This window comes from Phaenicophaeus curvirostris, chromosome 15, assembly GCF_032191515.1.
Source record: "Phaenicophaeus curvirostris isolate KB17595 chromosome 15, BPBGC_Pcur_1.0, whole genome shotgun sequence".
Classification (NCBI taxonomy): Eukaryota; Metazoa; Chordata; class Aves; order Cuculiformes; family Cuculidae; genus Phaenicophaeus; species Phaenicophaeus curvirostris.
In genome coordinates this window covers 5,853,270-5,985,423 of record NC_091406.1, presented here as the reverse complement: position 1 = coordinate 5,985,423, position 132,154 = coordinate 5,853,270, and the positions used below count along the sequence as shown (strand labels likewise).

Below are 132,154 nucleotides of genomic sequence, written 5' to 3'. Positions count from 1 at the left end.
TTGGTAGAAAAAGAAGTAAGAAAGACTCCTTCTCTCTGAGGCTCCCAGGAGCTGCTGTGGGGTTAACCCCTACCTTTCCTCACCCAGCTGGGACTCTCTGTGAACACGTCCCCAAGGGAGGAGGGAGCAAACATTGCCTGCCTTGGGAAGGGTGGTGAAGAGGGAAGAGGGGCTGGTTATGCTGAAAACAAAGGGACTGCGGGGTTCGGTGTGGAACAGCTGATCCCACTCTTATCTACAGTCCCACAGCAACACGCAGAAATGTTTGCTGATGCTTTCCAAGCCAGAACTATGAAAGCCTAAAGCCAATGTTAATGACCAGCTTGCAACATGCTGAATTTTACAGTCTTTGGTGAAAATTGTGACAGTAAATCTGCCTTGGGCTTCAGTTGTTAAGTTGCCCTCAATGCCACAAAAATCCCTACAAATTTCCTGTTGATTTTGGCCGTGCAAATGCCGTGTTCTGTTGCAGTGTTAATGGCAAAAGAGATTGTCAAGGCCTTGGACACGGTGCTGCTGGTTTGGATGAGCCGGCAGCGGAGCGGATGGAGGAAACAGGCTCCGTTTGGTGCGTTCAGCACATTTTATCAGCTTATCCGATCCGTAGGCAGATGAAACTGTGCAAGTCAGGCGGGGTGAGAAGAGATTTCCCAACAGGGTAAGCAGGCATTTGGAGGCAGGAGGAGTGTGGGAACGGCAAAGGAGAATTTTTGGGGCCTGGGGCTGGGGAAGGCTCTGCACCCTCCCTGCCTGCAGAGAGCCCGGCTGCAGGACAGAGCTACGCGGACCCTGCCAGGCTCTCCAGCTGTGCCAGCATCGCCCTGGACAAGGTCTGCATTTGCCCCGTTCCTTGAGCTGCTCTTTGGTTGTGAAGCCACGTCGTGATGCATCCCAGAGACGCAGTGCTGGGGAGCTGGACCCGGACTGACCTGCGCAGCCGTTCCCACATTATCTTTGCAGCTCTGGGCTCCGGTCACCTAGCAACTGTGCATCGGATTGCACCGCAGCGTTAAATAAATGGTGTTCGGCAGGACTGTGAACCCTGCTGGGCCCCGCGTCCGCATCCCCGCAGCTGGAGGTTTGGCTCTGGCAGCTATGCGATTGCCAGCCCGCAGCCCATCACATGCCATAATCCATGTTCATGCTTCCCTCTTCCTAAATCTCCCCCCATCATCCCAGATTTAAGACGGTCCTGTGGTACCTGGTACACTGGGAGCTGCCTTCAGCCTGTTTGAGAATCAACTTCTTCAGGGGCGGGATCCCAGCCCTGCTTTGACTCGGATCCTGGGGCTGATCTACATCCCCTCCTTTCATTTAGCTCAGTGTTTAGGGGTGCTGAATACGGGTTATACCTTTCCATTTATAGTTTTAGCAAAGCATGATTGGATTTTGTTCCAGTCATTTTTTAGCTTGACTAAAATGTCGGTTTTGAAGACCTATTATTAGCAATTTTGTACGGCTTCTGGATTACTGCAGATAATCATGAATCACCCTCTGCAGTATTGATATAGGTACTTTAAGCTTCCCAACAACCACTCCGTAAGTTATGCCTGCGACTGTGAGCAGAAAACCCTCAATGGTAATGGGTGGGCTTGAAATACGGGGACAGTGCTCCAGATCCAGCATCTGCGAAGCACATTTATCTACCACCCTTGCGTGCGACAGGAATCCTGGTGCACGTGCCGTGGCTCAGCTCCAGCTCCCAGCATCAGCTTCAGATTTGCTTCCAGCCCCTTCCAACCCCCTCCCCATATTTTTCCTGCTGGGTGCCCACGTTTCCTTGCAAGATCCTCCAGCACTGGGCTTGGTGCTTAATGTTTGGATTTCTTTGCTTGATCTGATCATTTCACTGGTGCCTGACTGGCAGGTCCCACAGGTCTGGGAGGAGGCTGCTCCAGGACCCTCTGCTTTGAAATGAAGATATTTCCTCCTATCAATCTCACCCTGCAGAGTTTAGCTGCAGACATAGTGTCCTACCCCAAAGAGTTGCTCCTCGAGCTTTCTGTTCCAGTAAAATACTCTATGTGATCCTCAGTCAATTCAGATGATGTAAACTGTTTTTTCATCTATTATTTTCCTCTGTTTTCCATTCAGAGGGAAGAATCCAAGCTCTGAAGTTTAATCCTAGATTTCTCCACTGGCAAAGCCCATTGCACAGCTAGGGAAGGAAGTTCTGGTAGGCTTGGGGCACCACTGAGACAGCAGCACCATCACCCTGGACATCTTCACCCCTGCTTTAGGTCCAGAAGTCAGACAGGTCTCTGGATTTAAACGAGGACCTTCTGGATTGACTCATCTCAGGAAGCAATAGGAGCAACAAGGCTGGTGCGTTACAAACCCAGAGCAAAGGGGGATGAGAGTGCTGAGCAGTCAAAGCTCCATCCCTTTGTATCTTCCTTTCCACCCTGATAAAATGGCTGTGGGCACCCTGGGCCTTCGAAGAAACTTCAAAGGAGGCAGCACACCCTCTCCTGTTAGCAGCGAAAGCTGATGAATAATAGAGTGGACCCACCCACTTGTGCTTTTATCTGTCATGTTCTATGGAAATTAAGCCTTTCTCTTACAAGAAGGCAATTTGTACTCTTGGCATCCTCGGTGAGAAAGAGCTGTCATCTCTCCTGCTGGATTATTGATACCTTTTGTATTAAGTAATGCAATGTCTAATTGGGCTCTCTGGCTGTTCTGAGCTGCTCCCCAGCCAGCCCTCGTTGGAACAGAGACCTTTCGAGACGGCAGGAGTGGGTGCTGCCAGCCCCCGTGCCCAGGGCTCGCACCCGCCTGTGGAGACAGGGTGGGCAGCACAGCGGGCGCCTGGGGTCTGGCTGGCCATGCAACCTGCCCTCTTCCAGCTCCAGCAGCTCAGTTGTGGCCAGCCTTGATGTAAAACCCTTTGAAATGTCCCACCTTCCTCTCCTGCCAGGATGGAAAACAACCCTTGGTGCCGAGGGAGAAGCTGCCCCTCCACGCCAGCCCTCTGGGATGCTAAGGAAAAACATCCTGGGTAAACATTTTGCCCTAATAGGTTACAGGTGCGAGCCCGGCTGGCGCGGGCAGGTGTGTTTTCCTTGCACTGAACTGGGGTTCAAAACAAGCAGGGTGCTCGGGCCATCCTGCCCTGCCCTGCGGTGAGCATCCCCCAGTGAGAAAGGGCTCCTTGTCTGGGGTAGATACTCAAGCCAAGCCGGGGCGCTCAGAGCTTCATCCACCTCTTTCTTCATGCCTTGGCTTGGGGTGGTGGGCAGAGCTTGGGGCAGGCATCCTGCTCGCTGGCCGTTGCATCTCCTGCCAGCCAAAACCCACCGGCTGCCTTTGAAGAGGTTGCACCTGAAAGGGGAGATGGAAGCTAAGGGCAGGCAGGAGCCAGGAGGCTGCCCAGCCCTGGGGAGCGGGTGGCCAGTCCCCAGCTTTGCTGTGGCTTGGGAGGGGAGCTGGCAACCCAGCAGAGTGTTAGGGAGAGATGGAGGGGCTGGGGCTGCTCCCCTGGACCAAGGAGCGTTGTAGGTCCCTGGTGTGGATGCTCCCAGGAGGAGAGCAGCCTTCCTGGAGGCAGCGATGGTGCTTGTCATGTGGGGAGGGGGAACAGCCCTTACCTGTCGGGGGGCTCTAGCCGTACAGCCCGGTGCGGCTGTGGGATAGAGGGATGTTTGCCAGGCGGGTGCTGGGAAGAATTGCTCTTTCTTTCCCAGCCCGGGTGAGGCTGGAGGTGATGCCAGCATCTTGCATACTTTGAGGATTGAGAAGGTTCTGTTTATCCCATGATAAACTGTGTCAGGAATGAAAGTGGGGGAGTCCAAAATCAATAGGCTGGGGAAGCCAATACCAGGGTCACACAGCAGCACTGCCAGAAACCAGCTATGCTAAATGCTTAAATCCTTCCTTCCACTGCCTTGGGACCTTTTCTGCTTCAAAGAGAGCCCTTGGAGGTCAGAGAACCACTGATTCTTTTTATATATATATATGTATGGTTTTTTTTAGCAAAGGTCCGTTCTTCTGGAAGGTGTCGGGGCAGAGCAGTGTCCACCCCAGCAGCTTGTGCTGTGGGAGACTCACAGGATCGAGCACAAACTTAACCTCCCAGTGTGCTTTCTAGCTTTCCATCACAGGCTGCTGCACACAGGCAGGTTCCTCACCTCCAGCCCATCCTACCTGCGAAGCCAGGATCAAATTGCTTCCCCTGGCATCCTCCCTGAATCCCATGGAGATCCACGTCCTGGTGCATCCCCGGTTCACGTCAACTGGGAACTCACCAGCCAGACTACCAGCCATCCCATGAGCCCCCAGGCTCTGCTGGGAAGCTGCAGCGGGAAGTGCCTTGCTTCCAGGGGGGCTGGATTTCAGGATTGGAAAGCGGGGGCAGGATGAGGAGGGAGAGCACCCAGGCAATGTGGAAAGCTTGCCATAAGGCATGGGAAGAAAGGAGCAGTGCCAAACCCATGGGCTCCTCTCCAGCTCTTCAAAGCAAGCACGCCAGTCGTTAGAGAGAGGAGAGGAGAAGGCGGTGAGCTGCAGTTTCCCAGGAGGTGGGGAAAGGCAAGGGTAGGAATATTATATCAAGGAAGGGGAGCCGATGGACTGAAGCCTCCTGAATGAAAGGGATGGAAGAAAATAAATGTGAGCAAAAAAGGCATAGAAGTAATTTCATGGGAGAATTTGCAGAATCATTGAGATGTATGATCGGTGACCAAAACCAGAGGAGAAATTCCTTAGCCTAAGATGCAAATTGACTCATATTTAGGGCTTTTATTTCATATTTTGCTAGTGCTGGGTGAGCAGGAGAGGAGGAAGGGAAGCAACAGTGTTTTGATCAGGAACAAACCCTGGCCAAGCCCAACATGTGTTGTTTGAGGCTATGGTTTACATTAGAAAAGGCTCTAATATTGTGCTACGGCGTCTAAGTGTGTTTTGATGATGATGATGATTGTTTTCAACTGCGCAAATGGCAGAAAATACAGGCAGCCTATTGGAAAAAAAAAAAAAAAGGTCATTTGGCTCCAAGAATTATATCCACCAGTGCTCTGAGCCCTTGTTGGAGGACAGCTGATGCTCTCCTCTCTGCCCTCATAACGTGCTACCCCCTGTGGCTTCAGCATCCAACGTCACGTCTACTGCTGCAACGCTCCTCGTTCCTTCAGCGATGATGAGAGTTGCATAAGCAGGAACTGGTGAAGATTTGCTGTTCTCTCCTCCTCTGGCTCCAGCTTCCAGGGGCCAAATTATGGTATTTCCAAAAGCCTCCAAGTTCCCCTAAAACAATCTTCATCCCTGTAATCTGGTCAAGGTCTCACCGCTTTGGTTGCTGCTGGAAAATTTGCTTCTACCCACAGCATCCGTGCAGCTGAAATGAGGGAGGGTATGGGCTCATGATGAGGAAAATGAGGTGCTGGAGTGAGGAGCTGTGATTTTGGGGGCTGGTTGGGAGGAGACTGTTCCCAGTGCTGCCTGGCAGAAGTGCTGCCTGCCAGCTGGACACCAGGAAGGGGAGAAGGTCCCTGGGGATAATCCTGGAGGATAAGAAACCAGGAGAGCAAAGAGCAATCATGGCAGGGAGAAGACCAGGATAAGACAATATCTATCCCCAGGCCATGAGCATGATAGCTGGGACCTCTTGAAGGCTCCCAAAGTCAATGAAGAGGTGTTCACCTCTGCCAAGCTCAGGACAGGCGATGCCTCCAGCCTCCAACCTTCCCTATGGATTGCCTGGCCGCCCCCTCCTTTCAGCCTTTCTTCCCTGCCTTGTAGACAAAACACCAAGCTCTCTCCATCCCCAGAACTGCTCCCTTCTTTTCCAGACGTGCCTAAGCTCTTTCATCGTGCCAATAAAAAAGTAACTGCATCACACGTTGGCCGGGGAGAGCGGAAACCCTTAAACATCTAAGAGGCGAGAGCGATGCGCTGTGTTTTCTTGAGGCTGGGCTCGGCTCCCCAATGCCCTGTTAGGTCAAATGTCTTGCTCTGAAGAAGGAGAGAAGGGACTTATTAAAACCCTTTCATATTTCTTATTTTTAAGGTCCCGTTTCGGCAGGCCGGAGGTCGAGGCGTGAGTGGGGCTGCCGAGGGGGAAGGGCACCGAGCCGGCAGTGTGCAAACAGATTGTGCAATATTTGCCTTGCACAGAGCTCCCATTGTAAAGCCTTGGAGTTCTGCTTTCAATAATTCCCCTGCCATAATGCCCCATTGATGGCAAGAGAAAGGCGGCATTGAGGGCTGGTGGGGCTCTGGCCCCGGGAAGGGTTAAAAAATAAAGAAAAGGGAAAGAAAAAAAAATAAAAAAAAAAGATGTGAGGCTTAGTTTTAAACTTTGCTGTGTGGCCCTCGTGGCAGATCGCAGCCGCTGAGAAATATGCGGAGCCTGTTTGCATAACCCCGTTTGCAGCGAGCGCTTTCGGAGCCAAAACACAAGTGCGGCCGGAGCTGGGGGGCGGTGGGGAGGAAAAAAGCAGGAAGGGCTGTGATTATTTTCATTCTTACCCCAGGCCACGTAAAATTAATAATAATAAAAAAAAGGAGGTAATATTCAAATATTTGGTTAGAGAAACAGCTGTGCAAACGCAAGGAGCTGTGCCAGCTGCAGGGACACGGAGGGACCTTGTCCAGGCGCTGGTCAGGGTTTGCTGCCTTGCAGGTCACGCCGCTAGGCTCAAAAGTGCCTAAAAAGCACTGAAAAGGAGCATATTGGACTTTGGCTCATGGCTTTACGCTGGCTGCTGTGTGATTTCTCAGCACAGGGAGCTTGGTACCAGCTGGGATGTGTGGAAGTGCTGCCTTGGTGATGCTCTGCCTTGGGGTGTGGTGGGTGATGCTCTGCACCCAGTGGGGGCACAGCCAGCCCCCAGCCCACCCAGTGGGGCTCCCCATCACCTTGGATTCACTCACAGATCAAGCTGGGAGGGGGATCCAGCATCTTGCTGTGATGGCAAAGAGCTGGGCTGTCCTCGCCTGGGCAGGCAGGGTCTGCCGGCTGGCTCAGCATCCACGGCCAGGCTGGCTGCCAGGGGAAACCTCCCTGTTGTGCAACGTGCTGGAGCTCTCTAAGGAAGCTCCTGGCTCTTGAGACATCTTTGAGCAAGGCTGAACGAGTGACTGCCTTGAATTAAAAGCAGTCGGGGGAGGTGGCTGCAGGCCCTGAGTACTTTTTCCATCCCTAGACCATGTGATGCATTAATCACCCCCAGAGCAGCCTCCCAGCTGGCTTAAATCATCCTGAACCTGAAACTCCAGCGTTGTTCATTTCTTCTTCATCCTCCTCCTCCTCCTCTGTCGCAGTCAATCCTGCCTCCCATTCGGATGATTTCAGCAGGGCTGGTTTGAAAGTCCCATTTCACCCAGCTTCTCCTGGGATCCAGAGTGGTTTACCCATATCCCTTGCTGCTTTTTACCTTTTTATTGTTTACTTGAGAGCCCAGGCTGTGCAACCCTCTCTGGGAGGTGTCCATGTACTGCTGGGACCCAGCCGGCTGTCCCGAAGGATCACTGCCAACAAATTCACTATTTATTCACCCTTTGGCTCTTGCAAAAACTCCCTGAGCTGAGTTAACCCCTCTATATCCCCCCATGACCTGGGGGCAGCATAGACCTGCCACTGATTTCCCTGAGCCAGTGGCCCTGGTTGGGCACAGAGGTCTCCTCCTTGTACCAGTGTGTCCCCACATCCTTGCTGATGGCTCCTTCCCCTCTTTTCAGCCCTCTGGGCATCAACAGCAACTTAAATTTGGGGCAACTCTCCCAGCCTGTTCTTCCTTATCTGAAGGCATGAGGAGGATGTGACCCACCACATGGACGCAGAAGAAGCCTCTGTAGCAGCAAATCCACACAATTGGGAAGAGCTCAGCTCTGCTCTTGCACCGTGGAAGTGGGGTCCAGCCCCACTCCTGTCCTGGGATATCCCTTTTGCTGCCCCCCTTCTGCACCTCCCTCTGTGCTCAACCCTCCAGCTCCAACCAAGACGCAGTTTATCAGTGGTCTGTGCCACTGTAAACACACTTTCTCTACCACATCTCAGCCCAGACCTCTCCAATTTCCTCTCTAATCTGCAATTTTCACGCAAAGCGACTATTATTTATCACTCGAAAAGCGCTGTGATTATAATCCCTGCAATCTGAGGTGTGCATGGAGGCACAGGTCGGGATGCTCAGGAGGAGCCGCAGCCTCGTGTATCTCAAGGAGGGCACGGAGAGGTCTCCCCAGGCTGAAGGGTTCCTTTAAGGACAGTGGAAGAGCACACAGGACCCAGGAGCTGAGGGTCTTGAATCATCCCACACCACTATTCTCCTTCCTTAGGGAAAGTTGAAGGGGTAAGACGCGTGCCAGGCGTGACGGCTTCCTGACACCTAATGAATGCTGGTCCTGCAAAAGGACTCACACAGGAGCATCTCTGACCCCATGTCCCAGTACCCCAAGATCAGAGCAGTACCCCTGCTTTGGCAGAGGTCTCTAATTCACACTAAACCTTGCCCCTGGCTGGCTGTGGCCTTGGCCACTATGAATGGCTCCTCTCTGCCTCAGTTTCCCCAGCTGGAAAATCGGTGCAGCAGTGCCCACCCCACTCTGTAGTGCTCTGCATACCCTCGGGTGGTTTTATTCAACACTGAGGGTGTCCTAATAAGATTCTGCAGTTTCCCCTTGCCCAGTACTTATTTGGGTGGTGATTCTGGTAGTATCTTTCTAGCTGGATGCTCCGTGGGCTCCAACTGAGCATCCCAACAGGGGACCTGGCCCACACGTCACACGTCTCAGGGCAAGAGAGGAGGGAAGTGTAGACAGCTTGGGGAACACCATGCTTAGGACCCTGCATGTTCCGGGGCTTCCCAGCTTTTTCCTGGAGCTGTGGAGCTGGGAGGGGCCGAGCCTGCGGCTCCCCATAAACCTGGCGGCTTAGCCTACGTCCCAGGCAGATACTGGGACTCTCTGCCTTGGAGCAGAGGGTGGGAAAAGGAGAGGACGGCTCTTCCCCAGAGGATGAAGAGCAGAGATCGGCAACTCTGGACTTGAACTTTAGCACCCTCTTCCGCAGGAGTTTACAGAAAAGGATCATCGTATGAGCAAGCCGTCTGGACAGGCACAGGGCTGGAGTGGAGGAGAAGCTGTTTTCTCCAGTGAGGTTTTTATGGGGTTCTTTGTAAAGAAATAACACCAGCAAGAAAACACCAAGAAGTCAGGGAGCGTTTCTAGTGCTCGGGACACTTGGTGAGAGGCTCTGGAGCTGCCGTTAATCACTGCGAGGAGCCCGTCCTGCCGTGCAGATGTGTTTGATTGGAGCGGCGTGAGGGTTATTTTCTTTTGACTGAAGGCAACCCAGCCCTGGCGGATTAAGCTCTTTGTGTGTGCCTGAGATCGCCTTCATGGGAGCTGCTCCTGCAAAACGGGCTGCAGGGCTTTGGGGGACCATCCTCTAGGCCAGGGGACTCTCCAAGAGGAGGGGGAGATCTCCTGCTTCGTGGCTCTGAGACAATGCTGGGACAGTAGCTCCCTTTGCGCAGCGTGCTCCAGGATGGCCGTCTATGCCCTCACGGGCTTCTCGCTCGTCAGCCTGCTCAGCTTTGGCTATTTATCCTGGGACTGGATGAAGCCCAGTTTGGTGGCCGACGTGGCCACAGACCCCATGGAGAAATCGCTGCCTCCAGCCTTCACCAGGCCACCCCACATCATCTTCATTCTGACCGACGACCAGGGCTACCACGACGTCGGGTACCACGGCTCAGATATCCACACGCCAACGCTGGACAGGCTGGCAGCTGAGGGAGTTAAGCTGGAGAACTACTACATCCAGCCCATCTGCACCCCGTCCCGGAGCCAGCTGATTACCGGCAGGTAAGCCAATGCCTGCTCACACCCTGCTCCTGTCCCCCTTCTGTCCCTTTCTTAGCTCTGTGGGGCTTAACCCCAGCTCCATGTTGATGTCCTAGTGATGGAGACCTTCCAGAGAAGCCTTTCTTGTTGATTTTCTCTATAAATCTCCCTGGGTAAATGGTTCATTTTTCACAAAAACAGGGGCACATGGCAAGGCCAAAAATGCAAATGCCATTGGGTAACAGCCATCACTTTAGGAGACAGTGGTTTCTGGCCATGAGGTCCTTCAGTGCCAGGCAAGGACCTGTGTCCCCAGGCAGTCCTGTGCTGCTGTCACCATGGCCCTTGTGGATTTGCTGCTGGGTTGTGGGGTCAAAGGATCTTTCTCCCCTGGATCTAAGAGTCCCTTGGACTGTGCTTTACCTGCTTCTGCATTCAGTGCTGCTCTGGCCAGGCAGACTGGATGCTGACCCATCACCTTCTTCCATGGCAGCACAGTCAGGTCTCCCCTTATCCTGATTCCTTCTGCTTCCTGCGACAGACAAGGCTAGGGCTCTCCCTGGAGCAGCACTGGGAGGTAAGCACTCACCGTAAGAGGCAGATCTCATCAGATCTGCTGAGGACTGGGCCCCAGGATGGTGCCTATGGATGTGATCATCTACTGTGTGCGGGTGGTGGAGCCCACTGAGGTCCAGGCAGAGACCTCTCTTCTCTCCTGATGGCCCTAGAGAGTTCCCAGGCACCTCTGGAGTGTGCAAAGCAGGGGGGGATGGGGATGTGTAGGCACCCAGGTGGAGTACTGCAGACCCACAGGGACTGCTGCGCAACTATTGCTTGTGCCACCCATCCCTAACAGAGCCCAGCCACATCCCCTAGACTGGCAACAGCAGGATGACTGCTGGTGGCATCCTGGGACAGCAGCCCAGCAGGCTTTTGAGATGCCTGCTGAGCCTTCTCTTTTTATTTGCATCTGCTTTTGGTACTTTCAAATGGATGAGGAGCTCTCTGCATCTGGCATGGAGCTTGGTCTATGGGGTTGGGCTGGATGACACGGAGGTCTGCATATGCCTGGGGTCTCCAGCACATGAAAATCCCATCACATCCCCAGCTAGCGCTGCTCCCCATCAGTGTTGCTTCTTCCTGGCTCTTTCCGACAGGTACCAGATCCACACAGGGCTGCAGCACTCCATCATCCGACCTCGGCAGCCCAACTGCCTACCCCTCGACCAGGTCACGCTGCCCCAGAAGCTGCAGGAAGCCGGCTACTCCACGCACATGGTGGGTAAGTGGCACCTTGGCTTCTACAAGAAGGAGTGTCTGCCCACCCGTCGAGGCTTTGACACCTTCTTGGGCTCCCTGACGGGCAACGTGGACTATTATACCTATGACAACTGTGATGGGCCAGGTGTCTGTGGCTACGACCTGCATGAAGGGGAGGATGTGGCTTGGGACCAGAGTGGGAAGTACTCCACCTTCCTCTACGCCCAACGTGTCAACAAGATCCTGGCGTCCCACAGCCCCAAGGAGCCCATCTTTATTTACGTGGCCTTCCAAGCGGTGCACACCCCTCTGCAGTCACCCAAGGAGTACATCTACCGCTACCGTTCCATGGGCAACGTCGCGCGCCGCAAGTACGCTGCCATGGTGACTTGCATGGATGAGGCAGTGAAAAACATCACCTGGGCCCTCAAGAAGTATGGTTATTATGACAACAGCGTGATTGTGTTCTCCACTGACAACGGTGGGCAGACGTTCTCTGGGGGAAGCAACTGGCCACTACGTGGCCGCAAAGGGACATACTGGGAAGGGGGCGTCCGTGGCATCGGTTTTGTCCATAGCCCCCTGATCAAGCGCAAGCGGCGGACCAGCTGGGCGCTGGTTCACATCACAGACTGGTACCCCACCCTGGTCAGCCTGGCCAAGGGCAACCTAAGCAACGTTCCAGGCTTGGATGGCTATAACGTCTGGCCTGCCATCAGCGAGGGCAAGGAGTCGCCACGAACGGAAATCCTGCACAATATCGACCCCCTGTACAACCATGCCAAGTATGGCTCCTTGGAGGATGGCTTTGGCATCTGGAACACAGCTGTGCAAGCCTCCATCCGGGTCGGGGAGTGGAAGCTCCTCACTGGAGACCCGGGGTACAGCGACTGGATTCCTCCACAGACCCTGACTAACTTCCCAGGGAGCTGGTGGAACCTGGAGCGTCTCACCGATGGCCTGAGGAAGTCCATGTGGCTCTTTAACATCACTGCTGACCCCTATGAGCGCTATGACCTCTCAGATCAGCGCCCGGACGTGGTCAGGGCCCTCTTGATGAGGTTGGTGCACTACAACCGGACGGCCATCCCGGTGCGTTACCCTGCGGAAAACCCCCGGGCTCACCCAGATTTCAATGGTGGTGCATGGGGACCTTGGGCCAGCGAGGATGATGCAGAGGAGTGGGAAGGTGGTGGGGAGCCCCTGAAGAGCAGAAACAAGAAGAAGAAGAAGTGCAAGATCTGCAAGCTGCGGTCCTTCTTCCGCAAGCTGAACACCAGGCTCATGTCCAATCGCATCTGATGGGAGACTTGCCCGTTGACCCAGCCTGACCAGGGTAGAACTCCAGATGGCAGCGCCGCACGGGTGGAACGAGGCAGAGGGATGGACGGGGAGGTGGTCAGCATCTTCTTGCTTTCTCTTGCTCCAGGATTCACCCCAAAACACCTCTTCTCTCTGGCTGGACTGGTGGCCACAGGGAGATGGGCAAGGAAGGGCGATGTGGGTTCAGTTGCACTGCTCAGCGGTGATGCATGAGTCCACTGAGCTAGGCTGGACATTGCATGTCCCCTTCCAAAGCAAAAGACCCTTTTCTCAAGGACTCTGTAGGCAATCACAAGCTTTAAGTGTTGACCATTGCAATGACAGGAGGAAGCATTGGACTTGGCTGGCATCGCACAGGGGCCGGCCAGCGTCAGTGTCTCTGTCTGCAGGTTGTCTCTTGTCATTTCTCCAGGTATACATGCTCCTGGCTGCCAGGTGGCTGCCCTCTTCGCTCTTGCTTGGGAATTCTTGCTTAGGGATCTCAAGAATCTCCCACAAACCAAAGACCATGGAGTTTTCCTATTATACTTCTTTGTGTAAGGATGGATTCCTTACCATGGATATCAGCCATGAGAATGTCATGGCTGGACTCAGCCTTGCTGCTACGAGGCCCTCATGTGGGGCCATGACTTCTCCTCTCTGCTGGCCTGGGGGGCCAGGAGCAGCCCCGGTGAGGTGCTATGGCCCACGGAGCTGTGTTTGGATGCACTCAGAGGACAGATGAATCTCCACAGCCCTACATTTGGGAGATAGGCTTAGAATCATAGAATCGTAGAATCACCAGGCTGGAAGAGACCCACTGGATCATCGAGTCCAACCATTCCCATCAATCACTAAACCATGCCCCTTAGCACCTTGTCCACCCATCCCTTAAACCCCTCCAGGGAAGGTGACTCAAGCCTCTCCCTGGGCAGCCTGTTCCAGTGCCCAATGACCCTTTCCATGAAAATTTTTTTCCTAATGTCCAGCCTAAACCATCCCTGGCGGAGCTTGAGGCCATTCCCTCTTGTCCTGTCCCCTGTCACTTGGGAGAAGAGGCCAGCTCCCTCCTCTCCACAACCTCATTTTAGGTAGTTGGAGAGACCAATGAGGTCTCCCCTCAGCCTCCTCTTGGGCTTGCCCCAAGCTCTGGTGGATTTCACGTGGGTCAGCCATGCAGCAGACCATTTCATCCATGGTTCTGCCTCACCAAACCACCCAAGCGCATGGCTGTGGACACACATGTTCCTCCCCATGCATCCTATGCATCCAACCAGCCAACCGCCTGTGGCTGCCCCTTCCCGGTGCTGGGACTGTCCCCATCCCTGCATCCTGAGGCAGAAGGAAGATCTCAAGAAGGTCTCTGCAGAGGCTGATGTGCTGCTTGGTAGCTGTAGGACTTTGGAGCCATGGAAGGGGGGACTGTGACGACTCCTGCCTGCCAGCGCCGCACCGCTTCCCTCTCCCAGCAGCACACGCGTTAGCGGGGAAACCACGTCCCCAGCCGCCTGCTGTGGGGACCCAGCCCCTGCAATCGCCGGGACCCAGGCGGCTGGGGAGCTGGGACAGCCAGCAAAGCGCTGTGCCCCCACGCCTTGGCAGGGTGCGAGTGTGCATACGTGTGCTCCAAGGAGAGCTGGCGAGGATGAAAGAGGGTAAATAGCTTTAAAAGCACTTTGGATGCATGGTGCACTTCCATTTACACAATGTGTTTTACATTTCTCCCCACAGGTTTCTCTTGGTGCAGCATGTGTAGGCGAGGGCCCTGCTGTGAATTTTGAAAATAGTTATTTTTGTCTCTGGAAAATGAGGCCCGTTAGGACTTGTCAGCTTTTGGATGAGCAGTGTGGGCTTTCTTTTTTTTTCCCCCTCTCTCTCTTCCTTGCAAAATAACATTCATTTAAAACCTGTCATTGAAAGATGTGACAATTGGCAGCGTGCACGTTGAATACCTTTCAGTGCTCTTTCAAGCCCTGTGTGTGAGAAAGGGATGGGGACGGGAAGAGAATGCAATGACACGTTTGTATTTTTTTTTTTTCCTTACTCTTAGCTGGATTATTTGGGGGAATTGGGATTTTCTATAGAAACAAAGAGAAAAAAAAATAAAGCTGACAGCAAGGCAGAATCGAGGAGGCCTTTTGTAGTGATAGGAGGGAGTTTGCAAAGCCAGAGTGTGGCAGTGTGTGCACCCATCCCTACTGCTCTGTGCATGCCCATCACCGCGCCATCCCAGCAGCCCCCTGCTTCCCTCTGGGCACAAGGCATCAAGGATGAGTTTGAGAGGGGGATTTAGCTCTTCCATCAGCCCCGTCTCCATCCCCAGCCCCCTTAGCGTGTTGCTCTAAGGGGACCGGTCCCTATGGCATCACCTTGGCCAAAGGGAGCTCCAGGATGCTCCTGTACATCCTTGAACTACCTCAACCAGGACGTGCAGCGCCAGTGTGCCCATCGGCACTAGCCGTGATTTGGCAAAGCCAACCGATTGCTGAATATAAAGCAACACTTTGCTGAAGAAGAGGAGGCTGCTGCAGGCTGAGCCAGAGGAAGACAGGGGGTGATGGCTGTGGGGGGCTCAGGCACGAGTCACAGTGAAGGGGGACCCAGTGTGGGAGGGAGCAGGAGCACAGGGCTGGCCATGGGGCGGTGACAAGGCTCAGGAAGCAGCTTTCATTTCCATATTTATGTAAATGCATCCAAGTTTAGTCCTTCTTTTACTTTTTTTTTCCTTTCAAAAATGGAAATTTCCATGAAAATATGTTCGGTTTTTTGGCCTTCAGTTTTACTAATATCTCCATGAGAAGGTTTGTCTGGTCTTGCTTCATTCACAGTGGCCATAGAGTTGGGTCTGTGTTGTTTTTCTATTAAAAAAAATACGTTCTGAATTTGCATAAGAAGAAATACTTAAAGGAAAGCCTTAGTCCTCCAAAAGAAAGAGGAAAAGTAAGCAGGAACATCTCTTGGTTCTTGGAGAGTGTAGATCCTCCATCCGAGGACAGCAGTTGTCCTTTAATGTGTTTCCAGCCTCCCTGTATCTGAACGCTGGGCTGGAAAGGGGCAGGCGATGGTCACCACATGGATTCCCCATCCCTACTCATTAATGATCTCTGTAGGGAAAAACACAGCCATGTGTCAAAATCCCATGTTTTCAGACAGATCAAGCCCCTTGGGAGTGCCTGTATGCTCTGGCTGCCAAGGGGTTAATGGAGCTGGTGAGATGCTCAGGCAGTGGAGCTCCCATTCAGGCCCTGATGCTGCACCCAGGAGATGTGTTTGCACAGACAGGTTGAGACTCTCTCCTTCCCAGCTCCTCTCCAAAGAGCCGTGCAAGCCCCAGGGTGCTCCGAACCCCAGGAAGAAGCTGGATGCAGGATGGGACCCTGTGGAGAATTGGGGCAGGGGGAGGCATGTAGGGCTGTCGGGGCTCTGGGCTGGAAGGAGGCAAGAGTTGGGTGGGATGGAGGGGTAGCGACTGGCTCTCCCACAGTGGGATGGACGGCTGCCTCCACGCTGCTGGCTAGAGGGAGCTGGGAGGGGATGAGGATGGATGGAGTTGGAGTAGAATCATAGAATCATAGAATCACCAAGTTGGAAAGGACCCACTGGATCATCGGGTCCAACCATTCCTATCAACCACTAAACCATGTCCCTCAGCACCACGTCCACCTGTCCCTTAAACCCCTCCAGGGAAGGTGACTCAACCCCCTCCCTGGGCAGCCTCTGCCAGTGCCTGATGACCATTTCCATGAAAAATTTTTTCCTGATGTCAAGCCTGAGCCTCCCCTGGTGGAGCTTGAGGCCATTCCCTCTCGTCCTGTCCCCTGTCAAATGGGGGGATGGAGAAGAGGAGAGGGAAAGGATGAGAATGAGAATGGAGATGAGGATGGGGTTGGAGATGGAATGAGATGGGATGGGATGGAGATGGGGAGAGGGGTAGGATGGGATGGAACAGGACACACAGGATTAGGGGTACCTGGGAGCCTCTCCAGCCTCACAGGGAGAGGGAAGGGAAGAAATCCAGCAGCAGGAAAGGGGATGGACATCTTGGCATATGCGAGGGCAGCAGGGCACCCTGTGCACTTCATGCCAGGGAGAGAGTGTTGTGGAGAAGGCACCGTGTGTCACACCAGGCAACCACGTCCTGTCTCCTTCCAGAGGTCTGAGGACGTGTGGCTCTGCAGAGGTTTCTCCTTCCACAGAACCAGCACATGATGGCCCCAAGGAGCCACACGGTGCTGGGAGTGGGTCACCACGATTCATGGCCATGTCCTCAGGAGAGTCCCTGCCCACGGACCCTGGTGTCAGGGAGTGGGTGGCCTTGGGGGCACCATGTCCCAGTCAAAACCAGTTCCATGTGGCTGCAGGACTGAGCACTGGGGCCTGCAGGGACAGGGCACGTTTGCAAACACAGCTCAAAATGTAAATCAGCTCTCCTTACCGTGGTATTTATAATCTTCATCTAAAAATAACCCCAAATATAGCTTCCCAGAGGACAGCAACTGAGCATCCCCCAGACCCCAGCTTGTGTGTGAAACTGTCCCAGTAATTTTGGGATCTCTGCAATACGTAATCCACAGCCCCGCTGGTTCTGCGTGCAAGGCACTGCTGCTGTCTCCCTGAGGTCCAGGAGGAGGAGGAGGACCTGCTGCATCCCCACCAGGGAAATGCTGGTCCTCCTCGAGTCCCATGGGGCAGCTGCCTCTCCAGTGCATTTGGGGTTTGGCTTCAGAGAGAAGAGCCCACCCTGAGTCAGCCCCGTGCTGGGATGCAGAAGCTGAGTATCTGCAGGTAGAGCTGGAGCAGGTGTAGGGAGAGCAGGAGGTGTTTGTGGAGAGGTAGCCCAGTGATGGAGAGGAGGAGCTTGGGATGAAGGTCTCCATCAGGCGGCCAGAGCCCAGCACGGCAGCAGGAGAGCAGCTTGGTTTTCCAAAGCCCTGTAGGAACAAATCTTGGGGTGGCTGGGAACGGAGATGTCAGCTGAGGAGAGACATCCAGAAGATCCTGAGGCTTCTGGGAAAGGACTGGGACTGCTCCCCTCTCCTGGGAGCTGGTGGGAGAACCCCGTCCCACAGGGGGAAGGTCCCACTCAGAGCTCCTGCTCCCTTTGGGTTGTCCCCAGACACGGGGGAGCTGAGCCACACAGAGATTCCCGCTTAGGAAAACATCATCATCGGCAAAGCAGAGCGTGTTCTGCACCAAGAAGCCTCACACCCCCTCACCCACCCTCAGAGAGGGAAAAAAGCTGAGGAAAAGGGGAAAAAAACTGAAGCCACGAGGCCACGTATGTTAACGCTGGCAGGAGTGAGGTGGGGGTGCGCAGCTGCCCACAGGTGTGGGGGGCTCTTCCTCTTGCCCTTCGGCTCCAAGGGGGCTTGCTGGGGGCTGGCAGCGAAAACCTGGAGGAGGGGAGCATTCTCCAAGTGTCTGAATGCATGGGACCCTAGAGCAGCCCCCACCTCCTGACACAGCCCTGGGATGGCAAATGAAGCCCTTTTCATGTGGGAGGAGGTTGGGGAGGAGATGTGCATGGGCAGGGAGATGTTTTGGGGACCGAAGCACCCCCAGGGCACAGATCACACCTGGCCAGAACGGGTCTGAAGGCCACCAGCCCCTGGGGATCAGGGCTCTGTCCCCATGCCCATGGGTGGGAATCAGAACCCTGCCCAGCCACGGGGGCTGCAGGGTCCCCTCCGGCTGGGACACGGGGAATCGGGATGCTGGACGCTGGGATGCAAGGTGAGGAGGAAGGTGGGTAATGGTGCAATTAATGGAAAAGCCATTAGACCTTTCTCCTCCTCCCCCTCTTCTTCCTCACTCCGCCGCTTGCTGTCCTCCTCCACTTCCACCTCCTTTCTTCTCTCCTTCTCTCTGCTCCTCCTTCTTTCTTTCCTCTCGAAGATTTCTCCCTATTTTTGTCTGGTTGGAGCCTTTTCTTTTCCTTTTAACCCTTCTATGGCAGCCTGAAAGAGAACTCAATCCATCTCAGCTGCAAGTCGATGCCCTCCTGGCCAGCGGTGGGAGTCCCTTTTCCTGGGGCAGTGGGGGTTCCTTCTGCAGCAAAATCATCCAGAAATGGGACAAAAGCTTAAAAGAAAGCTCCGCTGGGGTGTCAGAAGGTGGGAAGGTGCAAGTGGTGGTGTAGATAGAGGAGGGGGTGCTGGGAGACCCAGGGTGCTGCCAGGGTGCCAGCAGCAAGGCTGGCTCAGAGGGAAACTGCTCCTCTATGGTCTTGGATCTTATTACTCCACTTTTATTGCCTTTTTTGTGCTTTTTTTTTAATGTTAAATGCAGCAAAGAGGTGGCTCAGCAGCAAAAAGCCCCAGAAGAAAGCGGGACAGACCTTTCTCCTCCCTGCACACTGAAATCCCCTGCTTTCTGCTCCAGCTCAGGCACCACAGTGGGGTGGCAGCCCAGGACACAGCTTTTTTTGCTCCCTCTCTTGCTGTGCTTTAGGCCAAACCACGCCTGACCCATGGTGTGGAGGACCCAGCAGCCCCAGGGCCCGTGGGGAGAGTTGGAGGGGAAAGAGGGGAGCAGGGCACAGGGCGCAGCTCCCTGGCACAGGCAGCCGTCCCTGCAGAGCGATCAGGGTCAGCTCCCTCTGGGGAGGCTGCTTTGGGGACCTGCCACGGATTCGCTGGCTTCTGACACACTTCTGCTCCATCTGCTCCCACCTCAGCGTGTCCCACATCCCGCAGCCCCCCAGGCCAGCGAGGGATGCCGCTGCGGGCACCAGCAGGGCCTGTATTTCGAGGGGGGATGAAGTTGCCGGGGTGACAGCATCCTCCTGCAGCATGGAAACCATGGTTTCCATGGAAACTCTTTTTTGCCCCAATTATTCCGCCACGTCCATTAATTTGCCTTTAATATTTGCATTTCAGGCTGCCCCCCACCCCGCAGCAGCCGAGTGACCCCAGGCAGCCCCCGGGGCCAGACCCCCAGCGGGTCTCTGGTCCCCACGGGGTTGGGAAGCAGTTGCCCCGGCAACAGAAACAGGGCGTTTCTGGCAGCGGTGGTCGCCATGGGGACGGGGATGCTGACGAAGGCTTGTGAGGCTGAGAAGACAAATTGCCCTCATCATTATCTCCGGGCTTGTCAATCAAACATATACCCTTATTTACCTCGGCGAGGAGAGAGCCCTGGGAGCACACAGAGAGGGAGGGAACGAGAGGAGAGCTGCTTGCCCTAAACTCCGCACAGGGGAGGGAGCATTTCCAGCCCCTCGGGATGGCCACCATCACCTGCAATCGCTTCACCGAGGAGTACCAGCTCTTTGAGGAACTGGGCAAGTAAGTTGGAGACGGGGCTGCGATGCTCAGAGATGCTGGGGAAGAGCCTTAGAGGTGTTGGGAACCACCAGAGATGAGGGGAAAAAAGAGAAAGGCGTGGAGGAAACGCACTGAGGAGCAGCTGGGTGGACTCGGGTTAGGATGGGGGCTGCCAGCTCTAGTCCTGCCTGCTCCATCCCTTCCTGAGTCCCGGTGGCTGCTGATGGGTGCTGGGACGGGGGCTCGGGTCACCCCAGGGGGCCGGAGCTGCCTGGGGAGGGGGGAGTTGCTTTTTTTTTTTTGATGGAAAAGCCGCTCCTGAAAGAGGATGCTACTGGCTTCCCCGGGAACTTCTCCAGCCGGGAGGAGGGATGGGACAGCGGAGGAGAAAAGCTGAAGCAGAGGGCGCCCCTTACATTTCTTTAGGGATTGTCTCCGTGTGGATTCTCTGGGGAGTCCTGGCAGCCCCCAGAGAATCCTGGTGGCTCTTGGGCAGAGCTGGGGTGTCCCAGCGTGAGCATCCAAGGGGTGAGGCTCAGCCCTGCCAGTCCCATCGCTCCTGCTGGGGACAGCTCAGCTCAGCAGGTCTGGGTGTCATCGCGTGTGCCTGGATCAGGGTGCGCGTGCATGAGCCAAAAAACTGAACCCGTGCACAGCAAAGTGAGCCTGGGGGACACCGAGCACCCTGGGGTGGAGCAGAGGAGTTCAGGTGCTCTGTGCGAGGCAGAGGCACCCTCAGTGTCTCATGGCATGTGTGGCTGTAAAGCAGGTGCAAAAGTGAGCAGATGCGTGCCTGCGTTTTGGTTTCTGTGTCTTTTTTTTTTTTTTTTGGAGCGGGTGTGTGAATCTGGGGCGTGTAGCCACATTCCACTTGGGGTGTCTTGGTGGCGCGCTGGCAGGCTCGGGGTGCTGGGCTGGGTGCCTCTGCTTTCGATGGGCAGCTGTGCCCACCCGCGGGTGTGAGTCCTCGCTCCAGCCCCGCATTCCCAGGGCGCAGGGCAGCCTGCACCTCAGTGTGCACCCGCACACGTGTGGGCGTGCGAAACGGGGGCGAGGGAGAGAGGAGAGGACAAAAATGGGGAAATCAAGAGGCTGAAGCAGGGCAGGACTTTGTGCCAGGCTGAACGCTGCTAATCTTCCCCATCCAAGCTAGGCGGGGATCAGGTTTCTCCTATAAAGTGCAGCTCCTTGGAGCTGAGCAGACCTCCTGTGCCAGGACATGCACATCCATCCCCTCAGCATCAGGGATGCTGCGAGGGGCTGGCAGTGAGAGCGGGTCCGGGAGCAGGTCCCTGCAGTGCGGAGAGTCCCAGCTGGCACCCACCAGGGAACTGGTGGCAAAGTGGGTCTAGGGACCTGCTTTTTTCCAAAGGTTCCTGGCTTTTCTGGGCTCTGAGGCTTGGTGGTGATGGCAGGGGGTGGGCAGGGGGTGGGTGGGAGAAGCAGCAGCTGCTGGGCCTTTGGCTGAGCAGACGTGGCTGCGGGGATGTGGTGTTGAGCTCGTGGGTCAGGCGCAAGGGGGGAGGACCAGGAGGGCTCCTGGAGGCGTTAGAGGTGCGAGGCTTTGCTAGGTAGGTGCCAACACAGCAGACTGAGCACCCAGACACAGGGCTGCCCATGCACCACAGTATAAAACCACCTTGACAGATGCTTTTTAACATGTTCATAAATAAAGAAGCAAAGCTGAGGCAGGGGCTTCACAGCTGCCAGTCAGCACTGCACACCGGCCAGCGCAGACGACCCAACCTCCTGGGGTGATAGAGCGGCAGTGCGGCTCAGCCAGGGGCTCCGGGCATCATCCCCAGCTCAGAGCATCCCACCTCTTTCCCCTTTGCCCCATGGGGGAAAGTATCTCCGCAGCACTGAGGCTTGCCCCTGAGTTTAGAGCTTCACTGGGCTGTTCAAGGCACGACGGAGCTGGTCAGGGATTTTCCACAGGGATGGCTTCCAGTACACTAAAAAATCAGCGGTTTCCCACGGGGAAATTTCCGCTTCAGGGGCTTAGAGAGGGAAACCAGGATGGAGCACCACACCTCTGTTCTGCTGCGGCAGCCACTTGTGGCGGAAAACAGTGTTCCTCTTGTGTGAGATGCTCCCAGTCCCAGGCAGAGTGGGGGCATCCCAGCAGAGCGAGGCAAGGTGGGGAGGATGGCTCTTCCTAACCCAGAACCTGAAGGGGAGCCACAGCCTTTTGGGGCTTGGAGCACAAAGGCTCTGTCTTGAGTTTGCTGTCACCAGAGAACTGGGTTGGTCTGCGGGGAACACACAGGGTGTCCCTGAGTGTGGCCAGCAGAAGGGGAGGTGGAGGGTGCCAGTCTGCTGTGCTCACCACGCTCCTTTGCTGCCACCTCAGCTGTTACCCATCCTGACACCCAGACAAGCCGGGAGTTTGAGGTGCCACACACCCAATGGTAGCCCTACAACAGGGCTTTCTTGGGGGGCAGAGATGGGGAGGAGAGTCTGCAGAGCCTGCCTTATGGGGCACAAGCCCTTGGCGCATCCCTGCACCTCCCAGGTATGGAGAGGGCACCTGTCCTAAGCCGGGGAGAACCTGCTCCCACGGCAGCCCCAGCAAAGCTGAGCAATACAGGTGCTGCTCCAATCCCTCCTGCTGCCTCATGCTTGCAGGAGGAGATGGGGCAAGGGCAGGGGACAACTGGGGGGCAGTCAGGGAGAGAATCCTGCCCACGGCCCCTCGGAGTAGGACAAACATGAAATGCAGCTCCATAGCAGCTCCAAATCCGCCCCCGTGACAGGTTCAGGGAGAGTCTGGAGACAATTACTGTGCGATCAGCCCCTCCACTCCTGGAGCTGCAGGAGAGGGGTTTTATTAAAAAGGGTGAAAAAAAAAATATATATGGAGGAACAAAAAATCCCCAGCCCACACACTTCTCTCTAGAAAGGAGATAAAATGCCTTGGAGGAGGAGGAGGTGTTGAAGAGAGGGAGGGCTGCAGCAGCACAGCCCAGTGCTGGCAGGGAAGGTGCGAAAAAGGGAGAAGCAGAGCATCCTGGTGGCAGAGCCGCTGCCCGGGCTGCCAGGGGGAGGCCGTGGGGACAGGGCATGGGGTCATGCCTGGCACAGGGGACCAAGGGACAGGGGCTGTAGGGCTGGGTACAGGGGTCGGCACTGGAGGGACAGGGCTGGCTGCTGGGCTGCAGGTCCAGCATCACCCTGAAATGCAGCCAAGGCAGGGGAAACACAGGCATGATCTCTACCCATGGCCCCGTGGATGACAAAGTCATCCAATGCTAAAATTAGGACATGCTGTCGCCTCTGGGATGAACGCCCCATCTCTGAGCCTGCAGAGAAGGAGGCCCCTGGCTGTCACCAGGGATGGGGCTGGCCCCATCTAAAGAGCCAGCATCTCAGGAGGGAACGGACCCACACTGCTGCCCGTGGCCAGAGAACAGGACGTGTCTCCTTCCAAAGGGGTTTCTTGCACCAAAATGGGGCTGAGCTCCCTGCCTGGCACTGCCCTGCAAGCTCCTGGTGCAGGGAAGGAGATCCTGGATGTATATGGATCCAATGTATATCAATTTTTCCCCCGGGCTGAGAAGATACACATGGGGCTGGGAAGTATGGGAGCAGCTTGGCACAGGGAGCAGAGCCTGGCACTGTGAAACACCCAGTGGAGTCAAACACCCAGCGCGGGGGTGGTTCCTGGCCAGTGCAGATGCCCTGAAGGACTCAACTGGGGCAGGGATGGGGCTGTGAAGAGCATTCTGCACCCCTGGGTGTCCTGTACTGGCACCCAGCACCTCGTGTCCCCACCATCCTCCAGGCTCATAGTCTTGCTTGTGCTTCGTGGAGCATGAGTAGACATTTGGTTTCTGTTAAAAAGACTCAGAGGAGTGAAACCCTGCGCTCTGCCACTGCAGCACATCCCGCCCCCAGCCACTGCATCCTGCTTCCATGGCTTCCCCTTCCCTGATGTTCAGTTTAGCTCAAATAAATGGATGAATGAGCAGCTGTGGGCACTTAGACCAGGAATGGCTGGGTGAACCCAGCCTCCAGGGGCTCCAGGATGCTTGTGTCCCTCCAACTCTACACTGGGTCCCGTGGAGAAAATCTGTGCCTCAGAAAACCCTATCTGGAGCAGTGGGCATGGGGACTTCCCTGCTTGCTGTATTCACTCTTGCAGGCTTTCCTGGCACTGCAAAAAGCAGCATTTAGGGAAAAAAAAAGGGAATTCAGGTGGCAGAGACCACATAAGCCCCCCAGGCAGTGCAGCCTTGTTCCCAGCGAGATGGGGAGCACAACGAGGGGCTGGCAATGGCTTCTGTCTCTCCCACTCAGGGCAAGCTGGATACAAAGCATTTCTCTCCTTCTTTCCTATTAATCCCTACAGGGCTTGTTAGTAGCTGAGCTCTTCCAGCAGCCAGGATTAAATGGCAGGATGAGGAGGCTGGGAAGCACCAGGATGCTGTTCCCACGGCTCCTGCCCGGCACGTGCCATGAGCGATGCTCGGCGCTGGGCGCGTGGGCTGCTGGCTCCGCCGGGGCTTCAGCCCCATCCCTCCGCACCCTGCCGCTCGCCTGTTCTCCTGAAGATCACATGCAAACCCAAATTGCCCTTCTCCACCCGCCCCCACTGGTAAAATCAATTATCCGCCGCCGCTCGCTAGCCTGCAGCCTTTTATTCCCCAGCAGGGAGCGGGAACGGGGCGACAGGGAGCAGGGGGAAGGTGGGGCAGGAGGTGGGATTGCTTTTGATAGTTGTTATTTTAGCGATTGGAAGGGTTTGGCAGGAAAGGGAACCTGGTACAAAGGTTGTGCTCAGCAGGGCTGGAGCACGTGTGCGTGCAATGCCGCAGCTCCCAGCAGAGCATCAGTGTTCTCTCAGTGCAACGAGCTGGCAGAGCTCGGGGAACAGGGGCAGAATGGCTTCTTTGGAGCATCCCAAGCACCCATGTTCATTTCCCTGCCTCAGGAGACCCCTGCACGTTGGCTTACGCGTGTGCAAGCCACAGCACCATCCTGCTTGGCCACCGCGGTCCTTGCTCACAGGGTCCCTCAGCTGTCCCTGCCTGTGTGGCACTCCTGGAGAGGACCTTGCACTGCTCACCTACACCATGCATGGTGCTTGCACCTGCCCCTGCAAAACGCTGCTGTGGTCGCAAGGTCTAATGCAAAGAATGCCACTCATATGGATTTAAGTGGAGTGGCCAAGTGTTCTGTGGCAGCCGCAGCCACCCTGGTGTCCACTGGGAGCCAGTAGCCATGGTGAAGCACTGCCCCTTCCCTCCTGAGGAACAGGGAGGGCAAAGCCTGGGAAGGAGAGGAGGAAAGGTGCACAATGCCAGGAGTGTCCCGGGAGAGCGCAGAAGAGTGAATCCTGCTTTCATCCCCAGGTCTACCTGTGCCTGTCCCCATCATCAAAGGGTGCAAGGAAGCAAACTGAAAGCCCTCTGTGTTTTCTCTGGGCTCCTTCCCCAGCCAGCGCCAATCCCCATCCCCGTGGCTGCCCCACAGGCATGTCGGGGCTGAGCTGTGCCCTTGCCCATGTAAAGTCCTTCACCTCTCCCTCCCACTTCTTGTCTTCCCAGAGGCGCTTTCTCCATCGTCCGGAGATGCGTGAAGGTCTTGGCAGGACAAGAATATGCGGCCAAGATCATCAACACCAAGAAGCTGTCTGCTCGAGGTAGGTGCTGGGGGCCTTTTTGGGGAGGTGAGAGGTGAGCAGGGTTTGCAGAGCAGGAAATCTGCGTCCCCTACCCATCGCCAGGATGATGCCTTTGATGTGCAGCAAGCAGGCGGTGTTTGATGTGTGGGGGAACACGCTTATCCTACCCCTCTCCACTGTGGCAAACGCTGAACTCTTGATGGATGTGGTGAACCCCAAGGAGAAGTCTTGATGGTTGCTTACTGCATCCCATCTGATCATGGGGATGCATTTGAAGCTTGGTTGTGCCAGGACTGTGGGGGGATTCTGGACCCCAGCCTGCTCAGGGGGGTGTAGGACTCCGTTTCTCTCCCTGGGGCCCCACCACGCCCTGCACACCACGTCAGCACGGCGTTTCAGCAAGCCAAGCTGCTGCTGGCCTCTGCTGCTGGGTACCACAGTTGTTCTGGGAGCATCACCTCCCTGGCAGGGCTACTGCTGCCCCCCACATTCCTGCTTTCAGGGGCTGTGGGTTTCCTAACTTGTGTATCTACAGCAGTGAAATTGGAAGGTACTTTGGATGAGGGACTGTTTATTTCTGCCTGGATATTGACCCTCATCCCACACTGCCATCTAATTAACCGCACTGGTGGAGCACGCTGGCTGCTTCGCTGCTGGAATGGATGCTGGTGGGTCTGTCCTGGCTGCTCCTTGGGACAAGGCTGAGCTGAGCTGGCACAGGAGAGCTTCAGCCAGCCCTTGCCCTGAGGCAGGGACTCTTCTGCCCCCAGGCATCTAGCAGAGGAGCTGTAATGAGGAGGATGGAGAGGATGGGACGGCAGCTGCTGGGTTACAGGCTCCAGCTCCTTCTGGCCAGGTGTACTGTGGAGTGCAGGGTGGATGCCAGGAGTGAGCGCCCTGTCGGGAGGGTTTAATTAATTCTCTCCCTTGGTTTCTCTCCCTGACGCCACTGCTTACCTCCGAAGGCAAAAATGAAACACAGAAAACAGTGGCAAACTCCATTCTGACCTCAAATTAAACCAGTGCTGTGCAATCTCCCTCCTACAGTGCTGCCAAAGTGGCACAGCACTCATGCTGAGCCCCTCTGTCTGCCCCCCAACACCAGCTCCTGCCTCTTCTCAAGGACGCCGACTATTCCCTTGCTCTAAGGCTGGAGGCTCCCAGCCTGGGGCAGCTGGCTGGACTCTGGGCAGTGTGTGCAGCGTTGGCCGTGGCGCTCGGCTCCTGCCCGCACACCCCAGCTGGCAGCAGGGCGAGCGGCAAATGCCTCCCAGTCGGCAGGGCTGCGTGGAGGAGCAGATCAAGCTGCCTTCCCTCTGCTCCCTCCAGCCTCTGCTCACCTGCTCGACAATTTGCCCCCCTCTCCATCCTCTTCTGGGGTTTGCACCGTCCCTGCAGCAGCTCTGTGTCCATCTGTCCCCAAGAAGGACCTCGCCAGGGTTATCTTCCCTGCTCTGCTGGCTGAAATGCTGATTTTGTCGATGGTGTAGAAACCCCTGTTTCAGCAGTGCTGGCATGTGGGATGGCAGTTCCCCAGGCTGGGAGCAATCCCCAAAGGGACACATCCTCACAGGGCTGTGTCACGCAAAGGGCAGGAGGGAAGGTCTGCAGGGAGGAGAGGGGTCAGGGGGAAGGTGAGTGGAGCTGCAAAATATCTCCATGGTCTCCTCAGCTGTTCTCCTGGCTGCCAACCCAGAAAGCCAGCAGGGGAAAAAATGGAGGTTTTGGAGAAGAAATGGATTTTGGGTCGAGGCAGCCTCTGGATTTGTGGAGCAGGAGAGAGGCTGCTGTGGTGGCTCAATGTCCCCCCAGCAGCACTTCAGCGCGTGGTGGACGTGTCACACCACAAGGGCAGGAGGATGCTCTGACCTACAGCAGCTGATCCTCAAGCTCAGCAGGGTCCCTCTGCCTGAGGGACATCGCCCTGTCCCCCTGTCTCTCTGTCCCAGCCATCCCAACAACATGCAAAGTCCCCGCAAGCTGTGTCCCTGAGATTTGTGCAACCAGGGGGTTCCTTACCAGCCCGTGTCTCTGTGCAGGGATTGCACCCATACAACGCTCAGAGAAAATCACAGACCGGGTGACCCAGCCCTGAGCTCTTCCCCCGCACCCAGCCTGTCCTTGCTGTGCACTGATGGCAGAGAAGCTCTGCCAGAGCAGGACCCATGCAGCCGTGGAAAGAGCAAAGCCCCCAGAGCACATGCTGCCTTCGCTCCCTGAGTGACAGGTAGCTCATCTCAGCTCTTCACCCTGCATTTTTGCACTGAGCCTGTGGCACCAGGAGGAGTGTTGGCTGGGTTCCCCCAGGACCTTCCTACCAGGTGCTCGCACTCCGGGGCGTGCTGAAGGGAAGAGCCGGGAATACCCAGGGCTGCGTTCCTGGGCGCTGCAGCCTTGTGGGAATGGCAGCCTTCTCTGCACCCGCATGGCTACATCCCTCAGTGGATGTGTTGGGGTTTGCCCTGGCAGGACATCGCTGCTGGGGACTGCCCAGGCATCCCCGGCCCTCACCCATAAGGATAAGCACCTTTCTCAGCCGTTTCTGGGTGCCACTCGGTCCCCATTGCTGTCTCCTTTCCCTTCAGAGGGACCTCACCTCTGCCTCCCTTTAAATTCCCTGATCCATTTTCCATTTCACCTGGTTTTTGATCGTCTCCCACCCCCTCCACGGGCTGTTTGTGGTTTTTTGAATCCCACCAAGCTGCCTGGGCTGGGCTTTGACTTTTGATAAAACAGATTGCAAGGGTACAGAGAGCAGGGCAGTGGCTGGAGGGCTGCGGGGCACTGCTGGGGAAGGGACGGGGCAGCCTCCTGCCCCTGCCAGCAACTCACACTCACCCCTGGGCAGCCAGAAGCTCGGCTTGCAGGGCTCGCTCCACACTTTGAGTCACATTTGCCTCCCTTTCCCATGATCTCTGGCTTGTCCTAAGCGAGCAAATGAGTTTTACTGGATACCAGAAATGCTGGGCTTCCCCGTGAGCTATTTGGCCCCAGCCTCCATGCTGCAGATGGGGAAACTGAGGCAAAGCGGTGAAACTGTCAGGCAGGAGCAGAAAAGGGGGCAGAAAGCAGCTTCCTCATTCCCCAGAGTGTTTGCCCCCTGGTCATGCTGTCCCTCGACCTTCTCCCTGTTCTCCCCCCTCCACCGTCGCTGGATGGGGGACACGGAGCCCTGGGGAGGCTCCAGCCCCCGCAGGGAAGGGACTGTGTCACCTTCATGTCCCAACGGTTGGAGACACCCAGGTTTGGTTTGATGCAGAGCGAGACTCCAGGGTGTGAACCTGCAAGGTAACAGCAAGAGCGCTGAGAGACAAGAAGCCCTAATTATATCCTCGCTTCTCCCGGCTGCTGGATTCCTGCTAGTACAAAATGCCTCCCAACAAGGCACCTCCGTGCAGGGTGGCTGGGCCAGGTATAAGGAGGTAGAAAAGTGCAGAGGCAGAGAAAAAGAAACAAAATTATTTGAACATTCATTCTGCGCTGACCCAAGGAGGAGGCTTTTTTGGCTCAGCTTGGCTTCCTTTGCCCAGAGCTCCATTGTCTCACATCCCAGAGGCTGGTGAAAGCCAGGGAGGAGAAACCTGCGCTGCCTTTATGGAGACAGGCGCCAGAGCGAAGGAAATCTTCAGAGCCAGGGTTTTGCAATTTAGGAGAGCAAAGACCTGATGTGAAATGGGTGTGGATGGTGAGCAGGAGCGAAGCAGACAGCCCTGTTTCAGTTTGACATCTCTCCCTGGTTGGCTCTACTTTCAATTGTTCAAATTGTACCATGCGGGGCCAGAAATGTCCTTGCTGATTGCATTTGGGAGGTGACTGGGGTTGTTCAGCAAAGAGAAGGGAGAGAGGAGGGTGAGGGATCACCCAAAGACCAGGACAGCCCATGGCATCAGTGCCTAGGGGATGCATTCATGCTGTGATACCATCCATCAAGCCCTGATGCTGAACACGTCTTCACACCCTTTAGCAAAAAAATAAAGGATGGGTTTGCTCCTTGCCAGCTGCTCTGTCCCCCAAGGTTTCCCATGCTGGCAGCTCCTCAGAGAGAGCATGACAAGAGCTGAGAGCGGTCTCTTCCCTTTCCCCCAGTCCTTAATTTAGGGCCATTGCCTCTTTCAGATCACCAGAAGCTGGAACGAGAAGCCCGGATCTGCCGACTCCTGAAGCACCCCAACATTGGTAAGCGTGCCCCGGTCCCCCTCCACGTGCCAGGCAAGGAGCCGAGGAGCCCTGCCTGTGCTCCATGCCCAGCTTGCTGCCCACTCGCCCTCCCATGCCCACACTGGGGCTGGAATGTCCCCCTCAATGAATTTTCAGCCTTGCCTGCAGCAGCACGGGCTGTTTGTCCTTCCCTCATGCGCCACCCCAGAGATGGAGAAGAGGCTTGGTGGCAGCCCATCCTGCTGATCCCCAGAGCTGTCCCTCCTCTTCCTCACGGGGACACTTCACATGGAATCACGGGGCTTTCACCGAACACGAGGGGATTGAAGTAGGTCCTAACTTGGCCACAGCTCCCTCAGGGAGAAGCAGGGCCCCAGTAGGCTGCAAGGGACTATTTTTACTCCTCTTGCGCCCTTCGGGTGCTGTGTTCCTCTGCACGCTCCAAAAAGTGGTTGCAGCTCGGAGCAGCAGCAGCAGCAGCAGCTCAGGGCGTGTAGGAGGAGCGATGGCGGGGGGAAGCGAAGACTTTCCCACCGACCGTCCATCTGAGAGTAGCCTCCTTCGGAAAAGCTGTTTCAGGAAAACTCCTGAGCCCCTGCAAAAGACAAAAATAGGCCAGAAGGAGAGAGAGAGAGAGAGAGAGAGGAGGGGAAAAAACTGCAGTAAAAAAAAAAAAAAAATCCCCAACCTCAGCCTTGATCATCAAGAGTGATGCTGGTGCAGGCTGTTGGTCCCTGGGGATGGTCCAGCAGTGGGAGCACAGTGCCCAGTGCTGCTGCTCTGTTGATGAACCTTCTCTCCTCTCCACGGCACCATGATGTGCTGATCCTGGTGGGATCCCACAGCTTTTGGGAAAGCATTTGGGGTTAGGACAGGAGCTCTGCAGCTCTCGCCTCCCACAGCTGGGAGCTGGGAGGTTTCCGCTCTGGCTGAGCTGCTCCTTGGCCTCCTCACTGCACCCGGCAGCCTGGATCCATCCTTTCCCAGTAACTGCTGCAGCAGATTGAAGGAGCCAGACTCAGGGCCACTGGGACCAGCCACGGCAGCTCCCACCCCATAAATATTTCAGTTCAGAAAACGCCTGTCAGCTTCCATCTGTCTCAGGCACATGGCAGCGTGGCAGGTCTCCCCTGCATTGCCAGGGCACCGGACCCCACAGGATCCGTCCGTTGTCCTTCCCTCTGTCCCTGCTCCACCAGGACCAATGTCCAGCCCCAGAGCTGCCCCAGCAGGGTCCAAGCAGGGAATCCTGCCTCCCCGGCCAGAGCAACAGCCAGGGCCCTTCCTCTGCACCAAAATACACGTGCGGATTGCTGAGACCTGAAGGAAATACACTGCAAAGTGCATGAATAACAAAAAAATGCTGAAAACGTGGGAACCCCCCCCCCCCAGGAATATTTGCAGGACTCACAGCCTGGCCCCAGCTTTCCCTCCCCCTGTCTTCCTCCTTTTGCTCTTCATCACCTGTCCGTGGGGTCTGTGGGAACAGGAACACCTTGTCCTGTGGTTCAGCTCCCTTGTGCCTTCTCCCCCACCCCTGCACCACACCTGTTTTTTTGGTCACCACCTGCAGAGAGAACTGGCTTCAAGCTACCCTGAAGCACAGGGCTGGAAGGGGTTAATGGCATGAGATCCAAACCAGCCCGATCTTGCTGCTATTTATACCCAGGAGGCTCTTCTCAACCCCACACTCTCACCCCCCCTACACTGCTCCTGCTGCCTGGAAACTTGGGCTCACAGTTTCCCTTGCATGCAGCACAAGCCGGCTAATTACCCACCCAGGAGCTGGAACGAGCTGTGCTGCTGCAGACCGAGAGGAAGAAGAGCTTCCACCGCCAGGGGCTTGGGGAAGGCAAGGCAGAAAACCCCTCTCCATCCCTCCCTGGGAGAAGAACCTACCCGCTGAGGGGCTTTGCTGGCTCCTCACTCATTCCAAGTAGTGAGCTAGGGGTCCCTCTGTTTTCTGTGGGAATGCTGAGCTGCAGCTGTGAGCTTGGAGAAATCAGCCTGTGCCTTCCACCATGCATTTTCCACCGTGCCTGCGGGACGGCCTTGCATAGGAAACCATGGAGGGGTGGCTGAGTGTAGGTCTGGGTCCCCAGGACTTCACAGCACATCCTCAGCATGGGGCAATATCTTAGGGAGAGCTGCTGTTTTCCCGAGCTGCATATCCTTGCAGGAAAGTCTGCCTTTATCAGAGAAACTTCGGCTACACTTAGCCCTGGAGTTTTAACTCCAGGTACCTGTTGTCTTCTGGCCCCCAGTCCTGAAGCTGTGTCCCACCCCTGTCTTTGCTCTTGGCACTGAGCAGGAGTGCTTTGGCTGTTGTGGATCTTCCCGACAATGGCCAGTAACAGATACTTGCAGGACCTGGCTATATTTAGAGCAGCTGTTCCTTATACCTTCTGGGTTCCTGGCAGCCCCAGGCATTGGGATTTCCCCAAGCAGAGGATGTATCCGGGCCATCTGCTTATAGTTACGCTGGCCCTATGCACACCAAACTCACCTAATCCCACTTTGAATGCTATGGCTTCTGCAGGATCCCAGGCACAACACCCCTAGTCCCTCTGGGGAGAGATTAAACAGAAGGAAAAATGTTTCTTCCAGCAGAGAAACGCAGGAAAGCTGGGATTATGTGTTGGAGAAAAACAGGGAGGAGATGTGGTGTCAGAGTGCAGGGGATAACTGCACTAGCAGTGCAGAAGGATAACCAGGGAATAAGATGGGAAAATTGTGTGAATAGGCAAAACCAGGAGAGAGACCCAGAGGAAAGATGCCATGCCTAGCTGGTCTGCCCACTGAGCTTGGAAGGAGGGTCAGCAAAGTAGCATTTGCTCATCTGGGAGATGAAAGCATCTGCAGCTGATCTTGGGGCTTGTTATCTTCCCCCCGGGGTCAGGCTCTAATCTGGAGGATGTTTCCGTACAGGGCTCAGCTGGTTTAACTGCAGTAAAATGCGCTAGGAGCAAAAATTCCAACTGAATCTATCACCCGAATGTTTCCTTTTCCTCCCTGGTCTCCAGAGATCTCAAAGGTGTTGAAAGTTATATGGGGCTGAAACCAGGTGAGCAGAAAGGAAGGGTTAAATACTCACAATCTCAAGGAAATCAGAGCAAAAAGTGTTATGGGGGCCAGAGAATGCTGGACCATTCTTTATTTATATGCCCTATGTGTTTCTGTACCTTTACCCTTACTGCACATCTTCCTGCTCAGCTGTGAGCAAAGCTCTGAGCCTGAATCACCAGAACCCAGCAGCAGGTGTGCACCTGGCAAGACCTGCCCAAGGGGAGAGGGTGCATGATCAGCAGGACAAGACACCAGCTCTGCCGGAGGGAGATGGGGAGAGAACTTCCTCCGAAGGAAACTCATCCTGTAGCGATTCCTGGATATCTCTCAGCTTACGCTTCCCAAGGAGAAATGGAAGGTCATGAGCAGAAAATAATGAAGAGCCCTGGGGGTGCCAAGGCTGGCAGCCCAGCGCCCTGGCTGAGCTCTCCTGCACCCGGGCACCTCTCCTGCTGGGGCAGAGGGCTGGGCTGGGACCACCCATGGCCACAGCCTGTCCAGCACCCAAGATAGCCCAGCAGCTGCCCGGGACCTCGGCCAGTCCCTGATTTGGATGTGACCTTTGAGCCTTGCACCACTGCCCAAGGCTGGGGCCACACTGGGGTTTCCCCGTGGAGGGACCCCCAATCCAGGCAGCAGCAGGAGTAAGAGGAGGAGAAATAGCCCTGCTCTGCCCTTCCCCAGCTCCTGCTTGTGCCCCAGAGGGAGCAAAGGTGTTCCAAGGGGTTGGGGTGGGAGCCAGGCATACCCAGTAACCCTTCTGTCTCTGCCGCAGTGAGGCTCCACGACAGCATCTCTGAAGAAGGGCACCACTACCTGATATTTGACCTGTGAGTAATGGTGAAATGAGTCTCTTAATCCACCGCCAACTGCGCGCTTCCACCCTGCAGCGATGTGCTCTGTACCCTCACAGGCCCCCGTCCCGAGCTTTGCCCCGTTCTCTGCTTCACCCAAGACTTTCTTGGGCAGGGTTTTAACTGAGCTTGGGTCTCCCAGGCTAGGCACTGTTCCCTGCTGTACATCAGAGAGGCATTTCAGTGGGTTCCCAGGGCTGAGCATGCTGCAAATCAACCCAGCTCCCTTGCGAACCCCGCTGAGACGGCCAAGCATGACCATCCCCTGTTTTCTTGCAGGGTCACCGGTGGGGAGCTCTTTGAGGACATTGTGGCCAGGGAGTATTACAGCGAGGCGGATGCCAGGTGAGTGTGGGCACATGCCGGGCCACAGAGGGGATGCAATTGTCCCCTTCTCCCGCGAGCTGCTCCCTCCCGAGATCCTACGCATCTGGCTTTCTGCAGCATAAGCTCCTTCCGTGCTGGGAGGTGTTTTACAGCCGCTCCACAGTGTGGACTCATAAACCAGATGTGTAGTGCAAAAAAACCCCAAACCATAGCTGTCTTTAACTCACTCGGCTCCTGTGCCAAGTGTGTGTGTTTGCAGAGGGCTGCTCCCATTTGTAAGCGTTTCTCTGGCATTTACCGCTGGAAAGCACAAAGGAGGAACAGTCATGACAGTCTGGGTGGGAGGATGTGCTGGAGCTCTGCTCCTTCCCACACTCCTGCTAGCACTTTTCAGGTACCCTGCTGCAGAGGCAGAGGGCTGGAGGCCATTGCACTCATCCCTTTGGTTCTTGCAGCTGTCCAGGGGACGGCAATAGCTGCATTTTGTTTGAGGGGACGTGATTTGGCTCTCTCCAGTCTCCAGATATCGCCGCTTCTCTTGGCTTTGCCCCCAGGACAAGCACAGCCAGTACAGATGTCCAAGGGGGTGGTAAACTCTACGCTCCCTCTGTCTGCATGGAAACACCCCGTATTTCTAGGCAGAAGGCAATCTCATTTAATGGACTGCGTGCACTGAATCCACTTAAAACCCATCCTCTTATTAGTCTCATACAAATAAAATAATATACATGTAAATAAAGACCTTCTGCCTTGCACACAACTGTTTTGGAGCAGAAGCAATCGCTGCTTCAGTCTTTTTCCCTTCCTTTCTCCCACATGCAGCAGAGCTGGGGTTTAATGAGCTAGATATAAAGCGAACAGACACAACGAGAGCCACCCGCTGTACAGAAGGCCAGGGAAATGGGGCTGAAGCGAAGGAGGAGCACATCTGCTCTGCTTGTCTTTGGAGACCATTTCTGGGCTGACATTGTGACTCCACCACTGATCTCCAGCTCCCTACTGGTGTTGCTTCTCTGGAGACCCTGTGGGCTCTGCCACAGCACCCGTGCTCCTTCTCACTGGGGCTGAGTGTCCAGCAGCTCTGGTTGGGTCTTACTGGCTTACAACAGCTCTCCACGGATGTGTGGCTTTCGGTGGATGGGGACGATGAGCTGTGCTGCAGGGCTTCTGATGGGAAGCATGAGGGGGAGGACAATGGTGGGGTGAAATGCAACCAAGTAGAAGTGTCTTAAGAAAACTCTGCCTTGATGGACACTTCCATGAGCTTTCTCTTCTCTCCCACAGCCACTGCATCCAGCAGATCCTGGAGGCCGTCCTGCACTGCCACCAGATGGGGGTGGTCCACCGGGATCTGAAGGTAGGTGCTGCAGGGAGGGATCTGGAGGAGGACATGGGGACCCCACCTGTGATGCAAAACCCCATGGAGCAACACCTAGTGCCCTCTAGAGCAGTTGAAACAGCAGGCAGGAATGCCATGTAGGAGGTCTTGGGAAGCCACAGAACAAACATCAGCTCCAGGGCAAAACAACCCAAGGGAGAGGGAGTAGAGAGACCCTTGTAGCCCATAATCCTCTAAGGAGCTGTGTAGCAGGACAGAGCAGTTGGGAAGCACATCCATAGCCCCAGTCCTCCTGCATGCTGTGCTGGGGAGCCTCCTCGCAACAGCAGAGGTCCCAGTATGCTTCCACTCCTCTCTAAGCCCCATCTCCTCCTGCAGCCTGAGAACCTGCTGCTGGCGTCCAAGCTGAAGGGTGCCGCTGTCAAGCTGGCTGACTTTGGCCTTGCCATTGAGGTGGAGGGGGACCAGCAAGCATGGTTTGGTGAGTCGGACTGGCCTGAGGTGGGGCACCCTTCAGCCATCATTGGCATGTTTGGCTAGCGGGGACTCCAGGAGGGACGCGTGTCCCCAGGAACTGAACCTTGGGTCATGGGAACACCTCAGTAGCACAAGCCTAGGAGGCACAGTGGCTGAGGAAGAGCTCAGTGGCTCCAGTTGTGCCATGGGAAGAAGCCTGGTGTTGATCCAGGACACAGACAAACAGCTCTGCAGGGACTTGGTGAGTCACTGAGATGCCATGGTGAGCCGGACAAGCCGGTGGCAGAAGCAGACCTGGGGGAGGAAAGCCACTTCCAAGTGCTGAAGGTGCACATCAGAGCACTGAAGCCTGCTGCACCACCCTGGGGTTGGGCTGCTGCTGCTGGCTGTCAGTGTTTGCTCTGCTCTCAGCAGATACTGAGCTGTGTGGGGTTGGGGGCTGCCTGGCACCAGTGAGTGACGGCTTGTCTGTCCCAGGTTTCGCTGGCACCCCAGGATACCTCTCCCCTGAGGTGCTCCGGAAGGACCCGTATGGCAAAGCCGTGGACCTGTGGGCTTGCGGTAAGTCAGGCTGGGGCTGAAACGCCAGGAGCAGGCTGGGCTGCACGGAATAAAGCAGGCTGTTGATCCAAGTCACAGTAACTAAAAAAACTTATTGGGGAGGTCAGGACAGGGGATTTACCCGGGAGGTGGTGTATTATTCTGGGCTGTCCCCAATGTAGCACCCTCCTTCCCAGTCTAGTGGCACCCTCCGTGGAAGGATCAACCCTGTTTTTGCACACCCGAAGGGTCCGAGTGTGAGAAATGCCAGCTCTTTTGCCCTGCAGTGGTAGAGGATTCAGGCAATGCCTCCATACAGCTACAGCTGCAGGGGAGCCTTCTTCCACCTCTTTTGGGGAGGAGACATCACCCAGCCCTGATGGGACATGTGGCTTGAGGTTATGCATGGTAGCTGCCAGAGCCACATATCTCCCCAGCTGCTGAGCACGTCAGTGTGGATCTGGACCCAACAGCAAGCCTTTTGCTCTTTAATCAAGGAGCAAATTCTTCTGTTTCCTTAACTTCCCAATTTCTCTGCTTGAGTTGGGCTGGTCCCATTCCTCCAGCAATGAACTCTCTCCCACTGATCCCACGTCTCCTCTTCTGGGCAGGTGTCATCCTCTACATCCTGCTGGTCGGGTACCCACCCTTTTGGGATGAAGACCAGCACCGACTCTACCAGCAGATCAAGGCTGGTGCTTATGATGTGAGTGGGTTTATCTTGTTCTTCTCTTTCACTGTCTCCCTACTCTCCTGCTGTCCCCACGTTGCACTCTGCTGCTCCAGAAGAGCAATCAGGACAGAATCAGGCAGACATGAGGAATTTTCTTTCCTCTGATCACAGGGGGTTAGCCAAGCTGCTGTGCCCAGGTGCACAGTCTAGCACATTTCAGGTCCATGTTGCAGGACAGATCTTATTCTGGGCCTTCCACCTTTCTCCTTCCATCCCTGCACTCCAGTTTCCCAGCCAGCAGCTCTTTCCAGTTGCAGCTGTCTCTCCAACCTGTCTCATGGGCAGGAGCAAAGGGTTGCAGGAGAACCAACCCAAGTGCAAAAGGGACTTCTGCTTCTTCCATTGCTCCCTGCCATGTCTCACCCTGGTCCCTTTGCTCTGGCAGTTCCCCTCCCCTGAGTGGGACACGGTCACTCCCGAAGCGAAAGATCTCATCAACAAGATGTTGACCATAAATCCATCCAAACGTATCACGGCAGCGGAGGCTCTGAAGCACCCCTGGATATCGGTGAGTTTGGGCGCACTCGGTGATTGGAGTCAAAGGTCTAGAGATGTTGGAGTTTCCAGTAGGGGAACAGCTCACTGGGGAGCACATGTTATCAAACATGCTGTCCGTCCTTTTCTCCATCCTGGGAAGATGGTTCCCTTGCATGGTTCCTCCTAGTGCTGTCAGAGCAGCCTTTCCCTCAAGGCTTTACAGCGGAGAAAAACCCAGAGTCTGAATGCAAACAGTGTGTCCCAGGGGAGATGGTGATGGGAGGGAGATGCACGTTCCCAGCCCTGGTGGGGTCAAGCGTGTCACACTGCACTGGGGGGGCTTTCCTTTGGAGTGGGTGGGAGAGGTCTTGTCTTTCTCCATCCATCCGCCCCAGCAGCAATCTCCTCCTGTCCCTCACTGCACTTCGCTGCTCTGGTTGCCAGTTCTCACTCTGAATCAGCTCCTAAAAGCAGGATGAGTCCATGGGCTTAACCCTGGGACCCCATACCATGTGCAAACCCTGAGCATGCAGCTAAACGTGGCCTGTCAGTTGAGGGGTTAACTCAGGGGGCAGCCAGTTCTCCCTGCAACCCCCCCTCCCAGCCAGAGCAGATCTGCTGACTCCAGAGCTGTGATCTCCCGCTGCCTATTAAAGTTTCATCTGCTGCTGCAGGCAACTCTGGCCTGGGCTTTGCCTGCGGAGACCACACACGTGTATGTGCGTGTGAGAGCAGGGCTGGGGGAACCCCTTCACCCCCAGAACCCGCTCTGAGGCGAGTCTCTCTCCTCCCAGCACCGTGCCACCGTGGCGTCATGCATGCACAGGCAAGAGACAGTGGACTGTCTGAAGAAGTTCAATGCCCGGAGGAAGTTGAAGGTAACACTCGTGCTCCCCAAGCTGCAAAATGCACAATAAGGTCAATGTGGGGTTTGTTGTCTGAGTGGAAAAGGGCAGGGTGCTGTCTCTGGGTGAGGGGCGTGGGGGTGATGGGTGTTTGGGGATCCCCATTGTGAAGAGAGGAATAAAGACCAAACGGGGTGGTGGTTGCATCTGGCTAGGGTTCCCAAATGCTTAGAGGAAAGCCATGGTGAAGGAAAGCACTGAGGCACACAGCTCCCCAGCCACTGGGGTGAGGGCTTTCCCACTGTAAAGAAAGCTCCTCTTCGGGGCAGGATGTGGATCTGAGAGGCATGGTGAGACCTCTTTGCCTGATGACCAAGCCACATTGTGGCCAAGTCACAAAGTCACCCATAGACAAGCAAAAAGCTCTGGCTCACCCACACCAGTGCCCCCCCAGGCTTTCCCTGCATGGATGCTGCCGTGTGCCGCAGCCTGTTGCCCCTGTGAAATCACCATCTCCCCAGGCATCACCAGCGAGCTGGAGCACCTCCCTGCAGTGCCCATCTCCTGGGTGCTGCTCAGCTCCAGCCAGCCGCGTGGCACTGGGAATGGGCTCTGGAAATCACAGTGCCTCCTCCAGAGCTGGAGACACAGCTTGGGATGGCACTGATCTGCACCGCAGTCAGAGCCATCAGTGCTCCAGGCCAGCACGCGATGGGGCACTGAGTAGTACAGCTGCAGGCTTCTAACAAGATTATCAAGAAAAAAACCCTGACTATAAACTATTATTACTTTTCAGTTACACAAGTAATCAAATTAGTTCAGGCATGCACTTCAAAATAGTAATCCATTACTGTAAGCAATTAGTCTAAAGTAATCTCATTATACACTGAGCAACTAGTTAGTAGAGTCAGCTGGAAAAGGGGAGGCATTTTTATGAATGTTATTTTGCAATGATGATCTTTGCGTGGCTCCCATGAAAAATCCCTGTCCTGCTGCTCTTAGCTGTCACGGCTTTAATTGCAATTAAATCTGGTTCCGGTCCCGGTGGCTCCCCTAGCCGCCAGCTGCTGTCTCTGGGTCAGTGGAGTCAGGATACATCTAGGGCAGGGCAGAAAGAGACATAAACGTGCCCCGGGGATATTTAATATCCCTTTAATTGGCAGTTTCAGAGAATGCAATCCAATGCCCTGACGCTGGGAATACGGAGTTGGATTTTTTGATGCAGGATTGCTTTTGATGGCAGGAGGAGAATATCAGCCCGTGGGCCAGTTTCCTTCCAGCCAGGTGGCCAGGGGGCAGGTGATGAGCAGGGCTTTCCTCCCCCAGGGCTGTGGGGAGTGGTAGAAGTGGGGGGCGGGGGGGCTGGGGCCCAGCACACTCTTTCCTTCTGTGTCTTTCAGGGAGCCATCCTCACCACCATGCTGGCCACCAGGAACTTCTCCGGTAGGTGCTGTCTCTGGGGCTCATCTCCTTGTCTTACAGGGTGCCCAGCGCAAACACATAGAGTCTCTGGAGAGCTCGGGTGTGGCAGCAGGGCTGAGGTTGCAGCCTGGTGCCTCTGGAGATGTGTGGCATGGGGTGATGGTGGTCCAGCCTGCACCTCCGGGGTGGCTGCTCGCTTGAGATGCAAAACAAAGAATGTCTGGCTGAGGCACAGCAATCCCCAGGGTTATAGGTTTTGGGGGTTTGTATGCACCCAACCATCTGGCTTGTGCTGGCGTGGGTGTGCAGGGGCAGCCAGGCTGAAGGCAGGTGGTTTTGTGCCCTCCTGGAGATGTTTGTGGCTTGGGGAGAGCATCCTCTGCACTGGGAAAGTATCAGACAAGCTCCTGGATGCCACTGCAGGCGCTCTAGTCGGGCAAGAGGGTGCTGATACCACAGGGGTCCCACTCTCCTCCTGCCTCCCTGCATCCCAAGGGCTGCACCGAGGCACAGGAGCAGGCACAGAGCCCAGAAGCCCACTCAATGCACGGAAAGAGGTCTTGGTGCAGCCACAAGGCTGTCTGCCCCAGTGCCCTTGCTGAGAGCTATCCCCTTTGGGGACACCCTGGTGCCTGGGGACAAGCCTTGCAGCTGGGATTTCCCAGGCAGGGATCAGCAGGTCCCTGTGATTCCCAGGCACGGAACCAAAAGGAAGCCGGGTGACATGCACTCGCTGTCACCTCCAGCACTCCCCGGTGCTGGGGGTGGCCCTGGCAGAGGAGCCACAGTGGGTTGCCTGCCACATTGACTGAGCAGACTGGTGGTGGCTGTTTGATGTTAGATGGGTGTTTTGGGGTGCTTCACCAGGAGTTGGGTGTAGCTTTTGGGCTGGGGGGAGATGGGGGCTGCTGGTGGGGAGAGCCACGGCCAGGGCTGGTCTCCACATTTGTTGAGGGGAGATCGTGCTGACGCATTTAGCACTTGTGGGCAGAGTGTGGCAGCTGGAGAAGTCCAACAGCTGGGGAGATCCGGTGTCGAGCCTCGCGCCGGGAGAGGCGGCGGACGTGGAGCATCAAAGGGCAGGAAATTCAAAAGCATCTCTTGTCGCGCTGCCCATCCCACGCACAGCCCAGGCGGTCGCTGGTGGCCTTGCAGGGCTGGCGGGTGACGGGGTTCCGTGTGGGGCTGAGCTGCAGCCATCCCACCCTGCTCTGGGGATGCAGGGAGAGCGGGGTGGCTTGTGCAGCCCGGGGCAGTGCCGGCAGCGGGAGGTGGGCACCGGGGATGGCGTCTGCTTTTCATCATTGTCAAAATGTGGGCTGCAGCTGTCGGGCCGGCGGGCCGGCAGCACATGATCCCGGCAGCATGGGGCTAAAATTAGAGGGCAGCAGGCGGGCAGCCCATTCCACCACGCTGCACGGCAATCGGTCACCAGCATCGCGTGGCCGGAGCCCTCGCTGGCCACCTCTGAGCCACCCCAAGGACTCGCTGGGACATTAGGAGACAACGGGTCATGCCCCTGGCCGAGAGCCACCAGGGTGAGGCGGCACAGCGCTGCCCCTGAGCTCCCAGGCACTGCACCGGGGATCGCTGGAGAGAGGACAAAACCCAACGGCTGGTCCCACGGGGTCGTGCCGCTCTGCCGCCCGGCACCATGCTGCTGATCCTCGGCCTCCTGGTCTTGGTGCCCTGCCTCGCTCTCCTAACCTCCTTCCTCCTCTCTCCAGGAGGCAAAAGTGGTGGCAACAAGAAGAATGACGGCGTGAAGGTAAGTCCACTCCCTGCTGCTCTTTCCTGCCTGCCCCTCGGCTGTCGGGGCAGCGGTGGGGGTCTCCGTGCCCTGCTGGCTTTCCCCGTGACACCCAGCGCTTTGAAGGGCACCTGTTGGCACAGCTGTCCTAGCGTGTCCTCATGCCACCCGCTCAACTCCTGCCACAGGAGGTTTGGCAGCGTGGTGAGTGAGGGGAAAAGGTTGGCACCGCAGGAGTTTGTGCAGGGAGTGGGGGCGATCCACTGCTGTTTCATTGCCTGCAAAATGCACTGCCCCTTGCTGCCCCCAAGGATGGGGAGAGGGGACATGAAAAGGCAGCTTTGCAGCCCCCAGCCACGGATTCAGCCTGGGAGCAGCCGTCGAGGTGGGCAGCTGCATCTCCTGCTTGCCCTGCATGTGTCCCACTGTGGCTGGTGGGGCTGGGCTCGTGCCACCACCAGCTCCTGTCCCATCCTGTTCCTAAAGGCTGGTGTGTTGCTGGGTGAAATGTGGATGCCTTTAACCCTCTTGGCAGCACTGCTGGCCCCCTGTGCCCAGTGCAGACAGAGCAAAAGAACTTGGTGATGCTCTAAAAACAAGCCACTGCTTGCTGGACCTTGTTTCTTGGGCTATAGAGACCTCAGGTTCGCCTGCTCCTCTGAGATGGGCCCACAGCTCTTCTTCAGGTCAAGGTGGCTCCTGAAAGCAGAAAAATTGTGCTGCTGAGCAGCTTCTTCGGATGGTATGGAGATGTGGTGATTAGCAAGCTCTGTCAAATTCCTCCTGCAGGAAGGAATGGTCCATGTCGGGGGGTCTTCCTCTCTGTACCTGTTCCCTTCATGAATTAAAGTGATTGCTTAGCAGGGGAGAGGTGGTGTGATCACATCCCCCACTGCAAAGAAGGGGTGTGTGGTGTCAGGCAGAGCTTTGGAGAGCACAGCTGCTCTCCTTCCTCCAGCCCTTTCACAGGGACCCAGTTGTTGGGCTGTGAGCGGTCCAGGGTTTTGGAAGAGCAGAACCTTTAGCTGGCTTCTTCTCTCCTTAGTCCAAAATGGTCAGTGAAGCCAGAGGACTAGGGATAGCTTGTATTTCTCCCACTCCTTCCAGACCCAGTGGCTGGGACAGGACATGCCTGCAAGGCTTGAGACCATGCAAGACCCTCCAAACCTGGGCTCGGGTCCACAACAGACTATTCTGGCTATGCAGCGTTGTTCTGCAACATGAAGCTGATGGCCTGCGTTGCTGTGAGAGGACACTGCTTTGGGCTGTGGTGTCAGGATATCATGTGGCTTCCAGGACAGGATTGCTGGGTTTGGACAACAGTGCTGGCGCAGAGGAGATAGGTCCCATGGGAGTCATGGCAATCCATCTGCCAACCACTGTTGTCCTTTCTTCTGCTGCTTTGAGGGCCTGGTTGGTTCTGGGAGTCACCTGAGAAGTGACACTACAGGCCAAGCTGACTTGGTATGAGTTGCTGGAGAACAGGTGAGAACAATCAGGAGATGCATTTTTAAACTAGAAAAGAAGAGATTGGTGGATGGAGAGGCTTCACAGGTGTGGTCTTGAATCTATTTTTCCAGCAGAAAAGGGACAGCCTTGAATTTCTTCTCCAGCACTGCTGGGATGGTGTGATGGTAGAAGACCATTTGCCAGTCCAAGTTGCTAAAGATGTTCCCTCCTGGTCTCCAAAGTAGCTTTGAGAACAACCGTTATTCTGGGAAGAGGGGCACTAGATGTCATAGTGAAATAGCTTATTTGGGTAAACGGCCTTCTGGCCCCTCACTGAAACTCAACGAGAAGGGTCTGGTTTTAGAGTGGAATCAGAGAGGCTGTTTCATATCCCAGGTCCTCAGCCCTTTGCTGGTGAGTGGGGAGCAGTGGGTGAGGCTGGGTCCTGACTGCAGTTTACCAGCCAACACTTGGCTCAAGAGGGTGTACAAGCTCTGGAGAAGGAGTTTGCCTTCTTATTGCTCCCTTTCCAACAAGTGGAGGGGAGACAGCCTGGCTCAATGGCCAGGAAGGTAGAGGAGGAGAAGACAAGAGGCAAGCTCATTCCCAACAGATTGCTTGTTCTGGCCACCTTCAGTGTTACCATTCCCACCTTGCATTCCCATGCTCAATCTCAGCTCACAGTGTAACCCGCTTGTGGGGGCACAGGGATGCTGGGTGCTCTGCGTGAAGCTTTATCGGCCCACCACAGGCAGCTGGCAGACATCAGGGCACCACTGGGAGGTGTGCATTTCTTCCCGTTGTACTAGAAAAGTGAGGCAGGACCCTGGAAACCTGTCTTGGGCAGGTGGGAAGGGAGTGATCCATCCTGCCTGCTCAGAGCCAGGCTCTAAGTCAGGCCACATGGTACAGTTCATTGTCAGAAGAGTTGTGTCCCCATTTCGAGAAATTTGCTGCACTGACCATCCCCATGAGCAGCCATCCCTGCTGTTGTTGCCCAGAGCTATGCAGGTGGGCAATAGGTGCTGGTGCTGTGCTCCAGCCTGCCTGCACGGCCCCCCAGCCCTGGGACAGAGCTAGCCCAGGCTCAAAGGGCATGAAACTCACCCTCCCAAGGATGTTCCTCCCCTACTAAAAGCATTCATGGGACCAAAAATTCTCCTCAAGCCCTCCTCTGGGTCTGTCAGAGGTCTTCAGGTCCCAGCAGCAACGATACCTTCACTGCCCTGTGTAGTGTTGCATCTAGTCACATCGTAAACTAATGAAATCACTGCCTCATGTTGCATCCTGTCCCGTCCTAAATTAATGAGCTCACTGCCCCATGTTGCATCCTGTTACTGTATGTCCAGACTCGACGCGGTCACTGCTTTGTGTTGCATTCTGTTGCGTCTAAAATTTCTGCAGTTTACTGCCCCGTTTCATGTCCTTGGGTAGCAGAAGCTGTCAGCCCTTTCCTGCAGACAGCCCAGCTCTGGTGGCTCTGTTTCCCATGAGGTTCCTTCTGAAATACCGCAGCTCATTGCCCTTTAGGACATCTGTTTGGTGAAGGAGGGGCGAGGATTAACGTAGGACCTAGCGAGGAAGGGGAGAGCTGCACTGGCAGAGGGGGAAATGCAGTGACTGTGCTGGTGGGAGCCAGTTAGGATGTGAAAGGAGCAATGAGGGGAATGGGTATCAGCCATTTTTCACACTGCAGTCCACCCGTGCACCCTAATGGGTCTCTCTTCCAAGAGTTTTGCACAGTGTGTGTTGCTTTTCCCTGTGCAGGGCAGGCAGAGCTGGTGCCTCATTAAAGATGCTGGTAAAAGGCTTGTTATTGGCACTGTAGCTTCTGAGTCCTGCACACTGATGTTTCCCGTTGCCTGCTGTGATTCATCCCCTGGGAGATGGAGATGAAGAAAGAGCACAAGGCCAGCGTGTCCACACCCCTGTCTCCTGGTTAAATTCAAAATGGTGACAGGAAGCAGAGCACAGAATTAGTTCAGGATTGCAAGCAGAAACATGGCTATGAGGTCATCCAACCTAGAAGTCTTCGAGCCTAGTGGTAGCTGTGAAGGACAGAGATAAATATGTGCATGTGTGAAGTGTTCTCTTTGGAAGAGACTTCCCACATGGTGCGCCTGCCTTGCAGGGTTGAGTAGCAATAGCCATGCTGGCTTCAAACCAGCCAGCTCAGTACTGGTCCAGGTCCAAAGCTAATTGAGTGCCTCCACACTAGTCAGCAGCTTGGGCAGATGCACCCAGAACAGCTCCAGAGTCTGTAAATGTCAGGATGGCGTTCACACCGGCCACAGGACTTTGCAGATGGTGGAGCTGCCTTAGCTTGTCAGCGTCCCACTCCTGTTCCTGTGAGCTTGCTGGCCTGGTCACAAAGCCACCAGAGTAGTCATCGACTCCCAGGGGACTCCCTTTTGGACTAGGCAGGTCCTTAGGCTGAACAACACCAGAGATTGTGGCAGGTCAAGAGAGGAAGCATGGGGAGGGTGCTGGCATGGCACTAGCAGCACCGCAGCAAGTGGCACATCCCTACAGGAGCACCAGATTGTCCTCTGCCCCGTGCCTTTCATTTGCCCCTCCATGAGGACCATGAAGAGTGGCTCAGGAGCTGCTGCCTCTCACGTGCTGCTCTCTGCCTTTCTCACTCTGTGTCTCTTCCTGTTCCATCTCTTCTCCTTGTTTTTCCAGAAAAGAAAGTCCAGTTCCAGCGTTCAGTTAATGGTGAGTGTCCTTCGTCTTCCTCAATGCTGATATTGCTGGGCCTCTCCATATGTTCCAGCTTCCCCTGTTTTTGGAAGTTACCTCGGGGTAGGGAAGAAGGGACAGCGGGGTTGGAGGGAACATCCTCAAAGCCGTATCACCCACAAACCCCCATTAACAGGGTTGGTGCAGGCGCTTGCTGGCCACCAGCTGGTGGGAAGCCAGCCCTTGTTCTTGCTGATGGGTTCTCATGCCGTTTCTCCCAGTTCTCCTGACTCAGGTCTGCAGGCTGCATCGGTCCAAGGAGCCTTGGAGAAACACCTTCCATGCCTCTGCGGGGACTGTATGGTCATGGGACACCTTGCCAACCTACATCGGGGTATTATGGGTAATACATAAGCAAGGCTCTGCTGGGAAGAGCTAGCAGAGCCATTGCTCTAGCTCCGCTAGCAGAGTCTCCTTGATGGGGCTCCTGGAGAGAGACAGGGGGTCAGTACCCCCTACCCCCACAAATCTGTGTAGTGCTCAGCTGTTTCTTGAAAGAGCTGTGTCTCAGCCTTCGGTGGTCCATGTGGGTCTTGGAAGCACTCTGTTTTATTGTACGTTTCTCTCCCTACTCTGCGGTCAGTGTGGTCTCTCTCACTCCTGCACAGTCCCCTCTTTCTCATCCCAGCTCCTCTTCGCTGTTAATTTGTACATCTCTCTCTTTATCGTACAGTCAACATGGTGTCTTCCACCCCTGCACAGCCCCTTTCCCTGCCCCTCTGGCAACACTTCTAGGAACCCACCAACCTGCCCCGGATTGGCCTCCATCTCTGTCCCCACAGGCATCGATAGGGAAGGCAGCACTGTTCCTATGAGACCCTCCATAGCCCAGCTCTTGTGCCCTTGGCTACAAGAAGTGGAGGTCAGGGAGGGCTCTGCCAGTGCTGCCCCAGAGCTGTGGTTGAGGACGGGTTGGACCTGCTGGTGTTTTACTTGGTTTCTGACCGTTGGCACAGTCGAAGCTGTGGGTTCGGACTCGGGGGGCTGTCAAAGACACGAGCTCCATCTGGCGTGGGGAGAAGACGCCTCTCACCGTCCCATCTCTCCTTTCTGTTCTTTGCTCAGGAATCGTCGGAGAGCACCAACACCACCATCGAGGACGAAGACACCAAAGGTACCAGTGGGAAGCACATAAGGACGTGGGCAGGATGTTTCAGAGGGGTGCCCCAGGGTCCTTAGTCTAACCACCCCTAACGAGCTATTGGCTGTGACAAAACCCACCACTGGCAAGCTGTTTTGAGGCTGTTCAGAAGTAGCTTTGGCTCCTAAGGGGTGAAACACCAGCAGGGACGTGACCAGTGCAGGTGCTTTCAATACCAGGTTGCCACCACAAGTGGTTGGGACACTTCTAGTGAGGACATGGGGCTCCCAAAAGCAGGGATGTTCCCTGAAAGCAGGCACGGAAATAGTAGGCACAGCAGCCCGGCCACCCGCTCCTCTAAAATAAATGGCCCTTTGAGAAAAGCCTCTAGGGGAAATCCCTGCCTCCCGCCTACTAGAGCCAGCTTTCTAAGAATAACCCAGGGAATAATTTATCGGTGATAATTTGTAAAGTCTTTCGAAGAAGTGATCTCAGCAGAAAGCAAGATGGACTTTGGCCTGACGTGAAAGTTAATGGGACATTTGTCCTGCTGGGGAGCAGCTCCCTGAGTGTGGATGCAGAGGGAAGTGGTGCTTAGGAAAGAGATGGGGGTCCCCGTCGTCCATTCTGAGTGACTCTCAGGAACACACTCCCTCTCTTTTCATTAGCCACAGTACAAAGGGAAATTAAGTCAGGCATGATGCTGGTTTGCATTCGAAGCAGAGTCTTGTTAATAAGCTCAGGGATGCTTCTGACAGCTCCTCCACAACCCTGGGAGCTCGACCTGCTTTTGCAACCCAGCTCCTTCTCAGCTGAGCTGGCAGTGCCCAGGGTCCCTAGCAGCAGCTGCACAGTGCCGTGGCCTTCATAGGGTCCCTCACTGTGTATCTCAAGGTGGATGGTCACATCACCCACCTGTCCTCCCCTCAAGCTGAGACCCTCTCCTCCCATCTTGGAGGGAGGAGAGAGCATCCTTGGTCCAGCTTGCTCTGAGTTCATGGAGTAGAATGTCCTGGCTTGGCAAGGCTTCGCAGCCAAGAACAGCCTTTGCCACCTTTTTGGGCTGGCGGCAGCTCACCACTTGGTGCTTAACCCTTGTACTCTTTAGGAAAATGCAGGGGGTTTCAGTTTTGCCATGACTTTGTAGGCCTTTCCTCTCTGGGAATAAAGAGCCTTTCTCCTCAACTCTCTCCCAAGTCCTTCTCCTCCTTTTCCTCTGGATGGTTTCTAATGGCACCTAATGTCCCACCATCTGTTTCTCATGAGAAAAGTCCCTCACTGATACTGCAATGCCAGCACTTTTGGTTCATTTTCTCCTTTCATTTCCTTTTTCTCTTTAAACCGACAGTACGGAAGCAAGAAATCATTAAAGTCACGGAGCAGCTGATCGAAGCAATAAGCAATGGAGACTTTGAGTCCTACACGTGAGTGTGCCCAGCAGGTGTTTGAGTTGGGGCTGGGGCTCAGCCCGCAGAGCGGGCTCTCTCACTGTGACAACAGAGCCCGGGAGGTTTTACTGCTGCCCAAGGCAGGATGACCTGGTTGACGTGGTGGTGGGGCATGGAGACCACCTAAGAGAAACAGGGGGCATAGTTTTCCAAACCTGTTGTTTCTCCCACCCTAATCTGGTCACATCTCTCTGCTCTTGTTATCATGGATGAGCCCACTTTCTGGATTGCAGAAAGATTGATAACTGTGAACATGATTTATGCTGGAAGAAGGAACACTGCATCCGTGGTATCCATTATATCCAGATTGCCACAGGCTGCTTGGAAGTGTAACTGCTTTCTACTCACTGAGCTGGTGCTCCTCAGAGTACACTTCTTCTGTGTCCAAGGCTTATTTAATTAGTGATTTCTGAGCAAGTGCAGGTCTTCATCCCTGCCTTAGAGAATTGCAGCAGGGATGTTTTGATACAGAGCAGAGAATATGAGATTTTCCTCACTGTTTTTCTTTATTACAAAGAAGATGTCAGTGTTTTGGGAGGTTTAGTTGGAGATGGTGAATGATGGAGAATTAACCCTGCCTCGCTCTCCTGGCTACAGTCAGAGCGCTGGAGGTGAGGTGGGGTGGGCTTCATGCAGAGTGCAGGTTGAGGTCATACTTCTGCTTAAATTATTCACTGATGCAGAGTCTTCTTGGTCTCAGGCTGAGGGAGAGTTATCCTGAGCACGAGCCATTTGGGTTTTGCAGGCTCTCATGTCAGAAGCAGCAATGTAATCTCTTACTTTTCTGTCCCTTTCCTGCCTTCCCAGGAAGATGTGTGACCCTGGAATGACTGCCTTTGAGCCCGAGGCTCTGGGCAACCTTGTGGAAGGCCTGGATTTTCACCGTTTCTACTTTGAAAACCGTAAGCAGCTCCCTTGCCTCCCAAGGGCCCTTCCCACCTCTTGTGGGCTCAGCTGTGTCTTGATTTCCATCAGCTTGCTGGAGAGAGGAGGGCAAGGGTGGCTTTGGGAGCATCTCTGGCTGATGTGGAAGATCTCAGCAGGAGATGAATCAAGTCTGTTAGGCCAGCTAGGGCCAGTCTATATGCAGAGGACTTGTGTGGTTAGCCGTTTTCTATATAGTCCCATTCTGAACCCACCTGTGCCGCATTTATTCAGCCCTTCGAAGCAGAGAGCTTAACCCAAGCATCTCCCCTTCCCATGCTGCTTCCTGGGCAAGAGCCACCCAAACTCCTTCCCCTGCCCAACGCTCTCTGTACTCATCCCCTTTCCAGTGTGGTCCCGGAACAGCAAGCCTGTGCACACAACAATCTTGAACCCCCACATCCACCTGATGGGAGATGAGTCTGCCTGCATTGCCTATATCCGCATCACACAGTACGTGGATGCAGGAGGGATCCCCCGCACTGCCCAGTCCGAGGAAACGCGTATCTGGCACCGTCGGGATGGCAAATGGCAAATCGTCCACTTCCACAGATCTGGCGCACCCTCTGTCCTACCGCAGTAAGCCCTGTGAGGCTCCGGGGATGGGGCAAGGGGGGATGAAGTGGATGGTGTGGGCTACTTGTGGCATTGAGGCTGCAAAGCAGGTGGGATCTGACGGGGAGAGGGATGCTCTGCCAAAAGCATGATTGAAGCAAACTCCCTCTCTGCCTGGTTTGTGTTTTGCAGCTGAAGCGTGGTTCTGCCCATGTGGGGTTTGTCACTGACTAACAAGGGGAGACCTCCTCCAACATCTTTACCTATGGGACTTTGGCTGTTGACTCTGCTGCTTGGTTCCTGCTGGAATAACCCCCCGCTTCTCACCGCACACACGCAACAGCTCTGCCGGCGCTGCGCAAGCATCCCATTGAACCCTCCCACCTCACCGGGGCCAGACACATCTTCTGTGTGGCCCTTCCTCTGCATGAACCACGGAAATAGAAACCATGAACCTAAACCCGAGCATCTATCCAGCGAGATGATGTGTGCCAGGATCAAGGCCTTCATCCCCATCTGCATGGAGTTACTGTGACCCTCCACTGCCTGGCACGTCTCCTGAATTGGGCTTGGACTCATCATCCACCTTCATCTCAACCTCTGCTGGGAGGCCCCTAAGGAAGAGGAGGCAAGGGGGCAGTTTTGAACCACTCTGTGCCGCACCCTCCCTGGGCACCGGTGGATTTTGCTTTGCTGCTATCGAGGTCCCCATGTGCCACTGTGGCTCCCACTTGCTCCTGACCCAAGCTCTTCCGCATCCCAGCAGCCTTGGCCAGGGAACCACTGTTTATACCCTTTGCAAAGTCCGGCTTCTGTGTGCCCCTGGGCGAGGAGGGCAGCATTCAGATGGGTGAGTAAAGGCGATCTTTATTTTCCCTTCACCGGAGCGCAGGCTGGCTCCTTCCCAGAAGGGTGAATAAGTTTGTGCCCTGGCTTCTAGTGGCTGTCATGCCAAGAGGGATGCTCTCCGTCTTTCCTCCCTTCTCCCCTCGGAGCAGGGACCAGCGAAGCTGGGAGAAGAGAGGAGGAGAAAGGCAACTGCTTCCCGGCACCACATTGGCAGGGCTGGGAGCTGGGGCTCTCCCAGCCGTGCTGTGGTGGTAGCACTGCTCCTGTGCCCTCCTCCCCACCCACCATCCAGCCTGGATCTTTTATCCCAGCGCCCAGCCCTGCTCCTCGCATGCAGCACCCGGCACTCCTCCATGCCCGACTCCCAGGCTGCGACAGGGGGCAGCTGAGCTGGCTGCCGGCTTGGGGCGCCAACCTCCATCGCCCACACGACTACTTCCAGCGATGATGAGGAATGCAAGCTTTATAAAATATAATAACAAAACTCTGCAGAATCTGATCGTGCTTCAAAGAAAACAACCAAGCCTTTAGCTGTCTTCTACTTTGAGCGCATGCCTTTTTATAGGGAAAAGAAAACGTCCTACCGTGTATTTCGTAACTTGATTTTGAGTATTTGCTGAAATGGATCTTTATGTAATAACTAGAAACATTCAACTGTTTAGGGAAAGGGGGAAGTCTTGGGCGTTGCTGATTTTTGTTGCGTTTACATTTGGAGAGGGGTTGTGCTGCCACGATGCCCCCACCACGTCCCGCAGCACTGGGTGGGCGAAGGCACACGCTTGCTTGGGGCACCCACCTCTAGGGGCACCTCTCTCCCCAGGGCACCTTCCTGCACCCTACGGGTCTTCCTCCAGGGCAAACCCCAGCAGTGGCTCTTGGGGAGCCACTGGGACATGGCTTTCAGAACAGAAGATGTGTCCGGGAAGGGAAATTTTGGTCTCACCTCTTTGCTGTCAGGTAGAGTCTGAGGGTGGGTGTTTTCCTAGCAGTTCTTCCGTTTCTTGTTCTCTTTTTTCCTACTGGAACCTCTGCTCGTTGATGTGAGACTCCTGAAGCGCTGCTGCCCTGGGGGACTTTCTAGCTGCACTCTCTTCATCTGCATGGCATTTAACTTTCTAGGTGGTGCGTGTGTTGAAAAACAAAGAAATGAACAAAAAAAAAAACTTGTTTTGGACATAAAAAAGGAAAAGAAAAAGAAAAAAAAAAAGAAATGTTTTCTCCATGTAAATTCTGAGCGTGTATTTTGCCTTTTCTGTGGTTTTGAATGCTTTGCTCACTGTCAAGGCAGGGATGGCTGCCACGCAAAATGCAGCCGCATCCTTGCAGACTGCAAAAATATTTTTCCACTGGATTGAGGGGTAGAAATCCAAACCATTGGGGTATGAACAGGCCCTGAGAGGTGTTCCGGTGTGTCCCGCTGTGCCGGCAGTGCAATGGTTGCTGGAAATGCGTGTAGGAGATGCCTTTTGGGGGGCAAATCACAGGTTCTCTACAGGTGTAGATGGGCATTCCTATGCTCTTGGTGGACCTGTGCTGTTTGACTGTGGAGCTACGTTGGCCCACAAGAGATGGTCCCCAAAGCAGGGAAATCCATGCAGGGAGAGGATTAGCTTTTAAAGTAGAGTCTGGGTGTTTTTACAGATCTGTTTTACTTCCTGTAGTCATGTAGTGCTGAAGTGTTTTTTACTTTTTAAAGGAAGGACTCAGCTCTTTCACGGTTCTCTCTCTCCCTCTCCAGAGCTGTGTCTGAAATGTGTCATCCACCTCCTGATGCTCAGGCTCTCTGGGTGTCAGGAGTATTTCTGGGGATCAGTATGAGATGGACAAGGAAGGAGGAGGTCAGAACATGGCTCTGTGTGAAGGCTGTAAGGCACATGTGATATTAGCCTGGTTCTGGAGCTGCTGATAGCATGGACCTCAGGTGGGCTGTAAGGGTGAAGCTGCTCCAGCAGCTGTTGCTGGAGAAAGGTCTGGGACAGAGAGTGCAGTGGGGTTTTCTGGGGATGACAGATGAGATACTGGGGTAGACAAAATCTCCTTCCATGGAGAGCACACTTTGAGCAATCACTGCTAGGAAGGAACATCTTGGTTTCCAGGGAGGCTTTGAGTTGTCTTCTTGGAGGTGGTTTGTCCTTGAGGCTTCCCTACAGCCATCTCCCCAACGACAGGTTCCTCTGGAGGCAGCTGGATATCCTTGCAACACCTAAAATGCTTCTGTTCCTTTCCAAGGGAAGCAGAGTCTAGGGTTTCAACTCCTTTCTAGTCTTCCTGACCAAGGAAGACCCAGCTTCCCGACCTGCCCACTCCGGCAGCATTAAGCACCTGCACTTTAGGGGTCTGTTCTGCCTGGTTTCTCTTCCCCAACTTTCACTCCTTCTCCAGAGCGGGTGCCTGGATCTCCAGAGCATCTCTGAGCAAGCACTGATACATCACCACCCTTTCTTTCAGTAGTCATGGTGGACAGCCTCTGTACCTGTTTTCCTTCACGTTTCCTGATTTCTCCTAAACTTGCAGAAAAACTAAACAAATAATCAACTGCCACCATCACTCTTGTGCTCACAGAGCCAGGGCTGCTCACATTATATCTGTACTTTTAAGCTATTGGCACCCTCCCTGGCATGTTCTCACTGGCATCACCCCAACAATTCCACCATGGTTCTGAGGATTATAAGGTCCAGAGCATGTTCCAATAAGCAATATGGACAAGGCCACCTTCTTGGGATGGAGTTTACCACCACAGCCTTCCTGTCCTCATTGGCCTCAAGGCTGGAGATCAGGCTGCAGCACGTTTCACTTTGGATACAGACAGAGCCTGGCTTATCTGGTCACCTCACCATCTGGGTCAAACCAAGCTCAGAAGTCCCCTAGCCTGATCATCTCTTTCACCTGTCGCAGACCACAGGAGATATCTGAGTGGAAGCGCTTGCTGTGGTGGTCCTGGGCTCCCAGTTCCACAGGTGGACTTGGGAGTCACGTGTTTTTCCTTTCTGGCTGCCAGGGTCTGGCTGCAACATCATCATTTCTCAGGTCTTGCTGATGCATCCATTCTGGAAGAAGAAGAGGGCACTCCTGTGCCTCTGCTTTTGCTGGAGAAGCAGGCATTCTGCTCCTTACCCCAGCCAGGCACGGCCAGGAGAGCTGTCTTTCACCCCCACCTGGAGTAAATGCCCCTCCTGCCAGGCACTGAAGCCCCATCTGACCCCAAACCTGCCTCCCCTCCCTTTATCCTCCACGAATTGATGTCCCCATGGAGCCCCAGAGGTTGGAGCAGGTAGAAGAACCCATCTGCTTCCTCTTTGAGCTCACAGTCTGCTTTGCAGCCATGGCTTGGTTGCTGGAGAGGACCAGCAAACAGCAGTACTGTGTTTAAAAGGGCAGCCACATAGCCCCAAGGACCAAGAGGTTTCTGTCAGCAAAAGATCCCATAACCATCTCCTCCGATCATCCCAGAAGTTGGGTTAACCCTTCCTCCCCACTGCAGGGCACATCTCATGGTGCACACCACCGTCTTGATGCAACAACCGTCCTCCTCTTACCATTTCCAAAGGTACAGATCCCAGCCCATCCATACCAGACAGGGAAACCTAGATGTGAACAGGCTCTGGGAACATCAGAGGAGGGACTGGTGTCGCTCTGCCATCTTTCCCCTGAAGACGACCCACCGGCTCCCTTCCCTTTGGCTGAATGTCTGTCCCACCTGCAGATTGACAAGGAGTGGAAGAGGGGGTGGTGGAGGGGTCTGTATTGAGCGGCTCTTTCCTTCTTTGGGTTGTTGTCCTTTTTTCTAACTGTTGCACAATTTTAGGGCTTTTGTAACATTTTATGGACAAGCAGGGAAAATAACAGTGGTTTAAGAAAAAAAATGAGATATCTCTCTCTCTCTTATATATTATATATATAAAAATATATACTTACAGGAAATCTCTATGGAAATATTTATTTAAGATGATTGCAAAAAATATATTATAATTAAGAGTATACCAAGCTTTGTCACATAACAAAACAATCAGGCCCCGGGGAGGGGTAACTGCCTGTCCCCTCGTGTCTGTCAGTCCGTACGGTTGCAGCTGAAGCCTTTCTCTTATCTTTTTGTACGTGCACTCGAACTGTCGAGCAGTGTGACCGTGTTGGATTCAGCGGGAGCTTGATGTGGGGGGAGGGATTGATTTTGTTTCCTTTTCCTTTGTTTCTTTGGAACCTGTGGCTGTGAACAGAATGATCACTGCTCAAATCGGATGCTCTGTTTGGGGAGGGTGGGGAGGGGGGTGCGGGAGGGAGGGCGAGTGTCTGTTTTATTCTTGGTGTTCAAGTGCAATAAATAGCTACCAACTTCTGAGCATGGAAACGGATGATTCTCCGTCACTGTAGTGACTCAGACTGTCTGCCACCACCTTGTCCCTCCATCACCGCACTCCTGTCCTCGAAAGCATCAAGGAGAAGAGGAGGCTGAGGGGTGACCTCATTGCTCTCTACAACTACCTGAAAGGACGTTGTAGAGAGGAGGGTGCTGGCCTCTTCTCCCAAGTGACAGGGGACAGGACAAGAGGGAATGGCCTCAAGCTCCGACAGGGGAGGTTTAGGCTAGACGTTAGGAAAAAATTCTTTACAGAAAGGGTCATTGGGCACTGGAACAGGCTGCCCAGGGAGGTGGTTGAGTCACCTTCCCTGGAGGTGTTTAAGGCACGGGTGGACGAGGTGCTGAGGGATATGGTTTAGTGTTTGGTAGGAACGGTTGGACTCGGTGATCCGGTGGGTCTCTTCCAACCTGGTTATTCTGTGATTCTGTGATTCTGTGAAGGCTGGGATCAAGCCTTGGGCAGCCTGCAGGGTGCTGGTACCCTGGGCACTGCCTGCTTCTCACTGCAGCATCACTGGGGCTGTGGGAGAGCCTGGGGCTTGATGTCACCCCCTGACTTGGCTCACCCCAACCTGGTCCTCTCCCCAGGGAGAGGGATCTGGGTCTGTAGGTGTCTGGGAGCTGCCCGGGGCTGGCTGGGAGATGGGGGCTAAGCTGTCACCCTTGCTCAAAGGAGAGTTTTTTGGGAGCTGGTGCTTCAGTGTGGAGGGCACAGAAACCCTCAGCCGAGCCCAGGATGGGTTTGAGAGGCTCTTGTGGGCACCTGCCGGGCTTTGCCCGTGTAGACAGGCTGGTTCCTGAGCGGGGGCTGCCACAGTCCCAGCTGTGGTCCCTCCGCTCACCGGGGGTCCCCAAGTTGAGGCACTGCCCTCCTCCCTCCATACTGTGCTGGGTTTTGGGCCCCTCACTGCAAGAAGGACATTGAGGTGCTAGAAAGCGTCCAGAGAAAGGGGGCGAGGCTAGGGAAGGGGCTGGAGGACAAGTGTTATGGGAGGCGGCTGAGGGAACTGGGGTTGATTAGCCTGGAGAAAAGGAGGCTGAGGGGAGACCTTGTCACTGTCTACAACTGCCCAAAAAGAGGTTGTAGCGAGGTGGGTGCTGGTCTGTTCTCCCAGGGAACTTGGCCTCAAGTTGCACCAGGGCAGGTTCAGATTTTACATGCTGGGGTTGTTCAGGCTGGAGAAACTTCCAGGGAGACCTTAGAGCAGCTTCTAGTGCTGAAAGGGGCTCCAGGAAAGCTGGGGAGGCATGTTCTACAAGGGCTTGGTGATAGGACTAGGGAGAACGGGTTTAAATTGGAAGGGGGGAGATTTAGACGAGAAATAAGGAAGAATTTCTTCATAACGAGGGCGGTGAGGCCCTGGCCCAGGTCGCCCAGGGAAGCTGTGGCTGCCCCGGCCCAGGAGGGGTTTAAAAGCCGGGCCGAGGGGGCAGTTCGGCGGAGGGCAGGCCGGGGGTGAAGGTGTCCCGAGTCCCCAGCAGGGGGCAGCACCGCCCCGCCAGGCCCGGCACGGAGCTCGGAGACAGGCCTGGGCCTCCGTGAGGGCGCCGGGAGGGGACGGGGTGTCCGTCTCAGGGGGTTTGGGGAGGATGGCATCGCACCCCAGGACATAGAATTATGGAATGTCCTGGAGTTGGAAGGGAACAGAGATCGTCGAGCCCAGCTCCTGATGTGGAGGCTCTGGAGCGAGTCCAGAGAAGAGCGACGAAGCTGTGAAGGGGCTGGAGAACAAGAGGAGCAGCTGAGAGAGCTGGGGGTGTTTAGCCTGGAGAAGAGGAGGCTGAGGGGAGACCTCATTGCTCTCTACAACTACCTGAAAGGAGGTTGTGGAGAGGAGGGAGCTGGGCTCTTCTCCCAAGTGACAGGGGACAGGACGAGAGGGAATGGCCTCAAGCTCCGCCAGGGGAGGTTTAGGCTGGACATTAGGAAAATATTCTTCACAGAAAGGGTCATTGGGCACTGGCAGAGGCTGCCCAGGGAGGGGGTTGAGTCACCTTCCCTGGAGGGGTTTAAGGGACGGGTGGACGAGGTGCTGAGGGACAGGGTTTAGTGTTTGATAGGAACGGTTGGACTCAATGATCCGGTGGATCCTTTCCAACCTAGTGATTCTGTGATTCTATGATTCTGTCCCTGCACAGGACAACCCAACACACACATCGTGTGTCTGAGGGTGTTTTCCGAACGCTTCTGGAATACTGTCAGGCTTGGCACTGTGACTGCTTCCCTGCTCTTCCAGTGCTCCACCACACTCTGGGTGAAGAACCTTCTCCTATTCCTAGAATCACAGAGTCACAGAATCACCAAGTTGGAAAATACCTCTTAGATCATTGAGTCCAACCATTCCTGTCTGCCACTAAACCATGTCCTTGAATACCTTGTCTACCCATCTTTTAAATACCTCCAGGGATCATGACTCAACCACCTCCCTGGGCAGCCTCTGCCAGTGCCTGATGACCTTTCCTGTGAAAATTTCTTTTTAATGCTCAACCTAACCCTCCCTTGGCACATCTTCCCAATGGTCTGAGGCCACATTGAGGGATATGGATGCACCACCGTTCCTGGGAGCAGGGTGTGCTGCCACAAGCGAGTCCCACACCTCCGTGAGCACAAGGACATGTCCTCTGGCTGTGCTGCTGCCCTGGTGCCTTTTGCCCTCAGTTTCCCCTTCCCACCCATAGCTTTGCTCCCCACCACATCTTCAGCATAGTCTCTGCTCTGTCCTTCCCATCACTCTGCAACGCAACCCTGACTGATAGTTGCTGTCAAAAAGAGAACAGAGGATCCTGAGATTTCAGGGGTGGTGGAAGGAATGTGGCAGGACCTCACACAGGTAGGAAACACACAGAGACCCGAGCAGCTTGCTCAGCACAAGGCAGCTCCATCTCCATCCCGCTGGGAGGCTATCAGGCTCTCCTTGTTGCTCCAACGCATTGTGGCTGGCAGTGACATCGCAAAATACCCAAGCCTGTCACCTGCTCCATCACACCCTGCAGACCCACATGTGCTCCACGCCAGGGACCAACCCAGCCTGGGGTCCCCACTCAGCACCCACCGCGATGGCTGGGCAACACCATGACCTCCCGAGGCCTCCCACTCAGTAAATAGTGTCAAGGTTAGAGCGAGGGATTCATTGGGGCCATAAATGTTTATGGCAGGCCCTCCCTGCTCCCCAGCCGCCACGGCCTGAACTTTCCATCAGCGACACTTTTATGGCTGCTCTCTAATGATTAACCTGGGGGACGGTGGTGGAAGGTGCTTTGCAGCACAGTCGTGCTGCCAGAGCCCCGTGTACCCAGAGAAGCCAGGGCTGGGGTCCCCCCACCACCCCAGCCATGGTGGGGTATGGCAAGGGGGACAGGGAAAGCCATTGGTGGTCCTGCAGGGGAAGGGAAGGGCAGAGCAAGACGGGAAGGGAGCCCAGCATCCTTGGGCATGGGGAGGCGGGTGGGCAGGAAGAGGAGGCATCGAAGCAGCCCTATGCTCTCAGGAATTAAATCTTCCCCCTCACAGGGAAGGGCTGTTAAAGAAACCCCACAGCATCATGCCAGGATTCACCCTGGAGGTCCAGCCCACAGCACTGGACTCAGGGCTGCATGCATAATCCCAAAATAAACCCTAATTTTTCCATGTATACTGGGGTTTTGGCTTTTATCCAACCAAAGCGGAGAGTTGCAGGACAAAGCCCAGGGGGCTGCTGTTGCCCCCTCATCCCTGGAAGCCCCTTTAGATAAGTCCTTCTTGCGTGTTATTTAGCTGAGCTCCTCTCACCAGGCAGGACCCTCTCTGAGGGACTCCGTGCTTGCTTGCTGAAGATTCCCCCCAAAAAACACAGGCAAACGTTGTGTCACACACTGCTTTTTAATGGTGAGCAAAGGACACGGGGGAAGGGGCACACAACACCAGAGTGATAGGGATGGGTAGTGTCAGGTCTGAACAGCCCCATCCAGGAGCTCCCGGGCACCACTCAGCAGTGGTGGCAGGAGTTGAGGTTGCTGGGACAGGGGCAGTGGGCTGAGCTACCCCAAAATCACACACAGACCCTGAAACCCTGCCTGATGACTTTCCCCGGGAAAAACAGTGACCAGGGCTGGGAACAGCCTTTGGGTCCCCCCTGGAGGAACAGCCATGCTTCCTCCTTTAGCACTGGCTCCATCTGAGACCTGTCCCTGACCTCCTGCACACAGGGGGAATGTGTGCTCCTGCACCCAGCCTTTTCCCTTCCTCCCCCTGGCCCCAGCTCCTTCCCTTCCTTCCACTCACCCCAGCCCTGCCAGGCACCGGGGGGCCCTGAGCCACTGAGGTTCCTGGGTGACCTCGAGGTTTGGAAAGACGCAAGCTGGTTTGGTTACAAAACATTTTTCCCCCTCTTATTATTTTTGACAGCTCATTTACAAGGTCAGTTTTCTTTAGCAGGACACTGATTTGGGCTGGTTTTGCTGGAGTACCTCCATGTGAGCAAAGCACAGCAGCACATGCTGTCCTCTGACCTTTCTTACATGTGTTTTTGGGTTATTGGAGTTAAATACACAACAAGCAAAGAACAAACCAACTCAGAGGATCTCCTCCTCCTCCCACCTGTCTCCTGCAGCCCTAGCATCCCTGCAGCCCAAGCATCCCTGCACAGTGAAGGCAGGGCTGGGGCTGAGGGTGGGAGTGGGGCAGCCCAGACACTTGCACCAGACACTGTCACACAAACACACAGACTTGTCACACAGTTTGCCAACGCTGAACAGAGAGAGCCTGGGGGCACCGGGATGGGCAGCAGCTCCATCCTGGTGGGGCTGGGGCAGTGGCGAGAAGGGCAGATACTCCCCAGATCCACCCCCCTCCCCCGCTTTCCCCAAGCCATCCTGAAGTGCTGAGGTGCAATCTGTGCAAATTGAGGGCTGAGCCCCCTCTCCAGCCTCCAGGGTGCTGGGTTCCCTCACATCATGGACTCCTCCTCCTCTATCTCCCGGTCCACCTCAATGGCCGTGTTCTCAAAGCTGGTGATGCCCCCGTATTTCCGCATGTGGACCATCAGCGGCTTGGGGGACTGGCTGCCAGCCAGGCTCGTCACGTACATGCCGGTCCTGTTCTCCTCCAGTGACGGGCCCCAGTCCATGGTGGGTCTGCTGGCCTGCTGGACTCGCTACAAGGAGAAAGGTGGAGGGAGCACAGCCACCTTGCACCAGCATCCACTCCACTCCCCAGTCTGCACCCACACATGGCATCTCACCCACCCATCCTGTAAACAGTGTGCTCTGACAGACTCAGAGGACTGGAAGAGCCCCTCATGAGGATAGGATGAGACCAAAAGGCTGTCCTGAAGCTTTTTGGGAAGGCAGCTCTGTACAAAGGCTCTGCTGTGGGCTGGGGAGGTAGTGTGGTCTGTGGGTGCTGGTTCCTGGCTGTGCCACTGTGCCCATGGCTGCGTCAAACCCGATGGTATCCAGCCTGTTCGCTGCCTGGGGAGTGCAGCAAGCTCAGCTGCTTCTGCTTTTAACAGCCTGGGGAGAGCAGCAAAGCACAGCCGGGGCTGGGAAGGCTCAGAGCTGGCGGGCAATGCCTTTCAGCAGTGGGATCCTGCCCATGCTGCCTGGCATCTGACTTCCTCGCTCTGCCATTGCTCCTGCAAAAGGCGTGAGAGGTCCCACATGTCCATGCCCACTCTGCGCTAGGGCTAATGTGTTTCCCACAGAGCAGGGCATGGCAGGCTCAGTTTGCAGGGGGGATGCCCACAGGGAAGCACTGTGACTCAGTGCCTGCCTGGCATCATGGGCTGGAAATGCCCTGGGATACGCTGTCTCTCACACACTATGGGTAGCAAGAAGAGGTTGGAGATACACACCTCCAGGAGAGAGGGTGTGGGAGGATACAGGCTTAGCAGGGGCTCGTGGTCACCCCTGCACATTTCTGAAGTGTTCCTCAGCAATGCCAGGCCCCAACATCTCCTACCTCCCACAGCGTCCCTTCTTCTTGGAGTACAGCCACCACCATGCCCAAGGGAATCATCAGGCAGGAAAGGACTCCCATGAGGATGCCCAAGACCTCAGCCCAGGTGGGGAAGCGGTAGCTGCCATACTCAGAAGGTTGGTACTTGACGATGTTGTAAATCAGCAGAGCCTACAGGATGGGAAGAAAGCAAAGTCATTCCCAGAGCCCTCTGAAGGTCCTATTATGCTCAAAAAAAAGGCCTAGAGACCTTGAGCAGAGTCAGAATGGTCCCTGGGACAGAAGACACCATCAGAGCAACTTGTCACCAGGGGGGATCATCCAGGGATGCTGGCACCACTGCAGCTCTCCAGCATCATCCAGTACCTCAAGATGAGCAATTACCATCATTGTTGCTGGTGACAGGACCATCCAGCAGGCTCTGAAGTAGGGCCCTGGTTTGAAGCCCAGCATCATGTGGATGTCTCGGCAGAACCTCTTCATGCCTGGAGGAGGTAGAGTGATTCAGAAGCTATGACCCCTACTCCAGAGCCAGGTACCTGTACTAGGTTGCCTTGCACCAACCAAAAGTGGGGTTTGACTCTACAGCAAAGAAGTGTCTACCCTCCCAACTGGGATACGTAGGAAGGGGGCCCAGCTGATGCTGTCTGAGGGGCCAAGCTCAGCACCCCATGTGTTTCTGTAGAGGTCAATCCAGTGATGGCCAAGTAGAAACAAGAGTTTGAAGCAAAGGTTTTTCATGCTCCATTCCAAGTCTGATGGCTCCCCTACTGCTCCCTCTAAATCTTTGTCTTCATACAGACAGCCCACTCCTCCTTGTGCCCCTGTGGGGACAGACATGCTTACCATAGACACGTGTCACCACGAGGCAGGTAGTGATCACCACCACCATGAGACCAAAGCCAGCACTGTAATCATCCAGGAGGACAAGCCAGTACATCCCACCCTGTGGAGGCAAAGGGCAGTGGCCAGCATCCCAATAAATCCCTACCCATGTCCTCCCACTTCTGGGGACACGTCCTTCTAGTCCGTTTTGGGGGCAATGGGGAAGGCAGCAGTCAGGCACCCACAGGAGACATAACAGTCCTTCTGGGACTGGTGCAGGGACAGGAATAATGCTGTATATCTCCCCTTGGACCACACATTGCAAAGAAGCCCAAACTCATCAACCACCTCTCTTCTACCTTATTAGCTGACATGAATACGTGTGTCACAGCTTCAGTCCCTACCTGAAGGTCTCCATAAAATGAGGTCCTAGCTGGTCCCTGTGATTCATCCAGCTCCACACGCTTACCTCTGTTGTGAGGATGAGACCCATCAGAAAGAGGGCAATGCAGATGACAGCTGAGAAAGAAGCTTTTTTCGGACGCAGATAGTAGGGAAATTCATCTGTCACTGCTGTAACAATGGTCTCCATAAAGGCAAACTGCACATAATGGAGAAGAGGGTCCTCTGAGCCCCCCTGGGCTGCCTGGGCACCACAGCAGCCTTGGTGGGCTCCATCCTTACCTGGCTGTCCAGGCCCAAGGTTAACAGCATGAAGAAGAACAGAAAAGACCAGAATGGAGAAAGAGGGAGCATTGTCATGGCCTGGGGGTACACCACAAAAGCCAGTCCAGGACCTAGGGAAGTCAAAGGACAGCAGGGTGAGGGGAGGGAAGCCTAGCAGAGCAGCACTGTGGACTTGCTGGGTCTCTTGCAAGTTGGGCAGCAGGGGTCCCCACAGCAGAGGGTGGAGAGGTGCAGGAGAACAAGTCTGCTCCTTTCTCTGAGCTTTCTTAAATGTTACTTAATGCTGCTCAAGGTTTGCACAGCAGGAACCAATCTCCCCTCTTCCCTCCCCATACATGACATGCTGACACCCTTGAATGTCATCCTGGAAGGGATGATCCTCAATGCACCCAGGCAGAGAGTGAAGGAAAAAGGCTCTTTGTTTGGCCTCACCTGCTTTTGCCACCTGGTTAACTGGGACCCCAAGCTCCTGGGACATGTATCCCAAAACAGAGAAGATGGCAAACCCTGCCAGGATGCTGGTGATGGCATTGCCCAGAGTCACTATGAAGGTGTCCCTACAGTGAAGAAAGAAGATGCTCTGAGCATGCCCACTCCTTCCCACCCCACTCCACTGCACAGTGGAGTGGCATTGCCCCAGGTGTCACAGTAAGGAGACCCAGTATGATTTTCCTCCAGGGCTTCACTTGGCATGTGCTTTCCAGGATCAAAAAGAGTGTATATCTAATGACATGGGCCATTTTGTGGGGTTGCTCCCAAGCTTGCTTTCCCCAGTGGAGGGGATCCACACAGAAGTCGTACACCCAGACTCTCCTTTCTGCTAATGACCTGCAATGGATGCTGGGGACAGGATAAACATGCAAAATTAGTCTCAAATACCCTCAGCCTTCAGCACCTGCAGCCCAAGACTTCTAGGCCAGGCACTGTGTCTTGATGCTTAGGAGAAGTTTCTTCCACAGATCCCTCTGTCCCTCTCAAGTCTGTGAGATCTGCCAGGTATCTGTAAGGTGCTTGGACAAGGAGAAGCACTGGGTGATCATGTGCTGCACCACATGCTTCTGCTGCCTTCGAACCCACCAGCTGAGATATTCATGGCTCCCCTCAACCCATGATTTTTCTGAGACAGCAGCTGGCTCCCACCTGTAGATATTCTGATGGAAGGTGTTGTATGAGGCGAAGGTGAGGAGGCCCCCAAAGCCTACCCCAAGGGAGTAGAATATCTGCAGAGCTGCCTCGATCCATACCTGTGAGAAGGAAGCAGGTCTGAGAAGAATAGGGGTTTGGAAACTTCCTCCCAAGGAAGAGGGAGTTGGAAACATGCTTCCACAGAGCCCCAGCACGTCTTCCCCAGCCCTCCAGGCACACAAAGGCCATGGAGTCTTTGCCTTTCCTTGCTAAAAGGTTCACCACTTGTAGTGGGTCAGCTGGGTAGCGGAAAGGTCAATGAAAGGGAGCTGCCTCTGTTGCATGCTGGAGGTAGCAGAAGAAGGTTCATTTTTGTGTCTTGAACAAACTGCACAAAATCCTGCTCACCTTGGAAGACAACAAGTGATCAAACTGGGGTGTGAGGTAAAACCGGATCCCCTTCCAGGCCCCCTCCAGAGTCACACCACGAATGAGCAGCATCACCAAGATGAGGTATGGGAAGGTGGCGGTGAAGTACACTACCTGCAGGAGAGCAGAACCAGCTAGGAGAGCTGGGGGTGAGAGCACGGCCATCCCCCATAGCCCTGTCTCCAGGATGGGACAATGCATTGCTCGGCATCACCCTGTGAAGCTGCGGTCCTGGGGATGCTGCAGGGCCGGTGGTGTTAGCCCTGCTGCCACCTGGGTGTGAAGCCATCGCTGAAGTGACCCATGTCCTGCTGATATTCTTTATGGGTCTCACTTTCCCAGATGTGCAGAAAATTGCAGGCTCTAGTGGACATCTCTGTAGGTCCCCCGAAAGAGACCATCCAGTCCTTACCTTGCCAGAGGATTTGACTCCCTTTAGGATGCACAGGTAGACAATAGTCCAAGAAAGAAGCAGGCATAGACACAGGTTCCAGCGGATCCTCCCAGGATCTCCAATCCCAGAGCTCCCTTGGATGTGCAGGACGTACCGGCTAGGGCGAAAGGAGAAGTGCAATTGAGCAGCCACAGGCACCGTCCCACCCCCCAGTCCTCCAGAGACCCTCTCTGAACGTAGCAAGGCCTCTCCTGCCCAAAATAACCTTGTCAAAAATCCCAGCAATGAGAGAGCAACAATGCACTGGCAGCTGTTTGCCAGGGGAAGGGCAATTGGTGCAATTTCTAGACGATGCATTGAAAAACCCAGGGGGCAAACCTCCAGCCAGTCCAGGCATGGGATGCATTCAGTCTAATGTATCTCCAGGCCAGCAAAGCAGCACTAGATTACGGACACCTCCCACATCTCAGGGACACAATCCCGACGCTCAACTGAGATATCACCCACAGCTGACCACGAGAGCCCATCACAGCACCCACAATGTCCACCATAAGTGCCCACCATGCCCTGAGATGTGCAGCACAGACCTTCAACCTTCACCCCATTCCTATGCTCTCTTTGGCTGGATGCTAACCATGTCCCAACCATGTCAACCAGGTCAGGCTGACCTCTTTACCTCCAGTACTCCTCGCTAGGGCTGACCGTGTTGGTGATGTTGACGGGGAGGGTGGTGTTCCCTGCCTTGATGACGTGGTGGTCCAGGCACAGGTCAGTGTTCCACCAGTTGCCGCAGTGCTGCCAGGGCAAGTCACTTGTGAGGGATGCAAAGAGGTAGAAGAGAACGTAAGCAATGATCATATTGTAGTAAATGGCCACCAGGGAGACGATGAGGATGGTGCCCATGCCAACGCCTGGAGGAAGGAGAGGGTAAAGAAGAAGTGAGCCATCTCTCTGAGTGGAGCACAACCCAGGGTCAGATACTGGATCTTAGCAGCCAAACGTTTAAACAGTCAGAAGTTCACCTGGCAGAGGGAGCCCCTAATTGCCATTGTACCCTCTGGACAGGCCTTCTCTGAACTGGTGATCTATTGCATCATACAGATGATTTTAGTCCAGCTTAATGTTAAGAGCAAAAGTATTTGATGTGACCTTTTTTTTTTTTTAACATTTTATTCTTGCCTTTGACAATCATTGCCTAGCTTTGATACTATATTTTGTACATTAGCAGGCTTAATAATTTTCACACAACATCCAGAACCTCTGAAGACTGATAGATCTCAGATATATCTTGCAGCTACAGAAACAGCTAACCCAGAATCCCAGCCGGCTCCACCTTTCCCTAGCATTTAACCTTTGATTCTAACAAGAATTTTAAGAGTCATGGGATGACGATGCTGATTCATGTCCTGGTCAAGCAGCTTTTCCTGAGCCGACACAGAGACTCTGAACTTCACTCACGCACCTTTAAAGAGAGGGCTTATCTTCCAAACAGCAAGAGGCCCCAAGCTGGAGAATTGGCCAAGTGACAGCTCCATGAAGAAGATAGGGATCCCGCAGATGGCCAGCATGATGAAGTAAGGAACCAGGAAAGCCCCTGCAAGAAGCAAGGAAAACACTGTAACATAACACAGACCAAACACCGCAAGCCCATCTATGACAGGGAATAAAGTTCACTCAATATCTGTGGCCCTGAGGGATCTACACCAACATTTACAAGACAGCAAGGGGCAGCAGCTCACCATTGGCACAGGAGAAATGGGCTGGGCTATGCCTATGCTGTGCTTCCCCCTTCTCCCTCACCCCCAACTCTCTTTTCTCCTTGAATCTTTTGCAAACACCCTGAAATTCTCCAGTCATTATTGCGTGTGACAAGCAGTTACTCTAGGAGCAGTTGAACAAGCTGGGCTCTTGCATTGCAAAAGGTTTGCTCCCCTCCTTCAATACCTAGGAAGCATTTGCTGGTCCTACTGAGTCCTGGAGGACACCAGATCAAGAAGTTATTGAAAACCACAGGGGTGGCTCAGGTGGTATTGGGTCCAGCATGCAGGTGGGGATGTCTGCAAGGCCATGAGTGCAGACATGGGCTGGTGAGGCCCTTCCACACGTAAGTACAGGTTGCTAATGTCCTACGGTAAGAATGAGGGGCAGGAGGAGGCTTCACCCCACAACAACAAACACTACTTCCCAGCTCTGAGAAGGGGAATCTCTCGTACAAACATCTCACCAGCCCAGCTCAAGGAAGGGGGACATGTGGTCACTCCAAAGGATGACTAAGTACCTCCTCCATTGGTGTAAGCCCTGTAAGGGAACCTCCAAACATTTCCAAGGCCCACACAGTATCCAATGCAGGAGAGGAGGAAATCCAGCCGCCCCGTCCAGTTCCCTCTGTCTTCTGGGCACTCAGAACCCAAGTCCCCATCCTGGCTGCTGGGGCTCACCAGGAGCTCTGGTGTCACCGGCTGAGCGAGAGAGCAGGAGAAGGAAGAGGGCAGAAGAGGGTGGAGGAAAGAATAAAAGCAGAGGGTAAGAAAAGGAGAGAGGAAAGGAGAGCTGAGAAGAACTTGGGTGTGAATATGTGGCCCTCCCAAATATGTGTTCCTTGGGGACACCTTGTCCCAGCATTTCTCCAAGCACCCCTCAAGCCAACATCTTGCTAAGCAAGGAAAGGAGATAAACGTGATCCAGCATGACCAGAGCTCCTCTGGGAAAGCCACAACAGCCCAGGTTCACCCTCAGAGACCAGGGCCCATCTTGCAACCCCATTTGCCCAAGAAATCCTTTAATGGGGCAACGATAAGCTTTCCTGATCTCCTACAGAACATGGGCATGAGGACAGTACGTGAAGGAGCATCACCAGCGTTCCAGGGAGCACAATGTCCCCAGCTCCTGTTGTGCCAAGCAGTCAGCTACCATTAAATGCTCCATGTGTTTTTCACACATTTCCAGCTGCCAAAAGCCTACACTGTGGAGATTTACTGATGTGTTCCCAGTTGTCCCTGCTGAGCAAGCTCCTTCCAGCTTTCCTAATCTACCCTGGATCAGTGAGGCACCGCCAGCTATTAAGCAGGCAGATTAACCCATTCCCTTCCTCCTCAGCTCAGCAAGAGTTACTGTGCAAGTCCTGCAACATAGGGTTGCAGAGTCGGGGTGATGCACTAAGAGGGCTCCTTAGTGTTTGTGAATTGGTACATGATGTGTTCAACAAAACATTTGGCCTACCCCAGCCTCCTGAATCTGGGAGATCACCCCCACCTTCTCCATCCACTGGCAATCACCAAAGCTGAAAGGCTCAGCCCGCAGCTGCTGGATGAGATCCCATCACAGATATCTCCTCAGCAAGACCAGACAGCAGAAAGGGGTGGGATCAGGGTCCTTCCCTGTGCCACTGCATGTTGCTGTGCCTCAGCCTAGGAGTTTATTCAGTCCAGCTGATACTAAAGCACATAGACAGAAGGATGCTGGGGACCCTGCCAACAGGACACCAGGAGCCCATTTAGAAGCCTTCTCTTCTTGCTGGGCTACCAAAAGATAAAAGCATCAATCTCCACGTCCCTGAGTGCATGCATAAGGGATGAGCCCATAGGATGTGGCTGAGGAAAAGAGACTTGGATTTGGAGGGATCAGCCACAAATAGTTGTGGGTCCCCCTGTCCCAGACTGCACATATGCTGAGAGCCTGCTGCAGACCTCCACACCCCCAGGAGATTGGAGCAAGTTTGCAAGCAGAGCCCAGTGCTGCCCTGCTGCAGCTCCTGGGGAAGGTGGCAGCTTTCTACCCTCCGCCCCCTCTTCCTCTCTGGCCGGACCTTAGGATGCTCCTGCTAACGGTTCCCATGGAGACGAGGAGCTGTGTTGCTGATGGCATTGGCTGCAGGCTCCCACTCTTCACAGGGTGCACCCCACTTCTCCAGCTGCCAGCAGCACACACAGATTGCTTGCAGCCCAAAGACAACAAATGAGGATGCAAACCTGTCCTCACCTGGTGTCCAAACCTCTTGAGGAACAGATGAGCTAGGGCAAACTCCTCCTAAAGGCAACCTGAATTGCACGGCTTGAGCAAAGACATTACACTAAAACCTACCTTTAAAAGCCCATCCCCACTGGATCACAGGGCAAAGGCAAAAAGAAAAGCTTCAGACACACAGGCTGAGAAGTCAAAATGTGACCAAAATGCAATGCCATTGCTCTAAAACCATTGCTACCTGGCAGCCCTCCTGTAGCTTTTTAACACAGCTCTTTGCTTAGCAGCTTCTCCATACCATGGCCATGCCTGCTAATTAACCCAGCACACACTGTGGACACAACCCTCAGCAGCCTGTGCGTGCAGGCAACGAACAGATTGCTCTGCAACATCCCTCCCAAAAGCATCAGCAGCTAACACCTGTATTCACTAAAGTCTCTGCCAAGAGGGGACAGGAGCTATGGGGCCATCACAGTTTGGTCTTTCCACCAAAAAAAAAAAAAAATACTTCCTAGACCCTTACACAGCCTGGGGGGAAAGCTCTTACCATTCAGGTTCACATCACAGAAAAACAGCGAGAAGGGATGCTGGGAGATCATTAAATCCTCTCACCTAATTCATGCACCTCTGCCTGAATCCTAAACAGCTGCAAGAGGGTACAGGTGGAGCTGTGTGACCTGATTAAACGCAGGGGCTATCCATCAGAAATAACATGGAAATCAACACAAAAGCAACAAAAAAGAAAGGGACTAGCAGGGTTTTTCCTGGACTATACACAGCCTGGTGCCCATCTCAGTCTTGTTTTTTAGAGGCTATGGGATATAGTTTGTCACCTGTGTCTCAATGATGACTCCCACCGCCCTTAATATCTTTAGCAGGAGCTGTGCAGTTTATAAATTTGGGACCCCAAGGCAGAAAGCAGAGATGCTCAGGAGTCAGATAGACCCAAGGACAGGGACATTGCAGTCCCCTTGGGGGAGGCATTGGCCAGGGGTGTTGCTGAGAAACACACATGGATGCTGCTCCATGACTGTGGTGCATAAAAATGCCCCAAATTACAGCCTTTCCATAGAACTCACATAAAACCTGGCCTATTTGCCTGACTTGAATTGTAAAATGCAGTATTTAAGGATTCCAGCCCATCCTTGTCTCAAATAGCAGACAGACATGTACCTCTCCACTTCAGGATGGTGAAGATCTCACACAACTGTTTGATTCCAGTTCTTTTTTTTAGGATGAATGCTCCCTTTCAGCCTTTGTCATAACAGGAATTTTCTTTTCCAGCAGCAGATGAAGTGCTCTAGTGCTACAATATCGCTCTATTGCTTTCCATCCTCAACTGGCATCTTTCAAACCAGGCTCCTCTCTCACCCTTATAAACACACAGGGCCTAACAGCTCCCTTAGCAACGTCTGCTTTGAACACAGCATCACTTTCCATTATTCACCAGAAGATGATCCCAAAGAAGTCAGCAAAGCAAAGGTCACTGAGAAGAAAAAGCACCTTAGTCTCTACCAAGATAAAAGCTGGTTTCCATAAGGAAATTGTCCCGTGCTAATTATTTTCTCTAAACCAATTTACTTAAACCAGATCAAAACCCAGCTGTATCCATGAAAACCCAGCCAGATTAATGTTACTTCTTTAATCATATTTTGTCTCCATTCAAACTGGCTTTGTGGGGTTATTTTGTTAGCGTTCTCTGTATGGATTTTGACTGGGAGAAATGCCACCCAGCACCAGATTTCTCCCCTGCGGATCCAAGCCGTATGCGAGCACACTGTGTCTGTAAAGTGTGAGTCACTTCAGATTAGTTTGAATTGCTTGTTAATCTCTTCCAGAAAAAAAGAAAAACAACCTAGAAATTAATTCAGATGTAATATCACTTAGCAAGTGAAGTAAATAAGGCATCTCTGTGGTGTGGAAGAGCCCCGAGAAGGGCTGAGCAAAACCTACTTTCCCCCAGCACGTGCCAGGAGAGGGAGCAAGTGATGCTGGAGCCAGCACAAGGGGTTTGGGGGCTGGAGATTGCTGAGGCTGAAGCAAACTCATTACAGAGATGTCCAGAGCGCAAGGAGCAGGCAGAGTTGCAAATGCATATGGCCTTTCATCAGAAAACCCTGGGGAAGGAGCGGGGAAGGTGTGGGGCAGTTTGTGGCAGACAGAGGAGGGCAGCAGCTCGGGCAGGAGCAGCCTGGTTGGTACGGGAAGAGGTGGCCCAAATCCTGGCTCCCATCATTGTCCTCCACGAGCTTTAGCCAGTTTCTATCAAATAACCCCCCAAAGCAAATGAATAAAAACTATCTGCTCAGCTCTTCTGGAAATATTCTTATACAAAATCCAACCTGAAATCCTTGGAGACTCAGAAAGATCTTCTCTATTAAAGAGGAATTTCCGTATGTCTAAAATGTCTGGAGGGAGGGATTAAAACTCCTGGCTCACTGATAGGAAGGGGATCATAATGAGAGCGAGAGGAGGTTGTTGGGGTCCCGGGGCGGGCGCTGCAGGCAGGGTTGTGCAAACTCTTCTGTTGCCGCTGGGCAAGCTTGATGCCAGCATTGCATATAGTGGTCCCAAGGTGCCAGGTGGATGTGAGCACCAGGTTCTCCTTCTGGAGCTCAGCAAGAGTATTTTTGGGGTGATGGAAGGCAGTAGGACACTGAGTAGCACTGGGAATGGGGAAAGTAACTCTGGAGGCATCTGCTTTCCATTCCAGCTGATCACTGTGAGACTGAATGAATTCCTGAGTAAATGTTAAACAGGATCAACAGCAGCAGAGGAATCCAAGTATCTCAGAAAGCCTTTGGAAGGGACAAAGACAACCTTTAATGGAACTTGCAGTCACAAAGTCATGTGGAAAAGCAATTTGTAGGCAAGAAGTGAGAGGAGGAAGAGTCAGACTATGCCTCAGAACAACAGCAGAGAAAGGTAGGAAGCCGCAAGGATGCCAGGGCCACCAGGTAGCTGCTGGCTTTCACCAGGGCACTGATGGCTTCCTTACATCATGTCCCAATATCCTAGGAACTTCTTGACAAGGATGAAACTCTGCCAGGTTTTCATTCATCTGAAGGTTGGAGTGACTCTGCCCTGGGGCTCAGGGGTACGGTTTGGAGGAGAGCAGAGTCCCAGGGGCTCACAGCACTGGGTCACTGCCTGGCACACTCTGGGAAGGGCTGACCCACCAGCAGCAGCAACATATCTTCAGAAGGGGGTTGTGGCTGCCAGGCTCTGCCACCCCGCATCACCATGAGTTCCTGTGGGACCTGCAGAAGAGGCTTGATCCCCAACACTGTGGGAGATGGGGACCCAGAGAGAGCAAAGTGGCAGTGGAGGGGAACTTAGGACAGGAAAGCCTGAAATCTGGGTTTCAGAAAGGTTCCCAGCAGGATATAAAAGCATTTCCAGCTCTATCAAATGCCAAAGAGCACCAGGGGAGTTCAGGGTCCTGCACTACCCAGACCTCTTTATATTGCTTGGAGGAGAAGGCAATCCCAGCTGCAGGTGGGAAACTCACTGCCCAGCTCCCTGTGCTCATCCCAGAGAGGGGGGAGCCCCTCACCACCCCCTGAGACCGGGCAGTGCCTGGGGCTCAGGGAGCAGCATTGCCAGGGAGTCACGCTGTGGGGAGCCAGCTCTGCCCCTGGGTGCCCACCCCCAGCCACCCAGCCAGACCCAACATGAATCAGTGCCGGCAGCACCTGCTCTCAGCAGAGGGGTGGGAGAGAACAGGCAGGCAGCCTGAGTGGGCAGCAGGCACCTCTGCCTGCACCGTTGGGCCTCCGTGCTCTGCTAATTGCAGCGAGGCAGGAGCAGTCGTTATGAAAAGCCCCCCATCCATCTCCCCGCGATCCCACCTTGGCCCCATGCGTGCACACTACGCCCGTTTGCAAGGGGAAAGTCTGCACGGGGAGTGTCCCCGAGCAGGGATCAGGGGGTGATGGGCATGCCTGACCCCCGCTCCCCAGCTCCCAGACTTGAGGGGCAACCCCGCTTCCCGGCTCTCACCTCCCGAAGATGCTGCTGCCGAATCTTCTTCATCCCAGAATCCTGTTGCTATGCGCTCCCCGCTCTGACACTTTTTTCCTCTCGCTTTCTCCAGCAATAGGGAGGAAGAAGGGGGAGTGGGAGAAGCGATAACAGGCAAGGAGGGGGGACACTTCCCTGCCGGCTGGGCTGTCGGAGTGCAGGAAGGAATTGGGGCACGGGGGTAGAAGGACTGAAGGAAAGGTTTGCCTGGAGTTGTGGATGGCTGCGTGCTGAACAGAGAGGGAGGAGGGGATGGCTCTCGGCAGGCTGAAGAAGGGCTGTCTGTCAAACGCACCCCTACTGGGGCGGGGTGGGGGGTCCAGGACCTCAGCCCCCCACCGGGACAGTGAGGAGGAACAGCTGCTGCCTCACACATGCCACAAATGCATGAGGTCTCTCTAGGGATGGAGCTGAATTAGCAGGCAACCTGCCACTGGGATCCCATGTGCCCCCAGCAGCGGTGGCAGCAGTGCAAGTGCAGATGCCAGAAGCTCCCAACATCTTTCTGTCTGTCTCTGAGCTGATTTTCCAATGGTAGGACATGGCTGGAGGTGTGACTTCTCCTCATGCTGCCTGAGCCCAGTCCCCAGCCCAGGGGAGGGGGATGCTCAACAGCCATCAGTCCTTTTGGGTAGGATGAGCACATCCCACCATTCTGGGGGAAAAAACCAATCCTCAGGCAGGCCCCACAGTGAGCAGCTGAGTCCAGCATATTGTGCGACCGATGCTGGAGCACAGGTCACACTCCAGGGTTCAGGTGTCCTTGTAGAGTCAGCAGGGGGATCCTACATCCCCAAAGCCCACCAGGATTTTCCCTGTCACACTCAGTCAAATCCTCAGTGAGGTGGAAGGGAGCTCATCTGTGGCTTCTTCTCTCACTTTCATTCTAGGAAATGTCCCTGCAGAGCCCCAAGAGGGGACAACCCCACATGCCCCAGGGCAATGTGGTACCAGGAGAGGTGCTCTCTGCCTCAGAACCCACAGTACTACCTCCTTCCCCTGACAACATCCTTTTGCCCTCCCCTTTCTCCCTGGTCTGTGCCCAGTCCGTCAGGGGATGTGTGTCACTTTTCCTTGCAAATGCCCTGTGATGTTCCAGCCTGCCCCAGACCTGTCCCCAGCTGCTTTGCTCAGGTTTAAGGCTGAGCTGGCAGCACTGGAGATGTGGAGGACAATGACAGGGCTGGGACTGAGAAGACACAGCCTGCCAGATATAAGAGGAAATGTCCCTGATACCCAGTGGCAGTCGATCTCCTCCAGCCCTCCAAGCACTTTCGAAAGTTTTCCCCAAAAGGAAATGGATCTCGAGCATAAACACACATTTCTGTAGAATTCAACATGATGAGGTGGCTCAGCATTTGTACACTGGCTCTTTCAGAGCTAACATTTACCTGGATTTCCCAGTGGGAAAGGAGGAAGGAGCAAACTGTATAACCCAACAAACATCTTTTTCACACAACTACAGCTTCCTCAAAAGATGAAAAATGAGCCCTCCACAAACCATCTAGCCTTCCCTGGGTGATTTTCAAGCCCCCATCTTCTTGTCTTCAGGGCAGTATTTACCAGCAGAGACCTCCGTGGCTGACACTACCTTGAAATGTCCATGTTGGTACCACTGCCAGTGGAATGCTCTGTGTCTGGAGCTCTGATTTCACTGGTGCTGCTTGGGTACAACCATCAGCTCTTCATCGCCTGGTACCACCCAAGAGTAAACATCCCACCTTGGGCATCTGGGGTGCTCCAGCATCTAATTGCAGAGCTTCCTCTGGCGGTGAGAAGAGACTCACCTCATGGAACAGCACCCAGCAGAGGCAGTAGAAGCATGAGGGGTGTCCCCGTGAGGAGCAGTGCAGTCCAGGGATCCCAGAAAACTCAGGAGAGCGCGGGTGGAGGACAGCAGTGTTGCACAGCTGTCCCTGTGCCCTGCTCTCCACGGGCCCAGCACTAGGGAGAAAACACAGGGCTTGCAAGCATTTACCATCAAGTTTTGCCTTCCCCCATCTCACCTCTAAGGCACCCTTGGGACATCAAGTAAACCTTTTCCATGGGCCAAAGCATGGGCACAACGGAGTGGCAGGGCTGCAGGAAAGCAAACATGCATCTCTCCATCCATCCCAGCGCAGCACACGGCAGGCGCTGGCACTGTTTTGCCTGCCAGCAGTGGGAAGAGAGAGGGCAGCACACAGCCTGGGGAAACACCCTTCTCCACCCTGCAGCCCACTCACGTCCCAGTGGCAGCCACCCGGGAAGATGCGAGAAGGTGGCAGCAGGGTGGGACCATGCCCAGATCTGCTCCGTGAGACACAAGGAAGGCGACAACGGCAGCGACGCTGCGATTAGTCACTGCTGGGAAGAGCGCCACGCCGGAGGCTGCTGGCAGGCCGGCAGCATTTTCGGCCACCTGGTGTGTGTGCCCTTATTTTGATGATATTTCAAGATTTCTCTGAGGAGGGGTGCAGCCTGGCAGCCAGAGCTGCTGGGAAGCACTGAGGAAGAAATGGGAAGAAACTGTGGGGACTCATTGTGGAGAGTCCCCAGGGTCCTGTGACCTTGGGGCCAAGCTGTTCCCATCAGCACAAGCCTACATGCGAGTCCATGTGACTCGGGAAGCAGCTGCTGCAGGTGCTAAAACTGGGTGTCTGTCACCTGCTGGGGGTGCAACCATCAAGGTGACACATATCCAGGAGGTTTGGATCAAAGGTCTCGAAGCTGGTGGGGACACGTTGTCCGCCAGCCCCTTTCCTGGCACAGGGAGGACGCTCCCTGCCCAAGTGATGACTGAGGGAGGCAGGGGAGGACACGGGAGCAGGGACGCGGCAGATGCATTTCATCACCCAGCCAAGGGAGGTGTGTGTTTGTGTGTTGGGGGAAGGGGTGGCTGGGCATGTGGGCGCATTTATTACCTCTTCCCGCCTGCGCTGGCTCCCTGTGCACACACGGGCAACAGGGACCCAAGGGCACAGCCCACAGCTCGCTGGACTTTTACCCTGCTGTGCAAACAGGCAGGCACCAGATTAGGGTATCAGTTGGAATTTCATCCTGTCAACGGCACCCGCAGCCTCTCCAGGAGGGTGGTAGAACATCTTCCCTCCAGCCTGGCCCCTCAACCACCCATCACCACTCCGACACAGCGAGAGAATTTGGGAGGTGCACGTTGCTTTTCCCCACCCCTAGACACTCTTCCCCTTCAAGCTTCCCCCTCGACAAAGACCTCACAGGCAATGGTGATGCCTGGGGCTGGGTTGCCACCATCCCATCCCCTGCCAGGGCAGGATCCCACCAATGCCCATGTAGTAATAACAGAATTGGATGCCAAAGGCAGAGGAAGCCTGGGGAGGGAGGAGGATGCATGTGGAGGAGCCAGCCCCTAGCATGGGGACCATGCTGGAGCCTCCATGCAACTGGACCCCAGTTGCCCCAATCCAACCCAGCTCTTTAAGCAGCTCCAGAGCCTTTTTCAATACAGCACTGGCTCCATTTCCTTTGCCTCCCCCAGCCTGTTTTAGCTCCTGGTGCCCGACATTCCCTGGCAGGGGGCAGGGAGGCAGTGGTCCAGTGCCATGGGCAGCCCAGGCACGGTGCTGGGGAGTGCAGGGTCACCAGGGTGCAGCAGTAGGTGCAGCTACTATTGCAAGATTAGGGAAAAACCCTTTGCTCGGTCCCTCTCTCTGCAATGCCACCTCATCCTGCCCCTGTTCCTCCATCTCCTCCACTCATGAGGACTTTAACCTGAGTCCCTCCACAGCCACCTGACCTGCCCAGGCACCTCATCTCTTGTGTCCCTGCCTCTTTCCAGGAAACACTTGGCACATTTGGGGGCTGCAGGAGCCACCTGGGGCAGGGATTTGAGGCTAGTCCCTTGCTCAGTGTCCTGTAGGAGGACTGTGGGGACATGGCTGGGATGGAGAGAAGAGTGTGTTAGGCAGTGGTGCCAGCTGTCCCAGGCACTATCTCACATCCTCATTCTCTGTTTGCTCTTCTTGGACAAGGAGGATATTCAGCCCGTCAACAGCCATAAAACAAGATTAGAGGCCAGGAGGCGCCAATGGGATGTGGCCACGTCTGTGGGCAGCTGGCCTTGTTCTTTGGCCTCCGCCAGCCCAAACCCAACCTCACCCTTCCTCCAGCTGCCCCCAGGGATGTGAGTTTGCAGCCGTTGGGTCACCTGGCACGGCCAGACCTCTTCTCTTGGTGCCGAAGGACATGCCACCCCCCGCAACGGCCCTGCAGGATGGGAGCACTGCACACTCCAGGGGTAAAGCTGCTGCATCGAGCCATCCACTCGCGGTGGTTTGGTGGTTTGGGCCACCCCTTGCTCCCAACCCCGGCTGTACCTGGGAGCATCAGCACTGGTGCTACCCCCGGAGCCTCATCCCTCCTCTGCTGCAGCGCTGCAGGCTGGGAGGAGAGGGCAATAAACTGGTGGTGCACGGGATTCCTTCTCACTTTTATTTTCACTGATCCTAAAAAATAAAAACAAACCCCCAATTCTGCCTTATTTACACAAAAACTGAGCCAAAGTCCCAAGCCAATGCAAACATTCATCCCTGCTAGCGGACCACAGATGGCAGCGGTGGCCGAGGGAGGTGTCAGTGGCCCTATGGGAGGGAGACCCAAATCCTGCAAGAGCTGGAGTGGGGCAGCAGGCGCAGCGCAGCAGGCACAGTGCGATGACAGGGACACAGCCTCAGCATGCCTGGGCACCTTGGTTTTTGGGCCAGGAGGGTCTGGGAGCGGTGTGAAGCTGGTGGCAGACAGGGCAGCCGAGGGACACGATGCACAGTGTAGGGTGTGATGTGAGGGCTTGGCCAGCAACTCAGTAGGCAGCACAGGACTTGTCTGCTGCTCCACCTTTCTGGAGCTCAGAAAAACGGTGCTGGGAAAGGCCGTGTGAGCTGCCGTGTGAGGCCCACACACCCTCATCTCTGTCTTGGTCTTGGGAAGCTGCGGCGCAGGAGCAGCCGGTGCAGTCCCAGGCAGGAGCTGCAGAGCCTCCTGTGTCCCAGCTGGGCCACTCTGGCTTTTAGGGCATCGGAAACCCAGGGCAATACAGTGTTGGCGATTCAGCAGGGAGATGTTTCAGCTGCAGTTCACCCACAGTAGAAGAGGGGTATCTGTTCCTGGCCTAACAGCGGGTTAGAGGCGACGCAGTGCATGGAGGAGGGAGAGACACAGAGCAGAATCTGGAGTCCTTTGGGTTTTGAATAAAATAGAAAAAATCCACTTCTCTGCCTTTCTGGACAACACCTCTCCACCACCAAACACCAGGGCACACACCAGCCCTTCCTCTGCCTGAGATGCCCTTGTCCACACCAGCAGCAGCTCCCAGTGCCCATGGCAGCCACTTCCCCTTGGAGCAGCACCACAAAGCTCTCACAGTACCGGCATTTCTGGACATCTTGGGGCTGGTTCTTGCATCCCCTCATGGTGGATGTTCTCTCCCTCTCCCCATTGGAAGTGGTCTCAGGGCTCAGCACTGTGGTCCAGCTCCAGTGCACCCATGCCCATCTCTCTCTTCGCCTCTCCATGTGCCCCATGCTGCAGTGCCACCCTGCCTTGACACGGTTTGGGGCACGGGGGCTGCCAGACACACCACTGCACGGCTCCTTGTGGCTGCAGGGGGGCTGGGGGTGCAGAACAGGCACTGTTGGGTGTGTGGGTGGGGGTGTGCAGAGGATTCTCCCCAAGGACATGCTCTCGCTCGCAATCGTCATTGTGATTTGAAGGAGTCCACCCTTGTGCCCCATGGCTGAGGGTCCAGCCCAGCTCCTGCCATCCAACTCGCTCTGCCTTTGGCACTCCCCTTCCCAGTATGGCAGTTCCAGGAGAACAGCTCAGCAGAGATTTGTTTTGCCTTGATCCCAGCCAGGTCTTTTTTCTAGTTCAGTCTTGTTCACGCTGCCCCAAAAGCATCAGACAGCTACGTCTCCAGGAGGATCATGAAGGAAGCGTCCTACCAGATCTGCCTGAAGCACCATAGGAAAGCTGACCTCCATCACCACCCCACAGAGTCGCAGAACGGTAGGGGTTGGAAGGGACCTCTGGAGATCATCTTCCCCTTCCTTCTGCTGACATTAGGATCTTGCTTTGGGCTCCAAATACCCAAATTTCCTACAGGAGAACAATATTACCTAACCTATATGTTTTATGTAGGAAAGAGCCCACCAGTCCCTTGGGAAGGTCCTGATACCACCTTGCCCAGCCTCGCTTGCCACCCCATTGGTTCAGACAGGACCGTCGTATCTTTGGAAAGGGACTGTTACTCTTTAGAGCACACGAGCCGGCTGGGCTCTGCTGCATAGTGCTTATCTCTTGATGTCTATAGCTGGTGAAAAGTGTTAAGGCATGAATTCCTCCTTGATTGTCATTGGAGATGAGGAGACAAGGTTTGGGGCACTGCTGCTGCACAGGCCTCCGATGGGTCCTGGGGTGCCGACGGCTGGTGGAGTTGGCGTGGTTGTGCTGGTGGGTTGGCTCTGCTGCTGCATCTTCTTTTTGTTCACCTTCCTCTCCTTTGCCCTCCGATTTTGAAACCAGATTTTCACCTGCAAAAAAAGGCAAAGACAGCAATGCAGCGACAGGGATGGATGCAGCCAAGGGTGACAATCCTCAGGGTCCCCCAGGGCAGGGGAGCCATCCTAGAGTTTGGAAGAGAAGGAAGATCCACAGAGCAAGGTAGGACCACTCCTGTCAACTTATGCTGCAGCCCTATCTCTCCCAAACCCTATCTCCACCCAGACTGTGGATTTTCCCAGGACTCCACAGCACTGACCTGCCGTTCAGTGAGCCCGAGGGCCGCGGCCAGCTCAGCCTTGCGGCGGATGGTGATGTAGCGGCTGTAGTGAAACTCCTTCTCCAGCTCCAGGCGCTGGTGGTCCGTGTACACCACTCGGTACTTGTCTTTTGTCCTGGTCTTGCCTGGCAGAGAGAGCAGAGGTGATCTGAGATGGGACTGAAGGGAGGGGTAGTATCATCAGCAAGGACATGCAGGAGCTACACAACCACCTGTGAAGAGCTCAGGACAAACATGGCAACGCCCTGGGAGTCAGAGGAGAAGAGAATTGTGAGGGTCCTGCTGGATTTAATGCCCATCCTGGGTAGCACCAGGGTGATTCTCCATGTCAGAAAGCACCTGGGTTTTGGGGAAATCACTTGGTGGAAAGAGCAGGAGGGATTTAGAGGTGTACTGAGAAGATGGACGATAAATTCCACATTCCATGACACATGGTCCTGGAGAGGAGCAGAAACACAAGACCTGTGGTGGGCTGAGGACAAGCTGCCAGTGAAAACACAGCCTGACAGGGCTGAGGGAAGCCAGGAAACCCAAATCCAAGATGTCATCATTGGAAGGCTCTCAAATCAGGTGAAAGAGGAAACCAGGGATGACAGCATTTCTGTGTCCCCCGTGAGGGTTATTTTCCTCCTCCCAATACCGTGCTCAGATGGAGCTTATTTGTTTTGCACAGTCGTTAAAGATGTACTGAAGAAAGCCCACACAGTGCCCAAGCACCCCCAGAGACTGGATCCCCAGGCCAGACGGGTTTGACTGAAGCCTGCTAAATCTCACCCCCAGATCAGCACAGAGCTTGGGGCCATTGAGCACCACATCTCTGCACACAAGGCAGCACCTGCCACTTTCTAGAAGGAAGATGCAGAAAAGAGTAGCCCAGCCACCTTCTCTGTTAGCTCCTTCACTCAATCACATGCATGGAGGGCGAGCTGCAGAGCAAGAGCCAACGGCTTGAACTCTGCCTGGGCTGGGGCTACGGAGGGCGCTGGTGACGCTTTGAGGAAGGGTGCCCATGCCCAGCAGTTAGTCAATAAGTCCCTGGTGCTTTCCTCTGCAGAAGAGCCCACGGGCGGGGAATAAACACAGCTGTGAATATTTGTTTCTCCACCCAAAATAACAAAATCCTGTTCCAGGGCATCAGGAGGGAAGGAGCCGTGCTTTCAGCTGAGCAGCCACTGTCCTTCCGACTGGGAACCTGGCCATTTGTTTGCCTGGCAGACACATTCATCTGTCTTCTGAATTTCTGCTGCTGAGAGCAGTATTGCCATGGGAAGGTGCAGGAGCGAGCCCAGAACTGCTCTGCAGTTTTTCCTGGGGCTTCCCTGGGTGTTCCAGTGTGGGGAAGATACAGCCCATCACTGCTGTAGAAGTGCTGGGAGGGATTTCTAGTGACCCAGCGACCTGCATAACCTCCTTTGCAGCATCTTTCGCCCAGGAAAGGGGTTCTTTGTTTGGCTGTCATCCTCTTTATCCTGTCCCTGTAATGAGTCCTTGGCACATGCGTCAGTTTGGGCTAAATCTGATGGACACCTAGACATGTCACCAATACTATTAGATTCTAACCTGGAAGCAGAAGTGTGAGTGGTGCAGAGAAAAACTGTGCTTCAAAGACTCCCAAATGGACTCAGACATCAGAGAACATCTGCATGACAACACCACACCACCCCCCGAGGCTGCAAATTGGTTTCTCAACCAACTCAATTTTATTTTTAAGGGTATCTGTCCCCTTCCTCCCCATTTTAAGGACATGGGAACTTTTCTAAGCCACTTCTCATGCTGAAAGATAAATGTAAAAGGATGCCGGAGACAGGACAACCCATGGACGCAGTATGCTGCGATGGGGAGAGGGGCTCCCTTGAGGTCATTTCCATTGCAGCGTCCCATAGGATGCAAAAAGGCAGCTGTATTTCTACTAAATAAGCAATAACCAGCAAAGGTCAAGCTCCTGACACTGAGCACCTACCAAACCATGCGTTGGTAGTGCGTGAGTGTGTGCAGCCTGGCTGCACGTGGGAGTCACGGTGGGTACAGGACCAGTCTTGCCTTGCTGGGACTTGGCCCTGGCTCTCCCAGGCACAAGAGCAGCAGCCCTGCAATTCAAGTTAGCGCTCAGTTACCATAACTGTGTGTCTGTGTCCTCCCTCCCTTGCTCCTTGAAGTAGATGCTGACATGGGCTTGGTGCAACATGAGTGGGGTAATGCCAACGGTCATCCAGGGTGGCCAAGGGTTCCAGCGTGGTCCCCAAGCCCCACCAAAGCTCTCCAGCAATCCATGGAGGACAGTAGGAGCATGGCAAGGGAATAGCAACCAAATCTCCCAGCGCCAGGGCTGGGCTTTAGCCACTAACTCATATTTGAGGAACGTGATGAACTCAGTCATCGCTGTAGAAAGCAGGGACACCGGCTCATCCTGGGACTGTTTGGAAGTGAACACCTAATCCCTCCTCACCACTGCCAAGAGCAAACCTGCCTCTGGCCACGCAGAGTGACCCTGCAGCTAAAAGCAGGTAAAAAAGGTAATTTGATTGAGCAAGATGTGTACGGAGATCTCTACGGACATGCAGCTGAAATGCAGCCATTTAATGTGTGAAGGGTGCACGGCAGCGTTGCTGGGTGTGTGTCTCCTCTCCCCATGTTCTCCACTCCCACAGGACCACTGCCCTTCCCAGGGGGTCGCTCCTGCCTCTCACTGCCCCACAGGGGAAAGGTTTGTCTGTGTGAGAAGGACTGATGCTGCTCAGCCTAGGAGGGATCTTTGCTGAATTGGCAAACACAGCAATTCCCAGGGAGTTAGAGAACAAACCAGACTCACTGGAGGACATTTAAGTGGAGTTTAGCAGCTCCATGAGAAACCGGGCTCCTTCTGTCTCTGCTCCAGGCTCAGGGACTCCTAGAAGTCTTTTTTTTTTTCTCATAGATATTTATCTTTTTTTTTTAAAAAAAAAATTTGAAAGCAAAAACCTTTCTGAAGAGATAATGACTTTAGAATTATATTATTTGCAAGATTGCTATTTGAATACCACTGCTTGGAGAAAAAACAGCTGGAAAGCAAAGGAACTGACAGATAAAGCAAAAAAATTAATTAAAGAATAAGGAAATAAGGCGGTTTCTGAATACCACATATGCCATGAAATTCAGCAGGAATTATTATTTCCTGCTGCAGCTGTAAACAGATCCATCACAGCTTGTTCTTTGTTATTCCTTCTTCACCGTTCATCCTCGATGAAGCCTCTGCTTTGCCTCAGGTCTGGCAGGTACCAGTCGTGTCAGCAAATTGTCACCGTGTGAGCTGGGCACCAGGCTCTCTCTGCCCAGTATCAGGTAGCAGGGACTCAAAGCAGAAGGTTTGCAACTGAGCTAGAGATGGAAAGTTATTCATCTCAACTAATTGCTGGTTTCAGTGATGTTTTCTGAATTCGGGAACGTATTGTGGGTGATTCATGAAGACAAGAAAAGGACTCGAAAGAAATACTATTGACAATGAATAATTCAGCTACCTTGAATATGAATGCTGGGTTACACTTAATTCTCTCCTGGAGACTTTTTATGGCTCTGTGAAAGGGAAAAGGAAATTTGGAAAGAGCCAGCCTGGCTCTTTATGGGGAGACCTCGTACCTCTGGTGCCACAGCGGGGAGCACGGCCAAGCAGAGGGATGGAGCTACCTCCACAATTCCAGGGGAGCCCATCGAAGGTGGACTGGGCTGTCCCACAGCTGGGGTAGCTCAGAGCTGCTGCATCAGTAGGGAGAGTGGATGGGGTGTACAGAATGCAAAAGGGGTGCTCGTAATGCCTCCTAGCACTGCTGCTAGCCCCTTCTAGCCCTGCCATGCATTCCAAGTCCCTTCTGCTTGTCCCCGAAAGACCAGGCAAAGGAACTGCTCGGGCAGCCAAATGGAGCCGTTCACGGGGCCAGTGGGAATGGTTTTGGCTTTGGTATCAAGGCAGGGCCAGTGGCTGCGTGGGGAGAGGGTATCATTACCATTGTTAATGTATAACCCTAATAGCACTCACCTGAGCCACGATTAGATAAGGGAATAGCTTTAATGTGCTGTGCAAACCCCAAAGGACGCGCTCCTGAGTGTGCACGCACACGCACTCGCACATACATGGGGGGACAGGGTCCTGACCCCCAGCCCTGCCCCTGGGATGAGAAAATCAAACCAGGTCCCTGCGCCCACCTTCCCAGGCTCTGTGCCCTCATGGCCACAGCAGATGCTGCCAGTGAGGTGGTAATTCACCCTCTCCAGCCCTGGTGTGCCCCATGGGGGCTTTCTGTGAGCAACAGTCCCTCAACACCAAAACAGACAGGCAGTATAGTGTGTTCTGAGGCTGTTGTTGAGCAGCTCTAAGAAGAGCCAGGAAGAGGCTGGTTCAAATCAGTGAGAAAAGAGACTGAGGGGAAGCAATGGCACCCTGGGAGGAGGTGGAAAGTAGTGAAGGAGCAAGAGCTTTTCTGAAGCTTGTCTTCTCCCCAGTCTTGTAGAACAAAGCACCCAGCCCAGTGTACCCAGTGTAGCTAAGAGGGGGTCAGGTCAGCTCTGAGCAGGAGATCTCCAGCCACAGGACACAGCAGGAACAACACGGTTGTTGCCAGCAGCAAGAAGCACAAACCTGCACACTTTTCTAAAGGTCTCTATTTCACAGGTCAGAGCAGCTCAAAATTGCAGCGTCTGCAAACCCTGGCTCCATGGGAAGCTGCTTTGCAGCCATCAGGGCTCTGATCAGGCCAGCATCTCTCTGGAGCCGCTGAGACAGGAACTGGCTGTTGCGCCCCGCTGCAGAGGTCCCCGAAGCCCGGGGACATGGGTGCACTGCACGGTGCTTTGCGCTGGAGGTGCTGGCGTGACGGATGGAGGTGTTGCTGCCAAACCCACTGGCCCTGCGGTCACCCAGCGGCTCTGCACGCCCCGCTGCCTGGCAGCTCCTCACATAACTGGCATGGAAAGTGTGGGCAATGCGCTCCCAGAGCTGCCCTGCGTGGTCTCACCTCCCTGGCGAAGCCCTGGTCATGCATCAGCTCCATCTGTCTGTACTGGGTGCCTGGTTCCACACTATCTGATGGCACCACAACATTTCAATGCTGAATAATATCAGGTGTGAAAGTCCCATCACCAGTGAGCATGAACAGAAGAACTCATCCACATTGAAGTTAAAAGTCCAGCAAAATGGGGTGGAAGGCTGTTCCCTGTGGGAGAGGTGCTTTCTCTCCATGATAAAGCTGCTTCATTCTGAATGAGCAGCACCTACTTGCAATGAGGATAAAAACTTCCATCACAGAAGAACTGGTGCTCCATCAGAATTTGCCATTCCTCCCCAGGGTAAGCATTAAGGAAAACTTGCCCCCACACTGCCATAGCGTTAGCAATGCTATGGATGGAGAAACTGAGGCTAGAAGAAGCTCCAAGCCAGAGTGGAGTCTCCGAGTTGGAGCAATGGGCTCTGATGGCTGGCAGGACTCCCCAGGCAGTTAACCCCCCACCCTTCCTGCAGCTCCATAGGGGGAAACACTCCTCCACTGTAAAGAAGGGGGGCAGCTGGCAGAGTGACGCCCCATGACAGAGACCCCAGGCCCAGGAGAGAGTTGGAGTCAGCTTTGAATGCTCAGGAGCCTCCAGGCTGGCTGGCGTCACCCACATCTGGCAGCCAGATGTGTTCCAGCTGCCACTGTACAGAGGGGCTGATGCTCCCTCTGCCGAGCAGAGACGCTGGCAGCTGCGCTGTGTAGCGGTGATGCTGATGCTCGGGACAGAGAGCCCAGCTCATTTCTCTGTGCCTGAACCTGCTGGAAATGGGAATTTCAAAGTCTGCTCTGACAGCAGCAGGGATTGAGCCCCCACAGCATCCTCCCTCTGCTCCCCACCTCATACTCATTTGCTCTCCTTCCTCCTCCAGCTCCAACACCCACGTTCCTCTGTGGCCAAGCATGGGGGATAAACCCGATCTCTCCACCCTCCCTGTGTGCTGGGAACCATCAGGTCAGGGTTTTCACAAGCCTTCCCATGCATGTTTCAATATCTTCAGCTTTTTTTTCAGCTCCGCTGCAGGAAGCAGAGGGTTGATGGATGGGAAGACCGACACGAGGCAAAGGAGCAGAGCCATGTGGCTTGTTTTATCACTGCCAGTGAGAAGGGAGCCCCTCTGAAGGGCAATCCCTCACGAGATCCCTCTATGAGATCATTCATCTGCTAAAGGGCGTTGGATTTAGATAACTGCTTGGTGTCAAAATCGTATGAGAGTAACCACCCCACCTCGTACATATTTAACATCTCTGCACTGTGGAGGGTGCGGGTGCTGGATGAATCCTCACCCAACGGACCCTGCCGAGGTTTCCCCAGCTTTGCTTTGTGATGGAGAAACGGGCATTTCAGAGCTGCTGGGCTGAAGGCAGGATTCATCTGTGCCCACGGGCACTGGAGGCCCCTCTGAGGAGCCATACAACCCTCCTGCCCCCAGGGTAGCTCCTTGCCTGGCTGTTCACCTGACAGTGACCCAGCCTGGGGACTTTTTGCTGGTGCCAAGGACTTCAGAGCAAACAGCAATGCTCCCATGGTCAGATTCGTTTTGATACCTCATGTACTCGAAATTTTTCACTTACAAAGCCATGCCACTTTCCCTGACAGCTTTATAGTCTCCTGCGCAGAGAGGATCGAGCTCTGTGCTTCTGAAAAAGCCCCAAGCTATAAGTGAGCATGTGTGACTGGGAGTTGCTTATCTGGGTATAATGAGACTGGCAGAGCCAGCAGCCGCCTGGCTGCTGGAAAAGGAATAGATGGGGAAGAGCCGGATCAGGAGAGCATAGAGGTGCACAGGAGCATAGCCCTGGCTGGGGTGTGTGCTCCCAGCATATGTGGGGCAAAGGCACCCCTCTCCCAGGAGGTGCAAACCCCACGGGAATAAGGAGCAGGTTGCCAGAGTTTTCAGCAAGCTATCAGCTCTCCATCACAGCCCTGTGCTCTTGGACATGGAGCAACACAACAGGAGATGCTTCAACCCCATGGGCAGCAGCCCGATACAAGAATCCCCCAGCCCTGTAGTGAGTCAACCCTTTATTTTGGCAACTAGCAGATTCCTTCAGTTGCTCCCATGGTTTTATGATCTCCGAGCCAAGCGCCGCCAGCCAGGCTCCCGTGCCAGGTCGAAGACCGCACCAGCGCAGGAGGACAAGGAGTGCCAGGGCGCCACGCAGGCTGGAAACAGCCTGTCTAAGAGCATCACCTTCACGCCAGCCCCGTGGTACCGAGCCTTGATCCAGCTTGTCTGGATTGGCTGCCTGGCTGGATTTGATCTGGCCGTGGCAGGACGAGGACAGCAGAGGTGGTGGTGGCTGGGCACCAGGACCCCTCTCCCCCTTCACAACCCCATAGGGCTCAGTCAGTCCTCACTGTGGGGCAGCACAGGGAAGGATGAGGCTCCTTATCCAGGCGATCACAAAGCTAACAGGACTGGAGTGGGCGTCCTTGAGAGGTCCCATTGGCCAGGGGTTTAAAGTGTCCCTCTGCTAATCCCGGGGTATTAGCCAGCCAAGCCCATCACGTAGGTATGGCCAGCGTTCCAGGGAAGTCCTTTTTTGTTCAAGAAAAGTAAATTCTAGGAAAGTTTGAAAGGTCTGTACCTTGGCCAGCAGGCTAAGTGGTCAACAAATCCCAGCGGGGGCCAGGAGCAGGTTGTGAGTTAATAATTCAAAGGGAGAAGTCCAATGGGGCCCTACACATGCACACAGAGTGACTCGGGGGAGAAAAGGGTCTCATGGGGAGCAACCATGTCCTAAATAGGCGTTCCCCAAGGAGGGGCTGTCTGGGGAAATGCACCATATTCTAGCCACCACCATCACCCCAAAATCTACTCTGCATGGCATGTGGTTGAGTCACAATCCCTGGAGGGATTTAAAAGACAGGTAGACGACGTGCTCAGGGATCTGGTTTAGTAGTGGACAGGTATGGCTGGACTTGATAATCTCAAAGGTCTTTTCCAACCAAATGGTTCTATATTTCTATGAACCCTGCCTGTCCATGGAAAATGCTTCTCTATCTCATTAACAGGCTTTTTACTCTTTTCTCCAGCTTTCATGGACCTCACTAGGGCTGAACAAATAGAGCTGGAAAACGGAGATGGATATGATAAACACTGAGATGGAAAACTGCACACCCATTGAATCACTGCTCGCTCGTGCTTAGAGCATCACTGTTTATTCTCCATCACCCCCAAAACTGCAGAGACACCATGGGCACTGATACCACACAAAGCCCTGAGCATATTCCCCTCCTGGAGGGATGCCCCAATGGCACTTTCACTTGCAATATTTAGCACTATGGCCCTGGCTCAATTAGTGACCTAAAAGCCAGACCTGAGGCAGTATCTGAGGATTTACATAACTAACGAGCAGAGGGTGAATTTCAAAGTTCAGCCAGTCACCGTTTCCAGCCGCCTTCCTGAGCTTTTTATAGAGCGGGGGTGCAATTCACAGGGAAGTTTGCAAATAATTGTGAATAAGGAGGAAGCATGAGGCTCTGACACGCTGCTCGTGAAGATTTTATGAGCAGAAAAAGAGGTGACATTGGAGAGAGAAATGAGGCCTGGGGACATCTTCCAGCTTGGTTCCCTTTAACTCCCAATTTCCAGCAACCAGCCCTCCGGCATCGCGGTCCCTTCTGCTGTGAGTTATCTTGGCTCAGCTGGGTAAAGCACGCATGTATTTAGCAACAGGTATATAAAGTCATCTCCCCGTAAAGGCTGACTCTGCAGTGAGTCACTAGGAGATCTCTCATTGATTTTTCTCAGGCTCTGGATCACATTTGCAGAAGCCCCCAACATGTTCATATTCCCTGTGTAACATTTTCTCTCACCACTGTGCAGCTCTTACCCAAAAGCTTTCAAGCTGCTGCCAAGAGCTGTTTATACAAGGCAAGACAGAGAGGGAACCTTAATTTACAACCCTCTGAAGTATTATGATTTATAGCATTCGCAATGAAACTGTTGATATTTGTAGCGAGAAAGTCCGCGCATTCATTTCCTACTCCCACTGCCGTGAGATGGGTTGTTAATCAATCCAGACTGATTAAAGTCTAGTTTATTGATTTCAATAAAACGATTCATCTAAGAATTTCACTCTTATCTATGTCAAACCCATCTCTGCACTGCTCTCTTTCAAACTTAATGGAGAAAGGCTCTTTTTTTTTTTTATTTAAAGGGCAGCCCTGGAAAACATAGGCTTCATCCCAGCATCTCCCAGCACACAGTCCCAAATCCTGCGGATGCTTGGTACCAGCAGTGCTGGGCTTGGACTTGGCAGAGGCACAAAGACTGGTCCCTAATCTGCAAGTATTTTGAAAAAGGACCTTGCTGGTCATCCAAGCTGGGGAAGCACCCACAAGAAAGGGGCTTTCACCCCAGCACCCATCCCTCATTGCTGGGGCTGGGCTCAGGCAGCTCCTCCTCCATGTGCAAGGGGAACAAGGCTGGTTTATTTGTCCCTTTGTTTGTATTTAATCTAAGAGATACAAACTAAGAAACTAAGGCTCTTTTTCCAGAATTCAATCAACTCAATTGTCATCTAACTCAATCAGAGGCACTTTCAAGCCCCTGCTTTATCTTGGCCCCGCTGCTGGGTGTAAAACTGTGCCCTTGATCCGGAGCAAAGTTATGCTGATGTCTTTCTCCCCTTGTTAATTTTCCATCTCACCTCTCCCCTCAGAAGAAACCAAGACGTTTGGACTTATAAAACCTGCAGAAATGGTGATGTCCCTGCTGCCTGGGGTAGCTGCAGGATGACACCTAGTTCCAACTCAGAGCAGAGGGAAGCACTGTAGACACCATCATTGCCTACAGGGTGAGGCATTTTTTTCTGAAATATATATTCAGAGCTAAAAATGCACCAGCAAATACCAGCCTGCCTCTCTCCTCTTCTTTCCAGCCCAGGGATGTTTTTTTCCCATTTATCGGGATGTTCTGACTGCCCTACAACAGCAACTGGTCCCAATGGGACAGCCCCATCCCCACCACAGAGATATGATGAACACAAGGAGCTATTTTCCATGCTGGAAGACCCCAAGCACCTCTGCATGTGGCCCTTGCATGAGGGTCTCTACACGAGGCTTGGCCAGCCCCATGTAGGGAGAGTGGGGAGCCAGAAACAAGTCTCTCATGCCAGGGGAGGTTTAGATTGGATATTAGAAAAAATTTCTTTACTGAAAGAGTGGTCAGGCATGGACATGGTGGAGCCACCATCCCTGGAGGGTTTCAAAAAACATGCAGATGTGGCACTTCATGACACGGTTAAGTTGGCACGGTGGCGTTGGGCTGATGGTTGGACTGGATGAGCTTAGAAGTCTTTTCCAACCTTAATGATTTAATGATTCTAAAATTGGAGACACTGCAAACAGAGAGCCCTGGCCCTGATGCTGGGGATACAGGGCAGTAGTAATCAAAAAAAAAAAAAAGCACACTGAGAGGTGCCCGGAGCTACTTCTGCAGTGAGCGTGGCCCCAACTGTGCTCTGCAGAGATCATGGCCAGGGTGGGTGGTGGGTCTGGGCAAGCCCAGGGTGCAGAGGGTCATGGCGTGGGCAGGACAGGCTGGCTGGGTTGGCAAGGACAATCCCAGCCTGGGGGAGGAAGATGAAAGGGCTTGGGCAGGGCAGGGCAGGACAAAGGGCCCCCCCAACCCCGCACCTCACCTCTCCACCAAAGGAGCCGGCCACCATCTCCATCACAAAGCAAACCCCTTGTCAATTTGGGCTGGCCCCCAGGGGGTATCTGCCCACAGCCTTTGATGTGGGCAGGGGGCTGGGGTCGCCCAGACACATCCCTCCCGTCCCCCAGGTCAGGAGTTCAGTGGGGACAGGACCCCGGGGGCACGGGGATGGGACCTTGGGGACAGCACAACCACTGGGTGCCCAGGCCAGCGGGAGGCACGGGAGCTGGGGCACCCACGCACCATGCACACGCACACGCGGGTGCTGCACCCAGAGTACTTACATGCCCTCTCCACATGGCATCATCCCCAATGCACCCCAATTTGGACACACACCGCGTGTGCACGCACACTGCACCTCACACACACACACCTTGCACTCAGCACACAGCCCTTTGCATGCACACAGGGAGTACGTGGCATCCCCCCTACTCGCTCGGTGGCACTGCCTATAGAGCAAGGCACGAATTCTGCTCAGGGGACCTTGCATGTACGCACAGAGCCTGCAGCACCTCGTGTGCGTTGCACACACCTTGCATGCACGCACACGGCACACGCTGCACCTTCCCTCCGCGTATATGCATATGGTACCTTCCCTGCATGTGTAGACACACACACTCCACAAGCACATGGCACAAGGCATCTTGCACACGTAGAATCATAGAATCATAGAATCACCAGGTTGGAAAAGACCCATTGGATCATCGAGTCCAACCATAAACAGTATTACCCGAACAGGGACTCTCACGCTCAGCTGCACGCCAGCTCCCAGCTGTGAGCCTACCTTGTGCCATCAGGTGCCCACCCTTGCACACGCAGGACACCGAGTCCAGCAGCCCCTCAGGGCTGGCAGAACCCCCAGATCCCAAGGGGTTCTGGCTCAGCTTGTCCTACCCAGCAGCAGCAGGCATGGGCAGGGGTGCGGGGGCAGAGACTGGCTGGGTAAAAGGACTTTCCAGCCATTTAACCCCAGCTGCTGGCAGTGCCAATACCCTCTCTGCTCATCCCTGGCCGCTGCCACCTTGGCCATGGGGTCCCCTTGCTCTTTGGGGAGCAGACACCATGCCGAGGACAGGCCAAGAGCGCTGTCCCTCACGGCAATCCCCTTGCCAGGAGAGTCACAGAGCAGAATCCAGCCCTGTAGGACTTCAAGCCCAGGGTCCCTCTGCGTGGATGAAGGCCCAGGGGTGCAGAGCTGGAGTTTTCCTTACCGTTACTGCTGGTGCTGGGGATGCTGCGTCTCATCCATTCATACGGGGTGCGTCTCTGGGCATTAGGGGAGAGCTGGGGGACCGAGCTGCTGATGGGCGGAGGCAGGAGTCCAGACCCTGGGGGCTGCATGGGGTTAAAATCGGGGGGGCTGAATCCAAACTGCCCTGGGCTGGCAGTGGAAGGTGCCACGGCGGTCCCGTAGGAATGCCAGTCCTCCTTGGCAGGGGTGTAGGGAGAACCCCAAGCGGCCGCGGGCTGCCCGTGGTGGGGGTCGTTGTTAATTCCCGGCACATGGTGGTAGCTGGCGAAGTCCGAGTACTGAGGTGGCCCCGGCACATAATTCTGTGGGTTGAGGTTGAGACTTGGATGCCGGACAGGGCTGGGATACATGTTGGTGTCCTTATCCAAAAGATAGCCTACATACATCTTCCCCGGCCGTCTCGGCGCACATGCTGTGCCGCTGTGCCACCGGCTGTGGCCAAGCTTGGTTTGGTGGGGAGGCAGCCGCCCCTCCTTCGCTGCTGCTCACCTGGGCGCCTTGGGGAGCTGTGTCCTGGGCCAGGCACCTCCCTGCCCACAGGCTTTTATTGGGCCCAACCTCTCGCAGCATTTGCATTGAAAGGCAGGCTTGCATTTCAAAGTGCAGGAACCCCCTGGCTGGAGAGGGGGCGAATTCAAGCCTCCCACCCCGGCTGTAGGGAGGCCAAAGCTGTGGGTGACTCCGGACCCCGCATCTCCTCCACCGTCACCACCCTACAGCTGTCCTCGTGCCACCAGCTGTGGTCCCTTTGTAGCAGCCGGCTTTGGGGACGCTAGGGTGTCACTAAGGATGCCCCAAGGGAGCCCACCCCACCTTTGTGGTCATCCATACCCCAGCAGCAGGGCAGTTTGGGTTGAGCCTTCGTGTTAAAGCCCAGCTGCAGGCAGGGACAGGGTGTGCCAGGCTGCCGTTAGCCCTGTCCCCACGCTGGGGGATGCCAGACCCTCCATCTGGGGTGGTTCTTCCCCACACCCGATGCCAGCATCCACCTGAGTCAGAAAGGGGAGGCTGGTGGGGAGGGAAGGCTCTGGGTCACCCTGCACTTACTTCATACCGGGGTAAACCCACCCCTCCAAACACAATAGCAAAACCTCAGCCTGGCTCCACAGAGCAGGACAGACAGACAGAGCCAGCTGTGAGCAGGGGGAATGCCCTCACCCAGGAACAGTGGGAAGTCCCTGGGCTCCGATGTGGATCCAAGGGACTCACAATCCTGTGACAGGAGGAGCGTCTCACCTGTTTTCTGTCTTCAAGAAGCAAAAAGATCCCTGTATATTTTCTGATAGGGAAAACCAAGCAGAAGCAGGACCCTTGTGAAGCCGTGTCTGCCTGCATGGCAGGAGGCGGCCACTGGCCAGGAGCACCCTGCAGCAGACATCACCCACTCACCACCCACCGGGCCAGCAAGACCTCTGCTCCGGAGGGGGAAGAGGTGCCAAGGAACCTTCCAGAGGTGCCTTCCAGACTAAAACCCCCAAACCCTCAGCAGCTGAGAGCCTCCTCCCCACCAGTGTCACATTCTGGTGTCACTGGCCACCATTGTACCAAAACAGTCATTATTTGATGTCCAATTACAGGAGGGTGTGCTGCCACCTCCCCAAGGCCACCTCTGCCCTTTTCTCTGCACCAGCTCCTTCCCCTGCTGGAAACATGAGCAAGACAAGGGCTGCTCGGTCTTCACCCTCCTAGGACAGAAACAGCCTGGAATTTGACAACAAGAAGCAGAAAAAAATAGGTGGGGGGAGGAGGGAGAGCAGGGAAAAAGGAGTTTTAGAATAACATTGAGAGGAGGGGATAAAACAAGAGACTTTCAGAGCTTTTCCCTGATATGAACATGGGAACTGTCTCCACTGTGGGGCTAAAAGGGAAACGGTAACAAAACCAGGGAAGCCTCTCTGACTTGAAGAGCTCCATGCATTTGACGCATGACCATCTCTTGCTTTCCTGGAGACACCACCTGGCTGCCGGTGCTCCCCTGGACCCCTCTGGCTCCCATGCCAGCCTTTCCTGAGCTGGCATCCTGAGCTCTCCCCTGTTCATGGAAGGACTGGCATGTTCCTGAGCCCCCACAGCATTGTTGAGATCTGTTTGCTCGCTGTGGACTCCGTAAGAGCTGGCTGTACCCTCCTCGCAGCCCACCCTGCTGCCGTTCCCACCCTGCAATGCTGGAGTCATAACAGGGCAGCGCTCCCAACCCCAGAGCCACGGACCCGCGCTGTCTCTGCATCAGTCACAGATGCCTCATCCCATTGCTCCAACCCCCAATTTTGCCTGAAACAGGGTGAAAATATTACACTGTTGGAGGCTTTCATGCCGTATCCACTCCCTGCAAGGAGAGTGAGCCAGGATGAGGTCAAAGGGGGAATGTGAGAGTTGAAGGATCTGGCTTGCAAGGCAAGAGCAGAGTAAAACCCCAGCAATGGGAACTAACCCTCTGAACTGACATCATCCAGGCTCTGCCTCCCAAGACGTGGCACTGCCAGAGGTACCGAGAGAGGTGAGCAATCTGCCACAGCCTTCTGTCCCCTCCCTGTGCCCTGCAGTGTCCCCTGCCCCTTGCCCGGTCTTGTCCCAGCTCCCTCCCTTGTGACAAAGATGACCATCCCACCCAGTGATGATCCCAGCTCGCACCACAGCACGGACTGATTGGTGTGTCATATAACCCCAGATATCCTAGTTTTTTTCCCAAGGTCTCAGCACAGCCACGGCTTTGTTTAAACAAGAGATCCAAGGCCTTCTTCCTTCTCCTCCTGCCAGCAAAGAGATGCTGGCTCAGGAACCAGGAAAAACAGAAGAAAAACACCCTCCCTGAGTGGATGGTGGGAGTTTCAGAAGAATGCAGGTGGCTGCTGCATCCCACCCGAGGGGTGGCACTGTTTCAGGGATGGGGGATGCTGGGGTTGTCCCCGCTGCTGGCTGGTTCCAGCAGGCACTGACAACCAGCCCAGGTCCCCCTTTCCCTTTTTCCAGCTGCTAGAGCCATGGCCAAGGGCTCATGCAGCTACTGGGAACTGAGGAGTCCAAGGGTTCAGGAGCAGCAACCCACACCTGTATCCTCCCTGCAGCAGGTGAAGGGCTCAGCGGGGCGCAGCATCACCAGGTGCCCGCTGACAGCCGTGCTGCGAGCTCCATCGGCACAGGGCAGAGGGGGCAGAGGAAGACAATTGGGCCATAAAGATCCACTGACAATGAGTTCCCTCGTTTCCTTTTCTCTGGCCTGCTTATTCTTGGTGGGATTACGCTTGGCAAAGTTTATAGTGGGTAACAGCCAGGTGAGGAGCCCTCCATGGGGTCCCCTCCGTGGGCTTCCCAAGGAGCATTCCAGCTGCTAGACTGGGCCTGAAGGGTCCTGCTGGGTGCCTTCAGTTCCCTAGGACATCACCCACACTGGGTTCCCATGGGTGAGCAGGCTAGGGGCTGCCAGAGACCTCAGGGGTCCCCAGCTGGATGAGAGGTGGTGGCAGTACCTTCTCCATCCACTCCAGAGACCGCCAGCACCAAACCAGCCTGGGGACTTCCTTCTAGTCCTCTGGAGATGAGATATCTGGCAGAAACCAGGCAGATGCAGTGGAAAGGGAGAGCAGTCAGGGTTCCCCAGCCTCTCCCTGGTGCTGCTATCCGTGATCGAGTGATGCCATCTCCTGGAGGCAGGAGGGCTGGAGAAGGTAGGGCTGGGAGGTCCCCAGGGCCAGGCTTCAAGCAGCCATCACGGATGGAACAGGTTTGCAGAGGAGATCCCTTTCCCACCACCTCCTCCTCCCAAGGAGAAGGCACTCACTCCAGGAAACCAAGCCCTTCCTTATCCCCCAGGTTGGTCTGAACCCCCACTACAGTTTCAGCAGGACAGTGAGATGCCTGCAGAGGGTTGAGTAGGTGCCTCCCCCAAGAGCATCCCCTCCTTTCTGACAACAGGGACATCAGTGCAACCCTCTTGCAGAGAGTAACCCCCTGCCCCAGTTCTATCAACCCCACTGCAGACTCCCCTTTGGCTTTTCCTAATTGTGTCTTTTTTTCTGAACTGTGTCTCTCCTGGCACTTGCATCCCCGTGCTACCGAGGGCTCTGCAGAGCTGGTCCCCAGAGAGACACGAGCTGGACTCAGGTAGCCAAAACTGCTGTGCAGCCCCACTCTCCCCTCCCCAGGGCTCACTGTTGCTCTTCGGGATTGGGATCAACTTTCCTGGCAAAATGCAAATGCCACATATCTTGGGAGCAGCCTCAAGAGGGCACTGGGGACAGGGACGCACAGGGTGCCTGCTTCCATCTGGTTGGTGGCATGATTGCCCCGATAAAGATCTCTGATAAAGAGATCTCCCCAGCTTTCCTGTAGGCATCCCCACTAGTAGGGAAGTTAGTCTTTTGTTTTTAGGATGAATTTCCCTAGGGAGAAGGAGCAGATCAGTAACGATGCGTTTGAGAGCTCTGTGCATGTCTGCCCACGCACAAACACACACACACATAGAGTTTTGTTCTTGATCCCAGAGGCAATGAGACCTCAGCACATGCTGTTTGTAGGAGAGAAGGTAAGGAAGAGGGATGGAGCTGGCAGAACAAACCCAAAACTTAATGCAGTGAAATGTTAATGGAGGCTGAGCATGTGCTGCCAGTTTTCTTCTCTAGACACCATCTCTGTGGCTTGCTGGCCAAGGTTTTTAAAGCATGGCTCTTGGTTTAAGTGCCCTTGTCTATGCTTGGTCCGTGAGTGGCTTGGTTTTCCACTGGCACAGAGGTGGGTTCTTGCTGTGCAGTGACAGGCACTCAGCGCCGCTCTCGCACCCAGCCTGCAATGGGAGACACAGCCCTGAAAGTGTCCAGGGTCCAGCGTGGAGCATCATGACCATGCTTTGCCCCTTCACCGCTTTTCAGGCACTGCAGAAGCTTAAGAAGGTTAACAATTCCCACATTAAGTGGCTACAGATGTGTGGGAAAGTCTGGGGTGACCGGACGGCGTCACTATTAGTATTCACCCAGGAGCATGCCACTGCCTCCTGGAGCTCTGCCGCGCACATTTAATACCGAGGCTCGTCGTGGGGGTTAGGAAGAGTGCGTGGGATGAGGGCGGAATGGCCTCAAGGTGGGGGAAGGCGGAGAGGCTAGTGCCTCCTCCAAGCACCCAAGCCCCTACATCTGTAGGGACACAGCACGGTATGGCACACGGCTCAGTGCTGCCTCCTGACACCACCATGGCCCTGCAATGCCCCTGACTGGTGTTCATGGTGCTGCAGGATGCTCCCCGGCTCAGGATGCTCCTTGGTGTGTTGTGCTTGGCTGTATGGTCGCTCTTGGATGGAGATCAGCACATTCTGCCTCCCCTTCCACCCTGGGCAGTACTATCACCCTGGCAAAGCAATGCAATGCGATGCACAGGGTACTGGTTCTTCCAGAGGCCAGGGCACAGCTCTGGAAGGGGTGAGATGAAGCCTCCGTTCAGATTTCCCCAGGGCCCAACAGCTGGATCCAGTAGTGCTGGCAGCTGCCGTGCTGGATGGGTTACCCAGATGTGGTGCCATGCTCCCTGGCACCGGCCGCTCCCCTCTTGTGGTCTGCGGCTCGACACCACATCAGAGCAAAGCTGAAATTCCTGGGCTGACTTGGAGCTGATAGAGGCTCAGAGGAACCAAAGCCATTGGCAAATGTGGCCCTTGTTAAACCTTCGGAGAAACGGGAAATGCCAGCATTTGCTTCTTTCCTACCTGCCTCTCACCTGGCACACGATACCTATTACTGACCCTAGCATGGCCATTCCCACCATCACGTTGGATCACCTGGTTCTTGGTGCCTCTTCTCCACATTACATGCAGAATACGGGCTTTTCCCTGTGGCTCTGGATCTGTCTGGGATGGAGCAGGGGGCTGGAACGCTATTTTGATCCAAGCGATAACAGAGTGGCACAAATGCCCCGGAGTGTCCTTGTCTCAGTGGCCGCTGCCCCCACCAGAAAGGCTGCACTACATGACCCCAAGTGCCCGCTAGCACCTGGTGATGCTTCTTGAGGCTGGAAATCTCAGCTGAGAGTGGCTCTGACAGCCCACACTGCAGCTGTCCCAGCCCTGGGGGAATCACTAAGTCCTGCAAGCGCCGCAAACGGGGGGTGCAGGCACCAAAAATAGAGGTGAGCAATGAAGAGGGGATGAGGCAGAAGTAGCTGAGCTGCCCCCCTCCGCCCACGCACTCGCACAAGTGAGTCCCTCTGGCTTCAGTGCTTCCTCTGAGCTGGCCTTTCCCAGGAGCTGCTGTAACCCCTACGTGCTGTTCCTAAACAAAGTGCACAGCCCTGGCTGCTCCCTGGGGGCATACAGCACAGGCCACTATGTGCTTGTCGAGACGCTGTAACCTCTCCAGGGCTCTTTCAGCATCTCAAAATATTGAACCCTGGCCTTTGCAGACTTCTTCTGCAAGAGGGGTTTGTTTGCATAGGTTGTTCCTGCTCCCAGCCTGGGACTGGGTATCAGTGTCATCCGTTCGGAGTGAGGAGGCAAGAGGGAATATGTCCCACCTCGGCATGAGGATGCTCTGCTCTCCGGTATGGTCTGTGCCAGATTTTCCACCCCTGCTCACTGCAGGATGCCTGGCCCTGGGCTCCCAGTTGGTCCCCTACTCAGAGTCTGTTTGTGGGGTTGGATTCTCAGCATGGACATGGGCATCCAAGGGTGGCATGCTGGCAGTTCTGGGCCTTGGGAAGCACTGGCACCCAGGAACCTGCCCCTGGATCAATGAGCCCAGCAGCACTGTACTAGTGAGTTTCTCCCTCTCCTGCTGTATTGGGAGCAGTGATGCCGTCCTGGAGGCTGGGTTGGGGGTAGGAATACTGCCGGGAAATGGCTTGGCTGAGCTATTCCCAGCAGCTTGTATGTCCCCGTGCAGGAATCTTTCAGACACATTTTTATCCCTTGGGAAATATTGGGAAGAGCCATGTGCTCCACACACCCCCTCTGCCTCCTGTCCCCCATATGAGCTGTTGTCATGCTCACCAGCTCCTCTACTGCACAATGGACCATCTCAGCTCTGGGGGAGATGCCAGGGGCTCCCAACATGTGGCCACCACCACATCTGGAATCAGGGATCCCAGCCAGCCCGGCACAGAGGAGCAGTGGGGTCTCCCCCAGCTGTCACAGCCCAATTGGAGAGCCCCTCCAGCTCCTGGGGGGCTGCCTATCCAGAAGCCTTCCTTCCCCCAGCGTCTTTCTCCTGCCTGGGCTCAGTCAAGCCCTCATCTCCCCTGTGGCTGTACCTGCCCACTGCCAGACCCTGCCACGCACAGAGCTGACACGATGCTGTGGAGAACTAGGGTTGCCACAGCCCATCTCTCCTTGCTTTCTGCAGCTGTGGCTGCACAGAATGAAGACTTTTCCCTTTGGATTTTCACTGGTGGAAAGAAAACACCAAGATAATCGTGATAAGCAGTAATCTCCTGGGCTCATCCAGACAGGGAATCATTACCCATGCCCATTGTACAGGCATTCATAGCAAGGTGATGAGTCTGCCTTGCAAACAAGCCTGGAACACAGATTTCAGTGGTGTTGTCTTCATGGGAAGGGCTTTTTCATTCTTGAAAAATTTAAAAAGAAAGACAGAAATATATCTTGCTCCTTTTCTTCAGGATAGGCAGTGGGTTTTTGCAGTTTTTCTTGTTTGGATCAGACAAAAGCACATCTTCAAGATGGAAAGGGTGGCGAGAACTGATGGGTGAAAAGGAAGTTTTGATCCAAAGAGCTTCCACACCTTGTTGAAGTGCCGAAACTAACTGCAAAAAAATCCCCTTGTGGACAAACAATAACGTTTTGCCTATCGAGAGTTTCTCAGAAACTTTACTTGAACTCATCGAGGTATGACAAGGATTTAAAGCAGAACCATGAACTGGATTCCACCCTGCAGGGCAGAGGGGTGCAGGACATCTGAGATGATGGCATGGCCAAGATGGAAATGGGAGTTCCAGCTGCCTCTCCCAGCTTCCATGACCCTCAGTGGCTCAAACAGCCCCGAGTCCCCAAATAAACCCACCCTCTGACGCAGCATCCCAGTTGTACAAGAGCTTTTATTCCCCTTTGCAAAAAGAAAAGGTCCGAGAGGGCGCGTTGGCGGTCCCTGAACGGCCACGGGTCAGCGGGGCGGGAGGCGCAGTGCTCGCTCGGCATTGCCCAGGGAGGCGTCCGGGGGGAATACGCGGAGTCAGCTCAGTACGGGCCCTTTTTAATAAAAACATGAGTCAGCTGCTGGCGTGGGCAGTGGATTTTCTAAACATCCCCTCATATCCTGAGAAAGAGAAAAAAAAAAATAAAAAGAAAGAAAAAGGGGGGGGTGGTGAGAGGAAAAAGAAAAAAAAAAAGAAAAGAAAAAGAAAACAGGGGAAAAAGGCCAGGATTGAAAGCAGACACAGGGAGAGAGCAGCTCCTTCCCTCTGGTTTAAGGAGGCGAGAGCTGGGTTGATCCGGACCCCTTTTGTTTTCCGTTAGCGGGGCCCTCGCTGCTCCCCTTCAGCAGCAGCCTGCAGCGAAACTCTCCTCCTTGCAGCCACTTTGGCTTCTCCTCCGCTTTTTGATTCTTTATTTCCCCTTCGCACTCATCCACCAGGCTTTAATCTCAAGTTTTGCTCTGCAAAGGGTCCCCGCAGAGGGTGGAGGGAGGAAGTCGGAGGGACTCCGCTCCTCATTGGCGAGGCGGCCTCCCCCCTTCTCCTCCTCCCGAGGTCTCTTTTATTTATACACGCACACACACGCGTGCACATCCCTCAGCCCGGGGCTTTGCTCCAAGCTGGGGTCTGAGGTGGCCAGACCCCCTCCCAGGTGGGCTGGGGGCTGCCGAGCGCTGCTGAGATGCAGTAGAGGAGCAGAGCGAGGGCTTGGCTGCAGCCCAGCCCTGGCACAGCCTTGCCTCTCCTTTTGATTAGATTTGATTTTTTTTTTCCCCTCCTCCCCTGCACTTCATTTCTTCCCTACCCTTTCTTTCTCCTTTAAGTGGAAAAGCTTTGCCAGCTGGGGAAGGCTGGGAGGGCAGGGAGAGCCTCGGCAGGCAGCAGATAAAGAGTGCAGAGGAGGAGAAGAAGGAATTTCGAGGCGGCCAGCACTCGTGGGACATACGGCTCAGGCGCTCACCGGTGGGACCCTGCCCAAGGTAAGCTCTTGCATTGCCCATCTGGGTACCAGCCCACCCTGCTCCAGCTCTCTGGCCAGGAAACTTCACGCTGCAGATGGTGGAGACCCCACTGCTCCTCATGTGCCATTGAGTAGTTGGTTGAAGGGTCGTTTTCCCCTCAACCTTCTGCAGGACAATCCCGTGCTCTCTGGAGAGGGGCACATTTCATTCCGACAGCCAGAGCCTGTGGCAAAGACACAGCTCTGCCTGTCAGAGGGCATGTGTAGGGCTGGCTCAGACGGGGTGATACCAGATAGCTGCCCCGGTTGGCAGCTAGCCCTAGGCATGGTCCGATACGAGGATTGGAATCAGTCCTTGACGTTGATGCCATGCAGGTTCAGGTTTGCTGTGAGCCCAGTGGCAGTTGCCAACCCCAGACAATGTCCCTGGGTCCAGGAAACCCTCCTGAGTCAGTCGGTGCATCAAGAGGGGTCGGTGTTTTGGAGAACATCAAGTCACAGCAACCCATCTGCAGCAGGCAAAGGCCTTTTCTGTCTCCCTGAAACTGTCTGTCCCTTCATCAGCATGGAGGGTCCTCACTGAAGGTGCAAGAAGAAGCACCGCAGCTGCCTAATTATCCACCCTAAGCTTATGTTCTGCATCCCCACACAGGGCTGGGCGTTCAGGGTGCCCCTGGTCTCAGTGGGGAGCACAGTCTGAACACGAGCACAGCCAGCTGTAGTGCTGCAGTTAGAGACAAGTTAGCTGTAGATGGTTATCTAGTGGGGTCCTGCAGGGCTCTGGCCTGGTCTTGGTCCTTTGAAATCTCTCCATCTGCCTGGGTAACAGATAAATGCACATAGTAAACTCTGGGCTGGCACCAAGCCGGGTGGGCAGCTGGTGTGTGGGCAGATGGGAGCACAGGAGGATCCCACGGGCTCCAGGAGGAGTCTGGTGTCAACTGGGCATCAGCAAGCTGCGACACATGCTGCTGTTGGGAAGGAAATAGTACATGACTACACAAGATCTTGGGAGCCAACGGTGCGGGCAGCTTGTACGGTGGGAAAGGATCCTGGGGGGGGGCTACAAAGGACAGAAACCAGATTGCAGTGTGGTGCGAGTACACCCGCAGCTCTTCGCATGGGATGTGCTGGAGACAGACTGGGTACATGGGATGGAGGGAGTAGGTCCTCCCCACTGAGTGATTCTGAGCATATCAACAGGGATGAACATGGAGCGGAAAGAATTGGGGTGAGCATAGGTGGTAGTCAGAAGCCCAGAAGGGGCTGCAGAGGGCTGGGAGAGGTGCTGTTTGGGCTAGTTGGTCACTGAGTGTTGGGGAGAGGTAGCACACATTCTTCGCGCACAGGAAATGTCACTTAAGAGAGGAGGAAAAAAGCCTTGTAAGGAAAACATCTGTAGATTTAAAGCCTTCAGCCCTGCCAGTTTCAAAGGGTATGTTGGACAAACATCTGGCTGGGGAGATGTGGGCACTGCAGCCGGGCAATGACCCCCATGATCTCTTTCAGCCTCATTTTTGATAGGGCTGTGACTGGATCCCTAACATATTCAGAACAACGCTGTTGGGAAGAGGAGAGCACTGAGACCTTCTCCCAGACTAGGGCAAGATGAAATTGTCTTGGTGAGCAGCAGAGGCTGAGGTCAGGAAAAGTTTTCTAGCTGTGAGAGCGATGCAGTGCAAGAAGAGACCATGGTGGCTGGCCATAGCATCACCCAAGTGATGGACAGGTGTGACTGGTTCTGCTAGAAGTTCTAGGTAGGGACTTCTGCACCCAGCCCCATGTTGGACCCTAAGGTTCATCTGGCCCTTGTGACTTACGGTGTGCTAAAGTTGAAGGGGACCACAAATGTATTCACAGGGTCAGGCCATGGTGAATTGTCTTCCTGGGATGCAGCAGCAAAGGGCAGGGAGCAGAGGAGCTGCCTGGTGGCCAAATCCCAAGGGAGGGTAGCCGTCAGTGCTGGCAGCCAGGGCTGCCTTTGGCCCAGAGCTGGAGGGAGCTGCACGGGCTGGGGGCTGGCTGGGCACAACCTATCGCTGTGAGGGAGGATCCAGGCCCAACGCTTCTTGGAGTTTGTTTGTTTGTACTTTAACCAAGGGGAAGAAATCCCCTGGAGAGGAGCTGTGAGGGGAGGGTATAGACTGGGTATTGTTTCCCGAGAGGCTGGAGTGGCTCCAGGAGGCTCCTTCCGCTCCACCAGGCAAATTGGACATAACAAGGCTTGTTTTAGGGGTGGCTGTTTCCCCTCCTTCTCTCCCTGGTTGCCTAATTAGGCTCCCCGAGCCAAGTACACCTCTGCCCTGCTCCGCTCCTGCTGGAATTCCTCTTCCTGGAAGTGCGGTGCTATCCTGAGGGACATGGAACAGACCTGGCTAGGACAGGGACACATGCCAGCGATGTGCAGAGGGGTACTGGGATGGGTCATGTGCTGGTCCCACAGGTCCATCACCCTCCCAGGCTGGTAGCAGGTGCACAGCGATGCTCCTGGATTTTCATCGTCCCTGGGGGCACACAGGTTGGGGCATGACCTGATCTGTGTTTGTACCTTTCTCCTGCAACCACCAACCTGCAGGGCCAGAGGAGAGTGGTGTGGAGGTCCTGTGCAGGGAGCATCTCCCAAAAGCTCCCACGGAAAGGTTGCTGTCAGGAAAACCAGTTTGGAGTAGTGCAAATGGTTTATGTCCTGCAGACAAGGGAGGACTTGTCCTCCTCAAGGCATGCCTGCTGGGCACCTCCTCTGTCCAGATACCTGCTAGCAACCATCCTACACTCTGCAATGGGCTCAGCAAGAGCTGGTGTGCAGGAACAGGAGCAGGAAAGGGTTGGAGGGTGTGGGAATATAACCAGGGCACAGCGCTGGTTGTCAGACCCCATGCTGCAAACCAGGAGAGAGCTGGAGTAGGAGGGATCTTTTTCCTGCCACAGAAAGGGACTTCTCAGCACATCCCCATGGGCAGCACCGGGGCTGCTCGGGCACAAGGCTCCCAAAGCAGGCAGGACACGGCTGGGCTGTCAAGCTTGCCCCTCAGTGCGAGGCCCCATCCTGACGGTCCCTCTGCCTTCCCACTTCTGGCCCGTCTACCATGCGCAAGAGTCTGTGACTGAAATCTTAATGCTACCGAGACACAGCAATTGGCACCAATTAAATTGCTACATTCATGTTTGAATTGCTTTAACTGGCGAGACACACTGTCTTATTTATACAAAAAATATGTTTGCTTGTGGGTTTGTCTGAACCAGGGCCAGCAGAAAATACACCATTTCGAGCCCCGCTCTCTGAGAGCGCATTCTCCACTCGCAAACTGGAAGTCACCTCGGTTTCAGCCTTTGCCGAGCAAATGGTTGCAGAACAGAACCCCCGCTTTCTCGGGGCTGAGCGCTGCCAGCATCCTGAGAAGGGTCCCCTCCTCTTGCCCCGCAGGCAGCTGCCAAGTTTCCCTCTCCAGCCTGGGAGCCAGTTGGGAGAATATGGTCTGATTCAAGGAGGCAAATTCCTGGTGCAGGGAGCAGGACTCGGTGTCCATTTTAAAGCTGCACTCAGGCGAGGGCAGGGGATGCTGGCAGTGCCAAGTCCTGCCTCGGCTTCTCCTCCGGAGGATTTGTGGGGCTTGAGGGGTAGAGGCTCTTTCCAGAGCATGAGTGCAGAGGGAAGCAGGATTCTGCTCCGTGACTGAGGGAAGAGGCAACACTGGAGGTTATAAAGAACCCCACGTGCAGGATGGCAGGCACAGCTCATGCTTAGAATCATAGAATCATAGAATAACCAGGTTGGAAGAGACCCACCGGATCATCGAGTCCAACCATCCCTATCAAACACTAACCCATGTCCCTTAGCATCTCGTCCACCCGTGCCTTAAACCCCTCCAGGGAAGGTGACTCAACCCCCTCCCTGGGCAGCCTGTTCCAGTGCCCAATGACCCTTTCCGTGAAATATTTTTTCCTAATGTCCAGCCTAAACCTCCCCTGGTGGAGCTTGAGGCCATTCTCTCTCGTCCTGTCCCCTGTCACTTGGAAGAAGAGGCCAGCACCCTCCTCTCTACAACCTCCTTTCAGGTAGTTATAGAGAGCAATGACTACCTGAAATGACTACCTGCTTCTTGGCCAGAGCACACAGCAAGAGGTTATCCAAGAGGAAAGCATCCCTCGTGCTACCTGCCATGCACAGGCAAGGTGTTGGCTTTCTGCACCCCCCACTGCAAGTCCTGCTGTTAGAAGGAGGTGGGGGCCAAACCCCCATTGTGTGGGATTGCCTGCTGGGGGTCTGACCCCAGCTTGCCAGCAGAGAGAAGGGGGGGAAATGGGGCGAGGGTGGCTCTTCTCAGCCCTGCAATTTGTCTGGCATTGGGTGCTGCCACGCTTGTCCTCCTGTCCCATGGTTGGGTTTTACAGAGGACTGGGCAGGATCAGCCCCCAGCACCAAGAAGGGGCACCAGGAGCTGCATTTTGCTGCCTCTCAGAAGTAGCAGAGCCAAATCACACACAGCCCTGCTCTGAAAGCAGCCTCTGCCCTTTGCGTCCCAGCACTGCCTGCCCCTGTCCTCTCCCACCCTGCCCACAGTGCCAGGTTTCTCTCCTGCTCCCACAGATGGGAAAATGATGCCCTGACCACAAAGCTGGTGAGCACCTAATCCCAGCCACGAGAGCCTAAAGCCCCAGAACAAAGCAATTAAGCTCGGATCCTTGCAGGCAGCCGAGAAGAGAACCAATGCATCCACACACATTATCTCCTCCTCCCCAGCACAAGTGTGTCTCAGGGTAATTTTCAGAGGATCAGGTTGCCCGTCCTTTGCTGAAGACCCCATGACACTGACTGCTCCCTTTGCAAAACCCCTGCATCCTGCTAGGGTAAAAAGGAAAGGGAGATGGCTCTATTCCTCCTCCTGCTTCCATCATCCTCCCCTTGCAGCTGATGATTAGTGGTTAATTAGAACCAGCTGGGACCTTTGGCCCTGGCCCCGACCCCTCCATAACAGCCACCCTGGAAGAGAGACCGTGAGAGGGTAATGAAGATGCCAGCATACTTGGGACTGTTTTCCTTCTTGTGCATATGTTAGCAGAGTTCTTCCCTTGAATCTCTGTGGGAAGGCACTCACAGCTCTCTGGCAGCCATGGCACAAGAGCCAGGAAAGTCCTGGGGGTCCCAGGGAATGGGATGAGTAGCCAGCGTGGTGCCCAACCCTGGCTGCCACATCTCCTTCCCCTCTCCACTCTGCTGATGCTGGGGAAAAGCATCAAGCAAGCACGTGGGCTCTGCTCGGAGAGGTAAGCCCCATCCAGCTCCACACGCTTGGGAGCTGGAGCCCCAAGTTATTCCAGTTTGCAGATGGAGGGGCCAGAGAGTTCTTTGAGCCGTTGCTACCAGCTAGCCCTGAGGCTTTGCATTTGAAGCTGCGTTTTCCTAGGGCCAGGGATGAAGTGCTGCAGGGAGCTGCGTGGGTCCTGGCTATGGTCTGGGTGTCCAGCAGCTGTGTTTATAGCTCCCATTGTTCATAACTCCCATTGCTCATGTGCTCATGAAGCAGCGTGCTGTGTCCTCCCTACAGTGTCTTTGCTGTCGGGAGCGTTGGAGAAACTGAGGGACAGCATTGGTGACCCCAGTTGAGCTCTGCAGCACCTCTTAGAGCATCCTGCAGGAGAAGGGTGGTGAAAAAGGGTAAACACTCCCAAGAGGCACATTTGTGCCTCCTTGGGAGTCATCGCACTGAGGGGTGAGCCCCAAAGCTGAGCAGATGCTCTCTGTGCCTTGTGTAAGAGACCAGCTGGAGACCAGGATTGGGGGTCCTGGGCAGGGGATCTGCTCACATCAGCCCCGCTTTCTGCAGCAGAGGCAGACGGGAGAGCTGTCCTCGTGCCAGCCAGCCCTCAGCACCACAGGCCACCCCCAGCATCACCATGTCCTTGGCACCCACTGGCTGCCCTAGAGAGATCAAAGGGGATGGAATTTGGCCTGGATGAGGAGCAGGGTGTGCAGCAAGAGACAGCCAGAGCCTGCAGCCACCTTGCCCGGCATGTGGCAGCCGTTCCTCCCAACACCCCTATCCCTCCTTCCCCGGCCCCAAGCGAGCTCTGATCCTCGCCCAGGGTTTTCCCACAGCCCGGGCCAAGCTCGCAGGCTCTGGGGAGCAGCCCTGCCACCCCCGGGACCCGACCTTCCCTCCGAAAGCGGATGCGGGGGAGCATGCGCAGCCGCGAGGGCCTCGAATACCAACACTCGGGGCTGGGGGATTATTTATAATGCTGGCACCTCTCCAAACAGATGTTTCGTTTTATTTTGAACTTGCACTAAATAGGTCACTCGTTTCCTCCGTCTCCCATGAGCTTAGAACAGAGCGGGACAGCGGAATTAGGAGTGAGAGAGCAGGGCTCGCCGTGGTCCCACGTCCCCTCGTGCCAGGTCCTCGCAGCGATGCGTTGCGGACAGCCCGCGGCTGGATGTTTGCTGGGTGCGTGGATGTTGCAGCGTGTTGAATGGCTCGCAGAGGGGCAGAGGGAGGATGGCTGCAGCCAAAACAGGGCTGCGTCCGGCTCGCCTTCCCACCCCATTCCTCACATGGCTGACTCCAGGGCTGCTGAATCACACCGCTGGGGCTCAGCATGAACTCATCATCCTCCCTAGCAGCCTCCCTCTCCTGCTTTGGAGTCACGGTCCTCATCTTCGGCTTTTTGGCAGATGCTGTCAAAGCCCGTGATAGCCCGTGGCTGGCCCGCAGGAGGCTGGCTGCACCACTTATGTCCTGTTGTCTGCTGTGGGATCAGCATCGCTACACCCACACAACCGCCTTCTTCAGGGGCCACAAAAGCTGGAGGCCACAGTCTGCGGTCCTGGGCAGGAGGTCTGGTCATGCCAACTCTGCTTTCTGCAGCAGAGGCAGGCAGGAGAGCTGCCCTCATGTGTGGACATAGAATCATAGAATGGTCTGGGTTGGAAAGGATCTTAAAGTTCATCTAGATCCAACCCCCCGGCCACGGGCAGGGACATCTCCCACTGGATCAGGCTGCTCAAAGCCCCATCCAACCTGGCCTTGAACACCTCCAGGGATGGGGCAGCCACTGCTTCCCTGGGCAACCTGTGCCAGTGCCTCCCCACCCTCATTGTGAAGAAATTCCTCCTTATTTCTAGTTCCCATCTCCAATTTAAAACCATTCTCCCTCATCCTATCGCTACATGCCTTTATATAAAGTACCTCCCCAGCTTTCTTGTGGGCATGGTGGCTCTGAATTTGTACTGCTCCAGGGATGGCATCTACTCTGCTTTAACCATCTCCTAGACATCTTGATGCACTCCAGGGATCAGTCACTGGTTTTATCACCTATTCACAGACCAAGGAGCTCGGGCAAAACCACTGAAAAGCCTCAGGCATTTGCAACACTGCCTTTGAGTGCTTGTAAAATCTCACCTCTGTGTGACTAAAACCCCAAACCCAAGCATGTTGCAAAAGGGCATCCAGGGCTTTCGACATCCCTTGGTCTCACCAGTGCCTGGGTAAATCCTCAGGACCCTTTGGTGCTGCAGGCAGCAAGGCAAGGAGTGTTTCACCCCCAGGCATTCATCCCTTGGGCAGGGATGTCCTGTGGGACCCTGGGGATTCCCTAGCCCTTCTACTTCTCAGCCTGGTTTCAGATTTCCTACCTCTGTGTTTTATCAGCAGCTCTTTATGGGCCTTGGGAGGACAGGCTCGCCATGTGTGTGCCCTGCCTAATTCTAGCCATGTGCTGGGAAAAAGAAAAAGAGTTCTGTGATGATAATCTGGCCTGTGAGTAAACGCGGTGTCATGGGAGCTGAAGGACCCCAGAGGAGAGATGTTGCAATTCCAAATGGTTCCAGCCAAGGGAAAAAAAAAAACCCGCTCAGTTTTATTTAGATTAAAGGGTGGGAAAGAAGCTGTCGCAGAGGCCAGGGGGAGGGTGGCAGAGGAAAACAGGACAAGCCAAGGAGTTTCGCTGCAGAACAAGCAAGGCTTGGGTTTCAGGAATTGCCAACCTTTGCTTGGAGAGGTCCTTGCCTTCAAAAGCGGGGGACGGTTCCCCCCGCTCCAACCAGAAGAAGCCCTCACTCCATGGCTGCGAGTGGCATTGATCATGGCATGCATACGGGGCTTCTTTTATTGCATATGGGCACCCATGATCTCACTTAATGACTCAGATGCGCTCAGACAAAGAAGAAATAAAGTATATTTTACTTCCCACTAATCTGCACCAGATGTCCCTCGCCTGCTTGGCAGGACAGCAGGGCCAGCAAGCATTGTGGGAGTGCCTGGAAGCACAGCCCAGCAAGAAAAGGGGCTAGAAATAGAAAGCCAAAGGAAGAGAAAGGGCTGGCAGCTGTGTGAGAGGCCTGGCTTCGCTCCTCTGCTCCTTCCTTTGCCACGGTTGTGCTGCTGCCGTCCAAGATGCCTTTGGCCAGCACCTCTGCCCAGCATCACCAGAGCAGGGAGGCTTGGGCTAGGGGGAACTCAGGGCAATGGATGCATGAATTGGCCCTGGAAATGCAAATGGGATTTGTTGAAAGGGTGCTGTGCACCCCCATTCCCAGCAGACAGCACATCTCCTTGCTGAAAATTGATGGTCTGTAGGGAACCGACCTTTCTCGAAGGTGGCTACCAGGGCAACCGTGGCTGCTCTCCCCATCCCTGGCTGTTGAGCCATCCTCTTCCCTGTGCAGTTTCACAGGATGGTTCCCAGCTCCCACAGCTTTCAGGGTGCTTGTGAGACCCCCATAATGGTTATCCACAGGTCATTAATTATTGTAGAGGAGAGGTGAGAAACATGCTCTAGGCACGCTTATGGTCAGGAGCATCTCCTTGGCATGGATGCCTATCTGTGTAGCTCTCTTCTGGTTTAAGACATTTGCAGGGCTGGAAATGGCCCCATTCCACATGATCTTTGCTTGGTGATGGGCAGTGCCGTGTGATGCTTGTGCCAGCAGTGGTCTCCATGTGTGCTGAGATGCTCTAGATCCTCTAGCTGAGGAGCACTGCACCATGCAGATGCTGGGAGCAAGTAAAGAGAGGAGAGAGCTCAGAGGTGTGGCAGGGCACGCCAAACAAGGTTGAAGGAAATTCTTGCCTTGTTACCCAAGAATAGTCAAGACTGAGTCCACACAACATATTTTGGGCACTAGCAAGGGCATCTTTGGCTTACTAGCATCTTTAAACAAGAGATAGGTCTGGAATGCAGGAACAGTAATAAATCAATAAGATCTGGTGATGCTTGAGCTCTTAGCAAGATGCTGTGAGGTGAGAGGAGTGGCAGAGATGGCTTAAAGAATGGTCCTCCCTAAATAAATGTGGGCCCATCCTCAGCAAAGGCTGGATACGGCTCTTCCTCATATCCAAAACCCTGGGCGCAGCCCTGCTCCTGCTGCAGAAATTCCTGTCCGAGCTCATCAGCCACAGAGGCATCGGCCCCCAGCCACTGCTCGTAGCAGCAGGCAAGGGAGTAGGAAAGGAGGCAGAGGAGAAAGCTCAACTGTCATCAGATTTGGGATGCAGGACAAATGGGAGCAGGCTGCTCTGGAAAAGCTGTGGAATCATGAGGTGGGGAATCATGAGACTTGAATCCTGGTCCTGGCGCAGCCATGGTCTTTCTGTGTGGCCTTGGCCTTGGCATTTGACTTCTTTGCTCTGGCCCTCTCAGCTATGTCCTGTCTGGAAGCGCACAGCTCTGCGGGCTCTCAGATACTAGGGTGTGCTCTGCAGAACACTGCTGCTGCTCAGGGACCCCGGAGGACCCTTGTAGATCCCATTGCCCCATGCAACATGCTGCAAAAGCATGGGTCTCAAACAGAGATGCTCAAACATGCTTTCAGCAGGCACCCTGCCAGCCCCCACGGTGCCCGGGTATGGGATGCTTTCTTTCAGGGGTGGGCTGGGAAACTGGACAGCCCTGCAGCTGGGGCACTCGACAGCCCTGGAGCTGGGACAGCTCTCCCTTGTCTCGCCTGCAAATGCTCCACACCACTCTTGGCATCCGGAGGAGGAGCAGCTGCTGGGAGCATTCCTGCGGCCACGCGTGCAGCACACTGGCCAAGCTGATGTGATTACAGGGGAGAGATAAGGACAGACAATGTGGCTGTGTCACTGGACAGGGGCAGTCGCTTGTATCTGTGTCTTGTTTGGACTCAAAACCCTCGCAGACATTCTTGATCCCTCAGTGCTCAGCTCCCAGCCGTGCTGGGGAGCAGGGCAGAGGTGCCAAGCGCAGGCTGGCAGGGAGCCGTCCTCCCCTTCTGTGCTCAGCAGAGCTCCTGCATGGCCCCAAGGACCCCAGCCCCCGGGGAGGATGGAGCCACCCCACAGGCATGTGGGGCTGAACATGGGGCTGAGCATCACTCAGCCAGCCTGGCCTCCCAGTCGGCCAGCTGACCTCCCATCTCCTCTCCCAGCCAAATTCCTCTTTTAGAATAATAAACAGTGCAGCTCCAGAGAAAATCTCCCTGCCCCTGCAAGCCAGGGACATTTTGCCCTTCATCACAGAGCTGGAGAGAGACAGAGGGAAGGGCTGTACCCGCACTGGTGGGGAGGAGAGAATGGTGAAGGGTACAAAGTGGAGGTGGAGAGCCAGGACTTCACTTCAGAAGCTGCAAGGTTTGAGACTGCTGTGGAGCTTCAGGACTGATTGAAAGGCTCTGGAGGTGGCATTGTGGCAGGACCTCCATGGCCTCCAGGCATGTGCCCAGGATGGGTGGAGGCAAGTGGTCCCATGACTTGAAAATGCTCAGGTCTTGGACCTTGGGAAGAATGTAGGAGCCTGAAGGGTCCAAGGCACCTATTGGGCTGGAAGGAGAAAATCTAAGGCAGCTGAGCATTGTGAGGTGTCTGTGTTTGCCCTCCTGGGTGGAATAATATCTGCAGGCCTGCTTTTGGATCATTGAGTGGGGCTGCACCCACCTCAGCTCCTCCTTGTCTGGCACTCAGTCTTATTGCTCTGGCTGAGAACAAAAGCTGAGATAGAGGATGGAAACAACAAGCCTCTGAAGGCTGGCAGTGAGCTGAGTGCCTTGCATCCACCTGTGTGTCCCCAAATGTGCAAGCACACACGTTGCCATGAAAAGGACAGAAAGGCTTGTCCTGCTAGGCAGGCTCTGCGTGTATCCTGCAGGACAGGGAGAGCTCAGCATCTCCGAGCATGCCTCCTGCTCTGGCCGGAGGAGACAAACAAGGCAGATATCACCACTCTGCAAGATGTTGCTGACCTCGCACTTCCCTGCTTGGGAAGCATCTCCAGGAGACATGCCTTTCTGCAAAACCAGCAGCGTTATTAAAGCCAGCTGTAAACACAGTGGAGGTGGCCAGAGACAGCAGGCAGAGGCTGCAGGGCTCTTGCCATTCACTGAAGCTACACCCATGCTAGCCCAGCACCAACATGCACCCACATCTGGCTCCAGCAGAGCAGTCATTTTCCCTTCTGATCCTGCAGTGATCACAGGTGGAGTGAGGAACTTGTCTGTGTGAGTAGCGGAAGCCAAGATCTCACCTGCACCAGGACTAAGTGACAGCCCCAAAGCTGGGCTCGCAGCTAAAATCTGGCCATCGGTTTGGGAAACCTCAGTTTGCTGAGAGGCACATGGGGGCTGGGGGAAACTGCCTGGCTTGTGCATGCAGGGGAGGGTGAAAGGAGAGGATCTCAGTTTTCCTTACAACATTGAATAATGGATGAATCACACACCTCTATAAAGGAGATTTGGGAAACAAAGTGAATTGTTCTCATAGCTGTGCCCTGAGGGGCAGTGAGATTAGGTTGTCCATCCTCTTCTTCTCTCCTGCAGGCTCCTGCTCTCTGAGGGTAGATGCAGCAAGGTCACAGTCATTTACAGCCTGAGTTTCACCTCAGTCCTATCATCCTACCCACCCCCAGCTCTTCCCTGTAACTGCTCTCATCCCCTCTGGCAAATGCAGAAGAGAGAAGGAGTCACCGAGGGATTTTCTGGAGAGGAGAGAGGGAAGCTGGGGACCTGAAAGGATTTGCTGGTAGATCAGACTTTTGTAGAGCCAAAGCAAGAGAATAATAAAAACATCTGACAAGCGCACGTCATTTAAAAACCATTTCCTCCTTAACATCAAGCAGAGCAGGAGGCCACTCTAGGGCCAAGAGGCAGCAGAGCTGCTCAGTGAGAACGGGTGCCGGGGGTCAGCAAGTCTAAGTTGCTACTAGCCATCCTCGTGCCTGGTGAGCAGCTATTCTCCTCCTCCTTGGGAGAAGGTTCAGAGCGCCTCTTGCACAGGGAGATGGGAGGATGCCCAGCAGCAGGGCAGGAGCTCGGCTCCAGCTTGCAGCGTGGCCGAGCCGTGAAGTCCAGCTCCATGCAGGAGCATCCCCAAGTTCAGGACACCTGAGCTCATTCCCCCCACAGCTTACTCCAAGCACAGAGGAAATCTTCCCCCTTATTCTTCCCGTTGGTAGATTCTTCATTTTGTTTTGCAGAAATACTCATCCCCATCTTGTCCCTGCAGGCATGATGGTGGGGGGCTGCCTGTCACCCCATTACATGGGGGACAGACCCCACTGCTCTTAGGGGGCTTTGTTTCTTTGTTGCTCCCAGTTTGCACCAGGGAGGGCCATAAAAGCTCTGTGGAAAAGATTTCTTAAGAAATGTGGATAAAAGGATTTTAACTAAAAAGCCCTCTTTTTATAAGCTACATACAAGAAGTTTGGAGGGGGGTGTTGTGGGGCGTCTTTGGGTTTGTTTTATTTCATTGGAAGGAGCAGAAAATGTGGGAGGGTTGGCGGGGGATCTGTTTTCTAGCAAGTTTGTCTCACTGGGACCGAGGGATGCAAAAACTAAGGGAAAAAAAGGCAAGCAGCAAAGCAGAGGGAGGGAGCAAGGCAGGGCTCTGCGGCTGGGGGAGCGGCATTTGGAGCAGAGATGAGCAAGAGTTGACACAACTGCTGGAGCCTCCAGCAAATCCCTATTTACCAGCGGGAGGTGCCTTAGAAACAGCTCCCTCCTCCTGCAGATCCAGAGTGAGGGTGAACCAACAAAAAGGCTGAAAACTGGAAAGAGATGGGAGGTTTCTAAGGTGGAGAAGGGAGCTCCGGGCTCAGGTGAGGGACCCCACCTTTGCTGGCAGTGCTGCGCTCATCCTGCTTTGCTTTCAGCAGGGTTTGGCCACCAAGCCACGGAGCCCACCATGCGGTGCCCCTCTCTGAAGACATCTCTGTGGCTCCTCGTCCTCACCGGTGAGTGCTGTGGCTGGGGAGGTGTGATGCACAAGGGCGATGTCCTGGGATGCTCGCCCCAGGGCAAGGGGGAGGAAAAGAGCAAAGCCATGGGGAGGCAGGGGGGTGCACACTGTGCTCCAGGCACCTCTGGCCCTCCTAGTGCCACGATGGGCTCGTGGGCTCATGCCAACCCAGTCCTGCGGTGGGTGTTAAGTCCTCACCTGTTTCATGTTGATGTGCAACTGGGTGAGAGGAGGAGGCTTTTGCAGAGGCAGCACGGCCAGGTGCACTTAGCCCTGAGCAGACACCTGGGAACCCATGTTAGATGGACGTTATGGGCATCTTCACAGCAGGAAGGATTCAATCAAATCCCTTATTTACAAGAATACCCCGTGGGAAGGCATCAGGGCAGCTGGCTGCATCTAGGCATTTCAAAGCATTGCTGTGAGCCCCTGGGGACTGTCCCAGCTGCCCTGCCCACCCTTGGGGACACCAGGGGTGAGCGCATGTCCCAGCCCCACTGGGAAGTCTGGGCAAAGTGAAGCAAGAAGGCTGGGAGAGACACCGGGAGCCATTCAGGAAGACCTTGCCTGCTCTATTGCTTCCAAAGGATTTCCTGTAAGGTTTTGCTTTCATTCTTCTTTCACTTTCTTGTAAACTGACATTGTTTCAGCCTAGTCTGTGTCCTGCCTGACACTGCCCCTGTGGAGAGGCAGCCAGCAGAGCAGGGAATTGTCTTGACTCCTCCTCTCCTCCTTGCCCGCTAAGTGCATGGCATTTCCAAGCCTTTGAAGGTGCATCTGAGACCAACCTCTCTTTACAGACAGGATCATTTTGGGTCAGCTGTACTACGCTTACTGTCAGCTCCCTGGGCCATCTAGACCAGCTCACAGGATGCATAAAAGCCAAGAATGTGAGCAAACATGTAGAGAAGACCCAGGTCACCCCTGTTTCCAGCCTTGTCCTCACAAAGGATACACCTTGGGCTGGTGCAAGAGCATCACTGCCTTCCAGCACAGCTCCGTTCAAACCCGTTCATTTTGGCTGCCCCAAATCCCTCCTGAACCAGCCTTCTGCTCCTCACCATCCGATGACGCCAGGCAGCACTGGAGGGGCAATGAACTTGCAGAAAGGTTGCAGGGGACACACACAGTTAAAGCATAAAATGAGGGGTTCTCCACCCAGCGCTGCCACAAACAACATGGGCATTTCCTCTCCAGTAAGGATTTCAGGAGTTACAGGGAATGGTGACCCACCAAGGTCCCAAGGGGGACAAATCCAGGAGGGTTCTTTTTCAGTGTAAAGGCTGACACTACAAACAAAATAAACTGTCATGAGGTTGTGCTCCAGCATGCTTCTCCTTGGATTTCAGAGGAAACCAATTTAGTCTTATCTCCCTCCTTTCACAGGTCTGCTGGAGGTAGCATCCGGGGGCAGCGGGCTGCACATCGAACCTGGAGACGCTGAGTTTGTCCTCAGTCTCCACAGCACCTTCTCCTTCTTGTGCTATGGGGATGGCGCGCTGGTCTGGGAACGGGATGGTCAGCCCCTTGCTGCCTCTCTGGAGATCAGGGATGGTGTCTTCATCAGCAATCTCACCCTCAGGAATGTGACAGGTCGTCACACTGGGGAGTACACATGCACCTACAACTTTGACCAGGCTCCCGAGCCAGCAGAGAGGAAAGCACTGTATATATACGTCCCAGGTAAGGGACAACACATCCTTGTCTCTGCATGTACACAGGGTTTAGCAACAAAGAGGGCTTTGAATTATCATTTTATCTCCAAGCACCTGGCCTCCCAAAATCCTCCCATGGCAGGAGGGCGTTCATGGTAGGTCATCTGGCTGTGGCCATGTCTCTGGTATGTCAGAGCATGGTAGAGACCCGTGTGTGCTGTGTTAGCACAGGAGGTGGGCAGGGAATAGTATTAAGTGGCAGCGTCTGTGTCTCTCTTATCCTCCTGGGAGAGGTTTGGCAAGCCCATGACATGGCAGCTCTGCTTTGCCATGGGAATTAAAGAAAGGATTCCACCACTCTGGAGTCAGAGCCCTGTGCTGGAGCAATCCTGAAGGAGCACAGTGCAACCTTGGTTCAGCTTCAAGCAGCTTTTTGTAACCAGTGTTCCCTCTCTCCCACAGATCCCTCCCTAGTCTTCCTTCCCACAATTACCTCCGAAGAGCTCTTCATCTTCATCACGGGCTACACAGAGGCTGTCATCCCATGCCGTGTGACTGACCCACAGGTGCAGGTGACCCTCTATGAGAAGAAGGTGGAGAACCCCATCCCAGCTGCTTATGACCCACAACAGGGATTCAAAGGCTTCTTTGAGGATAAGACCTATTTCTGCCGGGCAATTGTGGATGACCAGGAGGTGGATTCAGACACTTTCTATGTCTATAGGATCCAGGGTGAGTTGCTATTGTCTCAGCATACCTGTGCGCCTGCTGTGGCTGTTCTTTCAGCCCAGTGGCAGGAGACAGCAGAGATCTCCCCCTGTCTCCTCAGCAATGCCCCTGATCAGTTTGGAGCCTGGATTTTAGTCCCATCTCCATTAGAAAATGGGTTCTACCAAGGTATCAGCTCCATCCCTCAGGACAGACACTTTCTAGTTGACCAGTCCTCCCAGGATAAATGAACTAGGTGCGCACTCATACCTTCCTTCATTGTTCACTCCTTTCTTTCACCTTTCCCACAGTCTCATCTGTGAACGTCTCCATCAGCGCAGTGCAGACCATAGTACGTCAGGGAGAAAATGTTACCCTGATGTGCACTGTGAGCGGCAATGAGCTGGTCAACTTCAACTGGGATTATCCTCGCAAGCAAGTGAGTGCTCCGGGCAGCAGCTCTAGCCTTTGTCTAGATGTCCCTAGGCAATCACGCATCAATACCCTAGGTAAAGCTTCATAGGAAGCTTCAACCCATGACAGAAACTGTGCAATGCTGCTGCCATATGGCAAGGTTTGATGGGGAGATCCTTGGATTACAACGGTCTGTCTCAGTGGCCTCTGATTTATGCATCTTCCCTGTCCCTGTGGTAGCCAGACCAGGGTCCTCTACCTCCTTCTCTTCCCTCCCCATGAGCCTTTGTAGCTCCAATGGCAGAACAAGCTCTCAACTTCTCAGACGATATCTCCTGTCTCTATTGTGCAGGCAGGGAAGGCTGTGGAGCCAGTGACTGACTTCCTGCCTGGATCCACCCATGAGATCCGCTCCATCCTCATCATTCAGAATGCGGAGCTGGAGGACAGTGGGACCTACGTCTGCAATGTCTCTGAAGGCTACCATGAGAAGACAGACAGGAAAGACATCACAGTCCATGTGATCGGTACGTTGCTGCCCAAAGCCAGCAAATCATGTGGTTGTCCAGCCAGGATGCTCCAAACCTGCACCCTCTTCTCTCTGCCCATCCTCCAGCCCTCTCCCCTCCTCACCTCTACCCTAACTGACCATGGCAAAAACACAACCTTCACCCCATGTCACCTCTGCCCACTTCCTGGCTTCAAAACATCCCAAATCTCCCACTTTGGCTCTTGTGACCCTTTAAAACACTTGAGGTTATAGGTAATAGCTCTTCTGCATGATGCAGTGCCAAAGTGATGTAAGGTCCCATTGTGACCTTCTGCGTCTGTCCTTTCTTCATGTAATTTAAGAGAACCTGCCTCATCTCCACAAGATAAAAGCCTTTTTCACACATGTTGCCTGCCCCATGAGCTCCTCCACTCCCACGTGGCTCTGCATCCACCATCCCTTTCGAGACAAGCCTGAAGTCTTGAGGGATGGATCTGCCCCACCACTTCTGGTTGTTCAGAGTGTTTTGTTCCAGATCCATGTTTGTCCAAAGGACTGGAAATAGGGTTGTTTCTCTCTCTGAATCCCCTACCCCTCCTGCCCTGTCTCAGAGCGTGGCTTTGTGCATTTCCAAACGGACCTGCCCAGCACGGTGTACGCCGAGGTCCACAAGAGCCACACCATCCAGGTGGAGATGGAGGCCTACCCGCATCCCAACATTGTGTGGCTGAAAAACAACAAGACTCTGACCATGGAGAGCAGCAGCGAGTTCACCATCACCAACAGGAATCTGTCAGAAACCATGTAAGGGCCCATCATTCCTTATCGAGATGCAGGGAGGGGATAATTGCTGCTTGGACATGGTTAGTGGTTGAATCCCTTCCCTTGAGTGGATTTCACACATGCCTCAGATGGGTAGGAGCTGGTTGCCTCTGAGCATTGTCAATCTCCGAGTACTTTCTCACACCAATCACACTGGGACTTTCTCCTCCAGGTATCAGACAGCTCTGGTGCTGGTGCGGGTGAAGCAAGAGGAAGGAGGTTTTTACACCATCCGGGCTTCCAACGAGGATGATGAGCAGGAGCTGTCCTTCCATCTGCAGATAAATGGTAAGGATGGGCATGCAGACATGGGGTGAGGAGCATGGGGGCAATCTCAAGGGATGGCTCCGGCTTTTGCCGCAGGACCCTTAAGCTGAAGCCCTTACTCCTCTGACTACAGCTCTGGAGTGGTTTTGGATAAAGGAAGAGCATTCAAGCAAGAAACGTGCTCATTTGAAATATCTCACAGATGGTTTCAGAGCAAGGGGGACAAGGAGGCAGTGCAGACACCAGCAACTTAGTCTTCATGCCCTGGCCCCAGGTAGCAGCTGCAGAGATGATTGCATGGCTCTGATGTCCAGGACTTTCCCAAGCCAGATGGGGGCAGGCCTCCTTCATAACCCCCTCAGATCTTTCTAGTTTCGCTGTTAGCTTTCAAAAATAAAACGCGATCGATGTGATGAGTCCTCCCTCACTGTCTCCTCACCCCCAGGCCATGTTGGGGGTACAATGGAATCACATTCCGCTTGCATCCTGCAGTCAGAAAGGATTAATTCCCATCACTGTCTCTTGGTTTCAGTGCCAGCCAAAGTGGTGGATCTCAAGGAGAACAGCAGTGCCAGCAGTGGAGAGCAGACCGTGACGTGCTCTGCTGAAGGCATGCCCCAACCTGAGATCAGCTGGTCTACTTGCAGCAACATCAAATGGTGAGTTGAGCGATGGAGCCCGTGGAAACGGCTCTTTAGAATAACAGACTATTATTTTATTGTATTCCTCTGGCTCACACACCTAAGCGTCCCATGGTGGTGTGCAGTCCCAACTGCCTCTCAGGTGCCTTTATCCTCCCCCGGATCAGGTGCAGCACCAAAGGGCAGCCCACCCGGCTGCTGGGGAACGAGTCCGCAGAGATTGGTCTGCAAACCAATGCCACGTACCACGCAGAGCGGCAGGTGTACCGCGTGAACAGCACCCTGCAGCTGCACAGGGTGGACGAGCCCCTGCTCCTGAGATGCACCGTGCAAAACTTCCTGGGCACCAGCTCCCAGGACATCACTCTGGTCCCACATGGTGAGCATTGAGGGAAGTGTTTGAAGCAGCAGTGGGAAGACAGGCATTCCTCTGTGTGTCTCCAAGCTGGAGGTGCTGGGAGCCAGGACTGTCCTCTGATGACTGCAGTCCTTGGAGGGAGGAAACCTGTGTGTTTCTGCCCCAAATGAAGCCTCCTTTGGATTGAGCAGGGAAGGCTGCTCCAGGAGGACTCTGAAGCCCTTATGTCCCATGAACATCCCCTTCCCACCACTGTCAGGGTCATCCCTCCTAGGAGGCAAGATGAGAGTGCCTGAGCAGGTCCCCGGTGTCTTGTTATTAGCCCAAGGGTCACTAGATGGTGCCACGGGCTCAAACATCTGTGCCCTGACCATCCGAACTGTGAGGAAGGATGGTGTAAGCCTAGGCCCAGGTCTGCCAGCTCTCCCCCAAGCAAAGCAGCCCCTCTACCTCCCTACTCCCTCCCAAAGCACCAAGCCTTTCAACAGGCTGTATAAACCCATCAGCCAATTATCCCTGGGGTGCTGTGCCTGCAAATGTTGGGCAGATCCACCCAGGAGGAGAGGATAGAGACTCTCCCCACCCAGAGAGTTCAAGGTCACGTCTGGTGGGGAAAGCATGTAGCAGGAGGGGGAGAGTGGTGAGAGGAGAGAAGGGGAAGGGTGCAGAGACCCCTCTGCACTGCTGTCCCATCCTTTCCCCAGGGTACTCAGGCCATGCAGAGGTGAAGGAGTCTGACTTCTGTCCTTGTTGTCATTGCAGCCTTGCCGTTCAAGGTGGTCATCATCTCTGTAATCCTGGCCCTGCTGGTCCTCACCGTCATCTCCTTGATCATCCTCATCGTCCTGTGGCAGAAGGTAAAAGAGAGTGTTCCCAGGCTGTCACAGTGGTACCTCTGTGTAAGAGTGCCTGGGAAGAGCAAAGCCATGGGCTTCTGCTGGCATGGGCTTGACAACATCCTACCCATGCCGGGGAGCATGGACTTCCATCAGTCTCCACATGCCTCTGGCATCTATAGGCTAGATAGGGCATGAGGCGGTGGCTGCAGTGACCCAAGACTCTGACAAAGCACATCCACATCCCCCATGCCCTCTCTGACTCTCAGCCTCTCAGATCTCTCTTTTCCCTTTGCTCCTCTTTCCAGAAACCTCGTTATGAAATCCGCTGGAAGGTGATTGAGTCAGTCAGCTCCGATGGGCACGAGTACATCTATGTGGATCCCATGCAGCTCCCTTACGACTCCAGCTGGGAGGTGCCCAGGGACAAGCTGGTGCTAGGTAAAGGCTCTGCAGGTCACACTGATGAACCTCTGGGGTCCTGGCTTTCTGAGGCTGATAGATCTGGGACCTCCAAAAAGACGAACCAAGAAAAGGCAGAGAGATTCCTGGAGATACAATGTGGTCCTGGGACAAGGGGCTCATCTGAGGCTATGGTGGGAGGCCAGCAGCCCCCTTTGGCATGAAGCACTGGGTTATTCCTGGCTATCCTTTCTTGAAGCTGGCAGCTCCTTCCCTTCTCAGCCAGATGGAAACCTGTCCCAGCCCCAAACGTAGCTCACGACTACTTCCATGCCCATCAGGATGACTGCAGCAAGGCTGGTGTGGTTTCAGACAGGGGACTTGGCTTTTCCAAGCACCTTTCCTCAGCTCTCCTCAGGGTCCATCGCCAACTTTGTCTCCTCACTGTTTCTTTGCAGGACGCACTCTTGGCTCTGGTGCCTTCGGACGTGTGGTGGAGGCAACAGCTCATGGCCTGAGCCATTCACGTTCCACCATGAAAGTGGCAGTCAAAATGCTTAAGTGTGAGTTGCCCCCACACCATCTCTTTTCCCCATCCAAAAGCCACAAGGGCAAACATTACCCATGCACACCTCCTCTTGCACTGCCATTCACACTGACTCTCCCCAACAGCCACCGCCCGGAGCAGTGAGAAGCAAGCCCTTATGTCTGAGCTGAAGATAATGAGCCACCTAGGACCTCACCTGAACATCGTCAACTTGCTGGGTGCCTGCACCAAAGGAGGTACCGAGCCCCGCGTGATTTGTCTCCTCTCCTCGATGTCCTGGGCTGAGGAAAACTGTCTTCAGAGAGAATAATTCCTGTTTTCTGGATCAAAATTATTCAGCCTTCCCTAGGAAAACCTTGTGGAGTTCTGAAAATCTTTATTTCCAGCCTGAAACCAAGGAGGGCATGTGTGTGTTAATCCCCACCTCCCTTCGCGACCATAAATTTCAGATTCCAGAAATGCTCGTTACCAGAAAGATATCTTTCTCCCCTGGCCCTGCCTAGACATCCTGCAATCTGGTAATGGCCTGTGGGATGAAATTCGCTGCCCAGGGGAGCAAGCGGGGCAGAGGCAGCGCTGACGTGGGTGTTGTCTCCCACCAGGGCCCATCTATATAATCACTGAGTACTGCCGCTACGGGGACCTGGTGGACTACCTGCACCGCAACAAGCACACCTTCTTGCAGTCCTACGGAGAGAAGGCACGGCGAGAGGCAGAGCTGTATGGGAACACACCTAAGGAAGACCACGTGCAGAGGTACCTGTAAAGCAGCACTCTCCTCCTCCTTGATCCCTACCCCATCCTGGCCCCATCAACAAGGGGGGCTGGCACTGTCAGGGAAGGATACCCACATTTTCTCCAGACCAGTAAAACAAACACAGAACCAGAGCTGTAGGACACAGCTGGCTGTTCAGTTACCTTGTGAGACCAATCCATGTGCCAACTAGCAACCTCCAAACAGCTTCTGGCATACAGGGAGTTAGCAGAGGCAATCTGTATATCCTAGAGGCTGAGTTTGCTAACACACATTCTGGTTGCTCCATGCCAGTTGGGAATATTCCCTGGCATCAATAACGTCACTGGCATAGCCATAGCTACACATTGAGTGCAGAGACGAAGGCTTGACTGACACGTCTTTCCCCTTGGGGACCTCAGGTCTGCATTTTCAGGGTACAGTGTGTAAGGCAGAAGTGCTAGAAGGAGTGCAGTTGCGCAAGAGGTTCTACGAGGAAAGGGAACTGGTCCTTCATCCAGTGGCCAGCTGTAAGAGACGCAGGCACATCAGCACAGAGAAACAGTCCCATGGGAAGTTAGAAAGCAGCATTTCCTTCTAGCACACCAAAACAACAGTAAAATCGAGCTGTGTTGGGACATCAGCATAGCTGCCCCCAGCCCGTTCTGCTCAAAGGCAGCTGAGATCCTCTTCAGCACTACGTGCAGCCTCCCAAGGCTGTGAGGATGTGCCCCGCAGCCCTGGCCATGCAGCAGGTTCCCCTTGCCCATGGAAGGCCCCAAGATGCTACTTCTGAACAGCCTCTTTTCTTCCCTCCACAGTCACCTGTCCTTGTCTGTCGAGAGCGATGGGGGCTACATGGACATGAGCAAGGATGACTCCCTGGATTATGTGCCCATGTCTGACATGAAGGGTGAAGTCAAGTATGCTGACATCGAGTCCTCTAACTATGGCACCCCGTATGAGCTGGACAGCTATTCCCCATCAGGTAACAGCTCAGCCAAAGTAGGAGGGAGAGCTGCTTGCACTCTGGGCACTGTTCGCCTTTGCTTGCAGAGACATATGGTCCATATTGCAAATGTCACCTTTGGGATGAGTCCAGCAGTGGTGGTAGATGCCCTTGTAATGGGAGCTCCCATCTCTGTCCCATTGTCCCTCTACGGGTGTTGTGTAACCCCAACATCCATCTCTGCTTGCCCTCCAGCTCCTGAAAGAACAGACCGGGTGACGCTGATAAATGAGTCTCCACTCCTCAGCTACATGGACTTGGTGGGCTTCAGCTTCCAGGTGGCCAATGGGATGGAGTTCCTGGCTTCCAAAAACGTATGTATGCTGGCTGGTTCGTGGTGCCTGTGATGATGAAGGCTAACAATGCTCTGCCATGTCCTGCGGTCAGCTTCTGCTCACTGTCCCTCTGTCCGTGCCAACCTCATTGTGGGAGAAGTGGCCATGTAATTGAAGGAGCTGCTGACCACTTCTCCCTGAGGATCAGCATGACTATATTTGCACGTGACAGCTAATCCTGGCTTAGATCAAGCTTCAGACCTCAAATTTTTGGACTCTGAGCTCCTCCCAAGCCATGAGCAGCACAGCTGCGGGGTTGTATCATCCTTGTTTACTGGGATAACCAAACAATGACAGCCTCCCTCTTCTAAAGCACAGGGCTTTCTGCTTTAGAGCTAGTACTGTCCATGGACACTTCCAGTGCACCATGTGCTCTGAGCCCCCACCCCCGACCTCATCATAAGTGCTTGTTCAGTGGAAATTAAGCCAACACAGAGGACCAGGCTCTGGTATTTCCTAAGGTTTGGCTTAGCCCAGGGCAGGAAGAAATACAGGTGGTCTGTGTGAAACATCATGCAGGGCAGAGATAAGAGGCAGGGTAGGGGTGGCATCAGTGATGTGTGGAGAGAAATTCGTGGCTCTTTACCTCCATCCAGACAGTTTGATCATCAAAAATGCATGGTCAGTGCTCCCCCATGGAGCATAGAAGAGGACCTCCCAGCTTCCAGCAGTTCCCACAGTCACACTTTACAGTGGCGTAATATCACCACTAGTGTCTGGCAGGGTCTTGAGCAAACCTCAGGGCTGCTCATATGGAAGGCATCCAACATGCTGGAAAACCAGAAGGCACAAGCTACGCAAGGGTAACTCTGATGCCTTCAGACTGCCAGGTTGGATTGTCCAAACAGAGATGGAGACATCCCCTCATTGCCAGCCCATTAACACCCCTGCTTGGTCAGGCACAAGCAATCCCCTCTCTGCTGGGTTGTTCAAGTTGCCCTTGCCAGATTTATGTGCCTGTTACTGTCACAGGGGTAAGAGTCCAGCTGAGCAGTGGAAAAAGCACGCTGTGCTCGTGGCTTTGAGCCATGGCTGTCCCTAGAGGTGGAGAAGATGCCTTAAGTGATGTGAGGTGACTCCTGCTCCTGCAGCACCAGAAGTGTGCTGGTCCTGGTTCTGGGCTGCTTTCTTGGGCTGTCTGGGGGCATCTCGCAGTGACAGTGTCCTTCCTCCCCCCACAGTGCGTGCATCGTGACCTGGCTGCTAGGAACGTCCTCATCTGTGAGGGGAAGCTGGTGAAGATCTGCGACTTTGGCCTAGCAAGGGACATCATGAGGGATTCCAACTATATCTCTAAAGGCAGTGTGAGTACCAACAGCTGTGCAAACCCTTTCTTCCTGGGGTTCTAGCCCTGGTGCTTCCTACATGCTCCCCTCATGAGCTGCTAGTCTGTCATTGTGCCCAGGGGTGGTGACAGGGCAGGACTTCCCAGAGATTGTGGCAACAGCCAGCCGTAGAATCATAGAATCACCAGTTTGGAAAAGACCCCCACTGGATCATTGAGTCCAACCATTCCTATCAATCCCTAAACCATGCCCCTCAGCGCCTTGTCCACCCATCCCTTAAACACCTCCAGGGATGGTGATTCAACCCATTCCCGGGGCAGCCTGTTCCAGTGCCCAATGACCCTTTCCGTGAAAATTTTTTTCCAACCATCCTGCCCCCGATGTGCTCTGCACACTGTGGTGTGGCAGAATCGCACGCCTGTATCTGCAGGCTCTTACAGAAGACCCTGGGCAGCAGCTGCAAAACTAAGAATTGTCCCCTGTACAGCCCTAGCAGCAGTGCCACATCCCTCCCCTGCACAGCGACGACTCTGGTCCTGAGCTGCAGGCAGGAGCGTGAAGTAAGGCAGCTTGATAGTGCTGCAGTGAGTCACTGGCCACTCTTGGCAAGGGGTTCACAGAATTCTGCTCTAACCACTAGACCACAGGTAAGAGGAAGTGTTCCCCTGCGAGCAGCTACTTTCCAGAAAGATGTCTCCAATCTTTCAAGGCAGGAGAGGGTGAGGCTGTAATTGAGCTTCCCTAGAACCTCACCTGTGACTTCAACAACAGCCCTGGGGCATTCAGGAACGTGCAACCCCAAGCAAAGCAGGCATGCAATTCCCAGACAGAGAAACTGAGGCTGAGGCAGTGGAGTGTGAAGCCAGGCCCCTCGAGCCCCAATCTTCCACACTATGAACCCGTTCACTTCTCTCCTGCTTTCTCCCGTTTGCACAGGATGACAGGCAGGCAGTCAGGGCCTGGGCAGAGAGAGCCTCCTGCAGGGTGGTTGGGGTTTTCAAGTCCAGTCTTGGCATAGCTGCTTTTCCTTGCAAAATGGGAAATGAAACTGGGTTCCTTTGCAATCCTTCCTGAAGATTATTTTGATATTCATTGTGCAAGTCAATCCCAGGAACAGCACAACCAGTGCTGCATACAAGCTGGTCAAGTGAGGCTTCTTTTCCTGCATCGCTCTGAGTAAGAGCAGGAAAAAAGGTGGATGTGTCCTTCGGCTCTTGTCTGGCCATTCCATAGCTGTCTCCAACCTGGTCTTAGGTTTTCAAAGTCCAGATAGGCCTGGCCTCCCTCCAGAAATGCTACGTTCATATTGTGCAACTCAGTGGACTCCCCAAGAACTAGGGAACAGAGAATGCACACCACGCCATCTCACCAGGGCAGACAGCGCCAGAAATGAGTATAGCACACCCCATCTTTCCTCCTGCCTGCTGGGCTCGTCATGCACAAGGAAAGAGGAAACTCCAAGAAGTGGCTGACAGCAGATGTCAGTAGATTTGTTGGGCAGCTCTGTAGGAGGCTGTATATCGGCTGCCAGGCTCTCACCTGTTGAAACAAGTGCTGTAAACACAGCTGACTCTCTTCTTGCTCCTTTTTTTCCCTCTTAGACCTTCTTGCCCCTTAAGTGGATGGCTCCGGAGAGCATCTTCAACAACCTCTACACCACCCTGAGTGACGTGTGGTCCTTCGGGATTCTCCTCTGGGAGATATTCACTCTAGGTAAGTGCCCTGGAGATCATGGTGATATCTGTAGGTCTGATAGTGTGTTAGCAGGATGCCTTCCCACAGGCAGTAGAAATCCATTTCTAATCCTCACGTCCCAACCTTTCCAGTCAGAGTAGCACCTCATTCCCCATCTCTTTCTTTCCTATGCTGACGTTGCCATTTGGAAGTGAAATAAAACAGGAAAGGTAAAGCAAAAAGAAAACGTTAGTGTGAAATGCATGCTGACATGGGGGTGGCAGACAATCCAGCAGCCTGATTTCCTGCTCTCCCTCTACATGCAGGGGGGACTCCATACCCTGAACTGCCTATGAATGAGCAGTTCTACAATGCCATCAAACGTGGCTACAGGATGTCCAAACCCACCCACGCCTCTGATGAAATGTAAGTGCTGCCCATACTCATCTGCCTTGGACCTGCCCTTCACAAACTACTGAAGCATTGCTGCCTGTTTTCCCCACCCACCAACTCATCGGAGTGCTCTCTCTTCCCTCTTGTTAGCTACGATATCATGCAGAAATGCTGGGAGGAGAAGTTTGAGATCAGACCATCCTTCTCACAGCTGGTGGTGCTTATGGGAAACCTCTTGGTGGACTGCTACAGAAAGGTATGTTCAAAAGACCCTGTGCTGCGGGGACAGAGGAGCTTGGAGATTCAGTTCTCTGTGAAGGTTGAAGGATGCTGCCTCGGTTGAGGCTCTCAATAAGGGTGTTGAGACCACTGTTTAGAGCATTTTTACTGTGATTAAGGCTACAGTAGTTTGAACAGCCGGTGAAGGTGGTTTGGGCATCCCGGGGACATTGCTGAGACAACTGGCATCACCAGACCAGCAGCTGATGTCTCAGCAACTGCAGAATTCAGAACTGGCAGGAGATCCAAATCCTGTCTCTAACTTGGTAGTTTACAGCTGTGGAGTTGTGTCCCTGATTTCTCCCTCAAGAAATGTTCATGACCTGTCCTTGGTGGAGACAGTGTAGCTGAACCCTGCTAGAAGATGCCAGCCCCTCCAGAAAAAGTCTAGCAGACAGGGCAAGCAAATACAACACAGATGCATTTTCTCCACTCACAAGACCTTCCCGTTTCTTTGGTGAGATCAGAGGTACCAGCAGGTGGATGAAGAGTTCATGAAGAGTGACCACCCTGCTGTTGTCCGCACAAGACCCACAATCCCTGGGCTGAACAACGCCAGGCTCACTCCCAGTTCCCCCACTGGCAGCATCCTCTACACAGCTGTGCACCAGAACGGGGGCGAGAACGACTATATCATCCCTCTTCCCGACCCCAAACCCGACACCATCTGCGATCTCCCTCAGGAGGCCTCCATCAGCCGGGCCAGGTAAAAGCATCGCTTCTGAATATTGTCCCTTCTCCTGACTATCTGAAAATGGGGGCCCCAAGAGGAAATGGAGATGCTCAGCTATGGGACAGACCAGAATTGGTTTTACCAGAAGAGGAGTGCAGTGTCATCCTTAGATGAGGTGCTGTGACCTTGCATGAGTCTGTGGGGATGAAGATGAGCCAGAGGATTTGAGATGTGAGCTAAATTAGGGCGTCGTGTCGTGACCCTGTAATTCAGCTGATGTGGCTGGAGACAAGAGAGGCCACTTAAAAGGAGTAGGACACATTGGTGTGTGACATCCGCGTAGCCCAGCTGGCTGTTTGTTGTGTTTGAGGGCTGAATAGACCCAAATGGTATTGTCTGTCCCCCTGCTTAAAGTTACTCAGATAGACTGGGGCTGCCAGAAGATTGATGCGTTTCTCAGCCGTTGGGAATCCTCTCACCAGGTGACTTGGGACAAGGCACTCATTTCTCTCTCCACCTTTTTTTCCCTTCAGCTCTACACTGAACGAGGCCAACACATCATCTACAATATCCTGTGACAGCCCTCTGGGCCTCCGGCAGGACGAGGAGCAGGAATCCGACTCCCAGCCAGGCTGCCAGGAGCCAACCACAGGGCACCAAGAGGTGGAGGAGAGTTTCCTGTAGCCAGAGCTGGGCTGGCTCTGCGTCTCCCCATGGTGAGACCAGCTGAGGGGCTGACCCAAACATCAAAGAGAGCCGTGCTTTGCACTTGTATATTGGGATATCCCCACCTGTCCCAGAATTCCGCCTTCCTTCCCATCTCCCAGTGTTGGGTGTGGAATTAAAGACTCTTCCCCATTGTCATTCCCTTCCCCCTTACAAAGAGGTGGCTCAGTGCCAGCAACCATCCAGATCACAGCCACATCCTCCTCAGTAATCAAACCACTGCAGGATGGAGACATCTCACAGACCAACATCTTCATTTAAAGTGGGAGACATGGGTTGGATCTCCACAAGAGATGCCACTTTCTGCATTACTAAGATGATACTCCAGCCTTTTCCCCCTCCACGGCAACGAGTTTCATCTCCTCTGCACCAGCACTTCTCTGATGGTCTCAGTACCAGCCACACCATGAAATGCTACCGGGACATACGATTTGCTCGGAGCCAACTGCTGGGACAAAGAGAACCTGCAACACCAACCTTCAGGTGCTGGAGATCAAGAGTACATTGGATAAATCCTCCAAGCGCAGCCAAGTCCTGGAGAGACCAGCCAGCATCTCGGAGATAGTGAATCACTGTTTTCCTTTCTTGATAGCTCTTCTACAGTGGACAGAGCATCACAAGCACTACAGGTACCCATGGCTCTGGGGCACAGCTCTACACCCCTCTAAAGGGGCTGTCATACCCCAAACCCTTTTGTGTCCAGCACGGTACCAGGAGCCCCAGAGGTGTGCCAGGACCTCAAAATGCTCTCACAATGACTGTTGTAGCAAAGAGGGCAATCCAGTGTTGTTCGTATTGTCTGTGTGGACTCTAAGCTTCTTCTCCATTGAAGATTTAAAGGGAAAAAATACATTAATCCACTAGCCAGGGCCAGTATAAGGAAGCAATATGGCTATTCATTAATTCACTGCCACTAAGCCCAGCTCATCTGCTGGGAAATCGTATAACCCTGCCAGCTGCAAAATCTTTGTGCCTTATCTTTGGGAAGCAAGGGCTCCATCTGAATAGACTGTTCACCCAAACACCCTTTCCCAGACTCACCAGTCTCTCCTGAGTTGTAGCAAGACTTTGGAGAGTGATAAGGATGCCAAAACACCAACACAGGGACATCTCAAGAGAGAGGGAGGGAGAGAGGTTGGGAAGCTGTTTGGTCATAACCAAACTGTATCTCAAACCCTGCCACTTTCTAGGGGCCAGACCCAGCCACTTGCACCCTGCCCAGGCTGTGGATGAAGTGGATGGGGACCCAAGCAGAACAAGAAGAATCAGGGAAGATTCCTCTCTCTCGGAAAGTGTTTTGAAGAATAAAAGGGCAGAGACCTTCCTCCTGCTTCTTGCCTCCTTCCGTGCTTCTCACAGGCAGGCCTGGGACTTCTTGTGTTCTCAGGTGCTACTTCAGGAGATTCAAAGCAGGAGGAACGCCAAGCTGTTGATATCAATGGTGAACCCCACCTCTGCAGAGATGAAAGACTGCAAAAACTACAGCTCTGACACCTTAGAAACTAGCAGGGGTTTTGTCTGAAGGAGAAGTTTTGCCTTGCACAGAGCTCTGTTTGCTGTACGCTCCCCACTCCCATTAACCTCTTCATTCCCCTACTTATGCACATCTCTGTGCATCCTGCTGAACCCACACAGGCAGGCTTATAAATTCAGAAGCTGGGCTTCTGCCACCTCAGAGCCACCAAGAATTATTTTAATCTAAATATGAAACTTCTGCCAGAAATCCCAGAAAAACAGCTTCTGTTAAGCTGTCTATCATTGCGATGCTGCCATTTGTGCAGCTAAAAGAGGACTAAATGTTTTGTGGGCTGATGTCCTTGGTAAAACGTGAATATAAGAAACAGCACTTCTATTGGCAACTGGTGGAGTATATTCTCAGCCTGTGTGGTCAGATTCCCCACCATCCATAGGAAACACACTGTGAATGACAACTATTTTTCCATGCTCTCTTCCTCCTGCTTGTAACGAAGGAGCCATCTTCTGTGGTCATGGTTCATGAAGTGATTCGAACTGTGGACAAGCAGTAACTCATGGGAACCTTGGGATCAGACCACTTTATGTTTTCTAATGTGTAAGGTGCTTGGTAGGTTCTGTGATCTCTGTCACTGCAACTTGAGCCCATGGGATGACACATCTGATCGTCCTAATAGCCCCTGGCTGCACCAGCTCCATTTTTAACTTGTCCTTCTCTATCAAAGAGGACCAGAAGTACCCAGTACTCCAGGTGAGGTCAAACCTAGACCTCACATAGGGCATTAATAGTTCTGGTCTGTACTGGATCTGACTTGCCTGCTGTAATGGGTAATGTTGGCCTTTTCCCAGCCACAACATACTGGTAGTTTGAAGGCAGCCTCTGACCTATCTAAGCACTTACATCCTTCTACTCTTCTAAGTTTCTAACCAAGATACTCCCTGCTGTTCCAGACATTGGCTCATCAGCACATTTTGCTAACGAGCTGTTGGTTTTGGGATGGGCTGACTAGTAAAAATATTGAATACTTCTAGCATCAAAAGCAACCCTAGAGAGCTACTTTTACTACCTCTGTCCAGCCCAAAGGTTTCCCTATCAATTAACCCCTTCTCACCCTCCCTCTGGTCATTCGCTTATTTACTTCACAAATCCTGCAATAAACTCCATCTTCCACAGATCAATTACTAATTACATGACTGATTTCCCACTAACAAATGAGAAAACCTGAAAGAGGGTCTGAAAGTCCCGAAAGAGGAGATCCATTTCTTCTCCCCACTGGGAGAACTCAGCTATCCTCTCCTATTAGCTGGGCATTAGCTACGCTTGGATGCCTAATGCATTCTATCCCATTTGTACATCTATTACAATTATTCTTTGCATCAAAACCTGTTCTGGTTGCTGATGAGACGCTAATCCCACCTCCCTCTTCCTTCTTTAAGTGGGTACTGCAAACTATTTGTAAAATGGTACCGTTCTCAACTCCAGAGAGATAAAACCAAATATTTGCCTCTGGCTCTGTGATTGCAAGGGCCAAGTCTTGCACTTTGCGGTACTTTCCTGTCCTTACTCATCTCTTCCCATCACCATTTAGTGCCAGCACGCGCTCCTGCTGCAGCGAGCAGATCTCAGCTAGGGGCAGGCTGGCAGCCAGGCAAAGCCAACAGGTTTTGTTAAGCATCCCTGCAACTCTCCTCAATGAGAGGGCTTTGCAGGGCTGAGGTTTACAGCAGCCCCCTAGGCAAATTCTCTCCTCCTGGGGAGCCAGATCTAGCCTCCCACTCCCTCTCTCTCTGCTGCAAACATTCCAGTCCCTGTGCAACCCGGTGGGTGAGGGCCAGCAGAAAAGGTCATCTGTTCTGCGTCCATTGGGTTTGCAGTCATTGTTTCTCTGGTGAGATTCTGAAGGAAAACTGGTCCCTCTGGGTTTTTAGTTTCAATGATCAGTATGGTTGCTTGGGTGTGTTTTCATGTTTAGAGTTGGACCCAAACTGAACGCCCCCAAAAAGAGAGACACGCCACAGCTCGGGCCCATCTCTAGTGCAATATCTTTTATTTGTAGATTATATTTTACTCTACAGCTCTTACATCATTATCAGCACAAGTATATGCATAATCCTACTGCCAGCCACTATTTCATACATACCTAAGTGTATTCCAGAAACTAATGTGACACTCCAGTGTCTCTTTCCACATTTAAGATGCTTCTCAGACTGATGCGTGCACAGGTTTTAATCCTTTTGTCCTTCTCAGTTTGAGCGTGTTATTGTTTTTTTGAAGCGAGAGTGTCACGTGTGGTGTTTGTTTGTGTCGTGTAAAGAAATCTAGAGCACAGCGTACTTTACTTGTAACTAAATTGTCTCTGTTTACCTGCCGAGGGGACTGCGGCAGAGTCCTATGGGGATGGGAGGCAGAAGTGCTGTGTGGATGTGCAGCCAGAAGTGAGAAATGGCTCTTCCCCTTCTTCCCAGCCAGGGCTCTGGGACGGGGGAAGAGACAGCACCACAAATACACACAAATATACAGGGTATTGGGCGCTGGGTTCATGTTGGGCTGTGGGGAAGCTGAGTCTGTGTAAAGATGGGCATATTTGGAGAAGGGGATTCACAGATGTCTCCTTTTAGGGGCTTTTTCCAGAACGAGGTGCTGTAAGGTGCTAAGGATGTAAACTCCATGCTCCAATGCTCCAACGCACAGGTGCAAGGAAGGGCTCTGGCCAGGCTCAGTGCGTAGATCCCAGACTCAGTGTGGCCAGTTCACAGTGCAAACCACAGGCTGTTCCAGATGGACAGGAGGGCAGCGGGTGCCAAGCCAGCCCCGGGGAGCCCAGGGCTCTCACTTGGAGAACATGAAGCCCTCAGCTGCCTTTTGGCAGCCTTAGCTCTGGGTTGCTGCACAGGCAGAGAGCATCACGCTGTTCCTCTGCAGCATCTCTGAACAGAAGCAGCACCTGCCTCCACCCTGTCTGCCAGAAACCATCCTGAGGGCAAAGGAAAAAAACATAGTTTGGACTAAGGTACCAAAGAGTTAACATTTTCCTAGGTTTACAGATGTATTTGTAGGATTTGTACTATATCACATCTATAGCCATGAGATATTATTTTTATGCTGTAAACTTTTACAAATACATTTTTAAAGAAAGAGTTTAAAAATAAAGGTGTTTTTCTTTTTGCAAAGTTCCGTCTCTTCCTTTGTTTGTCTGGTTTTGGTCGCTGCCACCTTCTCACACTCAGATAGGGCTGGGAATAAAGCTTAACCACGTCGTGGGTGAAGGCTAAGCACGTTAATACTCTGTGCATGACCCCAAAGCTCAGGAAAAGCCAAGCTTGGAGCCAGGCAGAGAGAAGCACAGCAAAGGCACCAGCTGATCCCAGAGACATGGTAAGGAAAAGGGACTGTGAACAGAGCATCATCTGCC

At 54.2% G+C, this 132,154-nt stretch overlaps 5 protein-coding genes across 7 annotated transcripts; 3 read left to right on the top strand and 2 right to left on the bottom strand.

Annotated features, from left to right (window-relative positions):
* Positions 1–8,884: 8,884 nt before the first annotated feature.
* On the top strand, positions 8,885–12,409 carry ARSI (arylsulfatase family member I). Its single transcript, XM_069869067.1, has 2 exons — positions 8,885–9,807; positions 10,944–12,409. Exons 1-2 carry the CDS (start codon positions 9,488–9,490, stop codon positions 12,346–12,348), a joined length of 1,725 nt encoding a protein of 574 aa, XP_069725168.1. The 5' UTR covers positions 8,885–9,487; the 3' UTR covers positions 12,349–12,409.
* Positions 12,410–19,379: 6,970 nt separating this feature from the next.
* On the top strand, positions 19,380–53,391 carry CAMK2A (calcium/calmodulin dependent protein kinase II alpha). 3 transcript variants are annotated; one of them, XM_069869013.1, is made up of 19 exons: positions 19,380–19,634; positions 25,163–25,257; positions 29,356–29,415; positions 33,239–33,293; positions 33,597–33,662; positions 34,929–35,001; positions 35,362–35,464; positions 35,938–36,021; positions 36,612–36,706; positions 37,119–37,241; positions 38,005–38,088; positions 39,456–39,498; positions 41,205–41,245; positions 45,362–45,394; positions 46,484–46,532; positions 47,848–47,923; positions 48,755–48,849; positions 49,222–49,450; positions 49,619–53,391. In XM_069869013.1, exons 1-19 carry the CDS (start codon positions 19,573–19,575, stop codon positions 49,620–49,622), a joined length of 1,470 nt encoding a protein of 489 aa, XP_069725114.1. In that variant the 5' UTR covers positions 19,380–19,572; the 3' UTR covers positions 49,623–53,391. The 3 variants fall into 3 exon arrangements, with proteins under 3 accessions (XP_069725114.1, XP_069725112.1, XP_069725115.1); XM_069869011.1 differs by having other exon boundaries at positions 49,222–49,459; XM_069869014.1 differs by lacking the exon at positions 45,362–45,394 and having other exon boundaries at positions 19,383–19,634; positions 49,222–49,459.
* Positions 53,392–59,469: 6,078 nt separating this feature from the next.
* SLC6A7 (solute carrier family 6 member 7) lies at positions 59,470–72,222 on the bottom strand. The gene is made up of 14 exons (XM_069868858.1): positions 71,990–72,222; positions 66,306–66,486; positions 65,490–65,621; positions 64,704–64,938; positions 64,046–64,184; positions 63,613–63,747; positions 63,220–63,323; positions 62,512–62,636; positions 62,077–62,189; positions 61,862–61,993; positions 61,414–61,513; positions 60,952–61,052; positions 60,571–60,738; positions 59,470–59,764 (listed from the first exon to the last, which is right to left on the bottom strand). The coding sequence occupies exons 1-14, from the start codon at positions 72,020–72,022 to the stop codon at positions 59,558–59,560; spliced, it is 1,905 nt and encodes a 634-aa protein (XP_069724959.1). The 5' UTR covers positions 72,023–72,222; the 3' UTR covers positions 59,470–59,557.
* A 5,536-nt stretch (positions 72,223–77,758) lies between these two features.
* On the bottom strand, positions 77,759–91,128 carry CDX1 (caudal type homeobox 1). Its single transcript, XM_069869074.1, has 3 exons — positions 90,702–91,128; positions 78,783–78,928; positions 77,759–78,555 (listed from the first exon to the last, which is right to left on the bottom strand). The coding sequence occupies exons 1-3, from the start codon at positions 91,126–91,128 to the stop codon at positions 78,349–78,351; spliced, it is 780 nt and encodes a 259-aa protein (XP_069725175.1). The 3' UTR covers positions 77,759–78,348.
* An 8,214-nt stretch (positions 91,129–99,342) lies between these two features.
* Positions 99,343–131,912, top strand: PDGFRB (platelet derived growth factor receptor beta). Its single transcript, XM_069869432.1, has 23 exons — positions 99,343–99,852; positions 112,938–113,015; positions 114,407–114,703; positions 115,138–115,407; positions 115,695–115,822; positions 116,150–116,324; positions 116,899–117,091; positions 117,282–117,397; positions 117,909–118,035; positions 118,185–118,396; positions 119,138–119,232; positions 119,520–119,652; positions 120,072–120,176; positions 120,286–120,396; positions 120,763–120,916; positions 121,715–121,881; positions 122,098–122,216; positions 123,419–123,541; positions 125,125–125,236; positions 125,524–125,623; positions 125,741–125,846; positions 126,337–126,575; positions 127,076–131,912. The coding sequence occupies exons 2-23, from the start codon at positions 112,967–112,969 to the stop codon at positions 127,224–127,226; spliced, it is 3,282 nt and encodes a 1,093-aa protein (XP_069725533.1). The 5' UTR covers positions 99,343–99,852; positions 112,938–112,966; the 3' UTR covers positions 127,227–131,912.
* Positions 131,913–132,154: the final 242 nt, after the last annotated feature.

Bases quoted from the DNA above. Each gene is read 5' to 3' on its own strand.
- SLC6A7 (XM_069868858.1), bottom strand. From the start codon at position 72,022: ATGAAGAAGATTCGGCAGCAGCATCTTCGGGAG. The intron at 63,324-63,612 runs GTGAGCAGGATT...TCCTTCTCACAG, and splicing joins ATCACTTGTTGTCTTCCAAG to GTATGGATCGAGGCAGCTCT. The intron at 62,637-63,219 runs GTGGGAGCCAGC...TCTTCACTGTAG, and splicing joins TTCCATCAGAATATCTACAG to GGACACCTTCATAGTGACTC.
- CAMK2A (XM_069869013.1), top strand. From the start codon at position 19,573: ATGGCCACCATCACCTGCAATCGCTTCACCGAGGAGTACCAGCTCTTT. The intron at 19,635-25,162 runs GTAAGTTGGAGA...TTGTCTTCCCAG, and splicing joins CTCTTTGAGGAACTGGGCAA to AGGCGCTTTCTCCATCGTCC. The intron at 36,022-36,611 runs GTAAGTCAGGCT...TCTTCTGGGCAG, and splicing joins CGTGGACCTGTGGGCTTGCG to GTGTCATCCTCTACATCCTG.
- CDX1 (XM_069869074.1), bottom strand. From the start codon at position 91,128: ATGTATGTAGGCTATCTTTTGGATAAGGACACCAACATGTATCCCAGC. The intron at 78,929-90,701 runs GTAAGGAAAACT...TCTCTCTGCCAG, and splicing joins CCCCAGCACCAGCAGTAACG to GCAAGACCAGGACAAAAGAC. The intron at 78,556-78,782 runs GTCAGTGCTGTG...CTTTTTTTGCAG, and splicing joins TCGGGCTCACTGAACGGCAG to GTGAAAATCTGGTTTCAAAA.
- ARSI (XM_069869067.1), top strand. From the start codon at position 9,488: ATGGCCGTCTATGCCCTCACGGGCTTCTCGCTCGTCAGCCTGCTCAGC. The intron at 9,808-10,943 runs GTAAGCCAATGC...TCTTTCCGACAG, and splicing joins AGCCAGCTGATTACCGGCAG to GTACCAGATCCACACAGGGC.
- PDGFRB (XM_069869432.1), top strand. From the start codon at position 112,967: ATGCGGTGCCCCTCTCTGAAGACATCTCTGTGGCTCCTCGTCCTCACC. The intron at 117,092-117,281 runs GTAAGGGCCCAT...TTTCTCCTCCAG, and splicing joins AGGAATCTGTCAGAAACCAT to GTATCAGACAGCTCTGGTGC. The intron at 123,542-125,124 runs GTGAGTACCAAC...TTTCCCTCTTAG, and splicing joins ACTATATCTCTAAAGGCAGT to ACCTTCTTGCCCCTTAAGTG.